This window comes from Ahaetulla prasina, chromosome 1 (genome assembly GCF_028640845.1).
Source record: "Ahaetulla prasina isolate Xishuangbanna chromosome 1, ASM2864084v1, whole genome shotgun sequence".
Taxonomy (NCBI): domain Eukaryota; kingdom Metazoa; phylum Chordata; class Lepidosauria; order Squamata; family Colubridae; genus Ahaetulla; species Ahaetulla prasina.
Genome location: NC_080539.1, coordinates 225,808,472 through 225,933,909, shown reverse-complemented (window position 1 = coordinate 225,933,909; position 125,438 = coordinate 225,808,472). Strand labels below are relative to the sequence as shown.

The following is a 125,438-nucleotide window of genomic DNA, read 5'->3' as shown; positions in this document are numbered from 1 at the left end:
CATAAATCAAAAGTTCTTTTCTTTCATTTTAGCATGAAAAGTCCATAAGAATTTTCAAGTCATCAATAAATGTAGACAGTGTATTTTCTATTAGCTATTCAAAACAATGAAAAACACTGCGTACTGAAATAAATGAAGTTGATTTCATCGCATCCAATTAATACTTCCAATGGACAAGTCTATTAACTGTCCTAGTATGTTAACTGAGATTGCAAGTTGCATTATATCATAATGTGGTTTATTTGGCTTTAATGTATGACCACACTGTGAAGATGTGGGTGTTGCAGTTTATTGCAATTTTGACAAAAAATGCACAATTATATGCAATGGCTAATTTTTTAAGCTAAATAGTTGATGGTAAACTTATGCTATCTTTCCTTCTGTTTTCATATTAAAGATCCAACATAAGATGAAGTGAGCTTGAAACAATCTGAAGTAAGTCATAGGGGCTACATAGGATGGAGGAAATAATTTCAAATCAGGCACACTTCCATTTAATTTTAGGCAATTTTCCCTCTGTCCAGTATAACCCTCAGTCACCTCTTAGATTTCGCAAAACTCTCAATTTTCCAGAGAAGTTGCAGTTGACAATATCATTTCCAGGATCTCTGGAGCCAAAGGAAGCAAGCCTGAAGGCTATATGAGACTTAAAAATTGCTACTTATTATTTAGCTTGAGATTTTCCTATAAAGCTACATTTCTCTTGTCAAAGAATCAGGACACAGTAAATCCAGAGGTTAAGCTATTGACATATATGGACAGCTGTAATAGTAGTTTTTTGCTAGAATTATTGGTGACATGACCTTTCCTTAGCAAGATAAAAACTTAACTGTATCAAATCACCATATAAGTGCATTTTTTGGGGGGGAGGTGTATATGTCAAAATTGAAATTGACCCTTACCATGAGTTTTAGAACAATCCTCATGCGTTTATCTTGTGCACCATGAAAATATGAAGAATTGCCAGGATAGCACAATTAAAATGTATTGCCATTCATTTCTCTTACCCATTACCCTCTTTTGTTTTTGCTTTGCATGCTGTTGTAAGACTGTCCCTTGTGGCTGCTTATGCACTAAAGTGGACAGTGGAACGGCTATCTGGAGAATTAGCTTTGACGGCACAGTTCATCAACTCCATTATCCATCTCTGGATGTTCATCAGCTTCTGTCTCAGAAGAGCAATATGCTCCTGCTTTTTAAAATTCTGATCTTATACTGGAAATAAGACGTTGGCGCTCTCATGAAGTGTTAAATCCGTCTGAGTGTCCCTGTGTTGGTTTGTAACATGTCAATTACTCAAAACAAGTTAGCAGACCAAAATAGTGCTGTCCTGGGGTGGGTTGGGGGGAAGAAGTTAATATTTTGTATGAACTCTTTGGCTGCATTGCAAGCTAGTAGTAACCTGGATGGTTGAGAGCTTGAACGTTGACCAGAGTATGTTGGTATGTATGTGACAGTCTATGTATAAAATTAAACTTCAAAAAAGAAAACATAAATGAATACAAATTAAGTAAGGAAGAAAAAAAGAAAAAAGAAAGAAAATGAAATGAAAGCAAAAAGTGGAAGAAAAGGAAAAGGCTAAAGAAAAATAGAAAAGAAAGAAAAAACATATTAAGAAGTGGCATCTATAAATATTTCAAAGACAGAAATACACAGAAGAAACCTAAGGAAATCCGCTACTTCCAAAGGAACTTTAAACTCCAAAAGAGGTTCTGACCTTTGAATTGGTATGTTAAAAGATGTTTCTAGACAAATAGTAGCTGATTCAAAGAAGATCAAACAAAGATGGAAGGAGAATGTTGAATTTCTTTAGAGTAGAGATGTCAACATTCAAGATAACATAAAAGTTAACTTATTTCCTATGTATAAGAGTCTCTACTTTATCATTGTACTACTGTAAGAGAAAGTTAGATCAGTACTCCAATGATTGCCAAGTCAGAAAACTTACAGGAACTGAATGAGTATCTACAGAAATATGGCAAGTCTCAGAAGAATGCAGGTAATCCTTGACTTATGACCACAATTGAGCCCAACATTTCTGTTGCTGAGTGAGACAGTTGTTAAATGAGCTTTCTCCCATTTTACGGCCATCCTAGCCACAGTTATTAAGTGAATCACTGCAGTTGTTAAGTTAGTAACACGGTTTGGGTCTAGGACTTTTAGGCTCCTACCCTTGGCCGCACCTGCTTCTCCACTTGGGTCCCGCGTCCAACCATTAACCTCTAGCTTTTCTCCTCGACTGACCCACCCCATCCATTCAGCCTGGCCAATGGGCCATGGCCCCTCCATCCCACACGGAAGGAGGAAGGGAAGGGAAGAGGGGGTGAAAGAGAGAGAGAGAGAGAGGAAAGAAAAAGAAAAAAAGATAGGGAAGGGAGAAAGAAAGAAAAGAAAGAAAGAAAGAAAAAGAAAGAAAGAAAGAAAAAGAAAGAAAGAAAGAAAGAAAGAAAGAAAGAAAGAAAGAAAGAAAGAAAGAAAGAAAGAAAGAAAGAGGATCATTGTTTAAGTCAGTCAGACGATGGTTAAGCGAAGTTGGCTCCTCCAGTGATTTTGCTTGTCAGACAGTTGTAAAAGGGAGATCATGTGACCCCAGGACCCTGCAACCATCATAAATGCGAGTCAGTTGCTACACATCCAACTGTAAATCACATGACCTTTGGGATACTGCAATGGTCATAAGTGTGAAAAATGGTCATCAGTGGCATTGCAACTTTGAACAAACACTATATGATACAGTTGTAAGTTGAGGACTACCTGTATTGTTTTCCAATTTGATGGCAATCCTTTTTTTTTTATTTTTTTATTTATTTAATTTTTATACCGCCCTTCTCCCGAAGGACTCAGGGCGGTGTACAGGCAAATAAAAGCAGACAAGACAGTATTATATAAAATGCAAGATTAAAAAACTTATTATAATTTGCCTTAAAAATGTAAAAATATAGATACTAAAACCCCATTTAAAATTCATAATAAAAACTATAAAATCCATAAAATTTAAGCCAGCCCCGCGCGAATAAAAAGGTGTGTCTTCAGTTCGCGGCGAAAGGTCCGAAGGTCAGGTATTTGGCGCAGACCCGGGGAGAGTTCGGTCCAGAGTGTGGAGCCCCACAGAGAAGGATCTTCCCCTGGGGGCCGCCAGCCGGCACTGCTTGGCGGACGGCACCCTGAGAAGTCCCTCTCTGTGAGAGCGTACGGGTCGGTGGGAGGCATATGGTAACAGCAGACGGTCCCGTAAGTACCCAGGCCCTAAGCCATGGAGCGCTTTAAAGGTCATAACCAAAACCTTAAAGTGCACCCGGAAAGCCACAGGTAGCCAGTGCAGTCTGCGCAGGAGAGGTGTTACATGGGAGGTACGCGACACTCCCTCTATCACCCGCGCAGCTGCATTCTGGACTAACTGAAGCCTTCGAGTGCACTTCAAGGGGAGCCCCATGTAGAGAGCATTACAATAATCCAAGCGAGAGGTAACGAGTGCGTGAGTGACTGTGCACAAGGCATCCCGATCAAGGAAGGGGCGCAACTGCCGAACCAGGCGGACCTGGTGGAAGGCCCCCCTGGAGACGGCCGTCAAATGATCTTCAAACGACAGCCGCTCATCCAGGAGGACACCTAAGTTGCGCACCCTATCCTTTGGGGCCAATAACTCGCCTCCAACAGTCAGCTGCAGCTGCAGCTGACTGAATCGAGATGCCGGCATCCACAGCCACTCCGTCTTGGAGGGATTGAGCTTGAGCCTGTTTCTCCCCATCCAGACCCGTACGGCTTCCAAACACCGGGACAACACTTCAACAACTTCATTGGGGTGACCTGGGGTGGAGAAGTACAGCTGAGTGTCATCAGCGTACTGATGGTACTTCACCCCAAAGCCACTGATGATCTCACCCAACGGCTTCATGTAGATGTTGAACAGAAGAGGCGAGAGAATCGACCCTGCGGCACCCACAAGTGAGGGCCCTCGCGGTCGACCTCTGCCCCCCTGTCAACACCGTCTGCGACCGGTCGGAGAGATAGGAGGAGAACCACCGATAAACGGTGCCTCCCACTCCCAATCCCCCCAACCGGCGCAGCAAGATACCATGGTCGATGGTATCAAAAGCCGCTGAGAGGTCTAATAGGACCAGGGCAGAGGAATAACCCTGTCCCTGGCCCTCCAGAGATCATCCACCAATGCGACCAAAGCTGTCTCCGTGCTGTAGCCGGTCGGAAGCCGGACTGGAACGGGTCTAGATAGACGGATTCTTCCAGGTATTGGGGTAGCTGACGCGCCACAGCACTCTCTACAACCTTCGCAACAAAGCGAAGGTTGGAGACTAACGATAATTTCCCAAAATAGCTGGGTCCAAAGAGGGCTTCTTAAGGAGGGTCTCACCACCGCCTCTTTCAAGGCGGCAGGAAAACCCCTTCCAACAAAGAAGCATTTGTAATCCTCTGGAGCCAGCCTCGTGTCACCTCCTGAGTGGCCAGCACCAGCCAGGAGGGACACGGATCCAGTAAACATGTGGTGGCGTGGAGCCTCCCCAACAACCTGTCCACGTCCTCGGGAGCCACAGGGTCAAACTCATCCCAAACCGACTCAACAAGACGTGCCTCCTCTCCCTCGCTTGGATCATCCCAATTTCGGTCCAGACCATCCCGGAGCTGAGCGATTTTGTCGTATAGATAACCACTAAACTCCTCGGCACGCCCCTGTAAAGGGTCATCCCGCACCTCCTGATGAAGGAGGGAGCGGGTCACCCGAAACAGGGCGGCCGGGCGGTTATCTGCCGACGCAATGAGGGTGGAGGCGTAGGAACGCCTCGCCTCCCTCATTGCCACTAGGTAGGTCCTAGAATAGGACCTAACTAGTGTCCGATCAGCTTCAGAACGACTGGACCTCCAAGTACTCTCTAGGCGTCTTCTCCGGCGTTTCATCTCCCTCAGCCCCTCGGAGAACCAAGGGGCCGGACGAGATCTGCGCCGGGTCAGAGGCCGCAAAGGCACGACACGGTCCAAGGCCCCAGCCGCGGCCTGTTCCCAGGCCGCAACTAGTTCCTCAGTCGTGCCGTGGGCCAGATCCTCAGGGAATGGCCCAAGCTCCGTCAGGAACCTCTCAGGGTCCATCAGGCGCCTGGGACGGAACCAACGTGTAGGTTCCGTCTCCCTGCGATGGTGGGTGGTGGTTCGGAAGTCTAGGCGAAGGAGAAAATGATCGGACCATGACATTGGTTCTGTTACTAAATCGTCTAGTATCAGATCATTTAACCACTGACCAGAGATATAAATCAGATCCAGCGTGCCTCCCCCCATGTGCGTAGGGCCATCATTTACTCGAATCAGGTCCAAGGCCGTCATGGAAGCCTGGAACTCCCGAGCTGTAGTCGATAATAAGCCAACTGATGGCAAGTTGAAATCCCCCATGACTATAAGTCTGGGGGTCTCAACTGCCACAGTGGCAAATAACTCCAGCAGCTCGGGCAGGGCTGTGGTCACGCAGCAAGGAGCCAGGTACGTGATCAGCAAGCCCAACTGATTCCTATGGCCCCACCTCACATAGAGGGATTCACAGCCGGCAATCTGAGGAACAGTGGCCTCCCTCGGCTCTAGATCTTCCTTAATGACAACCGCCACCCCTCCACCCCTACCCTGGGCCCTCGGCTGATGGAATGCTCGGAAACCTGGGGGGCACAGTTCAACGAGGGGAACCCCCCCCTCTGGCCCCAACCAGGTCTCCGTAATGCCCATAAGGTCCGCGGACTCCCCCTGAATAAGATCGCAAATCAAGGGGGCTTTATTTACCACGGACCGGGCATTACATAACATCAACCGAAGATCCAGGCTCTGAGGATCACGGCCGCCCGAGGAACGGGTAGGGACTAAGGGGCCGGAGCACGTGATCGCTTTCAGACATCGAGCACGTGCTCCCCACACTCGATACGGCCCCCCCTCTCCGCCATATCTGCCTCTCCCACTTACCGTACAGATTGAACCACCCTCTAGTCCTGGAACAAACCCCTCCCCCCCTGCCTTCAGACCAGATGTAGTAGTGCCGCGAACAGGCACTGGGGCTGGATCCCTCCCCGACGGGTTCTCCCCCCCACCCGTCTTATCCCTCCCCCCCTTTAAAAAACCCTTGTTTAAAAATCTATTTAAAAAACCCCATACATTCTTCTTAGCAGCATGCCACCTCTCTGGGTCCCAAAACCCTTCGTTGAGGTAGGCCCTCGATAACTTGGAGGGCCATTCCTGCGAGGCGGGGGAACCTCGCAGTCGAAGGAGGTCAATAGGCGAGTATCTCATGGAGAAGAAGTAATAAATGGCAGAAAAGGGGTCCATCCCTAATCGGTATAGGCATCACAATCCTTCAGATGACCCGATCAAGACATGCTGTAAGATGTTAAAAATTTAGGAAGTTCACTCTCGCCAAGCTGTTAATGGCGATAGAAAACGTGGCCAAAAAGCCACCAGCGTGCCTCTGATAAAGGAACGTAGCCGAAGATGACGCAGCAGAAGAGGATAAACGCGGCCGAAATCAAGGCCGCCACATGTCGTCAATGTCATCGTTGGAAATCATGGCCGATAACGGGGCCACTCACATACCTCCGCTGCAGATTAAAGTACGCAAGGCCGCGGCCGGGAACAGGCTGGGGGGTCGGCCGATGTCCAAGGCCGATTTAAAAGTTCGAACTCAGCTGGGATCGGCCACCATACCGCCGCTGTTGGAACCGCGGCGCAGGCTGGGGGGTCGGCCGATGACCAAGGCCAATAAGGAGTCCAAAAGTCCAAAGTCCGGAATCAGCTGATGGTAAACCGCGGCATAAACGCCGCTGATGGTAACGGCGGGACAAATGCCGCAGATGGCAACCGCGGCTGGGCCTCAGGCCGCACCAGGCCGAAACCCCCCCCATCGCCCAAAACTGGCCGCCGCCATCCGCTGCCCGTCCACAGCTCCGTTCTCGGCAACCGAGGGTCTCCAAAAGCCCAAAGACCTCTCCCTCGGTTGCCGACATGTTGTTCACCCGGAGCCAGCGATCCAAGCAGCCCGGCGGTCGGTTGCCGACATGCTGACTCTCCCGGAGCTGGAGCCAGGCCGGAACCCCCCTCACAGCCCGAAAATGGCCGCCGCCTTCCGCTGCCCATCCGCGGCTCCGTTCTCGGCAACCGAGGGTCTCCAAAAGCCCAAAGACCTCTCCTTGACTTACAATCGTCATGGCCAGCCTTCACTGATGTCGTATGTCTGTACTTAACATGGCGGGGGGTTGGGGGAGGAGAGCAGCAGCCGAACTGGAGGATCAGGTATGGGATCAATAGGGGAAGCCAGATTCATTTAATAACCATGTGGAATGGGACTTTTCGGCTCCTACCCTTGGCCGAACTGTGACTGGGCCGCACTGAATGGGCCACACCAAAGCGCACAGGATGGAGGGACCGTGGCCCACTGGCCAGGCCGAGTGAGTGGGGGCAGGCCAACCAAGGAGAAAAGCTAGAGGTTAATGCATGAAGGCAGGACCCTGACAGAGAAGCAGGCATGGCCAAGGATAGGAGCCGAAAAGTCCCATTCCGCATGGTTGTTAAATGAATCTGGCTTCCCCATTGATTTTGCTTGTCAGAAGATCACAAAAGGTGATTCCATGACTCTGGCACTCTGCAACTGTCATAAACATGAGTTAATTGGCAAGCGTCTGAATTTTGATCACATGACCATGGGGACAATGCAACAGTTGTGTGAAAAATTCATAAGTTGCTTTTTTCAGTGCTGTTGTAATTTTGAATGGTCACTAAATGAATGGTTGTAAGTCAAGGATGTAGTAGAATTTCTAATCAAGCTATGCCAGTGAATCTGGAAACTGATACAGTGGCCAACAGATTGGAAGATCTACACACCAATTGCAAAAAAAGACTTAATAGATGTGCAAATTTGTATGATACCCTTAATTCCACATGACAGCAAAATACATGTTAGAGAGGCCTACATGGAAACTGAGTTTACAAAATGCTAAGAAACCTGAGACATTATTGCTAAGGCATGTTCAATAATTAGGCAAGCCAAATAATACCAAACAAAAAAGCCAGTATGTGTTTCATTGATTATAGAAAGTGTTCGTGAAAATTATGATAATTGTGGAACGTCCTTGGAAAAATGGAAATACAAAAATATCTCATTGTCCTTATGCAAAATTTAAACACAGGGAAGATAACCACAGTTTAGAACATGGCAATACAGACTGGCTCCAGAGGGACAAGGCTGTGAACAGCCAATAAATAAGTAGTTAATAAAATAAAATTGCTTAGCTCTATGTTACTTTACTGGATATGCATTTGTGTTTTTCTACTACCCGTTTCCCTGAAAATAAGACTCCGTCTTATATTTTTTTGAACCTTGAAATAAGCACTTGGTCTTATTTTTGGGGAGGTCTTATTATTTTGGGGCATGTGGCGCAAGATGGGGGTCCTCTTGCTGTGTTACCTGATTTCCAGCTCTGTCGCCCAGCTGCACATGCAGTTAAATAGTTTTGGGGAGGGCTTATTTTTGGGGAGGGCTTATTTTAGTGCATGCACTCAAAAGCCCAATTGGGCTTATTATCAGGGGATGTCTTATTTTTGAGAAAACACAGTAATAATAATCATTTGAAAGTGATCCTTGGAATATCAAATGTTTTTCTTGGTATAACTATACTTTTTTTCCTCTAGAAATTCAATGAAACAGAAATGTCATTGCTTATCATCTAATTCTGGCAAAGGCTAAATCAGGTATGCTGTCCATAGGTCAAATGAGCGTTTCCAACCTGCTGGTTTCCAAATATATTGTCCTACAACCCCATCATTCTTCAACAATGTGACAAAATGATTGAGAAATTTAGATGAAGAAGTCAGATGATCTGATATGGCAGGCTTAGGTAGCGGGCCTTTTCCGCTGTGGAACCCACATTGTGGAATCTTCTCTGCCCCCAGAGATAAGGTCAGCATCATCACTCCTGAGCTTCTGAATTTGAAGGTCCTTCAAGACCTGGTTATGCTAGCAGACCTGAGGACCCCAGGGAATGAGTGAACCTGTGAAGGTGCTCTATTATTATTAACTTCCCTCCATCTATTATTCTTGTTTAGTTCTGCTTTTATAGTTTTTAACTATAGTTTCTAACGGTGGCGCAGTGGTTAAGAGTGCAGTACTGCAGGCTACTTCTGCCGATTACCGGCTGCCAGCAGTTTGGCAGATCAAATCTCCCCAGGCTCAAGGTTGACTCAGCCTTCCATCCTGGCTGAGTCAATCTGAGGAGCCAGATTGTTAGGGGCAATCTGTAAACCGCTTAGAGGGCTGTGAACTGCTCAAGGAGCAGCTGATACAGTTCTACAGAGGAACTATTGAGTCTGTCCTCTGTACCTCTGTAACTGTCTGGTTTGGTTTTGCAACCCAACAAGACAGACACAGACTTCAGAGGATAATTAGAACTGCAGAAAAAACAATGGCTACCAACCTGCCCCTCGCATCCTGGACATAAATTGTTTCAGCTCCAACCCTCAAAACACTATAGAGCACTGTACACCAAGACAACTAGATACAAAAACAGTTTTTTCCTGAATACCATCACTCTGCTAAACAAATAATTCCCTCAAACTGTCAAACTATACACTAAGGCTGCATTACTATTGCTATTGGTCTTCTCTTCATTCCTGTCGCCCATCTCCTCCCACTTGTGACTGCCTGACTGTAATTTTGTTGCTTATATCCTTGTGATTTATATTGATATTGTTTCGTACTATGATTTGATTGCTTATTGTACCGTATGACTGTCACTGGATGTTGTGCCTTGTGATTCTTGTTGAGTGTATCTTGTCTTTTTATGTACACTAAGGGCATATGCACCAAAGACAAATTCCTTATGTATCCAATCACACTTGGCCAATAAAGAATTCTAAAAATAAATAAATAATTCTAAAGCACTATGAATGTATGTAAGTCTAAGTGCTATTGCTATTAACGTTTTTAAATACTGTATTTTTCAGAGTATAACACGCTCCAGACGATAAGATGCACCTACCTTGCTTGGGGAGGAAAACAAGAAAAAAAAATCTGCCTCTGCCTCCCAGCATCCATCCGGTATTCATCTGGTCCATTTGCTGCAGCCCATTTGCCTTGGCTGGCTTGCAGCCTGTTCGCCACTGCTGCGAGCTGCTTACCGCCACCTATTTGCCACCGCCACTGGTTCACTGCCACCGCAGCCCATTCAGTGTGAACCATTCACTGCCATCGCAGCCCAGTGTGGCCTGTAGTGTGGCCCGTTCGCCACAGCCATGGCCCGTTTGCCACCACCGCCATGGCCCATTCTAGAACAGCTGATCGTCACTGCACCAACCCCCCTCCTCCCTGCTGCAACATTTGCTGTATAAGACACACCAAAATTTTCACCCACTTTGGGGGGCGGGGGGAGAAGTGCATCTTATACTCTGAAAAATATGGTAAATATCTATATTTATTGTTGTACGCTAGCCAGAATCACTAGAGGCTTTCTATAAAATGGATTCCTGTATAAATGTGATTAATAAATAAATGAAAGGTGGTTCAAGGCAGCAGAACAGCACCAGGTTGGTAAAGCAAGCTATATTGCATAGGAAATGCAACTTATTTTCCTGAAAAATGTAGCACCATTACGCCAGTCATTCTTCACTGCTTGAAAAGAATCGAATAGAATCATAGGGCTTGAAGGACCTCGGAGATCTTCTAATCCACCCTCCTACCCTAAGCAGGAGAACTTATACCACCTGAGGCAAATTATTGTTGAATGTTTTTCTGAAAATCCCCAGCGATGGAGAAAAAGAGAACTTATAATTTTTTAAATGCCATAATTCTGAAATGGAAACCAGAATTCTCAAATTAACTTGTGTTGTATCACTTACTATACGTTACCCTGCTAGGGTAATCAACCTAAGACCCAGAAGTCATTCCCCTTCCTCTGTATATGTCAAACAGGGTTCTTAAAATGTTGTATTTGTATTGTTTGTAAGGAGTTTTCCATGAATCTCTTCTAAGATTAAGAGCCTCACGTATCTGCTCCAGCCTGCCTAGGGAATAAACTTTGGACTTTGGTGCCTAGAATGACATGTTTACTTGGCATCTTGAAAATAATGACATATTAATTTCCCCTATGAGAGAGATACCAGTCTATTTGCTTTGGAAAGTTTTGGGCATCTACTTAATTTTCCCTAAGCATGTTTTCCTTCTGCAAAGCAATCTGGGAAAATACTTGGTGGGTATTTCCACCTTCAAATGTTTCAAATTTGAAATGCATTGTATACCTCCATTCCAGATATATAAATTCAAACCCATTTTTTCTGCAGCAAGCTATTTACCACATTTATGTGGAAACATATCCAAGAGTAATTTGTGTATTAAAGTGAAGTTGCAAGTCAGAAATAATGGATGCACCAAACCCCACCAGTCTGTTAAGTATTGTGAAATAGCCATACAAGAAGTCAAAGGATGAGTATTTATTAGATGGATAACCAGTCTTTATGGAAAAGTTCATCATTATTAAATGGAGTTTGTTAAAAATTGCTAATTTCTCATTTCTTTTTCAGTTGGGTTGTCACCAAGCATTTTAACATGTGAACGTTAATTGGACAAGTTGCAATTCTCGTAGAAAATACCAAGCTGCTTATCAAACTATAGAAAGCTTAGAATGTAGGACATCAAACACCATTTTTATGGGTCCTTTCTAGCATTACTCCTTACTTACATATATGGTAATTTGCCCTTATATGTAGTTTCTGGTGTTAAATATGAGGAAGAAATGATTGAACTACTTTCAGGGAATTTTTGAGGTGGGGAATTAGTTCCTATCTACAATCAATTCAAATGCTACTTTTGAGGTCACCTGGCAAAATTCTGCACCGCAAAAATAATATTTGAAAATCTGAATTGCATAGGGGATGTGACTAAATCCTAAGAAATCACGGCATGTCTATCCAATACTACATGAATGATAGTGATGTCTCCATTTAGTAAAGGCAGCAGTATTTCACTGAGCATATAGTTGTCCAAACCAAACCTTGTATACATCCCCCAAATAATTGTTATTGAAGCATAAAGCATAGAACGGGATAGTAGAAGCCTCAATTGTCCTGTCTTATTATTATTATTATTATTATTATTATTATTATTATTATTATTATTATTATTATTATTATTATTATTATTATTATTTAAAACCCGCCCAATTTAAACCAAGGCTATTCAGCATTTTTCCAGACATTGTCATGGTTTAATGTTCGACAGTCAGCATACCAAGCTTTGTTACTTGGAAAGCTTCAAAGGAGAGTAACTATAGTACAAAGCAAGGCACTAGAATCAAAGTTGTTTACTTGGGAAACTTGATATCAAAAAAAGCAGCCAGAAGACATGTTTTATCCATACATCACTCAATAACCCATGCCATTATGAGGTCACAGCTCCAGAATGAATATCCAATGTTGATATCCCCTGTCTGAAGGATAGTTCCAGCATGCCAAACCTCAAGAGATATCTCTTCCATCACATAGGCCAAAATGTATGATGACAGATTTTCCAGCACAGCTCAGTCCAGGATGGAAATCACCCATATATATATATATATATATATGTTGGTGATGCTTCAATTTAAGTACACCACCTTCACCTTAAGCCCAGGAGGCACTAGCAGAGTACTTCCCCTTCATTTCACTTCCCACTGAGAAATATTCTCTTTCATTTATACAAGCAGTTACTTAACGGGGGGTGGGAGGGTGGGGGGGTGGGAAGCAAATTAAAACAATTTCTTCCTTGCCACATTTAAATGCTCATTATGTATAAATCAGGGGAGGGAAGAAGCAGCACTTTCTGATGAACTATTGTTTGTTCTTTTGCTTTGCTAATCCGTTTTTCTAAGTCAATAAGGTACTAGATGTGACATAATTTGAGTAATGGCTTTATATTTAGATATATATTTATATTTATATATATTTATATATAAATGTTTTGCATATTTTGAACTGAAAATATATGTTACAGACCATACACATATAAAATGTGAAGCACTTAAAAATGTGATTAAAATGTCTAAATGATTCAACAGGGGAAAAAGCAGAACCAATTCTGATTATACGATATTACGAAAGAGATTGTAAGTGATAGAAGCTACATAAAAATAAACTTTAACTGTATGCATTTTTCTCAGTTTTTTAAAAACTGTTAAATGCACCAGTAATAAATAAAATCTGCATGTTTCCTTATCAACAATTCTTAGTGTCCAGCCTTACTGTAAACAGTACACATATGTAAAATGCAGCTTAACAAAATAAAAAGAGAAAGAGGACAAGAGTCAGTTACAGGTTCAGTTGCCCAAACTGATTTCCTAATATCCAAAAAACATAGATCAAGGTGTACAAAGCCAATCCTATTTTTGGCAAGTCAGTTCCTTAAAATTAAACTGTAACAGTGCAAGGAAGGAATGCAAGGAATCCCTTAGTGCAACAAAGAAGAGACACGCAGGCAAAGTTGTGGATTGAAATTGTCTAGTTCCATGTGTCAAAGTTGGGAGCATCAAACAGACAATTAACTCTGTTTCTTTTTCTGAATAAAAAAAAATTAAAAGCCATGGTTGTAATGCCCCGATTTTGTCTTAGGACTCCTTTGTCTTTTTCTTCCATAGGCCACCAGAGATTCAACTTGAAGTCTTTAATGATTGGCCATTTGCAAAAATGCCATGGCAGGCGCTAATTAAGATTCGCATGGCTCTGTTTCCTCTCAAATGGCTGGTTTGGGTATACAACTGTGCGGATGCCTGAAGCCACTTGGAACCAAATCCCAGCAAGTTGTATGTCCTTCTTTGTGTCTGCCAGCATTGTGGCTTTTTTTTAATCAACAGTCAGATTTGAGCTTGTCCAAGGAATTATCAATTTTGGTCAACGTCTTTTTGATACGCAAAGCTGTTAATCTTGCCGATGGATTGTGGTACCAGCATTCTTTCATGAGCTTAGCAAGTGAAGTTAATGTCTGAAAAGGTAAGCACAGAAATATATATTCAGAGTAGAATATTTTGATGGCACTACTCCAACCCACATTGATTATCACTGCTCTGTTTGCAGCGTGGAAAATAATTGCTGACCAAACAATATACAGTAAAACAGTGGCCTCAAACCACAGTTTGAGGCTTAAACTATTGTTTGTATAATTTCTATAAACAAAGGTCTGATCCACAATAGGACATGTAACCAGTTTTGACACTGAAGCTAATTCATACACACAAATGATCAGTGATGGCTTGTGGCTGTTTCTAATTCCTTGTGTGTGTAATCACACTTGGTCAATTCAATTCGCTTCATTTAGTAAACCCCAATCCCACTACAAGACCTGATGAAAATATAAAATGGAAAAATATTAAAAAGTGGTTTTTCCCCCCAAGTTCATATTGAACTGGAAGGTACAATCAGGAAGATCAAGAGCGCTCCCTTGCTCTTTTTAGAAGAATACTAAAGTGTCCTGACCTGTTTGCCCTATGGAAAAATAATTCAAACCTATTGAGAACTTTACAAGTGACCTTTTTGGTTCAGTACCAGCCTAAAAGCTTGTTTGTTTCTTTTTTTGGTCTTCCACATTTTCTATCTACAGTACTCGTGAATAACTTTTTTAATTTAAAAAGTTGCTTCAATATTTAAAGCAAAAAGCAATAATGGAGCCTTCAGCTCTCCCCGAGTATCAGATGTTTCTCCAAAGAGCTTCTAAAAGCATTTGTCCTAATGCTATGGGGAAGGAGAAAAGAGGTCACTGCTAGGAAAGAAGATGCAAAACAGGGGAAGAGTTGCACACAGATATAAAGAAGCCAGAAGGTCATATAACTGGACAGCCCTTAATTGCTATAAAGCATACTTCCTTTAGTTCTGTGGCCTCAGGACAACTGGTGGTTAGAGCAAAAAGTTCAAGGTTTTTATAACAGCTTCATCTTTGGTTGACAAATTGAGTCCAGGATAGTTTTCATCTGATCAAGATCTTCTTTCTGTCTTCTGCCCAATGGATTATGCCTTCATTTGGCTCTGCACAGCCACTCAATGGAAAGCCCCTTCCCTGACCTTAGATAGGTATTTTCTGTTTCCACTCTAGAATTTGTAAAACTATTATGCAGCCCTAGGCTATGATAGGCTATAGGTCTCTGCTGACTATATCAAGAGCTTGTTAATGATATTTTATATTGGTAGAAGCAGCAATGTATGTTTTTTTAAAAAAAATCAGATTTTTTTGAACCCTTAAAAGCTGGAACGAACTCCCCCCAGGCTTACGTCAAGTTCCTGATCTTCGGACCTTCCGTCGTGAGCTAAAAACATACTTATTTACTCAAGCAGGACTGGCATAAATAGTTGATTTTAATTTGGGGTTTTAGAGATTTTAAATATTTGTAAATTTTTAAATTTTCTAATTATCGGCCATTTATTAATAGCTTCTTTTAATTTCTTTTAATTGTATATACTCTGTATTTTATTTCGGCTGTACACCGCCCTGAGTCCTTCGGGAGAAGGGCGGTATAAAAATCTAATAAAATAAATAAATAAAAAATAAATTTTTTCAATTTTTCTTAAAGATGATGTAGCTTGCAAATTTTTCTCTTCTAGCACTTAATCGTGAGTAGAACAGTTGTTTATACAATGATTTTTCATATGGATCCTTTTTTGCCAATTTCAATATAAACAGACTGGCAAGTACCAGAAGTGAGAGCTGCAGCCAATACTTCCCCACATTCTTTGCAATTTCACCCAAATCCCTAGTATTCCAGATAGCCTCTAGACCAAAGTAAAAGTGCTATAAGTGAATAGATTTCAGGGGAGAGAGGTTCAGCTCCTTTGCCCACATGCCTATTTTATTATAGAAATATGGCCACCTCCTGCTGTATTATGAATGGGAAAGATGGATGATTAAACAAATGTAATTACTGCTGCCACATCTAGTTTGGCCTATAGTCTAAACAGCAGATGGTTTTAACAATTCTTAACAGATGATCGAGTAGAAAATATATCAACCTATTTCAGCAAGTGCACTTACAAGATCTGAAAACCATCTGTTGGGAATATTTGGCCTCTGCTGATCCACACAAACTACTTTTCTCATGTCTTCAAAACTAGGATCGTTAGGAACGACATCATAAAATGGAGGTTTGTAGTCTTCCACTATACCTGCAACCGAAAACACAAGGGATACGTTATGTTGCACCAATACAGATTTTAAGATGTTCATTAGCAATACAAAGTTCACATATCGTTACCAAGGGATTAAACTTTGCCAATTGGAAGCTTTTGTGACATCTCACCGATATTGTGAAATGAAACCCTAAGAGCACAATACAACCAAAGCATTAAATCAACTAGGTCTCCCTGTGGACTAGAAAAAAGTTTGACTCTGTAAACATGTACATGTACAGAGAACAAATCATACATATGGCAAAGCAGCAAAACTATTATAGATTTGGAAACAGGAAAAACTTAGCATTTCTTTATACTTTCACATATTTGGCACTAACTATCTAGACCCAAACTAGCTAGCATGGATTCAGAAGTTGCTGAATGGGTGGGACAGTAATTTTATAAGAAAAGGATAAAGTTAGTGTAAGATTAATTGTGCTCTTCCCCAAAAGAACAAGTCTGAAGTCCAGAATAGGTTGATCACAACTGACTATAACAAAGCAGGTATTTTACTGGCGACTACTGTGTGATACATCATCAAGGACCTTGGATAATTCTGGTGTTGCTTCTTGGTGGAATGACAACAACCCAAAAATACAAGTTTCTGACTTGGGGTAGGGTGACCTCTGCACTTATGGCTACTGATGGATAGCAGGTGCAGATGGTACCCATGAGGATTTTTGCCCACGTTTGGGGTCCTCCTTGAAATGAGAGGACCTTGCCCGAATCCCCCCTTGTTTAGATTACTTCAAGCTACCGTAAGTAGGGCTACCTCTGAAGATGACTTTGAAGCTGCAGTCTGCTATTCAGCACTAATGTTCTTGGTTCATGTACGTCAGTATAAGCTGTAGCACTGGCACCCATTAGTTTTTGGGTAAAATTCAAAACAACAGTTTTAACTTATAAAATCCTTTATGGCTTGGCACCAAGATACTTCGCAAGACCATCTTTTCCAATCAAATTCAATCTGTGTGAATTATCCAACCTGGGAGAAACTACTGGTTCCCTATTTCTCAAGAGGAGGGGGTGGCCCTGTGTCTCACAGGCATGACTTCTTAAGTATGCTTACCCATTATGAAAGAATCACCCTCTGGAAATCTGACTAGCTCCCACGCTGGCCTTTCTATAAGTTTTTTTTAAAAACCGAACAGTTTTTGTTCTGTTCTAAGAGGATGAAAGGATGCCATCAATATTTTGATGGAGTTCTTGTACTGATGCTATTTGATTTTTATGATTTATCTGTTTTAAATTTTATTGCACTGTTCCCTTTATGGCTATAGTTAACTGTTGAGCGAGTCTTCTGTGAAACTTAGTGTTAAAGAGTTTTTCAATGGTGGTTTTGTGGATACAAGGCATCTCCCTCCCCCAATAAATAGCATCGTTTCGCACTATATATTTTAATTGCAGAAATATTCAGGATAGCTTGGGGGTGTGTTCCAATACAATATTCCACTTCTTCATTTTGATCCCATTAAGAATTGGTCAACTATTATTAAAATAAAAAACAATAACAAGTTTCAAGACGAAATGTTTAGATCAGCTACCCTGTTTCCCCGAAAATAAGACCCAACTGGAAAATAAGCCCTAATGCTTCTTTTGGACCAAAAAATAATATAAAACCCAGTCTTATTTTCGGGGAAAAACAGTAGGTATTTTATTTTAGAAATATAAATATGGCAATTTAACCTTAGAAAATATCTACCAGTGAGGATGCGCACGCGCATACACAAACAAGCACATACAATTACTTGCCATGAAATTTTTAGTTTACCATTCATTTGTATCTTTTAAGAATACCTTTTCAAAAATCTCATCTGCCGTTAGAATTTTGTTATACAAGCTTTAAAAAAGCGAAATAGAAATACAGAAAACTGATTTTATCTGGCGGCTTATAATTACGTTTCTGCATTTCAACATTCACAAATTTGGATTTGCTTAATTCCGAAAGTGATTAGTTCTCTCAAATACAAATTGTTTGGTGATGAGAAAAATAATCCAAAACCCACAAAAGGAAGTTGTTTATTAGCCCAACTGAATCTTTACAACGTAGTTGGAAAATTTGCAAGCTTCCAAGGTTCCTTCATTAGACTAAAAAATTAAAACCCAGGAAAAAACGGAAGGGGGGGGCGGGAAATAGGCCTGACCTTCCTGCTATGAGGATGAACAGCCTTGAGAAAGGCAAATGGGGCTTCTCAGGTGCACATTACTATTAGTTTCCTCAGCCTTGATCGTCCAGTAATATCCTACCAGTATGGCCTCTGACTGGAGGACACCCTACACCAGGCCTGTCAAACTGGCAGGTCCATGACCCAGATATGGCCCGTGCAGGCCACACCCACCTCGGCTCCACAAAGGCCAAAAACATCCCAATACGTCACAATACAGCCCGTGATGTGATCAGGTTTGACACGCTTTCCAAATGTTCATATCAAAACCCTTCCCAGACTTTGCGAGACACAGCCATCTTTTGGCAGAGATTCAGCCAGTGCTTCTGTACATGAAGAACAGATTGTTACAGACACAGCTCGAGGGATCAGCTGGGAAAGACTGTTCAATGGAGGACTTCCATTTATAGACCCAAATAACTATTTGTATGTTGTAAACTGAATATAGAATCATAGAAAACTGGTGGCAGAAAAAGAGCCAGTGGTCCGTCAATTCTAGCTTCCCTTTCTTTTTTTTTCTTTTTGAGCTTATTTATTTATTTAAAGTTTAATTTTTGTTGGAAGGTAGACATGCATTTATCCCAAGCATGTTTAAAACTCAGTTAATCATGACTGACTCACTACACCTCTGCTGGAAGTTGGTTCCAAGCTTCCACTACTCATTTTGTGAATATATTACAATACAAGAAGCTGCTGTCTGGCTTTTACTCCAATGCATTACAAAAAAATTAAAAAGACAATTAACGTAGTAAAAATTTCAGGACCCACCCAGGGGACTGCAGCTGATTCCAGAGGCACTGAAGAATTCCACAAAAGGGCAATATTAATTTCCAAGCTACTCTGCCTTAATATTATCCCAATGAACCCTGATTCATTTTCTTCTCATTTCCCCAGAAAAAAGAAAGAAAATACCTTAAAGAGTCCTTCAACCTACAAAATAAAATAATAAATAAAGATAGGGGACCTATACTTCTGATACTAAGATCAACCACACCTAGCTTGATCCTCCTGGTAGGACAGCTATCCAACAGATAGCTACATTTTGCACTGAACTGGGAAAAAAGCTTACTTTGAATTTACAAGTCATCAAATTCAGGTTAATGTTCACGTACAGTGAAAATAGATACAAATCCCATTTTCCAGGTTATTTCTAACTCCACCCTCAGCCAATTACCTTTCTTCCCTAAATAGAAAGATGAAAAAAGGCTTTTATTAATCCTTCTCCCTTATTTAAAATGTTCCAACCCACCCCATGTTGCCAATCATTCTGGTTGATACCTTTTGTGTCTAATATTGTCCCTTCGCAGCACAGCTGAAGAGCTCACAAAAGGAGCAAATCTCTGAGTGGTTCTGTGTTTGTGCCACCAAAAATGCAAAATTGGTTCTCAACTGTGCCCTGCTCTACACTGCTTAAAATGTTTAATAGTGACTGTATGTCCAATCAGAAACAGCCTCTGAATTTTGCTAGAAATTTAGCAAGCAAATATTCTCGCATCATCATAAACAACATCTTTTAAGTTCGTTTGTGAAACCAACTACAGGAACAATATCAATTTTAGCAAGCGGGCTAAAATTTTGCCTGTTTACAGAGTAGACAGTTGCAGAAGCTAGCAGCCATTGGCCAGTCTTCTCTGTGCTCAAAAGTGAAGCTTACTTATTTATGCTTGCTTATCACCTATTTTAAGGCTTTAAATAGCTCACAATTTACTGAAAAGTAAAAAAAACAAAACACAACCCAAATAATCAATTTACATCCCACAAAACTCTACTTCTGCTGTTGCCTAATTAGATGTCTGTGGAGATTCTCAGTCATCCAGGTCATGGTTGCCCCAAAGGTGCTTTTTTCCCAAGGGGCAACTGGACTTTCTGGTTTTTCTTTGAAGATGTTTCGCTTCTCATCCAAGAAGCTTCTTCAGCTCTGACTGGATCCTTCCATTCCCCACCATCCAGTAGCCATCCTCCATCTTGCTCCCTTCAGGCTGTGGGCCCCAAGAGCATTTTCTCCCAGCTAGCCCTTATTGGGCAGGAAGATTTCATTGTCCCAGATACAGCAAGCAGGCAAGCCACATAGGGCTATACAGGTAATCAGCACCCTGAACTGGGCCCAAAAGCCTTCCAGCAATTAATACAGTTCCCACAATGTAAGCTACCCAAGCAATCAGTTGTCTTTTGTATGAGCTGCAGTTTTCCGGGTTATATCCGGGGTCAGCCCCATGCAAAGCAAATTGCAATAATCTAACACGGATATGACAAGGATGAGAGTTATTACCTTCAGTACTTCCTGGTCCAAGAAGGCTGCCATAGCTGAGAGACCTAACAGTAATTTATTAATTTATGTATTTATTTTCTATTGCCAGGTGCACTTGATGATAAGGCCCATTTATGGCATCATTCTAGATCTCTCTTTATCTCCCACAGTACCTCAATAAACTAACAATTATTGTTGCTGTGGTTATTTAAGTAACAATTGTTGCCCTACTCTCTCATGGAAGAAGTTCTCATAGAACAGCCTCGCTGTAGAAATGAAGATTTCTTGCTCCCGCATGAATTTGTCTGGCCTGTAAGAGCTGGAGGGCATCTTGGTGAAACCCTAATATTTGTCCCAAGGGAAGCTTTTTCCATGCTTGTGGAAAGGAGGAGGAGGAGAAATCCTTGAGCTTTGTGGAATGTCTTGCTGCCTGGATTACTCATTCCAACTCCTTCAGTTTTCAAGTGTAAAGATGTATTTATTTATTTATTTTATTTTATTTATTCATATTTTTATACCGCCCTATCTCCCTAGGGACTCAGGGCGGTGTACAGCCATCTAAAAACAACATAAATATACACAGTAAAACATTAATCTAAAAAACTTATTAAATAGGCCGAATATTTAAAATAGACATAAATAATAAAACCCCAAGTTAAAACCAAAATCTAAAACCAAATCTAAAATTTAAACAATTAAAATTTAAGAATCTAGTCCAGTCCTGCGCAAATAAATAGATGTGTCTTAAGCTCGCGGCGGAAGGTCCGAAGGTCAGGAAGTTGACGAAGTCCTGGGGGAAGCTCGTAAACCCTAACTCTTTGCTTTCCCTCCTTTAGCTGATTTTTAAATTTTCATTCTTCTGGCTATCTGGTAGCATATACATTTTCAGCATATTTTATCTTGATAAGCCAGCTAAATGTGGGGGAACCACCAGCTGAAGGCCCCCTGCCAGAGGGAGTAAAGAGAGATTCCAACTTAGAGTCTTATGCAAGGCAGGAAAGGTCTGAGTCAAATCCTTAGGTCAGGGGTCTGCAAACTTGGCTCTTTTAAGACTTGTGGACTTCAACTCCCAGAGTTCCTCAGCCAGCAAAGCTGGCTGATGAACTCTGGGAGTTGAAGTCCACAAGTATTAAAAGAACCAAGTTTGCAGACCCCTGCCTTAGGTCTATATCTGCCGTTTCCCAAGGGAAGGTAGATAGTGTGGCGACATTCTTGTAATAGAGGCGATCAACAATAAACTATCTGTTTACACAAGCGGTTCCGGTTGCTCAATCCGGACATTAAAGTGCTTTTAAGTGGAAAAGCAAGATGAAGGATTTAAACTTTATAGATTGAACTATATTCACTTTTACCTACCATTGCTAACCATGCGCCTGGCTACTTCCCAGAGGACCAGTCCAAATGCCCAAATATCAACTCTTTTGTAGGAGTCAAAGCAGTCCACCTGAATTGTTTCATCTAGGACTTCTGGGGCCATATAGCGCTTGGTACCTACACGGGGGTTGTTCCCAACATCCAGCTGATTGGTACTTTGAGAATGCATGACGGAGAGACCTATAATCACAAAGGAAAGCATTATTTTCTTTTAAGTTAGATCTGTAATATTTTAGGAAGGAAAAAAAATCTTTAAGATGTTGGCTGAGTTTACTATGTCACATAAGGTAAAGGTAAAGGTTCCCCTCGCACATATGTGCTAGTCGTTGCCGACTCTAGGGGGCGGTGCTCATCTCCGTTTCAAAGCCGAAGAGCCAGCGCTGTCCGAAGACGTCTCCGTGGTCATGTGGCCGGCATGACTCAATGCCAAATGCGCATGGAACGCTGTTACCTTCCCACCAAAGGTGGTCCCTATTTTTTCTACTTGCATTTTTACATGCTTTCGAAACTGCTAGGTTGGCAGAAGCTGGGACAAGTAACGGGAGCTCACCCCGTTACACGGCAGCACTAGGGATTCGAACCGCTGAGCTGCCGACCTTTCGATCGACAAGCTCAATGTCCTAGCCCCTGAGCCATTGCGTCCCTTTCACATATACTTCAGAAATATAGTTACCGTATTTTTCGGCATATAAGACACACCTTTTTACCCCCAAAAAGAGGGTGAAAATCTGGGTGCGTCTTATATGCCAAATGTAGCCCCGTCCATCCGCCAGCCCCCACCCTTTGAACATTTTCTGGCAGTTCCAAGCGGCGGGGATCTGGGCCGGGGCACAGCCTGTCCTGAAGAGGAACAAACCTCTTCAGGACACTTTGGGGGGAGGATCTGCCCTGCGGCTTCAGTGAAGAAGACGGGCCCCACGGTTCCCAGCCGCCTGCCTAGCAGGCAGCTCAGAACACTGCAGCCACCGCCTAAGCCCTCTTGATGCCCAGGAGCCGAGCCAAGCCAAGAAACGTCCCTCCTTTCCAGCCACCACTGCCCATTGGTCCAATTCCCCAAGGCAAATTTCAGAGCTGCATTTCAGGCAGCAGCCAGTTCCCCTTCAATGGGCAGTGGGGAACCGAGAACCCTTTTGGATTCGAGGAGGGGATCGCAGCGCTACCGCCTGAAAGTGCTCCTTGGGAAAGAGGTGAGTCTGCTGAGAAGGAGGACGAGGGTGCGCGGCTCTGCAATGTGCAACAGGAGCTCCATTGCAACATTGTGTGTTTACCATCCAGAAAACAAGCAGATTCCAGAGCCTGTTTTTCCAGATTCTTTCTGGAAAAACAGAAAGAGAATACCAAATGCAGCAGCAATTGAATAACCAACAGGTACTCAAGCCAGAGTCACTACTGTGGAAAGAAATTTAAGCAAGCCTTGGGCTCATATACCATCGAGCGGTTATAAAAAGTTTCAATTTTCTTTAATTTCACTTTGAAATTAAAACAATATGACTCAAGCTCTAAATAACATAGTAAAAAAATAAAGATAAAGGTTTTCCTGTCAGTCGTGTCCGACTCTAAGGCATGGTGCTCATCTCTGTTTCTAGGACGAGGGAGCCAGCGATGTCCAAAGACATTTTCCATGGTCAGGTGGCCAGCATGGGCTATTCGTCAAAGGTGCACAGAATGCCACTAGCTTCCTACCGAAGTGGTACCTATTAATCTACTTGCATTTGCATGCTTCTGGAACTGCTAGATGGGTAGGATAACGTAGAAATAAGCAAATTTCAAACCACAATTGATTTAAGGTGGTTTGTTTTCAACAACCATGATGAATTTTAACTACAATTACTTATCTGTATGCAACACCTTACTATGATAAAAAGATGCAAAAAATATGGCCTTACAGTTATCAGCAGGAAGGGAGAGAGTATGTAACTTGGCCTGTTTTAATAGTCTGTTTTAATAATCCTTGACTCAACATTGCATTCTGTGTTGTTATAAGCTTTAAGGAAGCTAGTATAGGGCTGTTCCAACAGTAATTAATTATTGCCATATAAAATGCTGGAAAGGAATTCAAGGGGTTGAGGTCCAACACACCTGGAGGATATCAGATTGAGAAAGAAGTCTCTTGTGGCAGACTTCCACGTTCAGAAAATAGTACAAGATACATCCAGGAGCAGCAAAACTTTTGGATGCTAAGTGCCCTCTAGTGGATGCCTAGCTTGCTACAGAGTGACACCAAGGAAAGCATGAATGACATTTCTTCAATATATACCTGATTCATTACATAAACCATGTAGCATCTTTATAATCTTTAATCCTCTTCAAAGCTTATAAACCTTTATGATTTAGCTTTACATATTAACCAGGGATGAAATCAACTTACCTTCGCTACCGATTCGGGAACGGGACGCATGTGCGCCTCTTCTGCACATGTGCAGAGCAGTGGTGGGTTGCCCCCGGTAAAAAAACTGGGGGGAGGCTCCGCCCACCGACCCAGACATCAGAAAGCTTCTGTGCATGCGCAGTCCCGCTACAAATCGGTAATAAAGGTAAGTAGAACCCACCTCTGGCGCAGAGCGTAAAAAAAACAGGATGTAATGACATCCTGGTGGGTGGATGGAGCCTCCCGCCACCGATGCTACCAGTTCGGCGAGCCAGATAGAATCAGGCTGATTTCACTGTTGATATAAATCTATCTGTTATTCTTGCATTTGCTCTTGCTTTCCTTTTTTATCCTCCATGGTTTTTGGCTGGCTGGTTGGTTGGTTTGGCAACCCAGCTACTCTCCCAGCGATAAACTACTCGTGCTGGCCATGCGAAAAAGAAAGCAGGAAGCTACTTACCTAGATCTGCAATGCAACACTGTCCATTTTTCTTAACCAAGATGTTTTTACTCTTCAAGTCCCGATGAGCAATGGCAGGTTTTCCTTGGGTCCCGAATATCTCAATGTGCAAATGAGCAAGGCCACTAGCTATGGACAAAACTATTCGTAAGCAGCTCACAGTGTCTAACGTTGTCAGTTGCAGGTAGTCGTAGAGCGAGCCCATTTCATGGTAATGTGTGATTAGCCACAACTGAGTGCTGGAATTCCGTGATGTCATGTCTGAAGCAATAAAACCTGAAAGGGACAGGAACATTACTAAGAAAGGCAAGTTATCAGTTATTTCCATCTTCATGTAATGGCCCTCATCATACAAACCAGGGGTAAGTAACCTTGGATCCCAATGAGTTGGACTTTAAAGGTAAAGGTAAAGGTTCCCTTCGCACATATGTGCTAGTCGTTGCCGACTCTAGGGGGCGGTGCTTATCTCCGTTTCAAAGCCTAAGAGCCAGCGCTGTCCGAAGACATTTCGTGGTCATGTGGCCAGCATGATTAGACACCAAAGGCGCACGGAACGCTGTTACCTTCCCACCAAAGATGGTCCCTATTTTTTCTATTTGCATTTTTACGTGCTTTCGAAACTGCCAACTGCTAGGTTGGCAGAAGCTGGGACAAGTAACAGGAACTCACCCCGTTACACTAGGCAGCACTAGGGATTCGAACCGCTGAGCTGCCGACCTTTCGATCAACAAGCTCAATGTCCTAGCCCCTGAGCCACCGTGTCCCTTGAGTTGGACTTTAGATCCCATCAAATGAAGCCAATATGGTCAATGATGAGGAACAGAGTTCCAAAACATCTCCAAAGCACCAGGTTGATGATTCCTGAGCTAAACTCTCCCCAAACTGCATCATTCCCCATTATCCCTAAAACCAATGAGAACTGAATGCAGGCTATTCTAAGCACAAAAGGCGAATTCTATTACTCCCTGAACAGACTTTAAAAAAAGGTATTAAGTGTTCTCCACTAGTTAGGGCTGAAGACATGAAAACACTCAAAATATTGCAATTTCTTGCTCTTTTCATCAGTACAGGTAGTCCTTGAGTTACAACAGTTGTGACTGTTCAAAGTTACAACAACACTGAAAAAAGTGACTTATGACCCTTTTTCACATTTATGACCGTTGCAGCATCGCCATGATCATGATCAAAATGTGGGTGTTTGGCAACTGGTTCGTATTTATGATGGTTGCAGTGTCCCAGGGTCATGTGATCAACTTTTGTGACCTTCTGATAAGCAAAGTCAATGGGGAAGCCAAATTCATTTAACAACCAGGTTACTAACTTAATAACTGCAAGGATTCACTTAACTGTTAAGTGCAAGAAAAGTCTACAATGGGGCAAAACTCACTTAACAACATAAATTGTGGGCTCAATTGTGGTTGTAAGTCAAAAACTACCTGTATTAATTCCTCTCCTTTTCAAGTAAGCAATTCCTGCGTTAAATGATCATCAGGATGTGCAATGCTTTGGGATCAGTTTGAAAAAGATTCCTTGGAATCTGCAGGAGTATGAATGAACCCAATGCTTATGACTCATTGAAGCAGCTGCTTCGCTTTCCAAGATGGTCTGCGTAGCAATGAATTTACAGCCAAGTCCTCCAGTGGGCTCTGAAGCACTTTTTCTGAATTGAATCTGAAATCTACAGAATGATGTATTAACCTACTTTAAATGCCAGAACTTGGAGCTCATCTCCTCTGGCAGAAACCCAAGAGCATTTTTTTTCTAGCACCTACAACTTGCCACTAGTGTGGGGAGCTGTTCTCTGCACCAAAACATACACACAGACTATCCAACTCAGCCAACTCTTACATTTGCTTAAGTGCTCAGTTGGAAACGCAGCCAAAGCATTTCCCAGAAATGAGAAAAAGGCCTGTGTGGACTAGAGGAATAAGATACTGAACTGGATTTAAAACCTGGGGCAAAAGTTTGAATAAGGGTCTGCCTATATTGACAATGGAAACTATAGCACCAGTCACACTACTTACATTCCTTCACTAGAAAGAACACTACATTAAAAACAAAGATGGGACGATAACAGGCACATTTAAATCTACCAGATGCACTGAAGGACTCAGAAAACAGAAAAGCACTTGAATGCTTTCCCCCAACACCACCAAGTAGCTCTTGAAGTATGTAAGCTTTAGCTTTAGCTACCACCACATTGAAATATGGAAATAACTGTACAGAAAGCATTTCAATATCTACTGTATTCTATGCAAATAGCTCCCAACACATGTACCATTAACCCAGCAACGTAAAGTCCATCTTATCTCTGCTGCAATGTACCAGTGCAAGTCTCCCCGCCTATTGGTCCAAGGCTAAGCTGAGTGTCCTTGCCTCTATATACTGGGCTCAACCCACTGCATGAGTTGAGTGAAGATCCATGGCTTCACATGACACATCACTGCCAAAAGAATGCCAAAAGACAACTGCCTATGATTAAATTCTGATATTTTTTTCATCCGTCCACATATCCGTCCACTGGTTAGGAGGAGACATTCTATTGTCCAAGTACCTGTAACTTATTAAATAAAGGGAAGAAAATGTCTGCAAAGGAAAAAACACAGACCTTGAATCTGGGTTAAAATGTCTGTCTTTGAAACACACTTTAATTGAATGCTCCTCCCACTTATGACTGTATGACTAACTTGCTGCTGTATCCTTACAATTTATATTGTTTCCTGGTATGATTCTATTGCTTAGATAGAATAGAATAGAATTTTTATTGGCCAAGTGTGATTGGACACACAAGGAATTTGTCTTGGTGCATATGCTCTCAGTGTACATAAAAGAAAAGATACGTTCATCAAGGTACACCATTTACAACACAAATGATGGTCAATATATCAATATAAATCATAAGGATTGCCAGCAACAAAGTTACAGTCATACAGTCATAAGTGGAAAGAGATTGGTGATGGGAACGATGAGAAGATTAATAGTAGTGCAGATTTAATTAAGTAGTTTGACAGTGTTGAGGGAATTAATTGTTTAGCAGAGTGATGGCCTTTGGAAAAAAACTGTTCTTGTGTCTAGTTGTTCTGGTGTGGAGTGCTCTATAGCGTCGTTTTGACGGTAGGAGTTGAAACAGTTTATGTCCTGGATGTGAGGGATCTGTAAATATTTTATTTGTATCCTATGACTATCGTTAAGTGTTGTATCTTATGATTCTTAAGGAATGTATCTATTCTTTTTATGTACACTGAGAGCATATGCACCAAAGATAAATTCCTTGTGTGTCCAATCACACTTGGCCAATAAAGAAAAGAAAAGAAAAGAAAAGAAAAATATAGTATAGTATCAGTATAGTATTAGTATAGTATTAGCTTAGCATAGCATAGCATAGCATAGCATAACATAGCATTGCATTGCATTGCATTGCATTGCATTTGGCAAGCACAGTTGATAAGTCTATTTCGCATTTTTATGGCAACCAACACATTCCAGTTTATTTGCAGCATAAATGCTTTATTCCATTGCAGGTCCGTTTTTTTTTATTTGTAGAATTATACAAATGTGTATAAAGTGGAAGATTTAATTACTTTCTGGGGAGATCAGGCTCAAGAATATATTGCTTCTAAACTAAAAGTTATTATTGGGTCTCATCAAACTTTTCTTTTATTCCAGCAACTAAGTTTACTTCTCTATTTCTTCAAGAAAGACTATAAAAAAGACTGAGTTGGATGGTCTCAGCAGATTTGGGCTCTCAGTCCATCCACAGAGCTCTCCCCATCTGTCTAGGCCCCCAAGCAATGCCTTTCTTTTCCTCACCTAAAATATTTTCGTGCCTCAGCAACACAGTATTGTATAATTCTGTTTCTCTGAACCAGGACTTTTCATCTCGGGAAGAAAAGATCTTGACGGCAATGTTCTCTCCTTGCCATTGTCCTCGCCAGACTTCTCCGTATCGGCCTTTCCCTAGAAAGCATAAACAAAAGAGATTTTTATCAATAGCTCTTCATTCAAAGGAAAAGTTTTTTTGGCTTATCGCCCAAACCAGAAATTGTATTCAACATCCATATTTATGAACCATCAAAGGTTACCCTGTTGAACTGGGGAGACGTCTGAATCTCTACCATCTCCTTACGACAGGGAGTCTCAACTTTGCAGAGACTTAATTAACACCCCCTAAAAAAGAGGGGGGAACTTGTATGCACCCTATCCCATGAACAAAACCGATGGTGTCATCGGGGTTAGAACTGCGTCAGAAACAAATTACCATATTTTTTGGACTATAGGATGCACCTGACTATAAGACGCATCTAAATTTAGAAGAGGAAATCAACAAAAAAGTTTTTGGCCTCCGTGTGCCCCATTTTCGGGCCTTTTCCAGCCTCTTTTGGCCCATTTTCAAGGCTTTTTTTCTGCCCATTTCTAGGCTTTTTTCGGCCCGTTTTTGAGGCTTTTTTCAGCCCATTCTCAAGGCTTTTTTCGACCCGTTTTTGAGGCTTTTTTCAGGCTTTTCCTGGAAAAAATGGGCAAAAAACTCCCAAAAACCGGCCGGTGGGTGGGCGAGGCTTCAGCAATATTCAGACTCTAAGACACAGACATTTTCACCCCCTTTTGGGAGACAAAAAAGTGTGTCTTATAGTTTGAAAAATACATTAAGTCACTTTTAGTAGTTAACTTTTAAACCAAAGATCAAATAAATCATAGAAATAGCACTTAGACTTATATACCGCTTCACAGTGCATTACAGCCCTCTCTAAGCAGTTTACATTGAGGTCAGCATATTTGACCTCAATGATCATGAAAAAACTTTGCCGGTCTACAAAAAAAGTCTTTTGACAGGAAATAAATGATTGTCTAATGGGAAAGGTCTGGAATATGGATTTGATGCTATGAAGAGGAAATAGCATCAATATAGAAAACCAAAATGTCGCAGTTGGCTTACCTAATCAGAATGGGAAGGCATTGTGGCTTTGTGTGTGCTAGCCTGCTGATATGCAACCCTCCTCAAGTGGGCTCACAATATTCTGGATACTTGTTAGTCACAGTATAAATACTGGTGGCTTATAGGAATAAGGCTCAAGCCTGAAGGTGGGCTAATCTAAGTCCAGAGATAGACATCCCACTACAAATAAGTCCTGACGTTGCTAATTTCAACTGAACTACCATTTCCTTCTATTTAGCAAGCAAATACAAGCAGTCCTTGACTTACGACCACAACTGACCCCACAGTTTAAGTTGCTAAGTGAAACAGTTGTTAAGAGAGACTTGCCCCATTTTGCAAAATTTCTTAGCACGGTTGTTAAGTGAATCACTGCAATAACTGCGTTAGTAACAGGATTAAGTGAATCTGGCTTTTCCATTGACTTGGCTTGTCAGAAGCTTACGAAAGGGACACAGATGCTGGCTGGGGAATTCTGGGAGTTGAAGTCCACAAGTCTTAAAATGGCCATGGTTGGAGACCCCTGACATAGAGTATCCCTGGTCAACCCAAACAAGTTTAATTCAGTGCAGTGCCACCTGCTCTGTTTCTCAGAAACATACATCTGATTGAAGTCTCCCATTTCTTCATAATTGGCACATGTTCCTCAACAAGATATGTGTTTCAAGGAAAATAGACACGTGACACCCTGTGAGGAATTCCTAATACCCAGACTTGACTTCCTATCCAAAAATAGCCATGTAATACAGGCTAACCATTTAGTCTCTAAAAACAGATGCTGTCTATCTTAGGAAAAGGCCAAGTTCCAAGCCTATACAGAGCTGCAGTAGTTTCCTAATATTTTTAGATATAGGTGAGTGCAGTGCATTTGTTTAAAAAGCTAGCTTTTTAAGAATGATCAATTCCTGATACTATACATATTCAACCTGTTAAATCATAAAGAATATTAAAAAGTCATCTTTATGACTTGTCCTTTTAAAACAAGCAAGATGGGCATTTTACAGATCCCCTCAGTCAAGGAGTGGGTTGGCTGGGATCAGGAAACATGTCTTCTCTGTTATAGTCCCTGCCCTCAGGAATAAGCTCCCCTCAGAGATCAGGATGATTCCAACCCTGCTGGTCCTTTTTTTTTTTTAAGTTTTTATTTTTATTTTTAAACAAACAATTCATCATTAATCAATAAGTGTAGCATCTGGGTACAAAAATTTTTGTGTCATCATATTCAACATTTATCATCATTTTCTTAATACATATTTATCTTTCCTCTTACATTTAACTGTAATCTATTCCATATTTTCTCCATATTTCTTACTTTTACATTGCCTATTGTCTACATTCAGTCTCTATCCATTGATAAAATTGCCCCATATGTTGTAATACTCAGATTCTTCCTTCCCTTTAATTGCTAATGTTAATCTACTCCTTTCTGTACATTCTAATATTTTGTTAATTACCTCTCTCTTTGTAGGAATTTTTTCTGCTTTCCAATTTTGTGCAAATATCATTCTTGCTGCTGTTATTACATGTGTAATCAAATATATATTTTCTTTACTAAATTTCTCCGGTAAGATACCCAACATGAACAGCTTCAGTTTAAGATCAATATGTTGCTGTGTCATTTTCTCTAACCGTATTCGAATTTTTACCCAATAATTTCTCGCTTCTGGACATGTCCACCACATGTGATAATACGATCTCAGTGTCTGGTGGCATTTCCAACGTTTAATTGATTTATCTTTAAACATTTTTGCCAATCTTTCTGGTGACATGTGCCATCTAGGACATGTGCTGGTCCTTGATAGGTTCGTAATGACTTGGTTACGAACCCAGGTATGGAGGCCCAAGTGTGTTACGGGTCCCATTACTTGGCTATATGGCCACAGTTTTATTCAGTTGCCATATATATTTATTTTGTTTTAATTGCTTTTCTGTTTTTTTTACGATGTACTTGACTTACATATAAATTCTATGTAAATAAATTTCATTCTTAACCCAGGGGATTGTCTGTATTTATTTAATCAGTTAGTAAAGTTGTCCATCTCAACAAGTGGCTTTGGGCAGCGAGCAACAGCAAATAGAATAAAAACAATTACATCCTAAATACAAAAATTAAAATACATAGCAATAGAGAAAAGCAATACACAATAGTATTTTCCTTTTTGTCACTCTTAAGGCTGAATCTTGCCAGTTTTTTTTTAAAAGACTTAATTCCAAACACTTCACATTTAGGAAAAGCAGAGAAGAAAAAATGTTCTGCTTTTTTTTCTGGGTAGCCTTATAAAGCAATCCAAAGTTTGGATCCACTCCATTTGAAAAAAAAGTGATCCCCCTATATTCAACTAGCACAATCTTCCTTAAGCTAAAAGAAGGGTATAATAGAATAATTGGGAGTCTGAGATGACTGCTTTAACATTTTAATAGTCCCATTGCTCATAGAGCTATTCTTGATGGACAAATCAAACGATGACTAACCTACGCACTCCAACAAGGTAATCTGCCGAGCTACTGTTCTTTGTACTAGGAAAGGCAGCCCTGAGCCGCTCCCAGAGGTACAGGAATGGTCCAACAGGTCCTGTGTAGAAATAACAAACATTATTAGGGGATTCATTGCAATGGAAGCAAGCATTTGTGCCATTCTATCTCTTTAGGCAACCATTTTTTATTGGACAGGCATGAAAATAATACTACTAGTTAAGAGAATTTAGCACTAGGATGGATGGACAGACAGGTCTAGTTTACAGAGTTCCCTTGACAATCCGTAATCCATTGGGCATCTTTTCAGAGATATTTCCATTCCATAGAAACAGAATGACTGCACGTGGTTGGCAAAAAAGCAGTGAGAGTGGGAACAATTTCCAACTGGCTTCCCCAATGAGTTTCCTCATGAAAAGCTAGCAGGAAACATCAGAACCTTCCTTCCTTCCTCTGTCCCTCCCTTGAATTAGTGCCAGCTTCCCCATTTACTTTGCTTGTGGGAAGCTTGTAGATAGAAACTCACTGGGCAAGTCAGCAGGAAGTAGAAAGTCCAAGGTCAGGAGCCAGGCTGCTGCTGGGTGGGGGAGGGAGCAAGGGGGTTCGGGAGGGGATGCAGATGGGTGGTATAGGGAAGAGTCTTGCAGGGATGTGCAAGACATGCTGTGCAAGTTGGGAAAGGTGTGCACAGGGGTAGCACAGGTCAAGAAGGGTGTGTGGGTGTCATGGGTGTGGGAGTTGCCTTGCCAGTCAGGAATGGCATGTGGTGGCATGATGGCATCGATTGGAAAAGGTGGAGATACCGTGTTTCCCCGAAAATAAGACCCTGTCTTATTTTTTTTTTGAATCCTGAAATAAGCGCTTGGCCTTATTGCCATGCGTTCAAAAGCTTGATTGGGCTTATTATCAGGGGATGTCTTATCTGGGGGGGAAACAGGGTATTTAGGTTTATGCACATCAGGAATATTGGGTGTGAGGATGGCATGGATTGGGGATGGAGTGTGGCAGGGGTGAAATCCAGCAGGTTCTGGAGAACCGGTAGCAGAAATTTTGAGTAGTTTGGAGAACCGGCAAATGCCACCTCTGGCTGGCCACAGAGTGGGGTGGGAATGGAGATTTTGCAATATCTTTACCCTGGAGTGGGGTGGGAATGGAAATTTTGCAGTATTCTTCCCCTGCCATGCCCTCCAAGCAACGCCCACAGAACCAGTAGTAGAAAAAATTGGATTTTATCACTGGAGTATGGGGATGCGCCAATAGGTGCTGCGTTGGTCAGGGAAGCCCCATGAGGGTGGCACGGGCCTGGAAGGATGCATAAGGGTGAGCAAGAGTTGCTGTTTGGGTCAAGGAAAATGTTCAGAAGGGCAGCACGGGTCAGGAAGGGTCCTTTGGGGAGCACCAAAAGTTCTACATGAGTCAGGGAAGGCACGGGTGGGGTGGGGCAGCACAAATCAGGGAAGGTACATGGGGTTGGGCACAGGCCATTTGTTGCATGGGCCAGGAAGGCTGCGGGGAGGTTCCTTCTTCCCTGTTCCTCTCTTTCCCCTTCCATTCCCAGTAGACAGGTAGCTGCTGTAAGGTGGGGGAGGGAGTAAGGGATTGTAAGAATGACTGGGGAATTGTTACCGAACATTGAAAATGAAGATCATGTGATCCTAACTGTTGTGCCTCGCCCTCCCTCCTCTCCTCAGCCGGGCTCCTCCCATCTCCTGCTATCTGAGTCAGAGTCTGATAATGAAGAGGAACGGCCTGGCATGCCTCCAGCCCCCAGCCCTGGCACTATGCCCGGACAGAATGTCAGGAATGAGCAAACAAACCTCCCTCCTACAGCGTGTGAAGCCAGCCACGTGCTAGAATTGCCGGCAGCAAATCAGGAGGACGGAAAGTCACAGTGGACAGATCCCCGCTTCCGGAGAATGGAGAGGCGACGTCAGCAAAAGGAAGGGAGGGGCAGGCCTGGATAAGTGCTGAGTCATTGAGCCACAGCCCATGGCCTATATAAAAGACCATCTTGAGTCAAGCAATTTGAGTCAAGCAAAGTCTCATCTGGTTTGCTGAAGTCACACCTTGGATTCCTGCCTGCCCTGAGAACTCTGATAGGAATTTGGCAAAGCTGCAGAGGCTTCGTGGCCACGCTTGATACAGACTTCCCAGACCCGGCCGTCGGAGGGGAAGTGGGACACGACACCAACACTGTAACACTGAAGGTGTTTCACCAAATTTCATTCCTTCAGGGTCCTGGATTTTGAACACATTCTGTAAGTTAGCCCATTGGAGAAACCCTGATTCAAAAATTGCTGCCTTATGATGCACCGTTTTGCCCAATTAAAGGTCATGATGAAAGTTTTAGTAGCATATAGATAAACATTGCAATCTTGTACAGGTTTATTGGGAAATAAATTCTATAGAACTCATAAGCCTTAGTTCCCAGGTGACCAAGTTTGTGTAATTATTTTTCAGTATCTACTGAGTTACTGACCTAATGGAGATTCTTGCTAGCTTTTTAATTCATCAGTTGTAACTAAACTTTTCAGTATCATATCATTTCTCCAATTTAAGTATACTATTTCATTTCCTGCTTGCTAATTTTGAACCCACTGCCAATTTCTTTCTTTCTTTCTTTTTACAGGAAATGATAATCTTTCTTAAATGAAGGATAAGTTTGATATTTCCAAATTTTCCCAAATTGCAAACTATTGAGAGGGCTGTAAAGCGATCTATAAGTCTAAGTGCTATTGCTACCTATCTATGTATCTATCTATCTACCCATCCCTCCATCCCTCCAATTAACTAAACTTACCAAACTAGAACAGCTTTAAACTTAAAATATTTCATATTATATATAAAGTAAAACTATATGATATCAATGTACTGCTATGAATTAATTTATCAAAGTTAGTAAAGTCCACCTTCTATTCATCTAAATCATTAATGGTAAATGTAACTTGATTGGTAAAGAAGACATTAGTATTCTTACCATAGTGAGACATTTAGACATTATTTCTGACATGTATTTTTTTGTTGCTGTATCATTGATTTATCCAGTAAGCAATTTTAGGCACTATGGAGACAGCACACATAGTGAATCTTTTTATGATATCAACCGCCTCCTTTCAATATGCTTCCATTTTTTTCACACCCACCACAGATGAAAATTGTCTGCCCTCGTACCCACGCATCTTCAGCATAAATATGTTACTAAATTCTTCATGTTATTCCATTTTAGATGTCTCAAAAACAAGTTATGCAAGGCCTTCAAATGTTTTGTTTGAGATTGCCATTTTGTTCAACGGGTAAAACCGACCTGCCAAATATTCTCATTTAACTCGATACCCACACACTTCCAATTACTGTGCTAATTCACTTTCTACATTTTGTGCTTCCCCCCCCCCACAACGCTGTTAGGTATTTTGCCATGTTTTTGAGCAGTATTTTTTTTTCCTTTTTGTATTTTGTATTCTGAGGTTGTGCACAACTCTTCATACCAATCTAAATGTGTTTTATACAATTATCCTTCGCTAGGAAATAAATGAAGACCCTCATCTCAAAGTCCAGTGAACAATCCTGCTAAATCCTCAAGCATGTACGATAATACATTCCCATTCATTCAAGACGTATAAAAGAAGGCTTGCTTTAATAACCACCTAGTTGTCAGATTTTGATTTAGGAGGTCTGCCAGATAGAAGAGATGTAATGAATTTCAATGACTATTGTGTCTTGCCCAGTGATTTCTTTTCCTGAAGAAAAGAGCCCTGAAAGGAATGTTATTCCTGGATTTCATTCTTTTCATTAGATTTGTTTAAAGCTGTCAAAGCCTAACTATTAATGTACTGTGCATAAAAAGCCGTTAGAAAATCTCAGAAGACTAGACGTGATAGCTCAGAAAACATTTTGAGTTTAGCATTTTGATAAAAAGTGTTCGTTTTAAAAAATTGTCAGGTCAGACCTGGAGAAAGTATTGACTCAACCTTATGCCATATAAACCAAGTGTTATTTTAAGTCATATCAACATAGCCACAAGGTGGCAGCAAAGCAATTTATTTGAAAGCAAAGGAGGAAGGGGGAGAAAGCCTTCCTCTATTAAAAGAATGGCACAGGATCAAGAAGTATACAAAAACATTCTCCAAACTAGAGTAAGGGTGCCTTAAAGGTAAAGGTTCCCCTCACACATATGTGCTAGTCGTTCCCGACTCTAGGGGGCAGTGCTCATCTCCAAAAGAGGGGGCGGTGCTCAAAGCCGAAGAGCCAGCACTGTCCAAAGACGTCTCCGTGGTCATGTGGCTGGCATGACTAAACACCAAAGGCGCAGGAAACGCTGTTACCTTCCCACCAAAGGTGGTCCCTATTTTTCTACTTGCATTTTTTATGTGCTTTCGAACTGTTAGGTTGGCAGAAGCTGGGACAAGTAACAGGCGCTCACCCCATTACATGGCACTAGGGATTCGAACTGCTGAACTTTCGATTGACAAGCTGAGCATCTTAGCCACTGAGCCACCACATCCCTTTGCATTATAACTCTCAAAACAAGCTCACCATTTTGGAGAGAAATGGACCAATATTAACCGAAACTCTAATCAAAACTCTCTTAATTGAAACACAGCAAAATTGAGTATCTGACCAAGTTAATCTATATTATATTAAAATGGCTAAAAGTCAGATGAGAAATAAGTATACTGGCCTGAAGGGGTAGTTCCACTCTCTATTGCTGAAACTATCTGCATGATTTGGATCAGTCGATAACTTTCTGCCCATACTCTATTCAGGAGAGTTTTTAGGATATAATTAGTATGCAACCTTAAGATCTTGGAGGAGTGATAAAATTAATAATGTTCGTTTAGCCATCCTACATATTTGGCGTTGTTTCGTGGAGTGAGACCAAACTTTGCCTAAAACGCCTAGGTACTTTTGTAGAAATCAGAGATTCTCAGAATTCGCTTGGGCTTGAACTCAAAAACTTAAATCAGTTCTCTTAATTTTATAGAAATCTTTCTCCTTTTATTCGAAATTATTCACTCTCCTTCTTTTGCTGCAGTCTGAACTAAAAGTGTAGGGTAGCTAATAGCAACAATCATCGCACAACATTAGAACTTCAACTGCATAACTGGCTGCTAATTGAACCCAGCAAGGAACCCAGCCCAGACTCATTTGATTCAATCACGGTAAACCATTTGGTTTAGCGACCGTTCGAAGTTACGACGGCATCGATGGAAACTTGGACGCTTGGTAACTAGCATGTATTTATGATGGGGAGGGGGCATGTGATTGCATTTTGTGACCTTCCCAACCAGCTTCTACCAAGCAAAGTCAACAGGAGTAGCTGATTTCATTTAACAACATGATCCAACATTAACAACTGCAGATGATTTGCTTACCAACCAGGAAAAAAAGGTCATAAAACTGGCCATGACTCACTTAACAACTACCGTGCTCAACAATGGAAATTCTGGTCCCAATTGTGGCCATAAGTCAAGGACTACTTGTATTCCACTGCTGATTCCTAGAAATGCAATTTCCTTGTACATACTACATGGGCCACATTATTGCCTCCAAAATTTCTCCAAACAGAATTCCTCTTCAAAAATTGTATGTGGGGGAGATACTGACTATGTGCAAAGCCTGTTTTAGACACACCAATTTGTTATGGAGTCATTTGGCCATTTTCTGGAAGCTTCACAATCATAAGCATTTATAATATTCACACTTTTCTCTGAAAATGTAACACTGTGTAAGTTTCTAATTCAAGGGACAAACTTCTGGAAATTGCCAGACCACCCTCAAAATGGAGTGTTGGCCAGATCAATCAAGGAGACATGGAACATTCCAGAACTCTCTAAATTGTTCCGTTTCCCATAACAACAGATTTTGCAGAGATTTGTTTTCAGCCATGCTTCTCCTTCACCTGCTAGGTGCCGACTGTATGCTTTCTTTCACTTCCTTCTTCCGTACACATATATTGCTGCCTTCTGAGAAAGGAAGGATATCAGTGGGATTAACTATGGTGTGAAAAAGAGAAATATGCTGGAGTAGGAATCTGCTGGGTATAGGGAGGAATCAAATATTCAATTCCCAGAGCAAGCCTTTTTCCCTAGACAGTCATTGTGGCTCCCTGGTCCTCATTAAACAGAATATACCCCGCCCCACAGAAATGTGACTGTGTACACTGTTTAATCTATTCCCTTAAGGACACTTCTGAGATACCTTGTGTAACTATGGAAACCACTACCTGTTTGCTGCTTATAACAGCCAACTATGATCACACAAAGTTGCTACAAGAGGAAAGCTGCCTCTACAGGATTAAAAAAAAAACCAATAATCTGTGGTAAAAAGCATTATTGTTAGAGGGCTCAGTATTCCTTCCATGAAGTTCACAAACTGTTGAGGTTCTGGGACCACTGCTACACATCAAGTTAGTTCCCACCCTTTAGATATTGTAAGGATTTGTGACACTACAATTATTTTATTTGTTTGTTAAATCTATATGCCATCCATCTTACTACCCAGAGCTATTCTGGGCCACTTGCAACACCTTGTAAGTACAGTTATAAGGGCATACCATAGTTCCACTAGGGAATTCACAAAAGTCAGGAGAAACTCATTTGAATTCACTGCAATTATTTGCATATTTACAACACTATAAACTTGTTAATGAGAGCCAATCCCTCAGTTATTAAAACAGACCTACATTGTTTTCCTGTTAATCTTTTAACCTCCTATTCGCTTTTAACTTTGCTGTGACATATTTTATTTTGTTGCATTCTGTAACACACTTGACGGATTGACAATAGGATGTAAACATATAATATATGCATGCATATTGATCAACTGGGTTCACCTGAAGTCATCAAGAATGGTTCATTAAATAAACCTTATGTAGGTTCATAAAACACATTAAGCCATAAACCATGGTTTGCAAACCAGAATAACTGAAATTTGCCCAATACACTGTATGTAATTAAACCTTCCCCATTATGGCTTAGTTCAATGTAGGAAGCTGATCATTATGAGAAACATTTTTCTTTCCTACATGACATCATTGTAGGCCTTTCATTTTTTTAAAAAAATTGTATTAATAGAGTTTAAATGGATAATAAGAAATACACTCAAAGAAAGAAAAAATATAGCAAGGTAAATTGAAAAAGAAAAGAAAAAAAGATGGAAAAAAAAAGAAATTAAAAATACTGAAACTAGATAGATAGATGGATGGATGGACAGGCAGACAGACAGACAGACAGACAGAAATATGAGTTTCAATATCCCAGTCAGCAATTATACATACATTCCTAATTAAACCAGTGTCTTCATTATAATTCTCTTCTTTCTATAACCTATTCTTCCTAATCATCAGGAATATAAATCAAAGTCATTTTCTTTCTCATGCAAAAAGTCCATAAAAGGGTTTCCAGTCATTGGTGAATTTTAACGATGATCTTTCCCTACACTAGGCCTTTCATGACGACTATAGCTCATTCATCTGGAAGTAAGATCTATCGGGCTCCATCATAGAGAGTCTAACTTTCCTTCATCCACAATTCTTTTCGGTACCCAACAGAGTTCTCAAGACTGTAACAAAACAACAGTTGCAATGGATCTATCCTTCATTATCCTATATTGGGGTGAGCACCCTGAAGATTTTCAGCTATTGCCAAATACCAATGCCCGCCACTCTGATTATAATTGGGACTAACATAATCTAGAGATTTCTTAACAGACTCCTCACCCCTTGCAATATAAGAAATACTAAGTCAAAATCCAGAAAAGGCATTTCAACTGAGATCTAGAAAGCTTTATTTTTTCAGTTTATAACCAAACATGCAATGTTGGTTTCACTCACTCTTGTGTCCAAGTGGCCCTGGCTTTATGTGTGCTTTTAAGTAACATGTTGGAGGCTTTCCAGGGAGTTATGTAAATAGCTGCAGACATTTTTACTTCTCCCCACCCCCAATAAAAAAGAGCAAAAATCCTCCTGTAGGCCAAACTCTACCTGGCATGTCACAGGTGTTGTTCCCACAGGCAGTACACAGGTTCATAGTTCAAAAAAGACAAGAGGCCGTATGTCTAATATGAGCAGGCAAAAACCTACGTGCTTTGCAATTGCAGTCCAGGTTGAATCAAGACCGTACCAACAATAACAGCTTTACTTCCTTGCTTTCCTAGACCTAGATGATTCTTCCTAATTCCTAAATGGGCAACCATAGCAGGATCAAAAGAAATGGATTAAATTGTTTTCATAATCTTTCTATCAGTCCTAATGACACTTCCACTATCACCATCATCATCATTACTTCACAAATCCTTGCTGCAATCAGAGGTGGTATTCAGCCGGTTTGAGTGAACCGGTAGTGGCAATCTGCCCCGGTGCTATGCTGTCCTATTTAGACAAGTTTTCTAAGCCGCGCACATGCATGCAAGCTGCATTTTTGGTGTGCGGCGAACTGGTGGTAAAATTATATGAAACCCACCTCTGGCTACAATCCCGAACGGAGGCTGGGTTTGGGTCAACCCAACAGCTAGGCTCAATTGGATTTGACAGTTTGTGACTTGGTGTGCTGGGGAAACTGAAAGTTTGCCTCTGCAAACTATGTTATCCCATTAAATCGCACTATGATTTTATTTATTTTAAAACAGGGCTGTATACCATTAACCCAGACTTAGGGAACTGTACGATCCAATCAATGAAAGCTGTATTACTTCTTATATGCAGCTTTTAACTGTACGTGCACGCCTCGTTTACTGACTAGGTCATTAAGCTAAATGGTCACAAAGTGAACATGTGACACACACGGTGTGTGCAGGTGTGTGCATGTGTGTGAAAATCAGAGTTTGCTACTGTCTCATTCAGATAAGGTTTTCTCATCCAGCTACACTACCATTAATCTCACTGCAATGTGCGTTGCTGTCAAGGCATACACATTTTGGCTGTAAATGTGCACATTGGTTGGAAAACGAATCTTTTATTACCATGGTATTTACAAATGGTTCTCACTAAAGGAAGAGTGGGTATACATGGAAAACTGGGTTAATAAGTAGGAACCTGTTTTTCTTCTAAGTCATTCAGGGCAGTGCCAATATAGCCCTTGATGTTAGGTTTGAGCAAGAATTACTTAATGATGCAGCCATCTAAGTGTGTATAAGTTTTCCCCAAATCTTCCTATGTGCCACATCTTGACAGCTTTCCTATGGTTGGTGTTCTGGCACTGTTCTGTACAGGCAATATGAAAGGGGACTATGCAGTGCTCTGTATTGTACACATCACATTTTGGGCAATCCGATTAGAAAGAAAAACACGGGAATGTTATTAGATGCTTAGCAACAGATCACAAGACAAGGATTACTTACTGCCAATGTGTTATCGCCAACATTTGAGGCTATGAGCCCTTCAATTGTGCCATATTCTGCGTCCCTTGAATTCAGTCTTTCCATATGGCGCTGCCGAATCTTTCTGATGATCAGCACTGCTGCTGCCGAAAATACGATCAGCACCATAACGGGAGCCAGTATGAAAATGACAAGCGTTTCCATGGTGTAACCCACGGCTTCCCCTTGAGATGGATGCCCTTCACAAAGAGATCAACATCAAAAATACGATTAGGCAAAAGCTTGATTGAGATGGCTTTGAGAAACATGGTCTAAGACAAGGGTGTCAAACTCAAGGTCCGGGGGCCGGATATGGCCCACGGGGTGCTTAGATCTGGCTCGCAAGGCTCACAAGGCCACTCTAGAAAAAGCAAAGGACCAGCCTATGGTACCTCTGCCAGTGAAAAAAGAGCTCTGCAGGTGGCACTCCCGAGCTCTGTTTTCACTGGCAGAAGGTTGCAGGAGGCCGTCACAGCCAAAAAGAGAGCTCAGGAGCCCACCACAGGCGCCCCGACACAACTGACGTTGAGCTAGCCACGCCGACCCTGGCCCCCCAAGATCAAACACAATCCTGATGCGGCCCTCAATGAAATTGAGTTGGACACCCCTGGTCTAAGAGCAAGACAAACTAACAATAATGAAAAAAGATGGTAGACGAAGCTACTATTTTTATATTCCAGTTGTATATTGCTCTCAGACACACGTGGTCATGTTCTAAATTTGCAACTCGGCATAATTCATCAATATATGTAAATTAGGGATTGTGACCGTTCACTCATGAATTCACAAGCCATTTATAGCAATGGGTTTTTTTCCCCCTTATCAGCCTTGTGTGGGCAGAAAGCAGGAAAGCTGCTCAAAAACTCACTTGTGCTCTGAGAAAGCATGCAGATCTTGGATCTCATCCTGTGAAGGTTGCCGAACGAACAATGAAAGACTAAACAGTAAAAGGGACTCCCTCTCTGAGGTCTCTTTTAACAAGGGAACAAAAAAGTTTCACCTTTCGTTGGTAGCTCTGCTGTTATGTTGAAGTTGCACAAGTCCCCTTGACAGCATTCCACAGCTTGATCTGAGGATGGAGGAGTTCTACATGTCATCTTCCCCTGCTCATACACTTGGAAGCAGCCTTTCTGATAAACTCTTTCTCCATTATTGATGCTCAAGGAGGAGAAGCACCTATGTCCTCTGCAGCGGACTCCGTTCACACATGACATGCCTTCACACACACATTCGTATTCGGTCATTAGTTTTAGCTTGTCGTCTGTGGGAGAAGAGGGAACGGAGGATTTTATTAAGCCACGTGCATGCACACATTCTGAATCATTTCATCAAACAATATCATCAATTTTGTGGACATTTTTGCAGAATCCATTTCTCCCTCTTGGTTCAGATATAGAGCATTAGAAATCCCTGAAAATGCAAACTGTTCAGCATTTGTGTATCCTCTGTTGAGTTTATGTTTTAAGGTTAAATTAAGCAGACACCCTGTTAAGCCAAAATGTGCTTTGTTTGGCTTTGGCTTAGCATGAGGGTAGGAAGTCAGCTGGAGGTTTGCAAACCACTATTCAGAATGTAATATATGTGCAAAACCAATGCATTTGTTTTTATTTGTTTATTTGTATCCCGCCTTTTAATATTTTTACAAATAACTCAAGGCATATCCAGCACATCTAACCCTTCCTATTTTCCCCAAAACAATAACTTTGGGAGGCTATTTGGCTGAGAGAGAGTCACTGGCCCAAAGTCACCCAGCTGGCTTTCATGGCTAATGCAGGACTTGAACTCAAGATCAACTGAAGTTTACTCAACAAGACATCCTTAATCGTACCATGATATATATGACATGTGAGCAAGGCCACTTAGGAGAGGTATCTATGCTTGCTAGATTCCTTCGTTTCAATTTTCCATCAAAAGGTATAGAATTCAGTAACAGTAAAATATCAATAGACATGGGAATATCACACAAATTCTTTCAATTTTCCTGATGCAAAAGCAAAATGCTGCATCTTATTAGACCTAATGTCTAAAATTCAGTTTCAGGTTTGATCATAAATCACAATTGTCTCTGTTCAGACAATACTCTAAACCTATGCCAAACTTGACCCCATCGTATTATATGTGAATAAAATATATATACCAGAAACAGGATGTCTACTGTAAAAATTACCATCAAAACCCAAGCTTGATTCAAACATCATACTAAGCCATAATGTATAGCTTTCTTGCTTTAGGTACAAATGCATTAAAACTTATTCAATAAACCAATATTGGACAGACAATGGTTCAATATATGTGAATCCATCCATAGATTCTAATCCTAGCTTGTCATCCATTTGCAAAACATACTGTAGACGATGCTGACATCACATCTCACCATAGTTAAGCTTCCATAAAGATGGTTCAGAACATTGTTTAAAGGAGGCCTTTGCCCAAGGATACTGGCATTTCAAACACCAAGATTCTCAGAAATCCTTGCCTCTTCTCCCTTTGTCTCCACAGTTTTGTATGGCTTTTCTGGCTACTATCAATAATGTAACTTATCAAGCTCCACGTAAGAGAGATCACGATATGCATGCGACAAATATCTTCTCAAAGGATATATTGAATTACACTTTAAAAAAATCAGGAGGAAGGGATTAAATTGATCTAAATATAATCAAGCAAACAGCATGGAGAAAGACAAAATGCATCCACCTGGCACACTTGGACTAGGACACAGAACATGCAAGATGTAGCACTAAATGACACTCCGTATCTACTCATTTACGTACATCATTGTCAAGGAAAGACAACTGTACTTGGCATATGAAGCGGAACATGAAACAAATACCTCCCAAGTAGGTCTAAAAATAAAACAACGCAGACAAATAATAGTTTGATAGTCTTTTGTGACAACCAAAATATGCTGACTCTTGAGAATCCCAGCCTTCTGGGCATCTGCTGAAAAAAATCACCCGCTTTTGTGTGAGAGGAGGGGGAAGGGCGAGAAGAGGGAGAGGGGGGAAAGGGAGGGAGGGAGGAGGAGAGGAGAGGAGAGGAGAGGGAAGGGAGGGAGGGAGGGAGGGAGGAAGGAAGGAAGGGAGGAGGAGGAGGAGAGGAGAGGAGAGGAGGGGAAGGGAGGGAGGGAGGGAGGGAGGAAGGAAGGAAGGAGGAGAGGAGAGGAGAGGAGAGGAGAGGAGAGGAGAGGAGAGGAGAGGAGAGGAGAGGAGAGAAGAGAAGAGAAGAGAAGAGAAGAGAAGAGAAGAGAAGAGAAGAGAAGAGAAGAGAAATTGTCCCATGAAATAGTGGTTTCAGGTCTTTGGGGAAGAGAGACAAAGGGAACAGGAATGTGAAGATAGATCCTGCAGCTTAGAAGTGTTCCGTTGATCCCTTAATGATCCTATACATCTGGGATTCTGGAGATATGCAAGAAATGCGTATGTACAGACTGAAACCAGTTGGTAATTAGCCAAATTATATTTTTTATCAAATAAAAGCTATGTTTGGAAACAGTGAAATTTATTCTGCAAGGTGCCTTGCTGGCAAAGCAATAGAAACTTACATATCTGCATCAATATCTATACATGTCTGTGTATTTATATATAATCAAAGCTATACAGTTTTAAACTTGAGGAAAAAGAACATATGGTTCTGAAGCAAAAACAGAGCTAATTACATAAAACAGTATCTAAAAATAATTCATGGCATGGACCCTGATTTTCAGTTCTGGCACATGCTTTATTTCCTGACTGTGATTCCATACTTTGTATTTTAAAACCACAACTCCGAAACAAATCTGATTTGTCAATAAACAATCAAAGTGCAGACCTTGGTGCTTCGTAACTCGAGGACCACCTGTATGCCAAGAGAGAATATATGTAGCTCAGGGCTGAACTGTGGAGTCCTTGGTTGTTTGCTTGTAGACATTTTGTTATTCAACTATCTAGTTGGGAAATGAAATGTCTACAAGCAAACAACCAAGCTCAGAGAACACCAAGGACTCCACAGTTCAGCCCTGAGCTACAAATATTCTCTATTGGAATACAGGTAGTCCTCGAGTTACGAATGTAATGGAGCCTGACAATTACATTCATAATCCGAGGATTCGTTGGAGTGAATCACATAAAATGAACATGAAAGCTCCCTGCTTTGACGTTCATGGAGATCTAGGGCAGGGGTGGGTTCTATTTACCTTTACTACTGGTTTGCAACGGGGCTGGGGCCACCTCTGTGAGCTTCTGCGCATGTGCAGAAGCTTCCTGATGACGTCTGGGTCAGTGGGTGGAGCCTCCCGCCAGTTTTACTACCGGTTCTTGTGAACCGGTCCAAACTGGGGGCAACCCACGACTGATCTAGGGTGCATATGTTATGTAGCAAATCTCTGTTTTTCAGAAGATTGGGAGTTTAATGGTCAAAATCCCGTACCTCTTCCATTAAGGTCCAGTTTTGGATTCTGGCAAAGTTTGCAAGCCAAGCAAAGACAGGCGTGATTTCTGAGCCTGCAGAAATTGCCCTCAGCTAATCTAAACCTGGGAGCAATGGTGGCCCAGCTGTTAAGACGCTGGGCTTGTCCGGTCGACAGTTTGAGACCCACATACCACATGATGGAGTGAACTCCCCTTACTTGCCCCAACTCTTGCCCACCTAGCAGTTCAAAAGCATGTAATTACAAGTAAATAGGTACCACTTCAGTGGGCAGGTGAACAGCGTTCTGTGCACCTTCATAGTACAGTCATGCCGGCCACATGACCACAGAAGCATCTTCGGACAACGCTGGCTCTTCAACTCTGAATCAGAGATGACCACAACCCACTAGAGTTGGACACGACTTGCAAGGGAAACTTTTTTAAAAAATCTAAACTTATTCATTTCGTTTAAAGCAGGGGTCCCCAACCCCTGGACCACACAAGTGGCATGTGCTCGTGTTCACGTGTGAAGCTCCATTTGTGCAAGCTGCAGGCACACAGGCCACCGCTTCCACAAATGGAGCTGCGCCCACGAGTGCCCACTGCTTGCGCAGGACTATCCCCTCTCCCGCCGCTTTGAGGTTCTAATAAGCATAATAAATGTGGCATTATTTCTGCCACAGCACGTTTACCGACATCCCATCAGGAACACAAATGCAAGTTCAACATGTACCGGTAACTTTCAAAATAAATGCGACCAGATAACCCTTAAGGGGCCGGTTTAGCTCACGCTGGTAAAGCCTGTTATTAAGGCTTATTAAGAACACAGTAGCCTGCAATTACTGCAGGTTCGAGCCCGGCCCAAGGTTGACTCAGCCTTCCATCCTTTATAAGGTAGGTAAAATGTAAGCCGCCCTGAGTCTTCGGAGAAGGGCGGGGTATAAATGTAAATGTAAACAAAAAAAAAAAAAAAGATACAGCCAGAGTAGCTTGAGGGCCAGAAAATCCTGGTTGCACCATCTGATGAGGGGGCTTTGATATGAATATTGAAATCTTTCCCTCCACTACTAAAAAGGCTCAGTTTACAGGATGCCAACACCTCCCCTTCAGCAGAGATGTAAAATTTCAAGAAATGCTGAAGCCATTGGGTGGGTGGGGAGGATTATCTGGAAGGTTTTGTGGAGGAACGAATGGAAATAAACCTGTGATACATTTCACAGATATAAAACCACATTACTTTGCATAATTTGTTATTACAAGTTGGCTTATTGATAAAACATGTTTGGTATATTATATTTATGAGCATAGTTTGTTCTCAGCCAATAATTATGGAGTTATTTTTTTTTTTAACATTTATATCCCACCCTTCTCCGAAGACTCAGGGCGGCTTACATTGTGTAAGGCAATAGTCTCATCCTATTTGTATATTTATATACAAAGTCAACTTATTGCCCCCCCAACAATCTGGGTCCTCATTTTACCTACCTTATAAAGGATGGAAGGCTGAGTCAACCTTGAGCCTGGTGGGACTAGAACCTGTAGTAATTGCAGGCAGCTGTGTTTAATAACAGGCTTATTAAATAAACAGGCTTATTATTGATTAGAAAGTAGCTTTAAAAGATGTTTTTAATGGAGCAATATACTGCTGAATCTGACAGAACGTAGAACATCTTTACGTCCCCTTGTTAAGAGAGGTGGACAGAGAAATGTTAATACTGTAAATGGAAATGATCATAAACATTGTAGTGATAAAGAAAAAACAAGAAGATATTCTGGATTTATCCTTCAGATTATCAGATACTGAAAGCAGTAATTTGCAGAAAAAAATAAGCACAGAAGGACTAACCAAGACTCAGAATATATACATTTTGCCCCCTGAAGCACTGCTTAATTATCTCCCCCTCTCCCCCACAAAAAAAATCTTAAATAGTTCTGCATTATCTATTATTTTTTATTATTATTATCTATTATTTCTATTATCTATCACTTTGATGCTGGTTTTGAGCTATGTATAGTTTTTCATCTTACTTACTTTCTTCATTTGGAAGACTATTCCCATAAAAGAGTTTGGGTTATGGATGTCCAAATAAAACCAATATTAGCAATATTTTATTGTCTTTCCCAGTCCATTCCCCCCCCCCCTAAAAAAACATGAACAAGCATTCTCTACAAACAGACTCTTCCCTGCTCTACCTCTCTGAGTATGCCACCCATCTTGACAAATAAACTTTTTTAAAGTTTATGGGGCAGAGGCAACAAGCCACAATTGTTCAGTCTCTAATTATCTTTCTAATAATTCAGATAATGTGGGGATTCTTGGTATTCTCTAAGCTTGGTTGTTTTCTTGCAGGCATTTCATTATCCAACTAGATAATATCATCAATGCTACAGCGGAATGAGGTTTGCTAGAAGAGAGTAGGGAGTGGCAAGCCACATTCCCTTCTAGCACTGAGGATATTTCCTAGTTAGGTAATGAAATGTTTGCAAGAAAACAACCAAGCTCAGAGAGCGCCCAGAACTCTGCAGTACAACCCTGAGCTACAAATATTCTCTTCTGCTGGTATCAAGTAATTTTGATTTTTTTTTTTTTTAAAAAAAAGAACATTTCCACGGTGTGTTCATACACCTATGAAATTTCTTTATGTGTGTAAATCATGCAAGCCTCTTCATTTTCTGGACTCCTGCTATTTTTTTTAAGCACAAGAATGGGGAACTTGCTACATCTCACTGTTGCTGAACTCCTGGTCCCTCTTGCTGTGGCTTCTGGATGTTGTTGCTCAGCAACATCAGGAAGAGCCAGGTCCTCCAGATCTGGTTTAGCAATTCACAGGTTTAAATATGTTTAACACTTTCCAGGAGAGTTGCCTGCATTTTTTTTAACTGTAAGCAGCTATTACAATGGAATTGATGGGTATTAGAAAAGGTGATTATTGATGCCTATTGATGATTATATTAATATAATGTATTTTACATTATGTAGACATCACATGATGAATTCCCCTAATCTCTTATACTATTTGAGGGTATAAATGGTTATTCTTCCTTCCTTGATCGGGATGCCTTGTGCACAGTCACTCATGCGCTCGTTACCTCTCGCTTGGATTATTGTAATGCTCTCTACATGGGGCTCCCCTTGAGGTGCACTCGGAGGCTTCAGTTAGTCCAGAATGCAGCTGCGCGGGTGATACCACGTAACACCGCTCCTGCGCAGACTGCACTGGCTACCTGTGGCCTTTCGAGTGCACTTTAAGGTTTTGGTTACTACCTTCAAAGCGCTCCATGGCTTAGGGCCTGGGTACTTACGGGACCGCCTGCTGTTACCGCATGCCTCCCACCGACCCGTACGCTCTCACAGAGAGGGACTTCTCAGGGTGCCGTCCGCCAAGCAATGTCGGCTGGCGGCCCCCAGGGGAAGGCCCTTCTCTGTGGGGGCTCCCACACTCTGGAACAAGCTTCCCCCGGGTTTACGCCAAATACCTGACCTTCGGACCTTCCGCCGCGAACTGAAGACACATCTTTTCATTCGCGTGGGGCTGGCTTAAATTTTATCGATTTTAAATTTTTTAATATTAATTTTAATGGGGTTTTAGTTTTATATATTTTAAAGTTTTTTAGGCCAATTATAAAATAAGTTTTTTAATTTGTATTTTAAATTGTATATTGTATCGTCTGTTTTTACTTTTGGCTGTACACCGCCCTGAGTCCTTCGGGAGAAGGGCGGTATAAAAATTGAATAAATAAAATAAATAAAATAAATAAATAAATAAATTCTGATTGTTTCAGTGATTTCAGATTTCAGCGATGTAAATCATGGTTCTACCACCATTGTTGCATTTTCGCAATTTCTGTATTAAAAAAATCAATGTGAACTTTGGAAAGATATAAAGGCAACTAATATGCAAAGTTGCCTTGTCAGCTTTGTGCCTCATTTCTGGACATTCATAGGCATATTTGACTTAATCCACAGCTTTTTTGAATTTGTAACTCTCTGACCAAGCTAATAATTGGCTTGATAAATATAACTTTCTGACATTACCACTGAAATTTCCATATCCCTTGCCAATCTGCAGTAATATACGATTCTGAAAATATTTAATGTGTTCAAAGGACCTCAAATAGAAATTTTAAAAAATTTGTTCTTTCCATTGTGGCAACTCTTGTCCTTTTACCGTATTTCTCATAACGAAATAAATGATCATAAAACAAGATTCCTTACGTGATAATAATTTCTCCTTTTAAAAAAGAGGTCCTTTGGGTATTTCAACCTGCTTTATTGCTGACAATTTTTTATAATTTTTGTTGTCTTTTTTTTCCCTTCGTAAAAGAACACCTGGGCATAGCTTTAAGCTATATAGTATAAAACCCCTGGGTTTAATAGGCAGTCCACCTTTATTTTAATGAATCTTCTCTATGGAATTAGGCTTAAATAGCAACAGGACTTGTTCTAACATACCATCTGAACTAACAAATGCTGTACAAAATAACACAGCAGGCATTAGAAAATGTATCACTCTATCAGTCATGCTGTGACACAGTTTGCAGTACTCTGCAGTGTATTTGAATAGTGTGGCTTTCTTGCTTAAGTTTTCTATCCTGGCAAATACTTGTTTTTGATCTGCATTTATGGAAAGTGATATGTTGAAGGGAAAGAGCAAAATACAGCAGAAATATTCTGTCTAAAAGCAGTATGATTTTTATTTTTATTTATTTATTTATTTGTCAAACACAACAATATATATAAGTATAAGCATGAACTAACCATACGAATTGGATACAACCAAAGGGAACATTAGGACAGGAACAGTAGGCACGCTGGTGCTCTTATGCACGCCCCTTACACACCTCTTAGGAATGGGGTGAGGTCAACAGTAGATAGTCTTTGGTTAAAGCTTTGGGGATTTTGGGAAGAGACCACAGAGTCAGGTAGTTTATTCCAAGCATTAACAACTCTGTTACTGAAGTCATATTTCTACAATCAAGATTGGAGCAGTTCACTTTAAGTTTAAATCTATTGTGTGCTCGTGTATTGTTGTGGGTGAAGCTGAAGTAGTCTTTGACAGGAAGGACATTGTAGCAGATGATTTTATGAGTTATACTCAGGTCATGCCGAAGGCGGCGGAGTTCTAAATTTTCTAAACCCAGGATTTCAAGTCTGGTGGCATAAGGTATTTTGTTGTGATCAGAGGAGTGGAGAACTCTTCTTGTAAAATATTTCTGGACACGCTCAATTGTATTTATGTCCGAAATGAGGTGTGGGTTCCAGACAGGCAAGCTGTAATCGAGAATTGGTCTAGCAAATGTTTTGTATGCTGTGGTTAGTAGTGTAATCTTCCTGGAGAAGAAGCTACGCAAGATTAGGTTTACAATTCTTAAAGCCTTTTTTGCGATGTAGTTGCAGTGGGCTTTGGCACTTAGATCATTTGATATGAAAACTCCAAGGTCTTTGACGGAGTGAGGGTCATCTACAAGGTCATGTCCATCAAGCTTGTATTTAGTGTTCTGATTCTTTTTTCCAATGTGTAAAACAGAGCATTTGCTGGTTGAGATTTGGAGTTGCCAAATTTTTGACCATTCCGACCCAAGTCAAGGTCTTTTTGAAGGGTAGCCCCATTGTTGATAGTGTTAAATAGTTTAACATCATTGGTGAAGAGAACACAGTTACTTATAATATGGTCACAGGGGTCGTTAATATATAATATGAAGAGTGTTGGTCCTAGAATGCTGCATTGGGGGACACCGCTATTAACAGGAGCAGGATTTGATAGGGCACTGCCTGTTTTGACCACTTGTTTCCTGTTTGACAGGAACGCAGTTATCCAATTATGGAGGGGTCCAGAGATGCCATAGGATTTTAGTCTTAGAAGAGGTTTGTCATGTACCACTGAGTCAAAAGCTTTACAGAAGTCTATGTAAATTGCATCTATTGCTTTGCCCTGATCAAGATTTGTAGTCCGTATGTTTTTGCAGTGAAGAGAATATAGGCCTGTCTATATTAATCTGTGAAAAGGGCATTAAAATATAATGGTGGAAACTGTGTGGGTCAGCTTGACAAACTGAGGAATATCCTCACAGCAGATGTTATATAAACATGCTACACAATGCTTCTGTTTCTATCATTGTAACTCTGAGGGGTTACTAAACAAATGATTGTAAGTTGAGGACCATCTGCACAGCGTTTTTTAATTGTCCTAAAGAAAAGCAGATACTATTCAAGATGTCTGAACAGTAGGAGAGAAATACTTTATGGTTCCTAGAGTAAGGGAAGAAATCTAGGACAGCGGCCCCCAAACTTTCGGGCACCAGGGACCAGTTCTGTGGAGAGAGGTTATTCCGCCTCCACAGAGGAGGCGTGGTTTTGTGTGCTGCCTGCAACCCATGGATGGGAGCTTCACCTGTTTACGCGGCCCGGTTTCACAGACCAGGGGTTGGGGACCCTGATCTAGGATCTAAAATAATCTCCATGTACGAGTGCACACGAGAGAGAGAGAGAGAGAGAATTATCATTTACAACTATCAAAATTCTAATGCAATATATGACTGGTACATGTCTCATTTCTGAAGTCACTGGTTTCTATTTTATAAGTTACTTCTAATGGATAGCTTCAGTGTAGATAATAAAAGCCTTCATTTTCCAATCATCCCAGAAGTTACTTTTTGCAATCTTACGCTGCTACAACTTTAAAGGCTGAGAACTCTTAACAAGCAAAAAGGTCCCTCTTATTGGGGTTAAGTAATACCTGACCTTATAAACATCAGGAATCTAGCAAGATAAAGGGAAGTTTGTACAATGGGTACCACTAGACATTCCTCCCCTATCAAAGACTTTCAGTTATGTTCGGCTCAGAATAAAGCAAGTCTGCACTCAAGGAATAAAGCTTATCGCTAATTTAAAGAGGGTGGAGGGAAATATGAAAACACATACCACAGAAATGGTCATACTCAAACACAACTCCCTCAAAACATGAAAGTCTCTTGAGAAAAGAAAAACCAAATTTTATGCCTACATTAACTTTAGCTAAACTGCTTGTGCTTTGTGTCTTGGTGGCACATCTAACTGAAGACACAATAGTGTTTATGCCAATAACCTATTTATATAACCTGACACGTTCTTCTGGGCTGAATGCCATCACTTTATCGTCCCAAACCATTTCTTTTAGGAAAAGAAACACAGCAGGACATAAAGGGAATCCAGCTCAAATTTATTTATTCACTGGGTTTTCATGTTCCTTCAATCCCTAGATTTTAAGCAGATAACAACGGTACCAATGAAGGAGAATATTTGTAGTTCAGGGTTGAACTGAGGGGCCCTTTGAGCCATGATGGCAGAGTGGTTAGAATGCAGTATTGCAGGCTAATTCTGCTGACTGCCAGCAGTTCAAGTCTCACCGGCTCAAGGTTGACTCAGCCTAACATCCTTCCGAGGTTAATAAAACAAGGACCCAGATTGTTGGGGGTAATAGGCTGACTCTGTAAATCGGCTAGAGTGGGCTGTAAAGCCTGTGAAGTGGTATATAAGTCTTAGTGCTATTGCTACTGCTGTGAGCTTGGTTGTTTTTTTGCAGATATTTCATTACCCAAACTAGGTAATGTAATCAGGCATAGCAGGAAGTAAAGTAGCACTGATGATGTTACCTATTTGGGTAATGAAAAATCTAAAAAAAAAGCTCAGAGAGCACCAGGATCCCTCAGATAACAACCATGTACAATAAATAGGTTTGAAATATTCCCCAAAGACCTATACTATACTATACTATACTATACTATACTATACTATACTATACTATACTATACTATACTATACTATACTATACTATACAGTATAGACAATAAACTATAGTTTGTACTATAGACAAACTCAACACTGCATTTGCCATTCCATATCCTGGGTGCAGCATCCATCATCGCTTCACTCTTAATTTTTGAAGGCCTTGCTATGAGCTAAATCTTAACTATGTTCCAAAATGACATCAGAAGCATGGTCAACTTTGCTGACAGAACTAAATCTGATAGTAGTTGGGAGAGGAACGCACAATCTAAGGATGGCCCCCAAGAACATTTTGTTTTTATTGATCTAGAAACAGAAAATTCTCTGTTTTTCCAGGATGCAGAACTGGAAGCTGTCATTTAGGCCAGCCAATCCACCCTTCTGCTCAGCATAGGAATTCAAATGATAATGAACCTGGGAAGAACAGAATCAGAAGGGACTTGGGACAACATGGGACCTGCAACCTTAAATTGCTAATTGGAGCAAAGACCCACCCCCACCCCAAAAGGATATACAACATGAATGGTCCACTGTGTAGTTAGAATAGAATAGAATAGAATAGAATAGAATAGAATAGAATAGAATAGAATAGAATAGAATAGAATAGAATTGAATTTTTTATTGGCCAAGTGTGATTGGACACACAAGGAATTTGTCTTAGTGCATATGCTCTCAGTGGTCATAAAAGAAGAGATACGTTCATCAAGAATCATAAGGTACAAAATGATAATCATAGGATACAAATAAGCAATCAGGAAACAACATCAATATAAATCGTAAGCTCTTCTCACTAAATCAATATAACCTGTAGAAACACACCGGTGATATTGAAAGTACATTTTGCTAATACGATCTGAAATCCAAATACTTACCAGCCTTGCTTGGCGAAAATAAAGCTATCATCACAAGAACAGGAACAATCATAAGTCCATTTATCATTGTAGATCTAAAAAAAAGAGGGGGAAAAGCAAGAATCTGCTTTAAAAATAAAATCACAACTAAGCATACTCTAGCCGAGTACCAATTGTATTTGATAGTTCTGCACTGTTCAATCAACAAGCATGAGCACTTTCCCAACTACATTTAACAATCGCTTGACTAACATGAAGGGTTTGTTAAGAGGCTAGATTCCGGAATGGCAAAAAATACAACTTTGTAAGAGCAGCCAAATGTCTACAAAATAATGCGTTTACAAATATGAAACCCTCTTGCAAATTTGAGACGGTGGGCTTTCCAAGCCATTCCTACCAGCAGCTAATGTAAACAGAGGTGTAGGTAGACTCTGTCTGTATGCCTTTAGTTAGCATTGACTCCTGAAAACTGTCTTAACAAATCCCCACAGTTTTCTTGGCAAAATTTGGGAAATGATTGCCATTGCCTTCATCCTAAGGCTGAGTGAGAGTGACTGGCTCAAAGTTACTCAGCTAGCCCAAAGTCACTCAGAACTGAGGATCTTCCAATTTCAAATCCTGGTAACTTAACCATTTTACCAAAGTGGCTCCTATGGACAGGCTTAGTTGTAATATTTGGATTCCACAGCAAAGGCTGATATCCAAATCCAGAGCTAAAGCATTGCATCCAATATCAAAGGAGGAGGAATCTTAACAAACAGGGATGTTGTTGTACAAAGGCTGTTCCCCACACTAATCTTACAGGTGTGAGGTGCATGTTTCTTACCAGACCAACTTTACCTTTAGAAAATTACATAGCAGAGCACTGCGAGTAGCAGCAAAAATACTCATTTTTTAAAAAGACAAAATGATCCGTTCTGGTTTGGCCTGTTTTCTGCCCCCTTTTTAACACTAGGGAGTCTAATCTACTCACCCCACTGGAGTCAGCAGTAACATTCCTATCAGACCATAAAGTAACAGTTTGCAATTTCATGCTGACTGGAAGTTGGCCCACTGTGATATCTCCTGTCAATGAACTGGGCTTGTTGTATAATTACCGCATTTGGGGTTCAAATTGGCAAGCTAGGTCCATAATTACAGTAACTATTCACTGGGAATCAAGCAGGCATGTTGATTACAGTACATTCCAAGGTTTTGGAATCCATCAAAATATCAGGAATATTTTGGACAAAGGGGAAAAGAAGAGGACTTTGACCAACTTGGACATACTAAATTGTTTTATGTTGTAATTTTCTAGGCCTTTTTTTAAAGTTTAATCTTAGATCACATTTTGAACCTACATTAATAGGTTTTTTTAAGGAAAAAGAATGTGTAACTTTTTTAGTGCGAGGTACCCAGAATCTTCTTAAATATAGGTCAGTGGTGGTGAACCTTTTACTCACTGAGCGCCAATGGTACATGCTTCACTTATGTGTGGCTCCCCCTGTGTACTGCATGGGCAACCGCATCATCTGCGCATGCGTTCGGCTTTCATGCAGCTCCCCCATGCGTTGCGTGTGCAATTGCACCATCTGTGCATGTGTGTGGCTTTCGTGTCCACAATACACATGCACGAACACCATCTGCGCATGCGCGCGCTGCACGCAGGTACTTGCACACGCATGTGCAAACGCGCATGCATGCACAAGAGAGCTCCAAAGACCAGCTGAGTCTCTGGAATTGTGCCTATGCGCACCGAAGGCCCGAACACCAGCTGGGGCGTGCACGCATATACAGCTGCAGGTGAGTTGGGCAACAGCTCGCGTGCCCAGAAAGATGGCTCTGCATGCCACCTTGGGCACACATGCCATAGGTTCTCCATCACAGATATAGGAGGTCTTTGACTTACAATAGTTTGTTTAGTGACCATTTGAAGTTACAACAGCACTGAAAAAAAGTAACCATTTTTCACACTTACAACCAGGGGAGAAATCCAGCAGGTTCTGGAGAACCAGTAGCGGAAATTTTGAGTAGTTTGGAGAACCGGCAAATACCACTTCTGGCTGGTCCCAGAGTGGGGTGCGAATGGAGATTTTGCAATATCCTTCCCCTGGAGTGGGGTGGAAATGGAGATTTTGCAGTATCCTTCCCCTGCCATGCCCACCAAGCCACGCCCTCAGAACTGGTAGTTTAAAAAATGGATTTCACCACTGCTTACAATCATTGCAGTCTCTCATGGTCATGTAATCAAAATTCAGATGCTTGGCAACTGACTCATATTTATGACGGTTGCAGTGTCCCAGGTTCATGTGATCACCATTTGCGACCTTCTGACCACAAAGTCAACAGGGAAACCTGATTCATTTAACAAGTGTGTTGCAACTTAATAACTGCAGTGATTCACTTAAAGACTATTACAAGAAAGTTCGTAAAATGGGGCAAAACTCACTAAAGAAACGTCCCACTTGGCAACAGAAATTTTGGCTCCATTGTGGACTATCTGTATGCTCTAAAAAGGAGAGGTGGGGAAGGGGCAAAAGGAAGGGAAAATCATATTACCAAATTCCAATTGTGCAATAGGAGATTTAATTCATAGATGCTTTGGGCTGAATGTATTCTAGCTAATTATACGCCATTTGAATATTTTGCTGAAATGCTTCATATATGATTATCACTGTGAACCAAATGTACGTTAACTCATGGTAGCTTTTATGCACCCAGCAAAATACGAAACAGGTCTTCAGTGCTAGGTTAACTGCACAGACCTTGCAGGAACAAAGCAAAAGGAAAGAACAATTTGCAGCCTTGAGCCTGCCAAAAATACAGATTTTGTATTCATTTTATCAGGAAGCTATTCTATTGATCAAGACAAGCTGTTTAAATGATACCCTTAGGGAGGCAAATGTCAAGCACTTCTTGATATATAATGCTTAAGAAGAAATAAGAGCCCAGCTCTCTACTACACTAAAGTGTCTAGCATACGCCAACGAACTGTTTAGGCAGTTGAAGTCGTGCCAAGAAACTTTTGGAAGGGATGTCAAGATTTCTTGCCTGCTACCATTTTGCTCAGAGAACATAGGATATGCTGCTAGCCTTTATATTCAAGCAAGGTAGAAATAGACCTTATAAGAAAGCCTATTAATTTTGAAAACACACATGAGCTCCACAGGTGCCAAGAATGTTAGTCAAGAAGTCAAGTTTCACTGCTGCCTTTCACCTAGATAAACATGAAACAACTAGGAGGATAATTATTAAGCAAAAAAAAAAAAAGATCATCAAAACCTAGAAAACACAACCCTCTGGGTCAATGAAAACTGAGCTTTTTTCTGGGGGGAAGAAGACAACCTAGAGTGCACTGGAATGAAGAAATGGCTTGAATCCAAGACATGTTTTAGAAGTTGTACTAAGACACATTCTGGAAGGATAATACACATTCTGGAAAGATAATTGGGGTTTCAGTGCATTAAGTATCTAGTGTTTTATTCCCTTAAATCCCACAAAAAATCTTCCCCCAATTTCTACAACGTTTTTAGTGCACCTTGGAGGTTTGGAGGCTTCTATAGCCACAGGAGGAATGCTGCCTATGACTCCCAAGCTATTCCTTATAGGGCAGTTCTATCCTATTTTGTTTTCAACTTTGTGTTATATATTTTCCTCTAAAATGTATGTCGACAGCATTATCTAAACCAGGAGTCTTCAACCTTGGCAACTTTAAGACCTGTGGACGTCAACTCCCAGAATTCCTTAGCCAGCTTTGCTCTGGGAGTTGAAGTCCACAAGTCTTAAAGTTGGCAAGGTTGGAGACCCCTGGTCTAACCTACTGTCAACATAATTACCTTATTTAACCCCTAAATATGAAAGAACGTTACTATGCAGTTAAGATAACCCAGACTAGACCCTAAACTGCACCATGTATGACATCAAGTCGCACCATGTGTGGCATCTTCATTAACCTCTCACAATCTTGATTTTATTATGTGGATTAGTTAATCGTTTTAACTGGTTTTTATATTTGGTTTTAAGGGTTGGTTTGTTGTATGCCACCCAGAGTCATCTTATGTGAGATGGATGACCATATACAGTACATTTGTTAAAATAAATAAGCTGACAAGAATTTATTGAACTTTTATATACACAATATGTCCTTTTGGAAGAAAGAACAGTAGCATCTACACATATCTACTGTTACCATTATCATCATCTTCCCTCAGCAAAACTTACAGATAATCCACAATATCACCTGAAACGCTAATATCCAGTTTAGGATATTAGGTTGACTCTGGGTGGCATCTAGTATGTCACCCAGAGTCAAACAATAAAGTGGCATACAACAATATTGCCTCTAAGGTTGTAAATTCTAGCACAAATCTTAACACAATTGAGTAACAACAATTGTTGTCTCAGGAAGAGATGCTGGCTTGGACCTAGTATTTTAGTCCTGACTAGAAGGCACTTGTGAGCTAATCGTACCTAATGTTGTGCTAGACAGCAGTGTTCTCCAAACACCCATACTCCACAATACATCACTACTACATACAATTTTGATTAAATTTATGTAGAATTACTAATCCACTATACCTTAAATTCTTGTGTTTATTTAAGCATGCAAGGTGGAGGTGTTTTTTGCAAAGGCTATTTCCAAGATTAAATTTAATTGCTATTAATTGCTGCATTACCTATTAATTGGTCTTTTATCTACATTAGAAAAGCAATTCAGACAGGTCAGCAAGGAAGCCATACTACCTTTGCCAAATAGAACACCTTTTTTTTAAAGGCGTTGTTTATTCATTATATTGGATCATATAATCACACCAAGCAAATGGTTCCAGAGTTATGCAAACATTCTTTTAATATTTTAGAGACTAGTAAAATGAATGTTAATATAAACTGTTATAGACCGAAGTGTCCTTGACCTGAACTTTCTGAATTTCCTGTAAAGCTGTCCATTATTTTGCATTGCTAATGACATCTATATTAGATACAGTCAGACCATTAGATGATGCGAACCCTAGCCTACAAAAGGTTATGCTATCAGTCTTTAAGGTGCCACTAGGCTTTCTGCTCCCTTTTACAGCACTGCTAATCGGACCTTTTGCAACGATGAGCAAGAACAGTATAAAATTGCTGCTCTTAAAAGCCCTTTGCAAAATGCTACAGAATAACTTTCCATAGATGGACTTACCAGAGAGAAAATAGCCACATGAAATTCATCTGCTTCATCTTTTATCCCCGAGAATAATCACAATATAGAGCCTATTATTATTAAAAAGAACCCATTCTGCATATTTAAGATGAAGCAATTAACATTCATTTAACACTGTCTTTAAAGACTGAGGAATTAATAATGCTTCTTTAAAAAAACTGCATATTTTGTTTTTTATTCCATGTATGACATAAATCACAATCTCAGATGAGTGAAGATTTTTTTAAAAAAAAATGTGATTAATAAAATGTGAACCAAGACTTTTGTTTAATTATATTGTCTTTTCGCTAAATACAAATATATACTGACAGAATCCTTTACTCTAAAGATATTGCTGTTACAAGACAATGAATGGATTATCCCCTTAATAAGTATGCTTAACATATATTTATTTCAAAAATAATACTTAATAAGCATAAGGGCATTAGATGATGCCTGTATCTTTGATTCTAGGGGTGGCTGGTCTGTGGAAGAGAAACTCTCCCCAGAAAAATCTTACAGCCTTCTGAAGTGTTCTCATGTTACCAATCATTTGTCCACCATGGTTCAAGACCCCTGCATGCTTGTGACTTTATAGGTAACTATAGATAAGTCAAAAAAGCTAATTGACACTCCACATTTACGCCAAGAATGTACACAGGCATAGGTAACCTGCAATATTTAAGCCAGCATTGTGTGTACATTAGCTAGTAGAGCATTCCTCAACCTGGTGCCTTTCAGATGTATTGTTTTACTACCTGGGGACGGTCACAGCTGTGACCCAACATGTCAAGACAGCACCAGGTCAGGAAAAGCTATTTTAGTGCAACAAAGGAAATGCCACAACGATGCATTCCTGTCTTAGGAGAGAAAGGAGATGCCTCCTTGAACAAAGGCGCAGGGGAAATTTGATAGTTTCTAATCAATTCTATTTCCAGATAGGCTTCAGTTCAATGCTCGCGGAGTTGTAATAGTACAACTGGATACTCAGGAAAACCAACTGAAGAGGACGGAACAAAAATGTAGACGTTTCTCCTTTTCATTGGATTTATGGAATGGGGAGGGAATACTCTTAACTTCAGATTTCCCCCCAAACTGCTGAAGGACATATTTGATTCTACAGAGGTCTGCACCATTTTGTTAATTATAACACTCTAATGCTTTTAACAAGAGCCCTTGTTTCATGCACAACTCATGCTTCTTAAAATCTATGTGGCCAGAATTCTTTACACCCTCCAAAACAAAAGCACACGCACAGCAATAGAAACAGCCAACCTGGAAAAGAGCAAATGAGTTTTTCTGCAATAAATACCAGCATTATCAGTACCGTTATTAAAGTGAAGAATTTAACAGGCTGCTTTCCTTGCAAGACTAGCTAATGCTTCTTGGTCTTCCTCCCTCTGTGTGAACAATTTAGACGCATCAATAATTTGTTAAGCCAAGCATTCGCACATGGTGGAATGCAGATATTCATGCCTTGGGTGCTGATGGCTCGGGCATATTTAAGCCAAGAAATAGTCTGTTGAAGATATGCCCCAGATGTTTTCTTCTTGGCCAAGAGAGCATTTCAGGGCTCCGACCCTCAGATTTCTAATGCTCGCAGGCTGTAACACAACAAACTTAAAGCACAGAGATCCTGGCAGGCTATAATAAGGGCAAGGCAGCTTTTCTACTGACACAAGTCAGTGTTTATCAGGTGCCATGACATCCTTTAACCTGAGACACTCTTGAGTTCTGGCAGAATAGCTGCTCCATAAATGAAGGACATGCTATTTTAGCCGGCAGAATACTTAAAATGTGTTAACAATGTGTTGCATTCACACTTACAGAAGGACTGCTGCCATAAATAGAAACCTGAGTAATTCTAGCCGGTAGAATTTCTACACACATACAAACACCCATTCCAAGGAATTACCAGTTACAATTTCTGCACCCTGAGTGTTTAGGGGAGATTGTAATATCTTACACCCTATATTCTGGCTGTCAAAAAGAAAAAAGAAGACGGAGAATGCAACACAGCACAAGCGACAGCACTTCAGGGACGCTGGCTGACGTTTGAAAAAGAAAACTGGGGTCAAAGTGAGTTATAACTTAGATGGGATCCTACTAAGAAGTTCCTAGGAACAGTTTATACTTGGAAACTGAAGGAGTGACAAACCTATGCGGTACTGTGGCCAAAAGGCTTACCTGGATATATTATGTAGTCACTGGGGGTTGTGCTCAACTTGAAGAAGCCTCGAGTTGATGCATGCAATTGCTGCAATCCCACCCTTTCTTTCCAATTTCCCCAATGCTATCCCACTGGAGAAACTGATAGAGTTTACTTACACTTCAGCTGAGAAGTTTTACCTTATTGCTAAAGGCGGAGAGGGAAAAGGGGGTGGGTGGGGATGGATAATTTGCAGCGTGACTCAGATGCACAGCTGTTCATTAAATATGTTCACCACAAAATACAAATGTGTGCAGGGAAAGGCAGTATAATGTCTTGGGAGACAACAAGCGAGCTAATTGTAGAAGAATAGTAAAGGGAGGAGGGAAGCCAGTTTAAAAAGGTTGCAGCATATCCCCAGAGAGTAGGCCATCTGCAAATATGATAGACTAAGCCAAGAACACATTTAGAAATCTAAATGCTGCAATGCAGCCTCTGTGTGTGCTACTTCACTCTTCTCCAGCACCTGAAAATAAAGTGTTCTTTTTTCGGTTTATTTGCTAAGAAAACTCTTTTTTCTTTTTTTTTCTTTTTTTTGGTCTCAACCAGGAAAAACAAAACAAAAAGACCCTGGGACGTAGAACGGGAACATTCTATCTAAAAGGCACATTCTCACGCTAAGGGGCATTTGGTTATTTACTCTTGAAAGTCTTTCACATGTACAGCTTTCTCTAGTTGCCCTTAAAATTCACGACACTTTACATGAAATCTCTAGGGAGCCCTAATGTTGTTAACTTCTGCCACATCACAAGATTAAACAGCAAGTTTAATCATTCTCCTCCTGTAACTTTCCTGTCACAACAAGCACAGTATATAAAGTGCTAGAAAAGAGCAGCCATGAATGCTACTTTCTAGAACAGAGGAAAGGCTGCTCTGGGATTACAACGCAGATGAGCCTGCCTGATGTACTATGTGTGGGATATTTATTTGATCAGTGACTGAATAAAATAGAACACAAATAATCTAATTACAGCAGAAAGAGGGGAGAAAACCAACAAAGCACCCAGGGAACCAACAGGCAAATGAACCAGGTATGAGGATGTCAGTCATGTGCAGTATAGTCAATTGTTTGTGCACAGTCTGTTGTGGTTCACCAACAGCCTGCAGAGCTAACAATGGAGTCAGACAGTGATGAGGTTGAGGAAGAACATGGGTCAGTCCTGGAGGCTGAGAAAGGCCCGGATGAGGACTCTGCATCGGAGGCAGAGATGGGGCCAGGGCCATCGGGGAGTGATGTGTGGACCCTGGAGCCTCCAGAGGCTGACAGTAGGAGGAACAGGAGGAGCCTATTCCTAATATTTATTTGTTTGTTTGTTTGTTTGTTTGTTTGTTTGTTTGTTTGTTTGCATTTATATCCCGCCCTTCTCTGAAGACTCAGGGCGGCTTACACTATGTCAGGCAATAGTCTTCATCCATTTGTATACTATATACAAAGTCAACTTATTGCCCCCCAACAATCTGGGTCCTCATTTTACCTACCTTATAAAGGATGGAAGGCTGAGTCAACCTTGGGCCTGGTGGGACTTGAACCTGCAATATTGCAGGCAGTTGCTGTTAATAACAGGCTGCATTAGTCTGTTGAGCCACCAGAGGCCCATGAGATATATACACACATGATAATACACACATGAGAAGAGCTGCCAGAAGGCAAGAGCAGCTAAAGCAAAGAGCATGACTCGGGAGTAGGGCCAAGAGATGATTGGCCCCTCCCATAAGGCTTAAAAGACCATCAACGGTGTTTGGGCTCTTTGTCGGAAAACAACATTGCTAGCTTTACTCCTTGTCTTGCTGCATTTATTTCTTGTTGGCGTCTTCTGCTTTTGAACTTTTGCCAAGAAAAGCCTTTGGCAGTTTGCCTAATTAGACCAAGGTTGGTGATAAGACGGAAGAACTGTGTTATGAAGAATTTGCTTTGATTTAGTTTGGACAACGCTGAAAATGAGTTAATTCTCAGCTGTTCTAATAAAGTCTGTTTGGTTTTGAACTGATTGCGTTTACTACTACCTACTTGGGCCCGAGTGACAACACATTCATAGCAGCAATAGGGAACTTTGCTGCCTTTAAGGGTGATAACAGTTTTCTTGTTTGATAAGAGAAAAATGACAAGAAATTCCTCAGGATAATTTAGTTGTCTCTAGTAAGAAATGGAAGTTGAGTCTTCCTCAAATACCATTGTAAAAGGAGCAATGCCTCAACATGAACTACCAACATAAGAAGAGGTTTCGTTGTTGATGTGCTGAATGTACTCTGTAAAAGCACAGAGGATATACTATTATATCTGGCTCAGAAGAAGAAACTTTGCTGGGTTGGAATGATGAGTGAGTTGATGCAGTTGGCTGGTTTCCACCTTACACAGTTAAACCAAGTTTGGACAAAATTTGGAATGGATCCTCTTTCATTCTGAGGTTCAATGACTAAAAGCCTTTCTTTAATAAATCTCCTAGCCTGAGTGAAATCCAAAGAGAGACCATATTATAGAAGTTTTTAATGCAAGAGGACTCAAACTAATCTGAAAGAAGAGATGGAATCAATTCAGCTGGTAAATAACAGCATTTAAGTCTGTAATATTAGATTAATAACCATGCTCTAATGTCAACTCTTGTCTGACCAATTCTGTCTCAGAATCACATTAGATATACATTTTGGGGCATACTAAGTGTAAGGTTAACACTGACCATGGACAAGAGGTTTATTTAGTGAATGCTACACAACAAACACAACCCAGCCACAAGCATTTTGATAGCTGTCTCCTTTCTCTCCATAGCCCAGCAACCTTTGTGATACTGGTCAACCAGCACTTCTTTTTGATGTTTGTTGACTACAATTGGGGGGGGGGGAATTCTTCAGTAAACTTGTCAGGTATAGGACAATGCCCAGGCCAGAAGGTTAAATTGGTTCTTTTGAAAAAGAACCTGGGACTGAAAAACCAAGGAGGAGGAGCAGAGACATTGTAGGAGAAGAAATTCTTAATGTTGTGTTTGCTCTTTAGCCAACTCATTTTCCCAGAAGAAAAGCGATTGCTCAATTGTACTGTAAGCTTGCAATTTGTCCACATGGCGGCACTGAGCTGGACCGCACATAATGGATACAAGATTGTGGTTACAGCAGTCTTCCTTACGTACAATTAACTTTTTTGGTTTGAGTCCTGACAAATGAAAATGTGGTTGAGAATTCTGTATATGAAGGACCTTTGTTCTATGTGGAAGCAAGTGGGCCAAGTAAAAATGAAAAGTCCTGATACCAGATACCAAGCAGGAGAAGTACTACAAGAAACAAAATGGTAGTCATTGGTGAAGTAGGGATCAAAGTCCTCCAAAAGTCCAATCAATTCTATATAATCCTATTATACAATGGTATACAAAATTTGCAAAAAACATTGATTTCTCATTGCTGATCTGGATGAAATAAAGCACATTTTTGCACAGGCTGAATCCAAGCAAAGAAGCCACTAATAATAACAACATTTCATCAAGGTTTCTAACTTTCCTCCTATAAGGAATGGGGAAGACTTTTCAAAGTGAGGTTACTCTATCATAAAAGTAAACTCAGCCCAACTTTTATATCCTTCTGCATTCTGCATCAGGATTACCTTTAATAAAAAGACAAAAAACTAGAATCAATCTAAAGTGATAGAACCTGAAAGTATTGAACTTTCCTGTAATATAAGGAATCCTTTGACACTCCATCAAAAGCTTTCAAAACACCCAGCTATTTTACTTCCAACAAAACCTATCAGCCTGGACTTAGTGAAAGCAAGCAGACACCAAGGGATAAAAATGCCTAACACATATGACTGTAAGAATACTCTCCAATATATCTGTTACACATATGCTTAAAATATAAAAATATTGAGCCTTTGGTCGTTCAATTTCTGCACAATATCCCCAAGTTTCTGGAGGTAATTTTTTTTTCCTGGGAAAAACAGAAAGAGTGGAGAAATATGTAAGCTTGTTTTAAAACTGCTCTATAAAATAATTTGGCTCTGTCCTGTTAGTTTCTCAGTAGGCTTAGAGGCAAATATATATACAAGAGAAGAAAAAGGAATACTGTATTAGTAATACGTGTGACTATCATCACCTGTATTCCTATGCAACGTTACCCTAATTTTGTTGTTTTAACTAGGCTTCAGTACTTTTGCAAACTCTTTGGATAAACTGAAATGTACTAAATGTTCCTAGAAGGAGCACATACATGCAATAGATAAGGAAATTTCTGTAATTTCTGCTGATATCCATCCACTAATTGCATTCGCTATTGCATGAATCTGTCCTGCATTCACTATTGCATGAATCTGTCCTGTATCAGGAATGCTGCTCAACACAAGATCTTTTCTTAGGACAATGGGAACATAATAAATTCCATAATAAATTCCTTGGAGATATTTTATACCACTTTGTAGTTCAGTTACCCACATTAAGTCAATGGGAAAGCAAATCTTAACTGGCTAGCTCCATGCCTTTATTTTGCCATGAAATATAGGTAAAGTAACCCAAATAACTGTTAGGTTCTGCTGTCTAGTTATAAGATTCTCTAACAGCTTGGCCATAAATCTAAGGCAGGACTTTAGAGGAAAACATTGGCTTTTTGCAAGCTGTAATAATAAAAGTCAAGGATTACGCTGGGGAAAAAATGGGACTAAAATTCAATATAAAGAATATCAAACTAATGACACAGATACAACAGTCTTAGAACTGACAATGCAGATGTCAAAACAAGAGGATAGTATCTGCCTTTTAGGCTCAACCATCAATAATAAAGAAACAAGCATTCAAGAAATATGCTGCAGATTAGCAATAGGTAAAGCAGCTATGACGGCTTTGGGGAAGATATCCATATGCCATGATGTCTTTATACTTATAAAAATCAGAATCGTATAAGCCATGTATCCCCTATGACACTGTATGGAAGTGAAAGTTGGACTTTGAAGAAGTAAGCTAGGAAGGATATTGAACCTTGGCGTTATAAAAAGAATATCGTGTCCAGTCCAGAAAACAAATAGATCACTGAAAAATATCAGTCTAGGGATCTAATACCAGGTACAAATGACTAGGCTCAAATTATCATACTTTGGACACATTATTCAACTACCTAGCTCTGTGAAGAAGCTTTAATGCTGGGAAAGGTGAAAGGAAAAAGAGGAAGAGGATGTAGCAAGGTAGCTAGACTCAATTACAGTAACACTAATTGCACCCTTGGAGGACTTGAAAGTTCAGATTAGGTTATGCTGTTGCTAGGAACTGACAATTTGATAGCACACAATCAATCTATGACCAAATCTGGGTTCCCCAAAAAACTATTTTCTTCTATTCTCTCAGGAGGCTTCCCAGGGATTCACTTCATTTTTGCTTCTCCACCAGAAAGCACTTCGCTGGAGACACTGCCACTCCAGTGACCCGAAATAATCATTTCCCAAGGTATCATTTGCCCTTAAAGTTAACTCTTAAAACTTTTAACGTTCGGTTGTTTCAAGGTGCTTGGATCATCATGAAACAGTGCTCCTCGAAGATTTCATTCACATCTTTTTCAACTGGAAAATTCAAAAGTGAAGCTATTTCAAGATTCTAGAACACTTTTGATTAGCAACCCTCAGGGATTCCTCTTCCCTCTCACTATTAAGGGACAGGAGAAACACAGGTAATTGTTCTATAGGAATATGCGTATATGCAAACAGGAGAGGGGTATCTGTGCAAATGCGCTGGGAAGCTTACATACCAACAGCGGGCTGTGGCTTTTCTTGCTGCCAACACAGAGACTTCAACAAGCTTGGTCAGGTTCCCATTTATCCACTAAGCCATAAAATGTATCCCACCCCTGTAATAGATAAGAAACCATAGATGCTTACAGGTTTAAATCAGATTAAAGACCCTTTACCGAAGGAGCTTTTGGAGCTCTGCCCCTGAAATTGTCACAAGGCTCTAATCAGCCTCACGATGTTGATAGGGGTGACCTAAAGGACAACTTTAACTGCATGTTCAGGAAAAAAAGAAAAGAGGCCCTACAAGAAGGAACATTAGGAAGCCATGAAGTTGAAATAAAGCCCAGGTTTGCCCAGAGAAGAAGCACATATTAAATCCTAAACTTTGGTCAATTATTATTTATAAAGTTGTTGTTGTTGTTAGTTGCGAAGTCTGGTCCTACCCATCATGATCCCATGGACAAGGTTCCTCCAGGCCTTCCTGTCCTCTACCATTCCCTGGAGTCCATTTAAGCTCACACCGACTGCTTCAGTGACTCCATCCAGCCACCTCATTCTCTATCGTCCCGTTCTTCTTTTGCCCTCAATCTTTCCCAGCAAACTGACTGGTTTGATCACCTTGCAGTCCAAGGGACTCACAGGAGTTTTCTCCAGCACCTACAACTACCGCTATTTGTTGCTAAATCATCAAGAAGTATTGCAGAGGGAACATTTTTACAAAGATACAAAAAGTAACCAAACACACATTAATTCTTCCTTAGGACAGAACCATCTCCTGCTCAATGTTTTAAAACAAAAGTCTCCAACCTTGGCAACTTTAAGACTTGTGGACTTCAACTCCCAGAATTCCTCATTCTGGGAGTTGAAGTCCATAGGTCTTAAAAGTTGCTAAGATTGGACCCGCTTGGTCCACAGCAATGCTTCTGGCTGGCGTACCTTGGATGTCCGGAGGGCTCTTCATATTTATCTCAAACAAACAGCGGGGTTGAGAGGTATGGAATCGTTTATCTCCTTTCTACCAGCATTTTTAGGTTGCAGGGTCAACAGAAGTGAGGAAATCGCCCTTCCTGACACCAGCGAGAATTGATTGAAAAGACTGTATTTTGAACCGTTTGTATAGGTTCAGCCTTTTAAGGTTGAGAATTGGTCTCCATCCACCCGAGGACATGGGAACGACAAACAAGAGAGAGTAGAACCCTTGCCCAATCTGATCCTCCGGTACCCTCTGGATGGCTCTGATGTCTATTAGGTGTTGTATAGCCGTATCCATGAGGGCCTTCTTAATCATATCTTTAGAGACTGAGAAGCATATGAAGAACCTCAGGGTGAGAAATTCTATGGATAGACCCGATTGTACAGTATCCCTAACCCAGGTGTCCGATATAATTTCCTCTCATCAATCGGCAAATAGAGCTAGTCTGTCCCCGATAGGAAGGTTGGAAATGCAGTTATTGGTGGCATCAGAATGAACAACTTCCTCCCCCTCAAAAGGCCTCTGGTGGCTCAGCAGACTAAGTCTGTCTGTCTGTCTGTTATTAGAACACAGCAGCCTGCAATTACTGCAGGTTCAAGTCCCACCAGGCCCAAGGTTGACTCAGCCTTCCATCCTTTATAAGGTAGGTAAAATGAGGACCCAGATTGTTGGGGGCAATAAGTTGACTTTGTATATAAATATACAAATGGATGAAGACTATTGCTTAACATAGTGTAAGCCGCCCTGAGTCTTCGGAGAAGGGCGGGATATAAATGCAAAATAATAAATAAATAAATAAATAAATAAAAAAAGGGCCGTTTACTTGAGACGGTTCTACCTCAAGGCAGCCTGTGGGAAAACAGGGAGTAGCCGAAATCACTCTTTCATTGAGAGGTAGGTAAGATTTTATGCTTGTTTATTGTCTCAACAAGTAACGGGTCCAATGCTGGCCTAAATAATTTGTCCCCCGCAAAGGGGGCAGTTGGAAGGCGCCACTTGTGACGGGCGTCCACCTGCCAATGCCTCAGCCAGAGCACGCAACACGCTGCCACCGCAGGTTATGGAGGCAAAGTAGGCAGAATTCAGCTGAAAATTGGACCACTGCAATGATTTTATTCAAATCTTGTTGTAGTCTGGTATCATCAGTAGGCAACTTGTCCTGGAGCTAGTGGAGCCAAAGTAACGTAGCTTGGTTAAAGAACGACACCGTAGTGGCAGCTCGAATTGCTCATGAAGCCCTTGGTGGGCCCATTGGAGGGACTGGTCAGACCTTCATTACTCAGGATGTAAGCCTTCTTCTGGCTCCCCTGGAATGGTGGAATTAGGTAATAAGGCGGCAATCAGCATGTCCACAGAAGGAACCTGGAGGAGAGCTGACAACTCCGCAATGTTGAAAAATGCCTGTTGGTAGAAGAAGGGAGTGGGGCTGACTCAGGAGTAGCCCATTGCCATCAGACGACATTAAGAAACAGGTAGAAGGAGGGGGTGGTGACTGGGCAAGCCTGACTAATTGTATATAACTGTACATTGGATGAGTTGTTTGACATGATTGTAAAAATAAATCTTTTTTATGGAAAAAAAAAAAAGAAACAGGTAAGGTGCAAGAACAACGTCCACCGCCTCGTTAGGTTCTGAAAAAAGTGAGTCCGATAGTTCATGGGAACCCTATGGGAGATCCCCGTCCGGGGGTGGGGGGGAACCCAAGTGCACCACATTCATAGCCTTAAAACAATGATTTGAAGATGGCAGGCAGAAAAAGACCCGTAAAGGCCAGCTGTTCAGGTATCAAACCCTCTGTTGTAACTCCGAAAGGTCCTGTTCCCTTGCTCAACTTCCTCAGGAAACGATGACCAGCTCCCATGAGAAGGAGCAGGGGAACCCGGGTCTCGAACGGAATGAAGGTCCTCCGGACAAGGATCGATATGCGAGTCTGACGCAACTGACACCTCAGAGAATGCCCAACTGGGCAGTTGGAAACTGGCCAAAAGGCCCTGCTGTATGGCCCTGGAAACAATGTCCTGAAAATTGTCTGGTAAGGAAAAACCCCGATCCAATGTAGGACCGAAAATGGTGGCCGGAGGTAATACCATGGTCTGAGGAGGTCGGTTTGGGTCCCAGGTGGAAGCTGTGCCACTGGCAGAATGCTCTGAGAGGCAGCCGGAGACCCCCACAGTCCGGTCATGGGAAGAGACAATGGGCAGTCCCAGAGAGAGACCTGGTCTGGGGCTGTGATCTTTTGCAGGCCAGATCCCTGCACCTTTCATCCTGTGCCATCCCTGCACCATCATTGCTGTGGTGGCCAGTCTTGTGGTGAGACCAGGAGCCTTGTCGGTCTATGGACGTAGCCACCAAGACATTAGTCCTAGAGGGCCCTGGGCGGGCGTCTAAAGGGTCCATGTCAGCCATGTTGGCTGCTTCAGCTTTTCTGTCTCTCTTAGACTTGCACAGTACTTTAGGCATTGTCATGTGATAACGCCTCAATATATCAGTTAACACTAAGGCCAAGGGCCTTAAACGCCAGCTCTGCTCTCAGACCGCTACAATTCCCTCTAAGGGTGTGCGGCTATTACAGGGCTGTATATGAGAATGGCCATCCAAGCTGCTGCAGTGCCGCCAATTTGTATGAGTCCCTGCTGATTCAAATCCCGTAGGAGCCCGTCTTCTGCTAATTACAGTCCTGCTGCTAAGGTTAATTAAAGAGATGAGGATCACTCATTGATGTAGCTCCGTTTAGCAGGGCGCTGCATCGCCAATCAATAGTGCGAGGCTCCAAAATGGCGATCCGACTGTTAATGGAGCATGAAGCTTCTGATAATGGTGGTGCTGTTGATAGCAGAATACAAGGCTCCTGATAATAGCGTTCAAATGTTTGTGAAGCGTGAAGCTCCTGAAATGAGCAGCTTGGCTGAAAATGGAGCGCTAGACTCCTGAAAGCAGCGTCTTGGCTAGTAATGGAGTGCTAGACTCCTGAAAGTGACAGCTCGGCTGAAATAGAGCGCGAAGCTCCTGATTATGTAGGTCGCCCATTAATGGCGGCTTGACTGAGAAGGGAGTGCGCAGATCCTGACCGGTCAATCCCTGAATTGCTGAGGAATTCCAATTGGTGCTGCTAAGCTGAGGGAAGTGTAGGGCTGTCGCCCGAAAGGCAGGAAGGTGAAAGGGAGTCCTAAGCTCTTTCTCGAGTATGATAAACGTCAGGCGGCTGCTGAAGGTATTGAACAAAATGGCTGCCCGGCCAACCCGTTTGGGAGCACGAAGCTCCACTAAGCCACTTCCAAACCAAGGGGGAGCGCAAAGCTCCTGAAAGCCTATCCCAGCTCCCACGGGAGTAGGAAGCTCCACCACTACTCCGGAACGCCTGCAGTTCAACGGAGAGCACAGGTAGAATCCGTAATGGGAAGGAACTGCCAAGGAGCTGGGAACCCCTTAACCATGGCCGAGCCAAAGCTCTGCCACTGGGAAAGGAACAGCAACTCAATCCAGATCAGGAGTCAGCTGCTTTTATTCACAAATGCTGACAATTTGAAATCAGAAGAAATTCTCGATGGGATGGAGAAGTAGACAGGAATGTTGAAGAGAAACTATCTGACACGTCTGTCCAGTCTGAAGGACTGAATCAAAAGCTGGAAGGCCCTAGCAACAGGGGTGGGACTTAACAACTTTGACAGACTCAGTCCTTCAACTGAACAGACGAGTACAACCCATTCCTGGCTGCTGTCTCCACCACTATGGAGAAGGGAAAGGGGAAGGAAAGGAAAAAGGAGAAAGGGGAAAGAAAAGAAAATGCCAAAAAATAATGCATTCCGTGCATCATCATGTTAAACTGATTTTTTATCTACTTAGAAGGTTGCATCTGATAAAATGTTTATAATTAAACAAAAATAAAAGCTTGAAATGAAAAATTGAAAACAATGGGGTACATCCAACATTTTACTATACAACTTGAACAGCTGGACTTTCCCTTGATCCTTTAACTCTTCTCTACCATGACCTCTTAAGTTTCTTCTTAATCTAAAGAGTATTTTTCCAGCAGATTATGGATGCAATGAAATACATACCTGATGCAATGCTTCCATGTAAATATCCTGTGGCAAGCAGATTTTATTTATTTTTATTTATTTATGTATGACTGACACACTATAATGTTTACTTAATGAAGTTTCCATTCTATATATACTTACTTGAGAATAAATCCCAGGACTGAACTGCGAGCCATATAACCCATTTCAGCAAAATCTGATTGAAGGTCTGCACGTCAAAATTTATGAAGATTCCTTCTGCCCAGTTTGGGGGGCAATTTCTGTTGCAGGATATTACTTCTTGCCATGAAGTAAAACTTCTGTTTTTCTGCAGCAAAGGCAAAAATAATATATAACTTGATCAATATTGTTCCCGAGAACAAATTGTTTCCTTTTACAAATAAAAGAGCTGTGTTTTAAATAAATAAATAAAGAGTACCATAAGCTATGTATGTCTCTTGAACTACTTTATTTGACTTCTCTATTTTTTTTAAGTTGTGAAAAGCCAAAGTGGTCACCAGAATTCCTTCCATTATCCCTCTTATACGAAGGGATACCTGTGTACATGCAAGCCTGTTTACAGCTTATTGCTATCATCATGAGCTCTTCCACCAGTGCCCTTTGCAACACAGATTCAGCAGAAAACGAGACAAGACAGAATTTGTTCTGCAATTAAGCTCAGACTGCAGAATTTTCTCTTCTCCAAAGAGAGGTTAGGCTGAAAGTTACCTCTGTCAGCCACCTTCAGATCTGTCCCATCACGTTTGAATGCTTGTCATTCGCCAGACATTGAAAATGGGTGGGACCAGAACCCAAAGTGAATCTGCAAAGTTTAAGGACTCTCCGCCCACCATTTTGCTTCACAAAAGGCAAAGAAATAAAAAAAACCTAGCAACCTTTCCTTCACAAAACGCAGCACAAATGCTGGTTTTGTTCATTCTGAAAGTCGCAGATGCAGATAGTAGGTGACATGTGGTTCCCAAGCTGCTCTTTTTGAACTCATATTTTAGAGAAAGAATCAGCAATCCACCGGCCCCATATGGCCCAATTTCATTTTTTTGCAATCAAGGAAGCCCCCGCCTCCCAAGTTTGTACTGCCAAAATTTAGAGGAGAACCTCCATTTTTCAACAGGCTGATTATTGCCTTGTTTCTTTCATTGCCATTGAAAGATTAAACACAGAAGTTTTTGTAAGCCTCTGCTGGAATTAACCAATCGACCTAGAGTCGTGATGGTGAATTCCCATACCATGATTCCCATGCAAAGCCATCTTGCTGGGCACGTGCACCGTTGCCCATTGCTGTTCCTGGTTTTGGCGTGCTGGCCAACTGGACTTCATGCACGCGGGAGCGCCAGAAACCAGAAGCCAGGCAGCACCGCCCACCTGGTCTTTCAGTTTCTGATGTGCATGCTGGCTGGTGCACATGCATGTGCTGGAAACCGGAAGATCACATGTACACCGGGCTGCTCTTCTGGTTTCCGGCATTCCTGCATGCATGAAGACCAGCTGACTGGCACACTGGAACCCGTAACAGCAACGGGCAACGGCTCACGTGCCCAGAAAGATGGCTATCTCGCATTAGCAAGCTGGTCTTTGCACGCGCAGCATGCCAAAAACTGGAAGACCAGGGGGCCGGTGTGCACTGAAAACTGGAAGAGCAGTCGCCCAGCGCACTGGGCAGCTCCTCTTCCTGTTTCCAGCATGAACATGCGGGTGCACTCCCGTTTCGGCACTTGGTGCCGAAAAGGTTCGCCAACACTGACCTAGAGTTTTTAAAAAAAATAACCAGAATGACAAACTAACAAACCCCTACAAAACTGCTTCAGCCCAACTGATTTCACTACATCACTGATCTCACTACATCACTGATTTCACTACATCACTACATCTTCTTGCTGCTAATGAAGTTCAAAGCATTCTGAAAGTGCAGCTTGATTAAGGAAGGGGGGAGGGAATTCTTACCAAGTCTTTTTCATCCTTGGTTGGTGTCAAAAAGCTTAGCATTTTATTTCATTATTTTTCTTTTTTAAAAAAAATATGGTGTTTTTATATCTTTGAGTTGCCATGTGCGAGGAGGCGGTAATATAAATTTTCTAAATAAAATAAAATAAATGGCTGGAACTTAAAATAGAGACCAAAATTCTAATACCTGAATTATAAGTAAGGTTAGTTGAAAGAATATGATGGGAAAAAACCAATCGCAAGCCATTTCTCGGGTGGAGAATATACTAGCCCCTCTTTAATAGTCTCTAGGAAATTGAAGACACTCAACTAAGTATGACAGATAAATGACAACTAAAGTATTGATACAGATGTAAAAAATGGGCAATACATGGCACCTTTAGAAGGCTCTCCAAAATATTTCAGTTGATATATTTAATTGAATAAAAAAATTCACATTCAATTTAATATGGCAACTGAGATATTTTGGAGAGGCTTCCACTGATGCTGTATATTGCCCATATTTTATATCCATATTGATGTTTAATATAAATATAAAGATCAAAAGATCAAAATATGTTTTGATCTTAATCTCTTGGTGTCGATTGATTTTCTGGTTAAACTGTAATTTTAAATGTATAATTATGTGCCAACAACTCTCAGCAACCACATAGATATCATATAGATCAATGATGGCTAACCATTTCTGGACGAAGTGCCTAAAGTGTGCACCTGACCCCCCAAAATGCAACACGCGCACAGCCCTCGCACATATGCCCCCCCCCGCATGCACAAACACCCCAAAGACCAGCTGACCGATGGGAGGTGCCCACACATGCACAGCAGAGCTGAACTGGGGTAACTGCTCGCATGTCATCAGAGAAGGCACTGTGTGCCACCTCTGGCATGCGTGCCATAGATTCGCCATCACAGATATAGATGCTTCAATTTTTCCTTATACTGTATGTGCCATTATGAGTGGTCAGACTGCAAGGAGATATAAATCAGTAAGTATTTCTACATGGATTTTGTCCATGAAGTTATTAGCTCTATTCAAGGTAGACTTTCAAAAACTTTTGAACAACAGCAAATCCTAATTACTTAAGTTTTAAGTAAATAAATGTTTTAGTTGTCATTTTAGTCTTGATTAGATCTAGGAACACATAACAAAAAGCAGCTCCTCTTCTCTATGTTTTTATTGCAGTTATTTTTATTGAGATTTTATTGAATTCCTTGGTTTTTGACTATGGAACAATGCATACAATTATGAAAATAAAATGAACAAATTCTATTTCTAAATAGAAAATCCTGGTGCTATCTAAGCAGAGTACTTCAACAGATACAACTTAAAATTGGCAGCAGCCGAAATTCTTCTTTAAAAAGACATGAAATCTTATCACTTGAGTAAAATATGACGTCATCCCATAAATCAATGTGTGCTTTTTCATTTCCCTTTTATCTTAGAACTGTAGAAGCTTTTGGAAAAACCAATAAAAATATGTTTTTTCCTCCATTACGAAGGAAATTGTCTTGTAATTTTGCAAGGAAACAACCCTGAACCAGCGTTCAAAAAACAGAAAGTTCATTGCCAGTTCTGATAATTTCTTTCCACATTTCAAAATTACTTGGGAAATCTTATTCCTCAGACAAAAGGAAGAAAACAAAGACAACTTGCAGTTTTTCTGCTTCAAAAACAAAACAAAACAGGCAATACTGTCCCTAAAAGACAGTAAACAGGCTGCTCAAATTTTTTAACACTTCCCTACAGAATGCTTATTCACAAGTTCAGACTACAAGCAGTCAACAACTTAGTATATTTATTATAGTTCAAAGTTAGGATGGCCTTGGAAAAAGTGATTTATCACCTGTGCTCACACTTAATACCATCACATCACCTTCATGGTCCCATGGTCCCAATTTGAGGGCTTGCAACCAGCTTGCATTTACAACCGGTTTCAGCATCCTGTTGTGACCTGATCACAATGGGCAACCATTTTGCTGATTTTCACAATTTTGCTGATTTTGCACAATGGGCGTTTTTTGCAATGGGCAAAAAACGCCCATTGAGGAAACTGAATTCATTTAACAACTGCATGATTTGCTTAATGACCATGACGGTTCTCTTAATGACTACCATAAACATTGTTGCAATTTTGGGTCCGACTTGACTTACAGCCATGTAACTTATGATGCAAATTCTGGCCTCAGTTGCGATTGTAATTCGTGACCTACCTACTGTGTTTCCCTGAAAATAAGACCCTGTCTTATATTTGTTTGAACCCCGAAATAAGCGCTTGGCCTTATTATTTTGAGGCACGTGGAGCAAGACGGGGTTTCTCTTGCCGTCTTATCTGATTTCCAGCTCTGTCTCCCTAACCCTAACCAGATAAAACGGCGGGGACCGACTGTGTATGTGTTTAAATATTTTTGGGGAGAGCTTATTTTTGGGGGAGGGTTATTTTAGCGCATGCGCTCAAAAGCCCAATTGGGCTTATTACCAGGGGATGTCTTATTTTCAGGGAAACAGGGTATACAGTAATAAGAAAACCTACCAGCATCTTCATGCCTCACTCAGAATTTTTCATTTAATGTTAATAAACAAGTCCCCGCAAAAGAAAATATAGTTCATAACATTTTATTACACGTGCTCAGTTATGTCCATTTGCTCAGCACCCAAAGTTCTGGCAGTGGACCTATAACCAGTTCTCTAACCCAGGGGTCCCCAGCCTATTCTCAACCGGGCTGTGTGAATGGTGGGCCGCCATGGACAAGCAGCAGGCTGGTGCACACATACACGAGTGGCAGGGTAGAACACTCATGCTGCCCGGTTTCCCCCTCCCCCCCGAAGCTGGGCCACCAAGTCAAAAAAGTTGGGGACCGCTGCTCTAGCATAATAGCATCCCCCCACAATACACGTTATTGATTCTCAGCTCAAGATTATGGTATTGCAAGGAGCTGTGGAGACATGATCATCATTCCTAGCCAAGCAAAGTCAATGTGGAAGCCAGCAGGGAAGGTCACAAGTCGCTTCAATAAGTCATTCCTGCTCTTTCTCCCACTCAAACATGGCTTCACTGACCCTGCCCCAGTCTCTCCCATCCCTAGCAGCACTCCCTATCGCTCCCTGCTTTAAAACTGCATCACTTAGCGACAGCAATCCCAATCCCAATTTATGATGTAACCTGAGGCGTATCTGTATATTAAACATTTGCAAAATGGAGTTCGAGATAATATACAATACAGCTCTTTCTTCACCATGTTTTCTCACAATAACTTTACAAAGCAAGTGAGAGATATGAACGCTAAGCTAGCTTACTTTGGGTGCCCACCAAACAAGATACAAAACCAATCGTCAGTATCTTTTGTTACTTCTCCATCCCCCAAATTAAGGGGGTCTAATTGGAGTTGTCACGAATTGTGCATGTTGTGGAGGAAAATTATGAGTAGAAGCAATACTGAAACAGAAACACCCACTACTTTACACCATTACCGACTCCCATCTCTAGATCTGGAGAGAAGGGAAATGTTGTGGCTCCAGCCCCCGCCCCCCGGGCCTGGCCCCCTGCTAGAGAGTGACTCAGAGAGTGAGGGGGAAGGGCCGTCAGGGCTCCCCTCCGCAGGGCCAGCCTCTCTGGCTCAGCTCCAGGAGCCAGAGGCAAGCCAGGTGGAGGAAGTAATGAGGCCTCTGTCTCCTATATCTCCCCCCGCCCAGGCAATGCTCCCAGACCCAGCTATGGACAATCAGTCCTGGTTAGATCCCAGGTTTCATAGACAAAAGAGGTGGAAACAACAGAAACAAGGGTGGGGCAGGCCTAGAAAGTGCTGAGTCACGGAGCCACACCCCACAGGCTGCTATACTACTTCGTGGCAAACAAATCAACTCAATGGAGAAAACTTGAGCTGAACTATTTGACTGAGCATTTGGCTTGGAGTGCTGTTTGTTCCTGACTTCCTGGTTGACACGCCGGCATCAAGAAAGATAAAAGAAAACCTTGGCAGACGCTCGCTGGTTTGCTGCCAGAGCTGATAGCTGCCGTGGACTAAATTACCGGCTAATTGAGTCATTTCACATGCCTCCCGAACTGAGGTGGGGGGACAGAACAGGAAACTAAACACTAAGCTTACTCCCCTTTCCTTGTTTGGGCCATCTGCCATGTGATGCTTCAGTTAAATGCACCACAAGCATGGGGATAAACTGTGATTAATCTTGGCAGAGTCCCTTAATGGTCTGGGTTCAGATGATGTTCCAAGCCTAACCCACTGTGGCATAGCAACTCTTCCAAGATCGTTTAATGGAAGTTCATAAATCTAAATACAGATCCATACTGACATATCGAAGATTATTTTGATGGCTGACCCCCAAAAAGCTAAGCAGAATTGGATTTAGTTAGCACTGGGATGAAAAGCAACCATATACTGGTAGTATCAATGCTGCAGGCATTGTGCAAAGTGGAAAGTCCAAAAGTATTCCAGAAACAGGCAATGGCAAAGCCATTTATACTGTATAGCCATTTAATTTATACTTATGTCAAGAAAACTACACAGATGTATCCATAAAATCATCAGAAGTTGAATTCAGCACGAAAGATGCTCTATTTTTCTGCTTTTTTATGAATATAATTATATACAAAAACTACAGGTAGCCCTCGTCTTATGACCACAATCGAGGCCAAAATTTCTGTTGCTAAGCGAAACATTTGTCAAGTGAATTTGCTCCATTTTATGACCTTTCTTGCCACAGTTGTTAAGTGAATCACTGAATCTGGCTTCCCCATTGACTTTCCTTGCCAGAAGATCGCAAAAGGGGATCACACAACCCTGGGACACTGTGACTGTCATAAATATGAGTCAATTGCCAAGTGTTCTGAATTTTGATCACATGACCATGGGGATGCTACAATGGCTGTAAGTGTGAAAACTGGTTATAAATCCCTTTTTTCAGTGCCATTGTAACTTTGGTCACTAAATTAACTGTTATAAGTGGAAGACTATCTGTAGTTAGAAGCTTATTCTATGACTGATTACAGGTAGTCCTCGACTTACGACCACAATTGACCCAAAATTTCTATTGCTAAGTGAGACAGTTGTTAAGTCAGTTTTGTCTCATTTTGTGACCTTTCTTGCCACAGTTGTTAAGTAAATCACTGCAGTCGTTAAGTTAATAGCACAACTGTTAAGTAAATCGGGTTTCCCCATTAACTTTCCTTGTCAGGTTGCAGAAGTAATCACATGACCCCAAGGCACTGCCACCGTCATAAATATGATTCAGTTGCCAAGCATCTGAATTTTGATCATGTGATCATGAGGATGCTAAAACGGTCATAAGTTTAAAAAATGGTTGTTAGTCACTTTTTTCAGTGCAACTGTAACTTCAGCGGTCACTAAATAAACTGTTGTAAGTTGAGAACTATCTGTAGTTAGAAACTTATTCTATGACTGATTACTGTTTTAGAGTATGCTTACTTTTATACAACTTTTACTTGTATATAGTTCGTCACACAATCAGCCAGATATTCAGACTAGATTTGGCATTTTTATCCATCTATCAAGTCCTTCCCAAGAACTGGGATAGGCTTAATGTTGATGTTTTATGGCCCTAGAGGCATCATCACAGAATATAAGCTATCCTGAGTAAAGCTGCCTTTTGCAATTGACTGGTGAATTTGTCAATGCCAATGGTAAATACCATCGGCATTGAAGTAGTGCTTCAGTTGTTTGGGGATTGCACCCAAGGCGCCTATTACTGTTGGTGCTACTATTAACACTACTACTATTACTATCATCATCATCCTAAAATCAATCCATTACAGGATGACAACTCTTCACTGAAGGTTATGGGCTGTTATCTAACATGCTAGTCCAATGCAGGCTGGTAGAAGAGGACTTCCAACTTTTGAGTCTAGTCCTGTGAAACCAACCGTTTAAAGTTACAATGGCACAGAAAAAAAAAGTGACATTACATCTGTTCCTCACACTTATGACCATCACCGCATCCCATGATCATGTGATCAAAATTTGGGTGCTTGGCAAACTGGCATGCATTTATGACGGTTGCAGTGCCCCGGGTCACATATTCACCATCTGTGATCTTCTCAATCAGCTTTTGACAAACAAAGTCAATGGATTTACTTAACTGGCTGCATGATTTCATTGAATTTCAGTGATCCGCTTAACAGCCGTGGAAAAAAGATCATAAAATTGGGCATGAGTCATTACCTTGCATGGCAATGTAAGTTCTGGACTCAATTTTGGTCATAAATCAAGGATTAGCTGTATATAGTGATAGATATAGCACTCATAACTAGTTAACTAATGGGATAGAAAAAGGTTGTACAAAAAAACTTGTGAAGTTCTTACATGCCTTCTCTTCACACCCATCACTTCTGCTTCGCAAACACAACATTAGCCTGTCCAGCTGTCACTTTTTGCTCTTGGCACTGATCTCTGCCAATATCTGGACGTATTTCCAGTGAAGAAGGCATTGTTTTATTAGCTACTTAGGCAAAGCACACACCATTAATGGAGTTTTTATCTCTCTATTTCCCTGACAAAACAGAACCAGCCAGTCTGACTCTGTTATTATCATTAAGATTTTTTTTCCCCTATTCACTATCGTGAATCCAAACAACATCTGGAATTAGAGCTATCCTCGAGAGGGAAAGGGGGAAAAAATTGCATTTGCTTAGAGGGAACAAAAATTGTATTCTTTTCCACATAAACAAATGATTAGATAAACATGTTTCCTGCTGGCTAGCTAGGTTTTTAATGAAACACTTATTTCCCTTTTAGCTCTTGATAAGAGTCTCAAAATATGCTGTCTTTTTTGTCCTCCTTTCAAAACAGAGAGATAAATATAATACTTCCTTCTTCAACACCAACATTACAGACAGAAGTGTTTGAGAGGGAGGAGTTAAAAGCCTTTGAACGCTGACTAGCATGTCAGGGAGTTTAATAAAAGGAAATTAAAGAGCCCTTTACTGAAATATTATTATTAATGTGTACCCTGGCGCCAGACATCTTTCTCATCAATGCAGCTAGTATGCATAACCCTCCTTAACAGACAGCTGTCTCCGGTGTCATTTCTATCAAAATCAAACTCAGGGCCTCTGTAGAATCAATACAGAATAGAGAAGCTATGCATGCAGCTAACCACAGTCAAGTAGAAATCGTGGGTGTATTTAACACCAATGCAGTTTTCCAAGAAAGAGCAGCCAAAGCAGGCACATATGTATAGTATAGTATGTATGTATATATGTATGTACGTATGTATGTATGAAATTTATTCGCTGCCCATCTCATTTCGAAGCAATTCTGAGCAGCTTAAAGCATAAAACTGAATTGAGAAGAGAGCAATCAGAACCATAGTATCAAGTCAGACCCACCAATTCTAGGCATGCTGTAGCCCATTCCTTATGACTTACAAGGAAGGAAGGCCTTTGTCTTTACTACAAATCCTAAACTTAGAGGAACTCCCTCTTTCAAACGAAAGCTATCTGAGACTGAGATATGAAGCACCTCAACTTCCTCCTTTTCAGAAAGAAAAATTAAAATCCTTCCTTAAGATCCACCTGAGAATTCCTCCATGGTCATTCAGCCATACCAGGACAAATCGATAAACATTTTAAGGTGCTTTAAATTGAAGCAAGTTTTGAAAGCCACTCCAGAGCAGGACATATTTTGTGATCCACTGTTAGGTATAACAGTAACACAGTTGGAAGGGACCTTGGAGGTCATCTAGTCCGACCCCCTGCTCACGCAGGTGGGAAAACCTGCAGCCTGATTTGCAGGTACCCCCATTCAGGGACAAGATCCAGCATTTAGAGCATTGTGCCGTGACCTCAACGATAGACTATGTAATCTGAATCTGTCATTGGATGTTTGAAGGTTGACTTCTATTGTCCTACCTTAGATGGAAGCTGTTTTGGAGTTAGAGAACTGCATATGAAACAATAAATTTAACCAGACAATGAATTTTCATTCTGTATACAGGTAGTCCTCAACTTACGACCACCATTGAGCCTAAATTTTCTGTGGTTAAGCAAAATATTTAAGTTAATTTTGCCCCATTTTATGACCTATCTTGCCACATTTGCTGAGTCAACCACTACCGTTATTAAGTTAGTAACACGTTTTTGTTAAACAAATCTGGCTTCCCCATTGATTTTACTTGTAAGAGGTTGTACAAGGTGACCCCATGACCCCGAAACAATGCAACTGTCATAAATACAAGTCAGTTGCCAAGTGTCTACATTTTGATCATGGGGAGGCTGCAATGGTCATAAGTGTGAAAAACTGTCGTAAGTCACTTTTTTCTGTGCCTTTGTAACTTTGAATGGTCACTAAGTGAACTGTTGTAAATCGAGAACTACTGTACAGTTTGCAGTCCTAGGCTGGATGAATCTGCCTTAGCGTTAAAATGTTACCTGCTTTTCCCCATTTGTACCACCATCTTTCTTCCAACAGGGAGGATATGATATACAATATGGTAAGCCATGATGTGGTTTCTTTGGTTTTGGACTATTGTTTATGAAGGTCATAAAACTATGGTTGATAGTTTAATACATTTTGTGACTTCAAACACTGTTCTTTATTCAGCATCAGGGTTAAGCAAAACCACAGTTTTCATATAGTAAAACTCTGCCTGTAAAATCAGTCAATGAGTAAATTAGCTTAAAGGACAGAGCAGGGCCACAGTCATCCTGTGAATTTTCTGGCTGAATAGGCATCTGACCCACTGTCACTCAAAGCCAGCACTTATCCTTGCTAATATAATGATCCAATAAGCTTTCAATGTAATCTTAAACATATTGACTTAGAAATAGACCCACCAAGTCCAATGGAATATTTTCCCAGGCAAATGGTTCAAAACTGCAGTTTTAATTTACTTAATCCCTTTTACAGGTCGTCCTCAACTTACAAGCAAAAAATTGAGCTCAACATTGCTAAGATAGTTGTTAAGTGAATTTTGCCCCACTGTACAACCTATCATGCCATGGTTGCTAAGTGAATCACTGAAGTTGCTTAGTTTGTAACATGGCTGTTAAGTGAATCTGCCTTCTCCATTGACTTTGCTTGTCAGAAAGGTTGCAAAAGCGGATCACATGACCCCGGAACACTGCAACTATCCTAAATACATGCCGGTTGTCAAATGTCTGAATTTTGATCACATGACCATGGGGATCCTACAACAGTCATAAGTGTGAAAAATGGTCGTAAGTCAGTTTTTTTAAGTTCCATTGTAGCTTCAAGCAATCATTAAACCAATGGTTGAAAGGCTGCAGTACGAACAAATGATCTGAAAACAAACTGTATTGTAACATCTATATATATAAAAGCGAAAACTACTCACGCATTAATCATGAAATCTCCAGAACCGTAAAGCCTACAAACTTGAAATTTGTCGCAAATTTGCCTATTGGCTTCTAGGTGGCTCACTAAGAAAGGATTTTTCGAAATGACCATCAGTATTTTCTGTATGATTATAACACACTCTGATGCTAATTAGATGGACGTTCTACTCCCCCTCCCAACTTGAAAATAACTCTGGAGAGAATGGAATAGCATAGGACAGGCTTCTATGGGGCAAGCCTCATCGAGAGAAGGGACTAGAAAGCCTGAGGGGGAGAAGGTATAGGATAGGAGATGTTTCTGTGGGGCAAGGCTGAGGGAGAGAAGGGGAGAGGAGGGGCTACTGTGGGGCCAGCCTGAGGGAGAGAAGGGGAGAGGCTGCTATGGAGCCAGCCTGAGGGAGAGAAGGGGATAGAGAGGAGAGGCTTCTGTGGGGCTAGCATGAGGGAGAGAAGGGGAGAGGAGAGGCCAATCGTAACTACTCATTAATTTCCAAACTCTAAGTGTCGATTTATCAAGCCCGATCACATAGTTTCGTAGCAGAGCACAGGTATTCCGCTAGTACAGTATACGTATTTCTTAGAACTCCAAGTGAACAGAAAGTACATACTGACAAGCAGGATTCAGTAACTCATCTGATGGGAAAATCTAACTCACAAAATCCTTTTTTACAGGGATCTGCAAAATGTTGAATGGGGATTAGCATTTGACATAATAGTCCTCTGTTAAAATCTTATTTAACAATTCTATAATGTTCACAAATGTAGTTCATTTGGTTCAAATTAAAATCATTTAGAGCTATTTCTTGGCTGAGAATTTTCTTTCAAAATAGACCTGTAAAATCCAACCATGCAGTTATACACAAATGTTGTTCAGAGTATTAGCGCCCAATTTAAATACTGTATTTTTTGGACTATAAGAAGCACCTAGCTTTTGGGGAGGAAAACAATGGAGAAAAAAATCTGCCTCTGCCTCCCAGCAATTTGCCTCCCTGCAGCAAACAGCCTGATCAGCTTCAGCACAGCCTGATTTAGCATGAGCAGCTGATTGGCGGTTGGATCTGCCTCTCAGAATACTGCCTAACAGCTGTTCCAGGCTGCGGGGATCCCCACCACCCATTGCTGCCACCATGTATCACTGCATCAGCGCATCCCATTTTCGACCTCCACGTGGCCTGTTTTTGGCCTGTTCTAGGTGGCGGGGATCCCTGCCGCTGCCTAGCCCCACCATCTGGAATGGGCTGAAAACACAGAGGGAATGGGGATGCACAGAGGCCGAAAATGGGATGTACAGAGGTGGTGGCGATGGGAGCAATGGGCGGTGGTGATCCCCATAGCCTGGAACAACTGATAGGCAGTATTCCAGGAGGCAGATCCAACCGCCAATCAGCTACTCGTGCTAAATCAGGCTGTGCTGAAGCTGACCAGGCTATTTGCTGCAAGGAGGCAAATTGCTGGGAGGCAGAAGCCGAAAGGTGGGGGCTGGTGGGTGGGCGAGGCTTTGGCAACATTCGCTCTATAAGACACACAGACATTTTCACCCACTTTGGTAGGGGGTAAGTGTGTCTTATACACCGAAAAATATGGTACTCTTTAACTATAACAAAGTATGGAACTCTGTAGAAGTCAGTGTTTTGAAAGTTATTATCTTATCATCTAAAGAAAGAAAAACCTGAGAAATCAATCTCTAAAACTGACCCCACGTACATAAAAAAGTATTTATTTTACTTATTCTGTCTCAACTCTACCTTTATAATACTCAAGATAGCTAACCATGTTTTAAAAGCAAAACTAAAAAAAAATTCTGAACAAAATTAATGAATTCTCCATGCCATCTTTGTACTAAAAAAACGTATTCTTCAGCATTGGAAACATGCAGCTTCGATTATCTGATCTTATTAGCAACTTATAAATGGATTGCTCATCAACATGGATTAGCGCTGGATGAAATATTTACTGAAATGCTTATATAGAATATACACACAGAGAGACACATTTTAATTTAATTTTAATTTTCATCCTGCCTTTATTTTTATAAATAAGGGGGCGAACATACTATTTTCCCATCCTCCTCCTATTTTTCCCACCATAACAATCCTATGAGGTTGGTTGGGCTGAAAGAGCGAGCGACTGGCCCAAAGTCACCCAGCTGTACTTTCAAACCTAAGGTGGAACTAGAATGCTGAGTTTCACAGTTTCTAGTCTTAATCACTTGACAAAACTGGCTCCTATCATTTATGAATATATGCCAGTGGCTCCCAACCTTTTGGGCTCCCGGGCCCAGTTCCATGGAGAGAGATTTTTCCGTGGACCTGGGCGGGTGTGGTTTTCCATGCTGCCTTCATCCTGCAGATGGGGCATTGTTGTTTGCATGACCCGCTGCGGGTCCACAGACCGGGGGTTGGGGACCCTGACATATGCCATTTTTCTTTTCCTTCTTGCTTTGTAACTTTATTTTTTTCTTTCTGCTTTCTGAATTCATTAACAAAAATAAAAATAAAATAAAAGTTTTAAAAGGCAGCTAACAGCAGCTAACAGCAGCTCGTCACAGGATAGCAAATGGTATATAGAAAATTAAAAACAACAATTAAAATGAACACTAAAATAAATTAACAGTTAAGAGTCTGGTGGAGCAGATGCCTCTTTGCAGATTTTCTGAACAGTGTATCTATATAGAAGACTGCTGTACTACAAAAATGAGCCGTGAACAATTATGGCATCTTCAAAAGTGCCACTTCTGCAGATCTAAACAGAAAAGATGAGAACTCTCTCGGACAGTTTAGATTGAATCATTTAGAGCTTCAATTCCAAGAACTTAAGTTTCTGTCAATTACCACCTAGAACAGTGTTGGCGAACCTTTTTGGCACGAAGTGCCGAAACAGGAGCACACACAGGCGCATGGGGGAGTACTGGAAATCGGAAGAGCATCTCCCCAACACGCACACATAGGAGTTCCAAAACCCGGAAGAGCAGCTTCCTGGCGCGCAGCTTTATTGGCTCTTCCAATAAAGTTAATTTAGCATCGAACATCTGAAAGTGGAGCTAAGCATCTTCTACGCAATGTTTCCTTAAGTACTTCCTATATATGCTGAAGAAAAGTTATGTCTCCCACTGAACTGGCAGTTGGAAGCGGAAAACTTCATATCACTGTGATGGCGAACCTATGGCACATGTGCCACAGGGGGCACATGGAGTCATATCTGTGGGCACGCGAGCACTGCCCTAGTTCAGCTTCAGCGCACATGCATGTGCCAGCCAGCTGATTTTTTGGGCCTTCTGGTCCCACTGGAAGTCAGAAAACGGGCCGTTTCTGGCCTTCGGAGGCCCCCTGGTGGGTGGGGAAGGCCATTTTTGTCCTCCCCAGGCTCCAAGAAAGCCTCTGGAACCTGGGGAGGGCAAAAAACAGGCCTACCATGCCCACCGGGCCATCATGTGCCAAAAGCGGGGGGAGCGCAGGAGGGGTGCCGCACGTGCATGCATGAGGGGGCAGAGTGCATTGAATTATGGGTGTGGGCATGTGCATGTGTGACACACACACCCCGAGCTCCCCCGCTTTTGGCATACAACGGCAAACTGATCCACTTTTTGGCATGCGCATGCATGTCGGTCACCTGGTCTTTTTTTTTTTAATCAAGTTTTATTGATTTTTTCCCGTCATATACATATTTTATGAACAGAATATTGACTGAATCATATCTTATACAACTTATAATATCCAAATACACTTTACATAGTTTCAATTTCTGCCAAAATATTATTTTTCCTTACTTTTTTATCTTGTCTTAATACTTCTATACCTATTATATAAACAGTATCACCATCTGCCCTTAAATCCTAATTTCTTAATATTATTCCAATTAGTTATCTTCTCTTATCCACTGTTAATCATGTATATTCTCTTTTAACTTTCATATTAGTTCCTTCTTCATCCTAATAATTTTGAGTATACTCGGGGTTGCCCTTCTACCATTCCATTTCCCTTACTTTACAACAATCTTTCTCCTTCTCCTCTTTTTCCTTTCCCTACCTTCTTCTACCCTTTTCTACTTTCTTCTTTCCTCCTCTCCTTCTCTCCTTCCCCTTCCTTTCCCCCACTCCCCCTTCCTTCCTCCCTTTCTGACCTTCTCTCCTACTCGTTTCCCCTCCTTTCTTCCTCTTCTTTTCCCTTTCATCTGTTCCTTTCTCCTTCCTCTCTTCTCCCCTCCTTCTATCCCTCTACTCCTCTTTCCATTCTCTCTCCATTGTTGTATTCATTTTATAGTCGATATTTTCCAAAATGGTATCCGAGGAACCATGATTTTTTTCTCAATTTATTAAATATGTTTCTCAAAATCCCCATCAGATTTTTTGATTATTAACAATGTATTTCATCTTATTCCATTTTTACACTGAAACCTTTTAACTTAGTTAACCTTCCACCTCTTACTTTCTTTAATTCCTAATTTCTTATTCTAAGATCAATTTATTATTTTATTTCATCATTTACTAACATTTCAATTTTATATCTTAATTTAAGTTATTTTCATAGTTAAACCAAATTACATTTCATATTACATCTGCTGATCCATTTTACAATAAACAATATATTTCATCTTGTTTGTTTCTTACATACAATTTCTACTATTAGCACAGTTCCCTTAAATTAAGCTAATTAAGTTAATAAATGCTTTATTTCCCTTCCTTTTTTCCATTATTCTTCCCCTTTTAACCATTTTCTTTTGGCCTTTCCAAAATTCCACTTCTTAATATTTTTCTCCCTTTATCTCATTCTCTTATCTTCTTCTTTTTCTTTTTATATTTATTGTATCTTTTCCCCTGAATTCTTTCTCTAATTTTTAAGACTATAATTCTCCCCATTTTTACCCAGACTTTTCCCATTTCCTTCTTTTCCCTTCTTTTTTGGGGGATATTTCCCCCATCCATTTTTTTGTCACTGTCAATCCCAGTGTAATTATCTGTCTTTTTATATTCAGTTATTTTCCCTTTAACATTGTGTTCTTGCTTCTTGTTTATATTCTTTTTTCCTTTATATATTCTAACCAGGCTTCTGCTTTTTTATTCCCCTTAAATTCCTCATACTCCCAATGCTCCATATTGTCAATTCAGAAATTGTTTTATTTTAATTTATGTTTAATTAAGATTCAAGTCCATGTAGTCTCTCTTTTTTCTCTCCAAATAATATCCAGTTCAATTATTTATCTAGTTTGTTCCAATTTAAGATTTTATTCTTTTTCACCTCCTTTCAAAGTCAAGACCCAGCTGTTTAAAAATAAACAAATACTCCTTAAAATTTCTCAAGATAGTCCAGGTCCTTGCTGTTCCTTCAATTTTCAAAGCAATCGTTATATTGCTTTCTTTCCACCAGCAGATGTCTCTCTCCAATCCACAAATTCCAAGACAACAAAGTAACATGTTTAAATCCACATAAAAATACTTTCTCTTCAATTTATTTTACTTTTATTTGTTTTTAATTTCTCCAAATTCCATTTTAACTCCAATTGTAAAATTTCCTTTCTTGTGCTTTGATATTTTAGCTTCCACTTTGTTCTTTCTTCCAATATCAAAACTATCACAAATAATTCAAATCTTCATTAAAGAGTGCTTTCCCTCTGTTTTCTTTTTCCTGTATTATTTTTAATTTCTCCAGATCCAATTTTAATTCCAAGTAGAAAGTTTTCTTTTTTGAGCTTTAGTTCTTTAACTTCCTCTTTGTTTTTCTCCCTCCAATTAAAATTCCCAAGTGTCAATTAGCTGCTTTTTTTCACTCCGGGACCTCTCTAAAGCTTTTAAAAAATTTCTTTTTACCTGTGGGTTGGCCAATCACTCACCCACAATACTCCATTCAAACATCGCTCCTGCACAAATCTTAGTCCGGTTGCCCCAGCTTCAGAGTGGTCATTTTAATGGCTGCCACAGATAGCTGTTTCCGACCCTTCAAGGAACTTGCCTGTTCCTCTTGGTCATCCGAGGCACCTCTCCTTCTTTGCCATCCCTCCAAGATGGTTCCGGTCCGAAGACCCAACAGCAGTTTGTCTGGCTAGATTTTTGTGAGGCTCATCTGAGCCTGCTGTTTTCCAGCCAGTCTCACCGCGACACTTCAGGTCCCACCCACCCACCCCCAGTCACCTGGTCTTCTAGTGCACATGCACATGTGATTACAATCTGGTCAATGCACATGCGTCCGCTGGAAACCTAAAGTCCAGCTTCCCGGCACACGCATGCATGCAAGGGAGCTGCTGGTGCACTCGCATGCACGAAGACTAGCAGGCTGGCATGCATGCGCACGCTAGAACCCAGAAGAGCAACAGGCAATGGCTGGCATGCCTGAAGAGATGGCTCTACATGCCACTTCTGGCATGCATGCCATAGGTTCACCATCACGGGCCTAGAGGTAGTCCCCGACTTACAACCACAACTGAGTCCAACATTTCTGTTGCTAAGTGAGATGACATGACCATGAAGATGCTGCAACGGTCATATCAGAAACAGTTATATGTCCCCTTTTCAGTGCCACTGTAATTTTGAACAGTTACTGAATGAATGGTTGTAAGTCGAGGAGAAGAACTGTAGTATCAACTGGTGTGAAGTAGAAATCTGTCAGTACAAACACAATGTGATCTCTGCACTTTTTCTTGACAAGAAAGCCCCTTTCCCACATCATGCACTAATCACTTTTTAGAAACACGTAAGGTATTTTACAGGATGTAACTAGGTAACTGACTAATCGTCACCAAAATACAATTGTCTTCATGAATGGCTACAACTGGCACTTAATTATGCAAACACATTGCTCACATCATTTGCAAATCCAAAAGATGAAGGAGCGAGCATTCCCCCACTGTGAACCTGCACTTTCACAAGACTGTAACCAGCTGCTGAACCTCAATTCCCTGAGGTTTAATATCCTATTTAACCCCAACATTTCCATATTGTTTGGATGTTCTCCTTCATCCAATTCATTACACAATTTAAGCAACATTCAAGGATTCTTATTTTTATTTATTTATTTATTTATAATTACATTTCTATACCGCACCATCTCCCGAAGGACTCAGGGCAGTTTACAGTCGTATTAAAATACACACACCAATACAAATATAAATATAATAAATAACAATATGTAAAAACAATTAAAATCAAATATTTAATGGCCGAATCACTAAAACGGTCAATGACCGATTTAAAACCAGTTTAAAATTTCGCTAAAATATTTCTTAGGCTAGTCCCGCTCTGTGAAATAATAAGGTCTTCAGTTCCCGTTTGAAGGCCCTGAGGTGGGGGAGTTGGCGTAACCCCGGAGGTAGCTCATTCCATAGGGCCGGTGCTGCCACAGAGAAGGCCCTCCCCCTGGGGGCCGCCAACCTACATTGTTTGGTTGACATAGGGCCGGTGCTGCCCTGAGGAGGCCCGCTCTGTGGGAGCGCACAGGTCATTGGGAGGCAATCGGTGGCAGAAGGCGGTCTCGTAAATACCCCGGTCCTAAGCCATTATTGTTCCCTTGGAATGTAATGTAATGCCCGAGAGATGCAGAACTGATGGCATTTTACTCCAAAGCTCCAAAGGACTTACCCACAGTTTTATGGAAATATTGAACAACAGAGAAATATCCTACTTGTAGTAGAATGTAGTCTGGAGTCCTAGGAGGGAGAAACTGCTTCTCAGAAGGCAAAGAGGCAGCAGAGTTTGGGATGTGTGGTAGGCTAGAAGAAGCAAAGACAACTCTCCCTAGTACTGTGATGGCGAACCGGTGGCACGCGTGCCACAGGTGGCACGCGGAGCCATATCTGTGGGCACATGAGCGTTGCCCTAGCTCAGCTCCAGTGTGCATGCATGCGCCAGCCAGCTAATTTTTGGGCCTTCTGGGCCCACCGGAAGTCAGAAAACAGGCTGTTTCCGGCCTCCAGAGGGCTCCCAGGGGGTGGGGAAGGTCGATTTTGCCCTCCCCAGGCTCCTAAAAAGCCTCTGGAGCCTGGGGAAGGCAAAAAATGGGCCTAGTAGGCCCACCGTGCTATTGTGTGCCAAGCGTGGGGGGCTCAAACACGCATGCACAGGGGGAGTGGGGCACATTGAATTATGGGTGTGGCCACGTGCACACATAACCCCCCGCGCTCACCCCGCTTTTGGCATGTGACAGCAAAAAGATCAGCCATCAGTGCCCTAGTAGTTCACAAAATATAGTTCTAGAGTTAACTAAAATGTCTATATTATGCAGATAGTTGTTTTAGTCTGGCAAGATTCTGTCTGTAGGCAAACAATAATAAAGAAGCTACCCAGAAGTACTGGTAACTCCATGTGTCATCCCTGGTTTGTGAGACGTGACAATATTAGACATTGCAGGCCAATGACCTAAGTGATCAAAAACAGTCCCCTGGTGCTGACATGGGCAGATAGGAAAAACAGTGTCCTTATGATTCAGAAGGATGACTTTATAGATGGTATTAAAAACTCCTCTTTAGTTGCTGCCAATATCCCAGTACCCCACTACTCTCCTACATGTGTCCAACAACTTCCCCTCCCTCCTGTTCCCCAATCCACTTATATTCTTGGCTTTTTTTTTCTCTTGTTCTCTCTCCATTGTATCCAGAACAACCCCATCTTGAATCATTTTAATCAACCCTTCCCTTCTTCAGAATTGTCAATCTAGTTGCAAATCTAAAAGTAACCAGGAAATGATCTGTCCAGGACAACTGTAATACAAAAGACTTTTTTTTTTACATCACCACCTTCACATGCAAAGGTTTGACCCAGTGAGAAGGCATTTTTCATACTAACAAGGCACATGGTCAAATAGCCAAAATGTTGCACCCTTTTCAGGTACATGTTTGCTGAGCTTATAGCTGGGTTCAATACTATCAAACAAGGTTGACTCAGCCTTCCATCCTTTATAAGGTAGGTAAAATGAGGACCCAGATTGTTGGGGGCAATAAGTTGACTTTGTATATAAATATACAAATAGAATGAAGACTATTGCTAACATAGTGTAAGCTGCCCTGAGTCTTCGGAGAAGGGCGGGATATAAATGTAAACAACAACAAAAAACCGCAATAGCAAGAATAGGACAAGTATTCAGGATTGTCAACCCAAACAACTTTGTTGATTTAGTTTGAATAGTTGTTTGGCTGTGTTGTGGCTCCCGCCCCCGAATCTGGCCCCATTCCCAAAAGTGCCTTGGAGCCAGGCCTGCTGCCAGAAAGTGACTCGGAGCCGGGCCTGCTGCCAGAAAGTGACTTGGACAGTGAGGGGGAAGGGCCGTCATCAGGACTTACCTCGGAAGCACCGGCCTCCCTGGCTCAGCTCCAGGAGCCAGAAGCAGGCCAAGTGAAAGAGATAACGAGGCCTCCTTCCCCTGACTCTTTCCCCCACCCCCAGGCCACGCCTGCAGACCCAGCTGACAGCAATCAGGCTTGGCTGAATCCTAGGTTTCGTAGGCAGGAGAGAAGGGAACAACAGAAGCAGGGGAGGGGCAGGCCTAGGAAGTGCTGAGTCATGGAGCCACACCCCACAGGATATAAAAGGCAGCGAGAGCTGGTGTGTCTCTTTGTATCAGGCAAATCCACTGATTGACTAGAGCTGAAGGTTGTGACTCACCAGCGTCTTGGCAGCTAATGAGGGCTCTTGGCAGACGCTGGCTCTTTTGCTGCCAGAGCGGATAAGAGCCGACTAATTAAGCCATCGTTCGGACGGAGGCGAAGAGGACAGAACAGGCTGACCATAAAAAAGGATCAGGTATAATCAGTGGTGAAATCCAAATTTGTTTACTACCGGTTCTGTGGGTGTGGCTTGGTGGGTGTGGCTTGGTGGGCATGGCAGGGGAAGGATACTAAAAAATCTCCATTCCCACCCCACTCTGGGGCCAGCCAGGGGTGGTATTTGCCAGTTCTCTGAACTACTCAAAATTTCCACTACCAGTTCTGCAGAACCTGTCAGAACCTGCTGGATTTCACCCCTCGGTCTAATCCAAATGAGCACCTTCAGATGAAGGATGTTATAGTTTGTTTTCTTACAGGAAGATCTGCCTTGCAAAATAGCCCCTCAAGGTCTGACACGTCAGAGGACAGCTAAACAATACTAAGGTTCAAAAATGGATTATGAATTTTTCATGACCTTTCCCAACATTACCTACACAGTTTTCTGCAAACAGCACAAATAATTCATGCCTATATTTGTTTTTATTTTAAAAGTCAAGTAGTTCGCGTCAAATAGATCAGGTCAAACGTTCAAATTAATACCAAAATGTTTTCTACATTGCAAAATTTATTTGGTTGCAGAAATAATTTAAAAAGTCAACAAGAATCATTGTTTCTTCTGTAAAAGGGAAGTCTTAAAAAGGAAAATAAAAAAGAGGTAGAAGACATATGTACATCTTAAAAGCAAGCCTTTGCCCCACCTCATTTCAGCCTTTCCAATCAATTCTGAGGTACCTGCCATTCACTTTTAATAGCATACGCTTAAATTCTAAATCTGCTCAAAGGATTAAACTGAATAAACATACTATAAAGAGAGCCAGGGGTTCCAGACATAATACAATTGATTGCTACAACAGACTGAAGTGGAAAGAAAGTGCACGCACAGCACAAAAAAAGTTTAGCAAATCTCTTCAGTGGCTCTATGGCTCTACACATTTTAGTTGCTCAGCAGCAGCCTCCGCAGAGCACTAGAAAGCTGTGTTGAAACTTGATCTCATGACTCATTTTTATAGCTATAATTCAGACAAGGCCTTCAGGCTTGTTCTCACCACCAATTCAGCTCTATGGAAGCAAAATTAACCAACGTCAATACAATAACATGTTTGTATTTGCAAAAAAGGATGCCTCAGCACACTTTTAAGTCTGTAGCTTCTACACTGCTCTGCACAGTTCTGCCATACAATATAGCAGTTATTAGAACCAAAGCTATGATTAAGAGAAAAGGATTAAGAGAAAAGTGGGATCCAATATTTAGTCTTAGTTTAAAACACAAAATACAGTACTGTACTCACATTTGCTACACAAAATACAGTGGTGTCAAACTCTTTTGGCCCAGGGGATGGATCCAGCCCACAGGGGTGCTTAGATCTGGCCCATGAGGCTGCCCCGGAAACAGCAAAGGACTAGCCCGTGATGCCTCTGCCAGTGAAAACGGAGCTCAGGAGAGCTGTGGGGGGTCCTCCTGAGCTCCATTTTCACTGGCAGAGGGGCAGCCGAAAACGGAGCTTGGGAGCCCATTTTCACTGGCAGAGCACTCAGGCAACCACATGAGCCCCCAATATGAGTGATGATGAACTGGCCACGCCCACCCTGGCCACGCCCACCCCACACACCCCCACTCCTGAATTCAAACACAATCCTGATGTGGCCCTCAATGAAATAGTTTGACACCCCTGCTGCAGAGGATATATTTAACTACTGTGCTGTACCTTCTCAATTATTTGGTTGCAGAAATAATTTAAAAAGTCAACAAGAATCATTGTTTCTTCTGTAAAAGGGAAGTCTTTAAAAGGAAAATAAAAAAGAGGTAGAAGACATACGTTCATCTTAAAGGCAAGCCTTTTAAGGTTCCCAATGCTGATTGCTTTAGATTTCCCTGTAAAACAATTTGGAGGTTCTTTCTGAGTAATTCAAATATATATTTAAAAATATGTTATCAAATCTGTGAGGAAGGAAAAAGAAAACAAATATGAACAAAATAAAAAAAAATCTACTCTACCCTAAGAATTCTAAAATTAACACAGAAATTTAAAAAGTTTTTTGACTTGCTATTGTCCAGGAAATAAAAAATATTTAAAACAAATCCGTGGCTACCTTTAAAAATTCTCTCTCTTTTCTAAGTAGGAGAATTGTAGATAAGTAAAATTAAACGTGACAGAATCTTGATTACACATTACAGAAAAAGACTGTCCAGGTGACCTATTTTTAACATCCTTATGTCACAGGTGGTTTGCATTTAAGTTGAAACTTTAATCTATCTCATGCTTGCATATGCTATGACCTATAAAATCTTTGAACAATTAACCAATTCAATGTTAACACTATGTGATATAAGTCAGTATCCATCTGGCCACAAAACAAACACCAACAACAATCAAATAAGCAGCCTCACCTCATTTTAGATTGTCAGGTTGCCATATCTAAACATTTTTCATCAGGTTAACATAAAAGCCCCCAAAGCATTTTCAAGAGCTTTATTAAGTTTTCTATAAATTAATCCCCGTTAGCATGGCTGCACATAACTCTTTAAATTAAGAGAAAAGGCAGTTGACAATTCATGTAGTTGATTAAAACTCACCCTGGCTTTTGGTGGGGGAGAGAGAAAACTCATTTTACTGTTCTTAGATGAAAATTTTTCCTTTTCTAAGTATGTTGATAGGAAAAAAGCTAAGTTTTTTTCGCATTTGAATGGAAGAGCAGCTCAGCTGAAATCAGCGTTTTCATTATTATTATTTTTTTTAAAAAAGCAAAGACACAACTTTTTCCACAAGTAACTCCAGCTATATTTTTACAGTTTTTTTCAATACCATTATTGTTTATATAAATAACCCAAGGCAGTGAGCATGCCTAATATTCCTTTTATTTCCTCTTTTCCCCACAACAACCATCTTGTGAGGTGAACTGGGCTGAAAAAGAGTGACTGGGTCAAAGTTACCCAGCAGGGCTCTCATGCCTAAGGCAGGACTAGAACTCACAGTCTCCTGGTTTTTAGCCTGGTGCCTTCACCATTACATTTCCTAAGACAAGCCAGATACCTGCCTTACCCTGTAGAAAAGATTCTTCCTTGCTAAATCCTGTTAATTAGCTGCATTCAGACAGACTGGTTTTCAAATCCAGTATCCCAAAACCAGCTAAGCAAACAAGATAAGTTGGGAATAATAAACAGATTATTAGTACCCAATTAGAGGTAGTAGTTTAAAAGAGAGAACAATGCACCTTTACACATAGGTAAGGGGAACAATAAAGCATTATCACAGATGCTTGTCTCTTCAATTTAAACTGCTCACATCAAATGATAAATAGTTTTCTATTTTTGTTGTCTTGTGCTAATCAAATATACCCAAATGCCACTCATCTTCTTGTCCAACTACAGTTTATCACAAATCAGCGCCTTTCAAATGTACTGGATTGGAGCTGAAACTTCATCATCCCAAAAGAGCACATACTGCATGACATAATGGATTTGGGGCAGTGGTGGGATTCAGCCGGTTCTGTCCAGATCACACAAACCGGTAGCTCCGCCCACCCACCCGGATGTAATGCGTGACTACTGTGCATGCGCAGAAGGCCATGTGCATGCGCAGAGGTGGCATGTGCGAGCGACGTGACTGCACTCTCACATTTGCGAACCGGTAGGGAAGGTAAGTGTATCCCACCTCTGATTTGGGCTTAGCATTTTATCTAAAGTCAAACATTATAGTTGATAAGCCACAGCTTATTGGATACACCCAGGTATTTTTACTTTATTCACTACCATGTTTCCCTGAAAATAAGACCCTGTCTTCTATTTTTTTGAATCCTGAAATAAGCACTTGGCCTTATTGCCTTGCGCTCAAAAGCCCAATTGGGCTTATTATCAGGGATGTCTTATTTTGGGGAAAATAGGGTAGACATAGTTAGAATTAGTATACTGTCAATCAAATCAAACTTTTCCAATCTACATTCTCAACTTAGCCAAAATTCACCTAGAAATCAAACCTAGGCTACACATACCCTATGAGGACATATTATTATTAGAGACTATTCTTGAGTATGAATATTTGGATGAAAATAATGTTTGTACAAGGAACACATCCTGAAATCTTAAGATATAAAAAAGCAAATCCAGTGACCTGCCTAGCTCACTATTCCTCCCTATTCCAGAACCAGAATAAATGTAATACAATAGAACGATCAAAAATCAGGAAAATGAGCAAATTGATTTAACTTTAAATATTTGACCGACCATACCTGTGAGTTCTCAGGGAAGAACTCATTCATTTAAGAGGTGTCAAACTGGCTGCCTGCGGGCTGAATGCATCACGCACAAGCCACGCCCACCCCAGCTCCGCAAAGGCAAAAAACCAAGGTGGATCAATGCTTTAAGAAAAATTTAAAAATCAGATTTTTAAAAATTTAAATCAGATTTATTTTAATGAAATACTTTTGGAGTAAAAATTTATCTAAAGATAGTTTTCTATTTAAGATATATTAATAATTTAGTTTATTCAGCATGAAATGGAGCTTAGTTATGTAGCATGAGGCTGTATATTCTGCAATATTGGGATTGTCAGTGAGTCAACAGCGGGTCAGAAGAGGAGCTGCTGCAGGACAAAGTTTCTCATTAAAAATTATGATTTAAATCGAGTCGATTTAAATCAAGCCTTTACTAATGATTTAAATCATGATTTAAATCAACTTGATTTAAATCAAATCCACATGATGCGATTGACTTTGACACCCATGATTCACTTGGTTAAAGGTAAAGGTTCCCCTCGCACATATGTGCTAGTCGTTCCCGAATCTAGGGGGGCAATGTTCATCTCCGTTTCAAAGCCAAACAGCCAGCGCTGTCCGAAGACGTCTCCGTGGTCATGTGGCCGGCATGACTAAATGCCAAAAGCACACGGAACACTGTTACCTTCCCACCAAAGGAGGTCCCTATTTTTCTATTTGCCTTTTTTACTTGCTTTTGAACTGCTAGGTTGGCAGAAGCTGGGACAAGTAACGGGCACTAGGCGGCACTAGGGATTCGAACCGCTGAATTGCCAACCTTTCGATCACCAAGCTCAGCTTCTTAGCCACTGAGCCACCACATCCCTTAGTGAAAAAAATCACTTGGTTAGGATTTTTTAAATGTGAAGTACATACAGCCTCAGCTGTATGTGTTAATTTGTGTAACAGAAACTGCAATCATGTGGCAACTGAAAATGGATAATGAAGCTATGACAGCCAACTATAACTCATATTTGAATAAAATTAAATATCAAAATATCTCAGGCATAGGGTGTGGAACCATCAGACCACCCAGGTACATCATGAAGTTATAAGTGTAGTTTTTTAGGGGGGGGAAACTCTACTCTCCTAAGTTCACCGTGGCTTTAGGATGCCAGGCAAGGAGACTTAAGTACAATGATGAACTGGATGTTCATTTAACTAATATAGCTTGAGTTGATACCACACAGAACATTAAAAAGTTAATTTTGAAAATGTCACATGGCCAAAAGAACTGCTTAATGGTAACAGAATTTTTAAACTATAAAAATAGCCATGAATTTCAATCAGCCTTTGAAGAGTATGCTTGGATACTACAGTGATGAATCTACTCTGCCAGTTGGGCAAATCTGGAGTCTTATGATGCTGAAAATAATCCTAGGGTAATAAGCATCTTAAAGAAATTAGATCCCACATCATTAGTTTTTAAACAATGGTAAAATGATATCATCTACAAAAATTTTAGTAATGAAAACAACAGTCCTTGGCTTTGGATGTTTCCTCGTTTTAGTATACCGTATATACTCGAGTATAAGCCGAGTTTTTCAGCACGTTTTTTGTGCTGAAAAACGTCCCCTCGGCTTATACTCGAGTCGTCTTCGGGAACCCCGCAGAGGAGGGGGTCCCGAAGGGACTCCCAGGGGAGGGACGGGGAGCGGGCCCGCCGAGGTCTCGCGGGATTTGTCGCCCCCAGGCCGGCCCCCATTCCCGTGTCTGGTGGGCGGACGGCGCAAACTTGGCGGACTGTGCATTGGCGCGGGGAAGCCCTGGTGGTGCAGTGAGAGGGCTGGGCAGGGGCCGCCAGCCTTCTCGGCTGAGGAGGAGGTTTCCCCGACGCGAGCTTCGCCGCGAGAGCCACCCAAAGGCCAGAAGAAAGGTCATTCCATCGAGTAATGGGCGAGCTCCTTCCTCTCCGCCTTACCCATGCTGTGCGAGCCCGGCTGGGCTGCAACCCCGCCGCCGCCGCTCCTTCCTCAGCCTCCCGGGGCTCGCGCTCTAGCAGCCGCCAAGCTCAGGCGGACTCGGCAGCTCCCCATCAGCACTCGCGCGGCGCGATTCGGGCAGGAGGAGTCGGGCTCGCTCTGTGGCGGTGGCGCGCTGCGCCGCCGCCACCACCGCCACGGAGCAAGCCCGACTCCTCCTGCCCGAATCGCGCCGCGGCGTGCTGATGGGGAGCTGCCGAGTCCGCCTGAGCTTGGCGGCTGCTAGAGCGCGAGCGAGGCTGAGGAAGGAGCGGCGGCGGCGGGGTTGCAGCCCAGCCGGGCTCGCAGCATGGGTAAGGCGGGAGAGGAAGGAGCCGCCCATTATCGATGGAATGACCTTTCTTCTGGCCTGGGTGGCTCAGCGGCGGCGCAGAGCGCAGCGCCATCCCGCCCGCGACCCTCAAACTCGCGTTCCGCTTTCTGGTAAATTGGAGACGCCCCGGGTGAACAAACAATGCAGCAACTCAGAGCAAGCCGGCGATTGGCCAAGCTCAACCAGTAGAAAAAAGGTTCTCCCCGTGTCGTCATTGTTGCTAGGCAGATGTTCAGGCGCAACGGAGAGAGAAGAGGAAAACCTCCTCCCTCAGCCGAGAAGGACTGCACCGCCAGGGCTTCCCCGCCAATGCATAGCCTGGCGGGAGTTACTGCAGCTCACCGGCTCCGCCCCAACTGGTGGTGTTGGGGCAGCAGCTGCCGCTTTCTAGCAAAAAGGTCGCTCGCCCAAAACTCCTCGCCTTCTCCTGGGAAGGGCTGGATGGCTAGCCAGGAAGGGTTGAATAAGCAAGCCAACCTCCCTCCCTCCCTCCCTCCTCTCCCCCGCAAGCGAAAGAGCGTTTCCCCGTTGGAAGAGAGAGAGAGAGAAAGGAGGGGCCGTTCCTCCCCTTCTTTCATTCTTTCTTCTCCCTCCGTGCTTCAGAAGCTGGGCGTGTGTGTGCGCGCCCTAGTCCCCTTCTGTTCCATGGCGCTGGAAGAGAGAGAGAGAGAAAGGAGGGGCCGTTCCTCCCCTTCTTTCATTCTTTCTTCTCCCTCCGTGCTTCACCGTGCTGGGCGACCTGGAGCAGCTGCTCTTCAGCCAGATGCTCGGTGAGTCAGCCCGTCCCTTCCTTCCGTGGGGTCTGCCTTGCTGGTGAAGGTTATTGGGGCTTTTGAGCAAGGGAGGAGGAGCGAGCACCGCCTTTCGCTGGCATTCCGGGATTTCCCTTTGTTTAGAGCTGGGAATCCTCCTTCCCCTTTTGCACTCCTCCTCCCTCCTCTCTCTCTCTCTCTCACACACACACACACACACACAGACTTCTAAAGTCGATTGGCACAATGCTAAGCAAACACAGCAGTGGGTCAAGGGTGAAGGGCTAGGAACCTGGCAGGTGAAAGGTTGAGCGACATGAAGGCAAAGACCACAATTGTTTTAAGAAAGAAGCTTTAGCAGGGAGGGGGGGATGAGAGGGTGTTTTAAGTTTTGGCAAACAGCCAGGCCAACTGTATTGGAGAAGGTCACACAACTGGCCTTAACATTTTAGCTGCTGTCTTTTTCCTCACACTTGGGTTTAATGATATTAGAGATCCTTATTGCCCTGCCAAAAAAAAAAAAAAGAGCCACCCCAACGTCTATGAAAATTAACCTTCTCTGCCAAGAGACACTGTGCAGGGTATTTTCACTATTGGTGTGCATACAGGCTTAGATTTGTGCTGGGTTCTTAGTGCTTAGAGCACTGACCTTCAGAGGCACCCTGGTCCCTTGGAAGCTAAAGGAGGACTCATTTTCATGCTTGCAGTTGTATTGTCAATTTCTGTGAGACAATGTTGTTGAAGTAACTCACTCACTCATTCATTCATTCATTCATTCCTTGTGTGTCCAATCACACTTAGCCAATAAAAATTCTATTCTATTCTATTCTATTCATTCATTCATTCATTTTATTTTGTCAAATACATATTAAATAATTATATAAATATAAGCATGAATTGAATACATAAAAGGAATACAACTAAAGGGAACATTAGGACAGGGACGGTAGGCACGCTGGTGCTCTTATGCACGCCCCTTACAGACCTCTTAGGAATGGGGTGAGGTCAATACTAGATAGTCTTTGGTTAAGGCTTTGGGGATTTTGGGAAGAGACCAGAGTCAGGTAGCACATTCAGGCATTAACAACTCTGTTACTGAAGTCACATTTTCTGCAATCTAGATTGGAGGTTCACTTTTAAGTTTGAATCTATTGTGTTCTCGTGTATTGTTGTGGTTGAAGCTGAAGTAGTCATTGATAGGAAGTACATTGTAGCAGATAATTTTATGAGCTATGCTCAGGTCATACCAAAGGTGGCGTAGTTCTAAATTTTCTAAAGCTGGGAATCCTCCTTCCCCCTTTTGCACTTTTATTGTTTTTCGTTCAAATAAATATTCATGTTATTTTACTTGGCTCTATCTTTATTTTTTACATTGACCAGTAGCTGCCTCATTTCCCACCCTCGGCTTATACTCGAGTCAATAGTTTTTCCCAGTTTTTGTGGTAAAATTAGGTGCCTCGGCTTATATTCGGATCGGCTTATACTCGAGTATATACGGTAAGTTTTAAAGGTTTCCCTCATACTGCTTAGGTATTTTAAGTGATACTGTATATTTTTAGGGTTTTTTTAAAAAATCATTTGTTATTTCAAACAAATACTGAAGATGCTCTACAGACTGGGTAACTTCATATCGAAAGAAAAGGGAAAAGGAACTAATGGAAGTTGCTTTTTAGATTCTGTAGAAGATTTTTACAGATTTCCATCCTAAGAGACAAGAGCTAGAATCCAAAGAAAACCAATTCCAGAAATGCAGCAAGATTTCCTTTCTGAAGCAGGATCTGCAATCCTGAAGCAGGCAACATATGGTATTCCTACTCGAAACATTTAATTCAAGAGTGAAAGAGCAAATAAAAGTGAGGCCTCAGTGTTTGTGCTCAGATATATGAGTCAGACATTTGTAAGCTTCTCAGTATGAAACAGCATTGAAAGCTGAGACCTGGCATTAGTTTCTTCAGAGAGGTTCTTGCTTAAAGCAGTTCCTGAAACTGCCTGTAGTAACTCTTGGTGAGAATTGAGAAAATGACTGAGAGATGAGGCCACACAACCAGTTCCTGTTAAATTTGTCATTTTCTTGACAAAGAGCAAGTCAGCCACTCCAGTATCATTTTCACCTTTTTCATATACCCATCACATCCAGAAATATAAATCATCCATCGGATCAGAAAGGTATGACACCACGAAATGGATTTCGGTACAAATTAACGTAGATACAAAACTCAGAATGTGCTTACGGGAGGGTAATAAATAAGCCATGGTTTGTTTTAGGGTATGAAACCAGTTAGAAATCATACAGTTTCGATGGAGCACTGATTGCAAGTGTGACTTCACATGATATATATAAGTAACACCTCACGGCTTACTTGCAGTTTCTTGACTTACTTGGGATTTGATTTTGTGTTCAATCCAGAAATATAAGGTAAGAGCAACTGTGAAGAAAGAACTAGGATCTAGCTAAAGTATGACTACCTTCATAGTCTGAAAAACAAATCAGAAGTGAATTAGGGCTGGTTTAACAATTCATGAGTTAGCATGATGTAAGATTGGCAAACTGCATCTTTTCAAACCAAACATTGCATTGCAATATTTCACTAGAACAACGAAACTTGTTTTAATTTCAGTTTTCCGATAAGATTTCTACTGTGCTAAATAGTCCTAGCAAATATGGACAAGTAGTTTTGTTTTGTTTAACTTTACTCCAATTTGTATAATGTTAAATGTTATTTAATTTGCCTAATCAATTAAAGAATATGTCCATACTTTTACATCAACTTCCAAGGTAATTCAAAGCTAAGGTTTGCATCCCAAAGAATAGTTCATGATTGGCTGAATTCACACAACATACTAAGTGAAAATCAAACAAACAACCGTATGTATTAACATATAGTATGAACTAAATCTAGGTGTGTCTCCTTGAGGCTACTGAAGCAATTATCAGGAATGACATAAAGCTTTCCTATAGACCGCCATACCCTAAGAGAATGTTCCTGTTCAAACTTTACAGAACTATATTCATATCACCACACCTGTGGAAGAATGGGAAAGCTGGAAACACTGGTGACAAGGCTGGCATTAATCACAACAGAAGTAGCAGATCAAGATAACTCAGAACATAGACAAATATGACAGGAAGGGTAATTTGGAGATAGAACGTGAGAACATACCTTTAGTGAGCTCATTTTTCAAATTTGGACTATCTTGTTCCATAAATTTCAACAACACAGTTTAGCTGAAATAGAACTGTGCTTCCTTAGTAAAGTACTCAAATCTGTAAGAATTGTAAGGTTTGGTTCCATTTAAGGGCTTCAGGTGTACGATAGCTCCTCTCCATTCCATGCATGAAATAGAGCTTGTCGTAATGAACTCTCATGCCATAATCAAGGATGTATTCACAAGATTACCCACATAAGTTGTCATCAACTTAAAAGCCTGAAGGAGCTACTTTCTGACAATTCAATTTCATGTATGTCAAATCCATCCACATATAAACTCACCATACGTTTTCAATGTATGCACAATAACTGTCTGAAAAATATCTTCAGAAGTAAGTAAGTCAAGGCCTTTTAATGTTTTTTTTAAAAAATGTCATTTTCTAAATTCACATTTAAGAAAGTTAAATGTTCTATTCCAAAGAAAAATAACTCTTAGAGGGCTGTATATAATTTGGCCAACTATAACTCTAAAAATTAACATATGCCAATTTACAGATGACAAGTGAAACAGTCCTCCCACACATCCAATATTTAGATGATCTGGCCACATAATAGGCAGGTATAGAGACAGTGGGAATCACATGTTCACAAGCTGATTTACAATCATTATTTGTGGTGCCAACTAACTCCTTGTGGCAGGCTTGAGGCCTCAAAAGCTCAAACTTTCAGCTCTGCCGAACAGTTACACACACACACACACCCCATATGTGTATATTAAAAAGGAGGGATAAAATGTAACCACCATTCTCTCATCACACTACTTTTGAGCACACAGACTCAGATCAGAAACCATTTGCAATAGGAAGATAGAATATCCTCTGAAAAAGTATGAATTTCAAAATTATAAAGCAACCTGAATCCAATCTACTTTGGTACACATAAACTGGATTAGAGATAAATCTCAGAGATACTCCATACACGTTTTCTAAAGGACCGAACATAAACACAACACACCCCTACTGCAACTACTCTATAACGCAAACTAAAATGAAAAGTTTGAAGAAATACAAGTTCTCATAGTCCAAATTGGAATGCATACATCAGCTTAAGTATGAAATAGACGCAAACCTTTGAACTTTCAAATATACTGGAAGCGTTAAGTGCTCTAGAATACATTCTTAGAATGCAGATTCAGCAAAAACAATTACTACATGATAAGTGCAAAGAAATCCTTCCAATGGTGATAGAATGAAGAGGCCAAATGAATCAATGATATGTAATCCCACTACAGGTAAAACAGGGAGTTTGAATGTTACAATGAAACATTTTGAAGTGTTTTTTGTGATTCCACAGAACAAAACCTGAAACATTTTAAGTGCTTTGCCACAGGGAACAATGGCAACATAAAATAAGCCTCTTATTTTTCATCACCGGGTCATAAAAGTAAGTGAAATAGCAGCCCATGCTGATTGCTGTCTACTGCTCAAACTATAACTACATTGACTAAAGGATTTTTTTAAAGGACTGTAAATATTTAAACATTCCTAGTGTAAACAAGTTGGGTATACCCTTTTATAGCCTGTCTGTACAAATAATCACAGAAATTAGCCCAGCAAAAAGAAAACATAATAGTCACTCCAGCACAACCCCAACACAATTTAACAGTAGGGGGGAAAAATTGCTATGGCCGTAACTTTCTTCCTAATGCATAGTCATTATAGCATTTCTGCATTTAGCAAATACAGACAACTTCAGACAAAGCAGTATACCCCAAATGCTTGAAAGCTTACCAGCATAGATATCCTTTCTGTAAAGCACAGATCATAACAATCTACCTGAAAAAGACACACGTACAGAGAACACACAAAAAGACTATATATAAGCCATGACCTCTAAATTCCATGTTCCAAAGACTTCCAAAATTTACCTACCTCCTACAGTAGGAGTTAACTCACCCTCACATTACCAACCTTTCTCTACTCAGCTACATTTAAATGGTAGTAACAGGTTTTTTATTGACTAATGTGGTCTTAAAAGTCTCCATAGCTTAGAAGAATTTTAAGAACAGAAGCTAACTGCAAGCTATAGGGACACTCCAGGCAATATAGAACAATATATCCCAATTTGATCTGAACTCAGGACCCAACAATTCCAGAATATGGTTGTTTTGTTCCGTGCTTGGAACCCTCAAACTAGCTGTTTTGGAATTTGAAGTCTCCATTCACACAATTCATCTTATTAGCACTAGATGACTTTCCTTTTATGTAAGCGTAACCCAAATGAAAACATGCAGTATATAAATAATATACATCTATGTGTATTTCCTTTTGTCATGTGACCTTCAACCATCGTCAAAAAACTCAGAACTTTTCTGAGCAAGTCAATTCCACCACATAAATATAAAATAAATAAATAATAAAACCCATCAACCTACAAAGTAAAAGACCCAAATTACATTCCGTAGCAACTGATTGCTACATGTAAAGGGTTTAGCAAAGGTAGCAGCTTTAGACAAACTTTTTGAAAACCACTAAGACAGGGGTGTCAAACTTGATTTCATTGAGAGCAGCATCAGGGTTGTGTTTTGACCTCGGGAGGCTGGGTGGGGGTGGCAAGCTAGATGTCACTCATGTCGTGGGTGCCTGTGATGGCCCGAGTGCTCTGCCAGCAAAAACAGAGTTCGGGAGGGTCAAAAACAGAGCTTGGGAGGGCCGCATGCAGCCCACCAGAGTTCCATTTTTGCTGGCAAAGACACCATGGGTCGGTCCTTCATTGTTTCCAAGGCAGCCCCACAGGCCAGAACTAAGTACCCTGCGGGTCAGATGTGCCCCGCGGGCCTTGAGTTTGACACCCCTGCACTAAGGGTAGAAGACAAGAATGTCCTCAGTACGCTATCAAATTTTTGTCCAGAAGCTAATGATGTTTCCACCATACACAAAATAATGCTAAGAGTAAGGAGCACTTTATATATCCTCCACCTACACACACACACACACACACACACAGTATTTATTTATTGTTTATATCAACAAAAATGTTCCCCTCACTTTCAAACTAGAACAAGAGAGATGGGAAAGAAAAAGAAACATTCAGAACTGATGGAAATTCATAACCTTTAGAATGGTCAGAATACATTTTGTTTTGGGAGGGTATGTGTGTTAGTCTTAGATCATTCTGCATATATAGATTTGAATTCTATGTGTCTAAGGATGTTCCTCTCAAATTACTTCATCCAAAATGGTGCCTTCCCAATGTATTAAGAGTCTACTACAGCAATATTGGAGAGATAGACATCTTTCCAAAGACAAACTACTTCTATTCACTTCCCGAGTAAAGGAAAAGCAATTTCCCATAAAACCAAATATGAGGTTTGTCCTAATTCATAGCAAGCCTAAATTTCTTGCCTAAATTCCTACACCCCACCATAGAGTTCAAAGGTAAGAATATTTTGCTCAGCTGAAACTTGCATTAACCAAGACTGATGGCGTGCAATCCAGGCTTTCAACATTTCCACAACTTCAAGAAAGCAGGTCAGTGTGAGACCAGTAACAAGAAGCTTAACAAAAGACTTGAAATAGACAGCTACTTGAAAACAAAACTTCCAGTTCAGAACCAGATTTAGTTATAAGCATAAATCCACATAGGTGGTAATGTTTACTAGGGCTTACTCAATTATGTACTTTCTGTAATTCTGTAGAACACACAATTCAATTCTGTAAACGTACACGTAAACTATGTCAAGTTCTCCTTCATTACGATTAGAGATTATTACTGCTCTTTAAAATGCAAAAAGAAAATTAGTGAGTCCTTCTAAAAATCAAGGTAGAGCAGAAATGCCATAATGAAGTACATACCCTGGCAGTTTTGAAGACAATTGTTATAAGACAGCATGAAGTGTGCTTGAGAAAAAGGAGCTGTTGCTTCCAAGAACACATACCACAATGTATCAGTCACTCTTTACTATGCAAATACATGGACTACTAGAAGAGGGAGAGCTTTTTTATTCCAGATGTCTGGAACATTTGGAATAACATGTAAATATGAATACACTCCCACAAATATACATGCACACACATACCCATTTTATGTTCTTCTGAAAAGGCAGATCAACTGCTAGTGGCCAATGCATAATAATTTGTGTGGTGGTGAGTGGGTGTTGTGTCTTCAGATTAGTGTTGACTCCTAGAGACTGCCTAGACAAGTCCCTGCAACTTCCTTGGCAAGATTTCAGAAGTGGCTTGCCATGGCCTCCTTCCTATTAGAGTGAGCTGGCTTTGCACCTAAGGCAGGTCTAGAATTCATGGATCTACCGGTTTCCAATCTGCTGCCTTAACCATTACATGAAACTGTTAGCTAGTATTCCAAATAGCAGTCAGGGGATGCCCCCCCCCCCGATTTACTGAATGTCCTTGTTCACATGATATAAGCAATAGTTATAACCAAAATGGGTGGATGTATAAGGGTAAAGGTTTTCCCCTGTCCAATCGTATCTGACTCTGGTGAGTGGTGGTCATCACCATTTCTTGGCTGAGGGAGCCAACATTGTACGGAAAGACTTTTCCATGATCATGTGGCCAGCATGACTATACATTGAGGTACACGGAATGTTACCTTCCCATCAAAGTGGTACCTATTAATCTGCTCACATTTGCATGCTTTCGAGCTACTAGGTGGGCAGGAGCTGAGGCAACCGGAACTCACCCAGACATGCTGCACTTGGGTCTTGAACCCAGGCTGGCAGCTTTCCAACTGAGAAGATCAACTTTAACTACTGAGCCATTGCGCCCCCTGGAATACATATCACCCACTAAACCAATCCCCAAGCATTCTACATCTTTGCACCATGTGATGTGAATGTGCGAATCCCGCTACTATGAAGCCTTCAGAACTTGAAGTTATTTCTCTTGAGATCAAAAGTATTTCAGATCTCAGTTTAAGTGAAGGAATGCTAGAAAAGGATTCTGCCAAACCTCATGTTGGCATAACTACTTCTTTAACAAGTTGAAAAGCATGTGTTTGTAGCCTGAAGACAGGCGTTCAACAAAGGGCTATTTCAACAAAAAAAGAACTTCAGAGAGTGGATTAAATGGCCTTCATAGGCTCTGCCGTTTGAAAAATCGGTCAGCCTCACATGAGAGGGTAAGCCAAGTATGCTAGTCACATTCCAACTTTTTTTTTAGGACAACTGCATATCCAGACATAGAGAAATGAGAATCCAAGCAAACAAACAACAGCCCCAACTTTTCTTCCTTTCCCCAATCCTTTATAGGCACAGACAGGTGCTGTGTAACAAGGCTTCCTTCCTTTCCATCAAAACTATCCATCACCTTTGCATTTTGTACTGCTGACTTTCCCAAACAAACCCCTCTTCCCTACAAGAGTTACAGCACAGAGGGGCGGGCTGATACTTGGCAGGGTAATGAGTAACATCTGTAACCACAGCTGCCCTGTGGGCATTCCTTCCTTTGATGCTCCTGAAGACTGCAGCCAGCCAGAGGGAGCCAAGGAAAGTTTATACAGATTCTCTTTCCTCTCTACACAGCCTCTCCTCTCACCCTCCCCACCCCACTTTCAGGGAAGGCGGCCTCCCTGAAGCGATTAAAAGATATCTCTCTTTCCCCCGCCCCCCTCCATCTCTTCATCTCCTAAGTTTTCCAAAGCCACCGCTGGAAGCAGGACATACAGATGCAGCATTAGCTTACCAGCTTGCTTTTTTTTTTTTTTTTTGGCTGGGAGAACTGTAAAGGCACGTCCGAAACGCCCATGTCTGAGAGCTGATTTTTTTTTTGTTTTTTGGAGCAACCCACACGGATTCCCTTTCCAATCGCTGTGTGCATTTTTTTTATTAAAAAAATATTTATTTATTTATTTTTTAAAAAAAGGATTCTCCGTCCAGACAAGCAAGGTGTGGGCGGGAGAGGAGACGAATTTAAGAGCAAGGTTAAATCACAAAAATAGCCCTCCCACCGTTTGGAAAGGCAGGTTGTGTCCCGAAGAGGAAGAGGGGGTGGGGAAAGCCCCTCTTTTTAAGACCCGCAGGAGGGAGAGAGAAAACTGCCCAACATTTGGAGGCGGGAGGGGAGGGGGCAGATGGCGGCCAAGAGGGCGATTTCTCTCCCAGACAGGGAGATCCACTCACCTCTCGCAATGTTAACAGACAAAGGCAAAAGCAGCCGAGCGGGCGGCGCGGGAGCTTCAGGCGCAGTTAAAGGAGGAGCAGAAACAGCAGCAGCAAGAATTTCTCCTCTGTCGATCTGCCGCAGCGGCGCCGACCACCGCTCCGCTGCAAGTTGCTGCAGCGCTTGGCGGCAGCAGCGGCGGCGGCAGGGGCCAAACCCGGAGCCCCGCGCTCTAATCACTCCCCGACCGCATCTCCCCCGCGGGCCGCCTCCCACCTCCGGCGGGATCTACGCTCTCCGGAGACGGCGGTGGCGGCGGCGGCGTCCTTAGCCAAGGCGGGAGAAGAACTTCCCGTCGAGCGGCGACGGGGAAAAGTTGGCAGAAGGGAAAGCGAGCCGAGCGCAAAGTTCCAGAGAGCAGCCGGGCGAGCCGAGACAAGGCAGACTCCGGCGGGGGGAGGAGGAGGAGGAGGAGGAGGTGGGGCTACTCAGCCGGGAATCCAGCTGCAGTGAGAGAGGGAGAGAGAGAGAGAGAGAGAGAGAGGAGGAAGTGGCTGCTCCCTCTTCTGCCAATGGGCTTCAGGAGCTGGAATGAGCCAGGCGGCAGGCGCATCATTTCCTCCCGGCTCAAATCCAGTCGCCGCCAAAGCCGCCCCGCCTCGCCCCCTGCAGGGACGAAGGGGCACCGCACCCTCCCTCCCTCCCTCCTCCGCGCGACGCGATCTGCCCTGCCTACACGTGTAGGATCGTGGGGAGAGGGTGGGTGTGCGTTCTGTTTTGCGGTGCTTTCGAGGCGGTGTGTGTGTGTGTGTGTGTGTGTGTGTCTCGCGGTCTGGTCTTTTCCACGAAGCCCCTCGTGACTGCCTTTGCGCACCCTTTGCGTTCGAGAGATCTGGGGTATATCTCTACCCACGCTTTCTCTTCTGTTTCCAGTCACGACCTGCTCCTATATTCGGGAGCGACAGACTGTCTCACTCCAAGAAAGCATCTCCTAGGACTCGGGCTTTGCCTGCCAAAGTGTGAACGTGCAACCTACTAATTCACGTGTGTTGAACAGAAGAGAGAAAAAAAAAAAAGAGTACAAGCACTCAAACCCAAACAGAAAATGGCGGGAGGTGGGGGGGGGGAGAGACTCACTCAAATGCTAGTAGAAAATCTTGTGTTAGAGCTCCAAGCACGTGTTTTTTTTTGAAAAGCAAGCGATATTAATGATTAGATGCAATTTCATCCTTGGAAAAGCATTTTCACATAATTGTCATAAAATATAAAAGAGACCCATTTTAGAAAGTATTTTATTCTACTTGTAGAAAAACCTAAAGCTGATTCACGCCAGTATTTCTTCAAAAGAAAAAAACAACAGTCCACCTTTAAGGATGAAATAGCTAAGCTAATTAAACTGACGCTTCCAAAACATTTTTTTGCTTGATTTTTTGTTACTATATTTTCATTATCATATAAAAATCCAAACCCACAATTTCTACAACAGTTGGATAGTTTTGCTCTTTTTCTAATTAAGAATAAAGCAAGAGATAAAAGGTTTATTTTAGCCAATACTTTTATCTGAATTAGCAAACTTGCCTTGAAAAGGAACAGCTGTTTTAATGTTAATGATTTTTTTTTGTCAATGAACAAGTGTTCTATTTTTCAAGGGGAAATGAATTTAATATATATGGCTGAACAAAATAATAAGCCTGGGGAAAAGTACAGACAACCATTTTCTTGTAAATACTTATGAGAAGTTGGGATGGGGTGCAGGTCGTGAAAAACAATTGGCATATTAAATGTCTTCATTTAGTCCTCCGGGGATTAAGCTATTTTAGTGGCTATCAATTTTCTTCCCTTTCTTAATACTGTAAATGACTTTTATTATAACACTTCATTTATTGTAACTCTGAAAATTGGGTGTCTTTTTTTTCTCCCATTAAATACTTCTCTACAGAATTTCATCTGGTATATGTCCTGATTTATAGTGCTATCATAGTATCATCCGTATAAATTCTTTGGATATTGTCATTGATTCAGCTATGGTGTAAAGGCAGACAGGATATGCATGTTCAACATATAAGAAAAATATAAGAAAATAAAAGTGAAAACACAAAATCAATGTTTTCCTGTAATATGGGCTACCCTCTTACCTCTCCTATATACAGTATTCTATTATTCCCATCTATTATTGTGTATCATTCTGCTTATCAATTCTCATTATTTACTCTGCCTATAATCTTACACAGTAGTTTCACTGTTTTTCTGTTTATTTCCTCAGACCTATATATTTTTTTCTGCAATAGTAGCGAATATCTGTAGCTTGGGTATAGGATGAGGGTGAAGGTTCGTTCTCCGAGCTTGTGGGTTGGTGTGCTAATGTTTCATTACCAGGCTAGATAACATCTTCAGCAGAGTTAGGGGTGTCAATGCTCTTTTTATAAGGGACATGAAGCCCTTATGAACAGAAGAACATTGACACTGACATCCCCTAAATTCCACTGAAGTTGTTACCTAGCCTGGTAACAAAACTTTCGGACACCAACCCACAAGCTTGGAGAATGAACCTTCACCCTCATGTTTTTTTTCTTTTGATATCTCTATTTTATAGGGAGTTCTCAACCTGTGACCACAATTGGGACCAGACTTTCTGTTGCTAAGGAAGGTTAAGTAAGTCTTGCCCAATTTTATAACCTTTTTTGTCACAATGGTTAAGTGAACCATGTAGTCATTAAGCAAATCCAGCTTCCCCCATTGACTTTGCTTATTGGATACTGTCTGAGAAGGCCATAAAGGACAATCACATGACCTCAGGATGCTGCAACTATCGAAAATACATGCTGGTTTCTAATGCCCAAATTTTGATCATGTGACCATGGGGATGTTGTAATGTTCATAAATGCAAGGACCAGTTGTAGGTGACTTTTTAGTGTTGTGGTAACTTCAAATGGTCGCTAAATGAATGGTTATAAATTGAGGATTACCTGTATATCCTACTTTCTTGATGAATGCCTTGTTTTACAGAATATTCTTGGCTAATCTAAGATTTCTGTTTACCTACTCTAAAATTTTATAGGTTGTTCTCCTTTCTAGAATCTCTCTAGTTCTGTAATTAGTATATATCAATTCCATCTTAGAATTTTATTCTCTTTTTTCCTATTTTTATCCTATCCTATGTTCTTTTCTCCTGGCCTCTGGCCTCACATCTCCAACTGTCTTCCCCACCAGCAGTCACTGCTGTTGGAATTGAAGCTGTTCTGTGCTGCCAGCTGGCTCTATGCAACTGGCCAGTTTCTGCCAGAACTGGTGTTGCTCGACACTTTTCCTGTACCCAGAACTTTGAGTCCTTCCAAAGTTTCCCTCACTTCAGATTACTGAAAGCATTTGGCTGTGAGGGCTGGGATTTCGGTAACCCTCTGCCCAGACTACTGATACTTGCCTTGGAGCCTTCCACCTGGAGCACTTTAATGCCTTTGGCCCCCTGGTGCTCTACTCAGACAGGTTGCCCTTCATGGACTTTCATTCATGCTAACTTCTGATGGTCTAGATTAGAAGCTCTTTTTCATGGGTTGCCTTTTCTTGATTCTCTGGTTCACTTGGTCTTTGTTCCTTCTGCCTCCATTGTTGTGGCTCTTAGTATTGTTTCTAGCAGACTGCTACAGCAGTCTCTCATTGTCCACTGGCTTCTTCTGCTGGTCGGGTCTGATGACCTGTTTTTTGAGTCTCTCCAGACAGCTCCCACTTCAGTAGTGGGAGCTGTCTGGAGACACGCAAAAAACAGGTCATCAGGCCTGACCAGCAGAAGAAGCCAGTAGTCTTAACTTTAATCTCCCAGTCCCCATTCCCAGGTCATCCTTGGCCTGCTCCCATTCTGCATCTAGATACCTAGGCTACTCTAACTCACTAGCATTTTGTACTCTTGAAGAACTGACTGATTGCCAAATTGGACTGCTACAAAATACTTTCAACATAGCCTTTGCAACACATATCTCCTATTCTAAATCTGGGACCAACTTCTCCAGAAAGTTACGTTTGACTCTCTAAATGAGAAAGAGGTTTCTGGTGCAATCATTTTGTCAATTTGTCCTGTTACAAATCCTCACTCCCAATTAAATTATATGCAAAACATTCATACTCTTGCATGTGATGAACTCTTCCAGACAATGTTTCCCAGTCATTTCAACTTTAAGATGTGCTTGCTCCAATTCCTAAAATTCTTAGCAATGCCCATTCTGGGAATTGAAGTCTACACAACATAAAGTTGGCGGGGCTGGAATATACTATTTTAAATAATACCTTTGGGGTGGGGAGCTTGTTGTATACTTAATAAGCTCTTTCACTTAAAATAGGTACAATGACCTCATGGGTGGGAAAATCCTATGATAATTCAGTTTATTATGGAACATTACTTGCAACTAAATCACTTCTAACAAGTACTCCTTTGGATTCTTAGTTCTTCTATGTGCAAAACAGAGGACTTTACCACATTGAGGTATATTTTTGAACAGTTCCAAAAGCATAAACTGCAATACATTCCTTATACAATTGTGGTATACCCAAGTCTCCCTTTTTGTACCAAAGTTGCAAGTTCTTCACAAGATCATCCCTTTGCTTTTTCAAAATTGGCATCCTCCAATGAGATCAGATAGCCTCCACTTAATAATTCTTGCTTTAGCACTCCTGAACTCAATAAGAATTCTGCCTCTTAAGAGCACTTGGATTGGTCTCTTAGAAACTGAACTAATAGTAAATTATTCCTGAGCCGCTTCACGAGTCATGGTGCAAGTTGATTTGCCAATAATAGTTCTTTTCAAAAGAAAAATAATTCCCGAAGAATACTATTTCTGCTAAAGATGGCAAAACGTACAAACTCTGTCTCCTCTCAGTAATTCATGGTATGAAGTATCACCTCCTTAGACTACTAGGATATAGCATATGAGCATATGAGCATATATCATATGATTAGAATGAAAGATTGGATTTTATGAATGAAATGTACAGAGTTCTATGAAAGAAAGGAATGGTGGAAACCCTCAAGTATAGAGCTAAAAGCTCCTGCAGAGAACTGTTTCCTGAGATAATAGGATACGAAAGTGGGGGAGGGAGAGGTAAATATTTGAATAATTCCTTGATAAAAGCAAACAATAGTACAAGCAAAATCTCACACTGGATTTTGAAAGGCAACTGTGTTCTGCTAATGCAGTGTCTTATAAGATATTTTTCTCCAAAATCTCTGTTTTGATTTTTGTTTTGTTCAATTTTCTGGACTTACCCTAATAGATATATTATATTTTAACTGAGAAATAACCTAGAAAGCCAGTTTAGTGGAGTGCTTAAGTTATTAGGCAAGGAACCAAAAGACCATGAATTCATTGTACCTAAGGAACAAAGCCAACTGGAGGACTTTGGATTAATCCCTCTCTCTCTCAACCCTATGAAACAAGAAATGGCCATTCAAGAAATCTTGCCAAGAAAACTACAGGATTTAGGATCTTGTTTCTATAATCTTCATGGTGGAGAATATCTACGATGCCACTCTCACCTTCTGCTTTTATCATTTTAATGAGATCTGATGCCAACATTCCATGAACAAGTTGGTCCGCCTCTCACATTAAATTGTATCTATCTTTTTAGATTTCAATTGAAGCTGATCATTAACCATACAACTTCTGTGAAAAGACATGACCAGGCCTATAGATCCTAACAGCATAAACAAGATAGCAAATGCATGCAGTATATCGCTTCTGGAATATTTTTCCCCTAGTACCTGTATTAACAATGGCCATAGGTGGTATCTGGGTTATTTTCTCTCTTCTGTATAATGTATAGAATTGTGTACCTGCTCCTCTTTCTCCTTATGTGTGTGCATTCTACTCTGGGTCATGTGACGAGAAGGGGAGGGGGTCTTAGGATGGAATAGTCAGCAATATTCCCAGCCAACACCCAGCAGCCCTTTCCATAGCCTTGAGGGAGTTTTTCTGGAATGCTTTTTTCCCCAAGCACCAAGACAATTCCCAACCAGTTTTGAACCTGAACCTTTTTTTTTTTTTTGCTGGCTTCTCCTCCCACACAAAATATGGTCCAATTTTTTTTAGTTTTTGAAGAGTTATCCTGTGGCAACCAGATGGATTCCTGAGAAATTTACATTGTAGCACACCACCACCAGCATTGTATAGGGTTGGAAAGAATAAAAGGGAAGGTGATCTAATGGACGTACGAGAATCTGTTCAGCTGGAAATGTAATATTTAAAATAGTATAATTAGTTTTTTTCTAAAGGATCTAAATATTTATGCAACTTTGTACTGGAATATTATGGTGTATTTCCTGGTAGATACAATTCTTTGGGATAAATTGACCAATAGTCTCTCTTTTTAAAAAAAAAAGATATTGGGCCAGATTCATTGAGATCAATACAACTCTAACCATCAGTATCTTCTACTGTAGACTTTCATTCTGTGACAGCTGAATTAGTGAAAACAATAGGAAACAAATGGATAGATAGATAGATAGATAGATAGATAGATAGATAGATAGATAGATAGATAGATGATAGATAGATAGATAGATAGATAGATAGATAGATAGATAGATAGATAGATAGATAGATAGATGTGGAAGATAGACAGACAGACAATGTGATGTTCTTGTTCAATTATGACCATACTTTCTGCTTGCTGTCATCTTATAAATTGCCAAAAAGGTGCAAGATGTCCAGGAGTATTGCCAAACATTCTCGCTGACATCTGACAGAGTTCTCCTCCCACACAAAATATGGTCCAATTTTTTTTAGTTTTTGAAGAGTTATCCTGTGGCAACCAGATGGATTCCTGAGAAATTTACATTGTAGCACACCACCACCAGCATTGTATAGGGTTGGAAAGAATAAAAGGGAAGGTGATCTAATGGACGTACGAGAATCTGTTCAGCTGGAAATGTAATATTTAAAATAGTATAATTAGTTTTTTTCTAAAGGATCTAAATATTTATGCAACTTTGTACTGGAATATTATGGTGTATTTCCTGGTAGATACAATTCTTTGGGATAAATTGACCAATAGTCTCTCTTTTTTAAAAAAAAAGATATTGGGCCAGATTCATTGAGATCAATACAACTCTAACCATCAGTATCTTCTACTGTAGACTTTCATTCTGTGACAGCTGAATTAGTGAAAACAATAGGAAACAAATGGATAGATAGATAGATAGATAGATAGATAGATAGATAGATAGATAGATAGATGATAGATAGATAGATAGATAGATAGATAGATAGATAGATAGATAGATAGATAGATAGATAGATGTGGAAGATAGACAGACAGACAATGTGATGTTCTTGTTCAATTATGACCATACTTTCTGCTTGCTGTCATCTTATAAATTGCCAAAAAGGTGCAAGATGTCCAGGAGTATTGCCAAACATACTCGCTGACATCTGACAGAGTTTACTCCCTCCCACCCACCCCACCCCATCTCTCTCTTTCTCTTTCATATCTGTTTTGTAGCATCTAAAATAGCCTGTGACCAAGGCTGAACAGTGTGATATGCTGCCATGTTGATATGTTCGGCATTTCAGTATGTTGCTTGCATTTCAACATGTTGTACAAAAACAATCAGAAATCCATCAGAACATTTTGCAAGGGAGAGGGAGGGAGGGAGGGAGGGAGGGAGGGAGGGAGGAAGGAAGGAAGGAAGGAAGGAAGGAAGGAAGGAAGGAAGGAAGGAAGGAAGGAAGGAAGGAAGGAAGGAAGGAAGTTTTTGGACAAAGGGATGCCAGAATTAAGAGCAGTAATGTGTAACCCGTAGAATGCCATTTCTTACCTATTTCTTCTCATGTCAGCCTTGGTGATTTTTGAGGAAAGAGTAGAACAGGAAAGCAAACAAATGAATTCTAAGAAGCTTAGGAGGAAAAATGACTTCTCTGCGCTGCGGACATTTTCTTTATGAATGCTTATTTCTGCTTCTCTTGCAACCTAGCCCAATCTGCAAATTCACTTTTTGTGTTTTTTGTTCTGGTTTTCTGGAGCAGGGCACTGATTGTTTTTAAAGTGACAGGATCCTTGCTTTGACAAAGAAAATTTATTATTAAAATGGGGAGCTTGGTGGTTTGGGGGTTCTTTTGGCAGGCAGAGGGGAGGGAGAGTTGGTAATCATCAAGAAAGGATTACATAATTGATGAAAGGCTTTTTCGAAGAGCTCTTTATGTTACTTTGCAGAAAGAGATTTAAGCTTGGATTGAAGGAAGCCTTGGCCACAGAGCACTTCTGTGATATGCACATCCCTGGAATGTAACTCATTTAGATTTTGATGTGAATTGTAAGAGGGCATCTGTTTCTTGGCAGCAGTCCTTTGTAGTATTTGGAAAATCAATGACAAAAGTGATGCAAAATTACAACTCTGGGATCCCACAGCCTTGCCAATATCCTTTGAAGATAATCCACTTTACAAATGCTTAATCAACTCTATTCTTCCAGGAAGAAGGTGTTACTGTTGTTGTCTGCATTATAAAAGCTGAGATAATGGCTATGCACATATAGGGGGGGAGGGGGGCTAAACTCATCTACCTTTGCAATCCTTACTTGAAACTTCAGGACAAAATGTGGCTATTTGGCATTTGGCCCATTGCTATTGGGAGGTTCTTTTGTTAATTCAGATAAAATGAAGCAATGTGAATTATTTACTGATCTCCTTTGTTTTCAAGACTACCTTATCAGTTATGACACCTTTCTGTTTTGCAAATGGGGGATTTTGAAGTTAAGAGGAAGTACTTATCCCACTTACTGGATGCATGGTTAAAATAAGCCTGGGAGATGATCATATGACTGACAAAATTCCCAAATGTGTGCACTAGTCACTAATCACACATTTGGAAGTTATCCATATCAGTTATTGGAGACAAATTCAGTGTTAAACCAAAACAAGTCAAACTTGAACGAGAAATGTGGAGTGTGGATTTTTAATTACTGTCTGGTCAAGCCCATTTTGTGGAAAAAGGTCAAACAGTTACTAAAACATGATATCCAAAATTAAAATGTGTCTGAAGCTGAAAAAAGTGCTGTATTTCAGAAGTTCACTAACACACTGGCTAAATTGTGTCATTTTTTCCCCTACCATTGTACCACAAAATGCCTGTCTATTTCTCCCTCCTCTCCCCCAACAAACATTTCTGTGAATGTTATCTCCTCAGTGTTGAAGTAAATATATTTGCTAGTCCTACTCCATACCCTCCTCTAGACAGTGGAGATTAAGGCAAGAAAACTAAGGAGAACTAAGGGACAGGCGTTAGTTTCTCCTGCATTGAAGCTCACTGTATTTCCTCAATCTCAGTAGCAAATTCATTTGTTAAGTGAGTCTTACTCCATTTTACAACTTTTCTTGCCATGGTTGTTAAGTGAATCGCTGCAGTTGATAGTTAGTAATGCAATTGTTAAGTGAATCTGGCTTCCCCATTGACTTTGCTTGTCAACAGGTTGCAAAAGGTGATCACATGACTTTAGCTCATAAGTACAATCCAATTGCCAAGCATCTGAATTTTGATCACATGATCATGGGGATGCTGCAAAGGTCGTAACTGCGAAAAATGGTCAAAAGTCATTTTTCAGTGCTGTTGTAACTTTGAACGGTCACTAAGTGAAGTGTTGTAAGTCAAGGATTACCTGTACTTGGAAAGTAAGGTTGGGAAAGAATCTCTCAAAAGATACATTCAATTTACACAGTACAAACTAACTTCTTGTGTTCTTGGTAATTGTTTTTAATTGAAAATATGTTCATATCATGTGAATATTCATGAGTAGTTCAGATTCATATTGCGTTAAATTTGGGGAGAGTCACTTTTGGGCACAGTACTTTTTGCCTGGAACCATCTGAGTCACGATTTGTGCGGCTCAGTATGACAACACTCCCACCCAAATGCTTGCTACTACAAATGGAGGTGGAGAGCTGTAATAGGGAAGAAGCATTTTTCAGGGCCATTTTGAAAAATTACATGGCAGAGTTTGACTTCTCTGGGCAGGAAGGAAGTTGCATGCTCACACTTCACTTTGCCAGGAGCTGATTGTACAAGGAACACTGGTAGCATTAATATTAATATTAGGAATGTTTGGGTTTTGTTTTGTTTGTTTGTTTGTTTGTCTCTTTCTCTGTCTTCTATGGAACCACGTGGTCTGTCTGTTAAGATTTGTGCCTTCCCTAATTTAACTGAGATTTATGGGGAATGATCAGTGTGTGTAAATCTCAGAGTTTTGTTTTCCTCTCTGTCCTCCTTGTTTTTATGTGTGTATGTCTGTCTTTGTGGGCCCTTGAGTAATTGTAACTGTAAAATGTATCTGATCTCTAGAGACAAGAATTTTAAATTGTTAGGAAAACAAAAAAAAGGTTGAAACAATGAAAATAGGGAAGAGAGAGAGAGAAAAAGGAAAGAGCCTTTTCCTGTCTTTGTGGCCAACAAAATAGTACAGAACCTTTCCCTGGCTGCTAGACCTTCATGGTTGAAAGCTTTTGGGAGCCACTGAAGGAATCTTTTTTTCTGTTGTCTCTATCAATGGCTTCCTTTGCATCAGGAAAATTAAAAGCACCCACTGATTTGATCAATTTTAATTTTTGCCAAGAGCATGTTTCAAAACTCACGTTTTGAAAAAAAAAAAAGTAGGGATTGTAGGAATTTAGCACCCACCCCCCTCCTAGAAGAATGAAATATTCTAGGAAATATTTTAAAAAGCAGAATATTATACCTTCCTGGATGAGAAATGGAGAAACATATTTTAAAGACAAAGGAGCTCCCTGCAACTTCCTGACTCCCCCCCCACCTTTGTCAATGGGCCATTAAGCCTCAACCAAGCTCACTCAATCCCCCATGATTTGCAACACAATACAACTGAAACTCACCACATGGCAAGGCTCAAGCAAGCTTGAGACAGCCAGCAAGGCTAGCTAAGACCCCACCCCTGGGAGTCTGACAACCAATCAGGATACTCTTCCTGTGCCCCAGAAAGGTCAAAGCTCAGAAAAATCATAAAATCAGGGAGCACACAGGATCTCGGCCCCTTTTCTGTTCAGGATCTCAAGCCATGTGATCCTGACCACCATTAAACCATCTTTCCAAGCAGTCTCCATGTTTCCAGTGTCTTTGTCCCCACTTGGAACTGAACCCAGATGGATATTTCTTCCAACACATGTCAGCCTTGGTGATTTTTGAGGAAAGAGTAGAACAGGAAAGCAAACAAATGAATTCTAAGAAGCTTAGGAGGAAAAATGACTTCTCTGCGCTGCGGACATTTTCTTTATGAATGCTTATTTCTGCTTTTTTCTCCTCTCTATCTTAAAGTAACAACTCAAGTTTATAAGGAAACATTTTAAGTTCACTTACAAGATAAGTTTATGAGGAAACGTTTTAAGTTCACTTACAAGAGAAAAAAAAAATTCAGTCTTGCATTTACTGTGTGTTTAAATGATTTTACCTGTTCCTGAAGCATGTGAATCCAGTTTTTTCTTTCTCATCAGTTGTTGAAACTGCATTTTGTTGAAACTGCATTATCTTTTAGTAACTGCAATATTGATGTGTTGTATCTTTTCAAACTCTGCCTGCAAGATATCTTCCCCCCCACCTTTTTAATCCTGTTACAATGCCTTTCCTGAGAAGATTACCCACAAAAGTGGGGAGGAGATTCTGTTCTAATGTATTTCAGCCCTGAAAAGATGACACTGCAACTGTGGAAGCAGAGCACATGGCTTCAGATGCTGCCCCAGAGGAGACCTTCCATTTGTTGGAGCCAGGAATTGAGTTTGAATCCAGCCCCCACTGAAAGTCATCACAGCAACCAGATTGGAGCAGACCTTTCCAAACCTGACTGACCAACAAGCATGCCACCCAAAAGATATGAAAAAAGGACCCTGAGATGTACAAGTAAAGACTAAAAGACTCTTTTCAATTCCCAGAAGACAACTGGAAAGACTATGGGGAGGTGGAAATTCATTGTAAGTCAAGGATTACCTGTACTTGGAAAGTAAGGTTGGGAAAGAATCTCTCAAAAGATACATTCAATTTACACAGTACAAACTAACTTCTTGTGTTCTTGGTAATTGTTTTAATTGAAAATATGTTCATATCATGTGAATATTCATGAGTAGTTCAGATTCATATTGCGTTAAATTTGGGAGAGTCACTTTTGGGCACAGTACTTTTGCCTGGAACCATCTGAGTCACGATTTGTGCGGCTCAGTATGACAACACTCCCACCCAAATGCTTGCTACTACAAATGGAGGTGGAGAGCTGTAATAGGGAAGAAGCATTTTCAGGGCCATTTTGAAAATTACATGGCAGAGTTTGACTTCTCTGGGCAGGAAGGAAGTTGCATGCTCACACTTCACTTTGCCAGGAGCTGATTGTACAAGGAACACTGGTAGCATTAATATTAATATCAGTTATTGGAGACAAATTCAGTGTTAAACCAAAACAAGTCAAACTTGAACGAGAAATGTGGAGTGTGGATTTTTAATTACTGTCTGGTCAAGCCCATTTTGTGGAAAAAGGTCAAACAGTTACTAAAACATGATATCCAAAATTAAAATGTGTCTGAAGCTGAAAAAAGTGCTGTATTTCAGAAGTTCACTAACACACTGGCTAAATTGTGTCATTTTTTCCCCTACCATTGTACCACAAAATGCCTGTCTATTTCTCCCTCCTCTCCCCCAACAAACATTTCTGTGAATGTTATCTCCTCAGTGTTGAAGTAAATATATTTGCTAGTCCTACTCCATACCCTCCTCTAGACAGTGGAGATTAAGGCAAGAAAACTAAGGAGAACTAAGGGACAGGCGTTAGTTTCTCCTGCATTGAAGCTCACTGTATTTCCTCAATCTCAGTAGCAAATTCATTTGTTAAGTGAGTCTTACTCCATTTTACAACTTTTCTTGCCATGGTTGTTAAGTGAATCGCTGCAGTTGATAGTTAGTAATGCAATTGTTAAGTGAATCTGGCTTCCCCATTGACTTTGCTTGTCAACAGGTTGCAAAAGGTGATCACATGACTTTAGCTCATAAGTACAATCCAATTGCCAAGCATCTGAATTTTGATCACATGATCATGGGGATGCTGCAAAGGTCGTAACTGCGAAAAATGGTCAAAAGTCATTTTTCAGTGCTGTTGTAACTTTGAACGGTCACTAAGTGAAGTGTTGTAAGTCAAGGATTACCTGTACTTGGAAAGTAAGGTTGGGAAAGAATCTCTCAAAAGATACATTCAATTTACACAGTACAAACTAACTTCTTGTGTTCTTGGTAATTGTTTTTAATTGAAAATATGTTCATATCATGTGAATATTCATGAGTAGTTCAGATTCATATTGCGTTAAATTTGGGGAGAGTCACTTTTGGGCACAGTACTTTTTGCCTGGAACCATCTGAGTCACGATTTGTGCGGCTCAGTATGACAACACTCCCACCCAAATGCTTGCTACTACAAATGGAGGTGGAGAGCTGTAATAGGGAAGAAGCATTTTTCAGGGCCATTTTGAAAAATTACATGGCAGAGTTTGACTTCTCTGGGCAGGAAGGAAGTTGCATGCTCACACTTCACTTTGCCAGGAGCTGATTGTACAAGGAACACTGGTAGCATTAATATTAATATTAATATCAGTTACTGTATATAGCAGGGGTCTCCAACCTTGGCAATTTTAAGACTTGTAGACTTCAACTCCCAGAGCTTTGCTGGCTGAGGAACTCTGGGAGTTGAAGTCCACAAGTCTTAAAGTTGCCAAGGTTGGAGACCCCTGCTATATACAATAAAATCCCAAAAAGAAACAGGGAAAGAAGGCATTGACCAGAATGCAGTTGTCTTCACCTTGTTTGTTCCTGTATATATATGCATTTTCCCTCACCCAGCCAGCTAACCATGGGATGTTTGTACATCATTGATTCTTTTGGCTTACTTCCACTCATACCTCCTCCAATTTGGCTAGGGAAAATACTTTCCTTGGCTACTGCTTCTGCCATCTAGCATTTGAATATTACACTTGATCTTCTCCTCAAACAGCAAAATCATTTAGGTTCCAAAGTTCATGTTAAAACACATTATTAATGCCTTGCTGGCAAGGAACATAGCTGAATGCAAATTAATTGCCATATTTGCTTCTGATCCATGCCAGCAAAGAACATCCAATTTAGTCATATCGTGAAAAGTGAATTAATTTACTCCTGTCCTAATATTGCTCAAGATTCACTGAGTGTGACTGTCAGGCAGCATCTGTTCATTTCATTGGAATCTCTGTTGGGCTTCTGGATAGTTAACGATGAATGCAAGTTTAAGAACAACTATGTTCAGTGCGTCTCCTTCCAATGCAGCACTATTGTTTCTGGAAGTCTAAACCAGTGGTGAAATCCAAAAAATTTTACTACTGGTTCTGTGGGCGTGGATTGGTGGGCCTGGTGTGGCTTGTGGGCATGGCTTGGTGAGCATGGCAGGGGAAAGATATTGCAAAATCTCCATTCCCACCCCACTTTGGGGCCAGCCAGAGGTGGTATTTGCCGGTTCTCGGAACTGCTCAAAATTGCCACTACCAGTTCTCCAGAACCTGTCAGAACCTGCTGGATTTCACCTCTGGACTCTAAACCTCAAGAGATAAAAGAAGTAAATCCTTAACATAAGAATATGTTGCTGTTGATTTATGAATCCTCCGAATTGCCTAGACAAAAAGACTTGTATTTTAGCAACTATCATTTTTAGGCATGCTCACAAAACAGGAAGTATATTTTGCTTCTAGGTCAGGATAAAACAGGCTTTGGAACATTTCAAATTGTCTCTGTTCCAAGAAGAAAACCTGAAATGGCTCAGATATTTCAACCATAGACAAGCCTAGGACCACAAAATTAAGGAGGCCAACAATGCTGACTGCTTTACGCTGCCCAAATTATTGCAAAAAATGGTAAAGAAAATAGTCATTCAAAAGAGCTAGAAGATCCAAATAAGTTTCTTCCTGGAAGAACTGCTCTAGTTCAGCTCTCTCTTTGTGCTATTTTTTTTACTTGCAGGAATGTTTTTTTTTAAAGGCAGAGAACTTTTATAAATGGAAACTTTTTACCTGATGAGCCGTGGTGGCACAGTGGTTAGAGTGCGGTACTGCAGGCTACTTCTGCTGATCACCCACTGCCAGCAGTTTGACAGATCAAATCTCACCAGCCTCAAGGTCGACTCAGCCTTCCGAGGTAGGTAAAAATGAAGACCCAGATCGTTCGGGGCAATATGCTGACTCTGTAAACCACTTAGAGAGGGATGTAAAGCATTGTGAAGGGGTATATAAGTCTAAGTGCTACTTCTATTGCTACCTACCACT

The 125,438-nt window shown here is 41.1% G+C and overlaps 1 protein-coding gene across 3 annotated transcripts; it reads right to left on the bottom strand.

Moving 5' to 3' along the window:
- Positions 1-12,896: 12,896 nt before the first annotated feature.
- Positions 12,897-110,609, bottom strand: ACVR1 (activin A receptor type 1). 3 transcript variants are annotated; one of them, XM_058192382.1, is made up of 11 exons: positions 110,149-110,608; positions 72,747-72,912; positions 54,549-54,622; positions 42,527-42,787; positions 41,509-41,726; positions 32,173-32,272; positions 28,581-28,727; positions 24,771-25,046; positions 21,925-22,122; positions 16,019-16,149; positions 12,897-13,981 (listed from the first exon to the last, which is right to left on the bottom strand). In XM_058192382.1, the coding sequence occupies exons 2-11, from the start codon at positions 72,788-72,790 to the stop codon at positions 13,847-13,849; spliced, it is 1,584 nt and encodes a 527-aa protein (XP_058048365.1). In that variant the 5' UTR covers positions 72,791-72,912; positions 110,149-110,608; the 3' UTR covers positions 12,897-13,846. The 3 variants fall into 3 exon arrangements, with proteins under 3 accessions (XP_058048365.1, XP_058048375.1, XP_058048386.1); XM_058192392.1 differs by having other exon boundaries at positions 110,405-110,608; XM_058192403.1 differs by lacking the exon at positions 72,747-72,912 and having other exon boundaries at positions 110,149-110,609.
- Between the last annotated feature and the right edge of the window lie 14,829 nt (positions 110,610-125,438).

What these genes read in the sequence shown, in the direction of transcription:
- ACVR1 (XM_058192382.1), bottom strand. Translation starts at nt 72,790, where the DNA reads ATGGGTTATATGGCTCGCAGTTCAGTCCTGGGATTTATTCTCAA. An exon ending in TTGGCGATAACACATTGGCA is followed by an intron (nt 32,273 to 41,508) that starts GTAAGTAATCCT and finishes ATTTCTACACAG; the next exon opens with GACCTGTTGGACCATTCCTG. An exon ending in ACAGATGGTTTTCAGATCTT is followed by an intron (nt 13,982 to 16,018) that starts GTAAGTGCACTT and finishes TTACCTTTTCAG; the next exon opens with ACATTAACTTCACTTGCTAA.